The 121,896-nt window shown below is 41.9% G+C and overlaps 5 protein-coding genes across 8 annotated transcripts; 4 read left to right on the forward strand and 1 right to left on the reverse strand.

Annotated features, from left to right (window-relative positions):
• Window positions 1–29,028: 29,028 nt before the first annotated feature.
• Window positions 29,029–41,937, forward strand: LOC119720872 (mucin-5B-like; the record flags this gene model as incomplete). Its single annotated transcript, XM_038190738.1, has 13 exons — window positions 29,029–29,088; window positions 30,028–30,087; window positions 31,420–31,476; window positions 31,987–32,085; window positions 33,007–33,066; window positions 33,580–33,627; window positions 35,581–35,679; window positions 38,017–38,097; window positions 39,322–39,369; window positions 40,306–40,368; window positions 40,591–40,665; window positions 41,017–41,091; window positions 41,893–41,937. Coding segments are annotated over 13 exons (870 nt in total), but the record flags the coding sequence as incomplete, so codon positions are not given.
• Window positions 41,938–42,030: 93 nt separating this feature from the next.
• On the forward strand, window positions 42,031–43,643 carry LOC119720873 (galactose-specific cell agglutination protein gsf2-like; the record flags this gene model as incomplete). The annotated part of the gene is made up of 2 exons (XM_038190739.1): window positions 42,031–43,543; window positions 43,627–43,643. Coding segments are annotated over 2 exons (1,530 nt in total), but the record flags the coding sequence as incomplete, so codon positions are not given.
• A 58-nt stretch (window positions 43,644–43,701) lies between these two features.
• LOC119720126 lies at window positions 43,702–94,398 on the forward strand. The gene is made up of 58 exons (XM_038189679.1): window positions 43,702–44,410; window positions 52,260–52,465; window positions 52,832–52,939; window positions 53,435–53,593; window positions 53,793–53,940; window positions 54,086–54,271; window positions 56,338–56,552; window positions 57,388–57,562; window positions 58,106–58,228; window positions 58,639–58,782; window positions 59,294–59,467; window positions 59,780–59,950; window positions 61,040–61,153; window positions 61,778–61,900; window positions 62,611–62,756; window positions 63,407–63,571; window positions 63,899–64,060; window positions 64,283–64,781; window positions 65,062–65,253; window positions 65,547–65,666; window positions 66,135–66,355; window positions 66,926–67,010; window positions 67,262–67,441; window positions 67,813–67,929; window positions 68,312–68,569; window positions 69,049–69,198; window positions 69,593–69,774; window positions 70,309–70,489; window positions 70,997–71,254; window positions 71,730–71,852; window positions 72,693–72,938; window positions 73,636–73,761; window positions 74,095–74,217; window positions 74,565–74,690; window positions 75,178–75,303; window positions 76,054–76,173; window positions 76,486–76,608; window positions 77,194–77,322; window positions 77,852–77,977; window positions 78,441–78,560; window positions 79,002–79,127; window positions 79,686–79,808; window positions 80,342–80,479; window positions 80,728–80,967; window positions 82,120–82,260; window positions 83,162–83,287; window positions 83,802–83,924; window positions 84,978–85,093; window positions 85,558–85,795; window positions 86,779–86,910; window positions 87,397–87,522; window positions 88,083–88,216; window positions 88,863–89,112; window positions 89,614–89,695; window positions 90,306–90,436; window positions 90,962–91,323; window positions 91,821–91,949; window positions 92,969–94,398. The coding sequence occupies exons 1-58, from the start codon at window positions 43,717–43,719 to the stop codon at window positions 93,077–93,079; spliced, it is 9,972 nt and encodes a 3,323-aa protein (XP_038045607.1). The 5' UTR covers window positions 43,702–43,716; the 3' UTR covers window positions 93,080–94,398.
• A 529-nt stretch (window positions 94,399–94,927) lies between these two features.
• On the reverse strand, window positions 94,928–98,978 carry LOC119720128 (coiled-coil-helix-coiled-coil-helix domain-containing protein 5-like). Of its 4 annotated transcripts, none has more exons than XM_038189683.1 (5): window positions 98,903–98,978; window positions 97,565–97,595; window positions 97,113–97,253; window positions 96,253–96,422; window positions 94,928–95,513 (listed from the first exon to the last, which is right to left on the reverse strand). In XM_038189683.1, coding segments are annotated over exons 2-5 (342 nt in total). In that variant the 5' UTR covers window positions 97,567–97,595; window positions 98,903–98,978; the 3' UTR covers window positions 94,928–95,484. The 4 variants fall into 4 exon arrangements, with proteins under 4 accessions (XP_038045611.1, XP_038045612.1, XP_038045609.1 ...); XM_038189684.1 differs by lacking the exon at window positions 98,903–98,978 and adding an exon at window positions 98,844–98,862; XM_038189681.1 differs by lacking the exon at window positions 98,903–98,978 and adding an exon at window positions 98,562–98,708.
• On the forward strand, window positions 98,897–121,680 carry LOC119720127 (manganese-transporting ATPase 13A1-like). The gene is made up of 27 exons (XM_038189680.1): window positions 98,897–99,182; window positions 100,859–100,948; window positions 101,286–101,479; window positions 102,303–102,422; window positions 102,888–102,996; window positions 104,043–104,219; window positions 104,960–105,089; window positions 105,358–105,413; window positions 105,835–105,961; window positions 106,718–106,855; window positions 107,267–107,387; window positions 108,796–108,950; window positions 109,053–109,228; window positions 110,085–110,195; window positions 110,543–110,668; window positions 111,109–111,289; window positions 111,746–111,855; window positions 112,815–112,907; window positions 113,200–113,296; window positions 113,414–113,484; window positions 114,124–114,279; window positions 115,017–115,134; window positions 116,123–116,319; window positions 117,564–117,706; window positions 117,984–118,095; window positions 119,301–119,444; window positions 120,481–121,680. Exons 1-27 carry the CDS (start codon window positions 98,928–98,930, stop codon window positions 120,586–120,588), a joined length of 3,615 nt encoding a protein of 1,204 aa, XP_038045608.1. The 5' UTR covers window positions 98,897–98,927; the 3' UTR covers window positions 120,589–121,680.
• The last annotated feature ends 216 nt before the right edge of the window (window positions 121,681–121,896 follow it).

The following is a 121,896-nucleotide window of genomic DNA, read 5'->3' on the forward strand; positions in this document are numbered from 1 at the left end:
ACAATAGCTCCCGCAACAACCACAGCTGCTCAAACATCTGATATTGGCACAACTTCTGTTTTAACCACTGGGATTGAGACAACTGTTCCAGACAGAACTACAGAAGCTGTTTTAAGCATGATATCCCAGACAAAAACTGATGAGGAAACCACGACCAGGAGAGATACAACTCTGGTTGAAACCACAGTTGTGGCAGAGACAACAACACCAGCAGTGACTACATCTGCTGAAACTACTTTTGCTGAAAGTACCACCACAGAGCAGAGATCAACTACAGCTGCACAGACGTCAGCTGGTATTAGCACAACTGTAGGAATAACCTCTGGTATTGAGACTACTTTGGCAGAGAGAAGCACAGAAGCTGTAACTCACATAACATCTGAGACAACAATTCCAGAAATAGCCTCAACCTATAGAGCGACAACTGTGGCTGAAACTACAATTGTAGCAGAGGCAACAACTTCAATTTTGACTACACCTGTGGAAACTACTATTGCTGTAGGTACGACCACAGAGGAGGGAAAAACCACAGCTGCACAGACATCAGCTGGTGCGAGCACATCCCTAGGAATAACCACTGGTACTGAGACTACTCTAGCAGAGAGCAGTACAGAAGCTTTATCCACCAGAACATCCCAGACAACTCCAGAGGTTGCCACAACCTTCAGAAGTACCACTGTTGCTGATACTACTGTTGACGTCGAGACTACCACACAGGGTGTGACTACAGCAGCTGGTACATCAACAGCAGCCGAGACAACTTCTGAGGATAACGTCACAACAGTCGGTGCCTCAACCGTGACCGGCACAACCATTGCAGCAGAGACAACTGCACACACCACTTCACCTGCACACACCACTGTTGATGAAGGTAGTACAATAGCTCCCGCAACAACCACAGCTGCTCAAACATCTGATATTGGCACAACTTCTGTTTTAACCACTGGGGTTGAGACAACTGTTCCAGACAGAACTACAGAAGCTGTTACAAGCATGATATCCCAGACAATAACTGATGAGGAAGCCACGACCAGGAGATATACAACTCTGGTTGAAACCACAGCTGTGGCAGAGACAACAACACCAGCAGTGACTACATCTGCTGAAACTACTTTTGCTGAAAGTACCACCACAGAGCAGAGATCAACTACAGCTGCACAGACGTCAGCTGGTATTAGCACAACTGTAGGAATAACCTCTGGTATTGAGACTACTTTGGCAGAGAGAAGCACAGAAGCTGTAACTCAAATAACATCTGAGACAACTATTCCAGAAATAGCCTCAACCAATAGAGCGACAACTGTGGCTGAAACTACAATTGTAGCAGAGGCAACAACTTCAATTGTTTCTACACCTGTGGAAACTACTATTGCTGTAGGTACGACCACAGAGGAGGGAATAACCACAGCTGCACAGACATCAGCTGGTGCGAGCACATCCCTAGGAATAACCACTGGTACTGAGACTACTCTAGCAGAGAGCAGTACAGAAGCTTTATCCACCAGAACATCCCAGACAACTCCAGAGGTTGCCACAACCGGCAGAAGTACCACTATTGCTGATACTACTGTTGACGTCGAGACTACCACACAGGGTGTGACTACATCTGTTGAAACAACCGTCGCTGAAGGTATCACAACAGATCAGGTAACAACTACAGTTCCTCAGACATCAGCTGCTATCAGCACATCTACCAAGACCACTACTGCAGGTGCAGAGACAACTGCAGCAGCTGGTACATCAACAGCAGCCGAGACAACTTCTGAGGATAACGTCACAACAGTCGGTGCCTCAACCGTGACCGGCACAACCATTGCAGCAGAGACAACTGCACACACCACTTCACCTGCACACACCACTGTTGATGAAGGTAGTACAATAGCTCCCGCTGTAACTCCCGCTGTAATAGCTCCCGCTGTAACTCACATAACATCTGAGACAACAATTCCAGAAATAGCCTCAACCTATAGAGCGACAACTGTGGCTGAAACTACAATTGTAGCAGAGGCAACAACTTCAATTTTGACTACACCTGTGGAAACTACTATTGCTGTAGGTACGACCACAGAGGAGGGAAAAACCACAGCTGCACAGACATCAGCTGGTGCGAGCACATCCCTAGGAATAACCACTGGTACTGAGACTACTCTAGCAGAGAGCAGTACAGAAGCTTTATCCACCAGAACATCCCAGACAACTCCAGAGGTTGCCACAACCTTCAGAAGTACCACTGTTGCTGATACTACTGTTGACGTCGAGACTACCACACAGGGTGTGACTACAGCAGCTGGTACATCAACAGCAGCCGAGACAACTTCTGAGGATAACGTCACAACAGTCGGTGCCTCAACCGTGACCGGCACAACCATTGCAGCAGAGACAACTGCACACACCACTTCACCTGCACACACCACTGTTGATGAAGGTAGTACAATAGCTCCCGCAACAACCACAGCTGCTCAAACATCTGATATTGGCACAACTTCTGTTTTAACCACTGGGGTTGAGACAACTGTTCCAGACAGAACTACAGAAGCTGTTACAAGCATGATATCCCAGACAATAACTGATGAGGAAGCCACGACCAGGAGATATACAACTCTGGTTGAAACCACAGCTGTGGCAGAGACAACAACACCAGCAGTGACTACATCTGCTGAAACTACTTTTGCTGAAAGTACCACCACAGAGCAGAGATCAACTACAGCTGCACAGACGTCAGCTGGTATTAGCACAACTGTAGGAATAACCTCTGGTATTGAGACTACTTTGGCAGAGAGAAGCACAGAAGCTGTAACTCAAATAACATCTGAGACAACCATTCCAGAAATAGCCTCAACCTATAGAGCGACAACTGTGGCTGAAACTACAATTGTAGCAGAGGCAACAACTTCAATTTTGACTACACCTGTGGAAACTACTATTGCTGTAGGTACGACCACAGAGGAGGGAATAACCACAGCTGCACAGACATCAGCTGGTGCGAGCACATCCCTAGGAATAACCACTGGTACTGAGACTACTCTAGCAGAGAGCAGTACAGAAGCTTTATCCACCAGAACATCCCAGACAACTCCAGAGGTTGCCACAACCGGCAGAAGTACCACTGTTGCTGATACTACTGTTGACGTCGAGACTACCACACAGGGTGTGACTACATCTGTTGAAACAACCGTCGCTGAAGGTATCACAACAGATCAGGTAACAACTACAGTTCCTCAGACATCAGCTGCTATCAGCACATCTACCAAGACCACTACTGCAGGTGCAGAGACAACTGCAGCAGCTGGTACATCAACAGCAGCCGAGACAACTTCTGAGGATAACGTCACAACAGTCGGTGCCTCAACCGTGACCGGCACAACCATTGCAGCAGAGACAACTGCACACACCACTTCACCTGCACACACCACTGTTGATGAAGGTAGTACAAAAGCTCCCGCAACAACCACAGCTGCTCAAACATCTGATATTGGCACAACTTCTGTTTTAAACACTAGGATTGAGACAACTGTTCCAGACAGAACTACAGAAGCTGTTACAAGCATGATATCCCAGACAATAACTGATGAGGAAGCCACGACCAGGAGAGATACAACTCTGGTTGAAACCACAGTTGTGGCAGAGACAACAACACCAGCAGTGACTACACCTGCTGAAACTACTTTTGCTGAAAGTACCACCACAGAGCAGAGATCAACTACAGCTGCACAGACGTCAGCTGGTATTAGCACAACTGTAGGAATAACCTCTGGTATTGAGACTACTTTGGCAGAGAGAAGCACAGAAGCTGTAACTCACATAACATCTGAGACAACAATTCCAGAAATAGCCTCAACCTATAGAGCGACAACTGTGGCTGAAACTACAATTGTAGCAGAGGCAACAACTTCAATTGTGACTACACCTGTGGAAACTACTATTGCTGTAGGTACAACCACAGAGGAGGGAATAACCACAGCTGCACAGACATCAGCTGGTGCGAGCACATCCCTAGGAATAACCACTGGTACTGAGACTACTCTAGCAGAGAGCAGTACAGAAGCTTTATCCACCAGAACATCCCAGACAACTCCAGAGGTTGCCACAACCGGCAGAAGTACCACTGTTGCTGATACTACTGTTGACGTCGAGACTACCACACAGGGTGTGACTACATCTGTTGAAACAACCGTCGCTGAAGGTATCACAACAGATCAGGTAACAACTACAGTTCCTCAGACATCAGCTGCTATCAGCACATCTACCAAGACCACTACTGCAGGTGCAGAGACAACTGCAGCAGCTGGTACATCAACAGCAGCCGAGACAACTTCTGAGGATAAGGTCACAACAGTCGGTGCCTCAACAGTGATCGGGACAACCATTGCAGCAGAGACAACTGCACACACCACTTCACCTGCACACACCACTGTTGATGAAGGTAGTACAATAGCTCCCGCAACAACCACAGCTGCTCAAACATATGATATTGGCACAACTTCTGTTTTAACCACTGGGATTGAGACAACTGTTCCAGACAGAACTACAGAAGCTGTTACAAGCATGATATCCCAGACAATAACTGATGAGGAAGCCACGACCAGGAGAGATACAACTCTGGTTGAAACCACAGTTGTGGCAGAGACAACAACACCAGCAGTGACTACATCTGCTGAAACTACTTTTGCTGAAAGTACCACCACAGAGCAGAGATCAGCTACAGCTGCACAGACGTCAGCTGGTATTAGCACAACTGTAGGAATAACCTCTGGTATTGAGACTACTTTGGCAGAGAGAAGCACAGAAGCTGTAACTCAAATAACATCTGAGACAACCATTCCAGTAATAGCCTCAACCTATAGAGCGACAACTGTGGCTGAAACTACAATTGTAGCAGAGGCAACAACTTCAATTTGACTACACCTGTGGAAACTACTATTGCTGTAGGTACGACCACAGAGGAGGGAATAACCACAGCTGCACAGACATCAGCTGGTGCGAGCACATCCCTAGGAATAACCACTGGTACTGAGACTACTCTAGCAGAGAGCAGTACAGAAGCTTTATCCACCAGAACATCCCAGACAACTCCAGAGGTTGCCACAACCGGCAGAAGTACCACTGTTGCTGATACTACTGTTGACGTCGAGACTACCACACAGGGTGTGACTACATCTGTTGAAACAACCGTCGCTGAAGGTATCACAACAGATCAGGTAACAACTACAGTTCCTCAGACATCAGCTGCTATCAGCACATCTACCAAGACCACTACTGCAGGTGCAGAGACAACTGCAGCAGCTGGTACATCAACAGCAGCCGAGACAACTTCTGAGGATAAGGTCACAACAGTCGGTGCCTCAACCGTGATCGGCACAACCATTGCAGCAGAGACAACTGCACACACCACTTCACCTGCACACACCACTGTTGATGAAGGTAGTACAATAGCTCCCGCAACAACCACAGCTGCTCAAACATCTGATATTGGCACAACTTCTGTTTTAACCACTGGGATTGAGACAACTGTTCCAGACAGAACTACAGAAGCTGTTACAAGCATGATATCCCAGACAATAACTGATGAGGAAGCCACGACCAGGAGAGATACAACTCTGGTTGAAACCACAGTTGTGGCAGAGACAACAACACCAGCAGTGACTACATCTGCTGAAACTACTTTTGCTGAAAGTACCACCACAGAGCAGAGATCAACTACAGCTGCACAGACGTCAGCTGGTATTAGCACAACTGTAGGAATAACCTCTGGTATTGAGACTACTTTGGCAGAGAGAAGCACAGAAGCTGTAACTCAAATAACATCTGAGACAACCATTCCAGAAATAGCCTCAACCTATAGAGCTACAACTGTGGCTGAAACTACAATTGTAGCAGAGGCAACAACTTCAATTGTGACTACACCTGTGGAAACTACTATTGCTGTAGGTACGACCACAGAGGAGGGAATAACCACAGCTGCACAGACATCAGCTGGTGCGAGCACATCCCTAGGAATAACCACTGGTACTGAGACTACTCTAGCAGAGAGCAGTACAGAAGCTTTATCCACCAGAACATCCCAGACAACTCCAGAGGTTGCCACAACCGGCAGAAGTACCACTGTTGCTGATACTACTGTTGACGTCGAGACTACCACACAGGGTGTGACTACATCTGTTGAAACAACTGTCGCTGAAGGTATCACAACAGATCAGGTAACAACTACAGTTCCTCAGACATCAGCTGCTATCAGCACATCTACCAAGACCACTACTGCAGGTGCAGAGACAACTGCAGCAGCTGGTACATCAACAGCAGCCGAGACAACTTCTGAGGATAAGGTCACAACAGTCGGTGCCTCAACCGTGATCGGGACAACCATTGCAGCAGAGACAACTGCACACACCACTTCACCTGCACACACCACTGTTGATGAAGGTAGTACAATAGCTCCCGCAACAACCACAGCTGCTCAAACATCTGATATTGGCACAACTTCTGTTTTAACCACTGGGATTGAGACAACTGTTCCAGACAGAACTACAGAAGCTGTTACAAGCATGATATCCCAGACAATAACTGATGAGGAAGCCACGACCAGGAGAGATACAACTCTGGTTGAAACCACAGTTGTGGCAGAGACAACAACACCAGCAGTGACTACATCTGCTGAAACTACTTTTGCTGAAAGTACCACCACAGAGCAGAGATCAACTACAGCTGCACAGACGTCAGCTGGTATTAGCACAACTGTAGGAATAACCTCTGGTATTGAGACTACTTTGGCAGAGAGAAGCACAGAAGCTGTAACTCAAATAACATCTGAGACAACCATTCCAGAAATAGCCTCAACCTATAGAGCTACAACTGTGGCTGAAACTACAATTGTAGCAGAGGCAACAACTTCAATTTTGACTACACCTGTGGAAACTACTATTGCTGTAGGTACGACCACAGAGGAGGGAATAACCACAGCTGCACAGACATCAGCTGGTGCGAGCACATCCCTAGGAATAACCACTGGTACTGAGACTACTCTAGCAAAGAGCAGTACAGAAGCTTTATCCACCAGAACATCCCAGACAACTCCAGAGGTTGCCACAACCGGCAGAAGTACCACTGTGGCTGATACTACTGTTGACGTCGAGACTACCACACAGGGTGTGACTACATCTGTTGAAACAACCGTCGCTGAAGGTATCACAACAGATCAGGTAACAACTACAGTTCCTCAGACATCAGCTGCTATCAGCACATCTACCAAGACCACTACTGCAGGTGCAGAGACAACTGCAGCAGCTGGTACATCAACAGCAGCCGAGACAACTTCTGAGGATAAGGTCACAACAGTCGGTGCCTCAACCGTGATCGGGACAACCATTGCAGCAGAGACAACTGCACACACCACTTCACCTGCACACACCACTGTTGATGAAGGTAGTACAATAGCTCCCGCAACAACCACAGCTGCTCAAACATCTGATATTGGCACAACTTCTGTTTTAACCACTGGGATTGAGACAACTGTTCCAGACAGAACTACAGAAGCTGTTACAAGCATGATATCCCAGACAATAACTGATGAGGAAGCCACGACCAGGAGAGATACAACTCTGGTTGAAACCACAGTTGTGGCAGAGACAACAACACCAGCAGTGACTACATCTGCTGAAACTACTTTTGCTGAAAGTACCACCACAGAGCAGAGATCAACTACAGCTGCACAGACGTCAGCTGGTATTAGCACAACTGTAGGAATAACCTCTGGTATTGAGACTACTTTGGCAGAGAGAAGCACAGAAGCTGTAACTCAAATAACATCTGAGACAACCATTCCAGAAATAGCCTCAACCTATAGAGCTACAACTGTGGCTGAAACTACAATTGTAGCAGAGGCAACAACTTCAATTGTGACTACACCTGTGGAAACTACTATTGCTGTAGGTACGACCACAGAGGAGGGAATAACCACAGCTGCACAGACATCAGCTGGTGCGAGCACATCCCTTGGAATAACCACTGGTACTGAGACTACTCTAGCAAAGAGCAGTACAGAAGCTTTATCCACCAGAACATCCCAGACAACTCCAGAGGTTGCCACAACCGGCAGAAGTACCACTGTGGCTGATACTACTGTTGACGTCGAGACTACCACACAGGGTGTGACTACATCTGTTGAAACAACTGTCGCTGAAGGTATCACAACAGATCAGGTAACAACTACAGTTCCTCAGACATCAGCTGCTATCAGCACATCTACCAAGACCACTACTGCAGGTGCAGAGACAACTGCAGCAGCTGGTACATCAACAGCAGCCGAGACAACTTCTGAGGATAAGGTCACAACAGTCGGTGCCTCAACCGTGATCGGGACAACCATTGCAGCAGAGACAACTGCACACACCACTTCACCTGCACACACCACTGTTGATGAAGGTAGTACAATAGCTCCCGCAACAACCACAGCTGCTCAAACATCTGATATTGGCACAACTTCTGTTTTAACCACTGGGATTGAGACAACTGTTCCAGACAGAACTACAGAAGCTGTTACAAGCATGATATCCCAGACAATAACTGATGAGGAAGCCACGACCAGGAGAGATACAACTCTGGTTGAAACCACAGTTGTGGCAGAGACAACAACACCAGCAGTGACTACATCTGCTGAAACTACTTTTGCTGAAAGTACCACCACAGAGCAGAGATCAACTACAGCTGCACAGACGTCAGCTGGTATTAGCACAACTGTAGGAATAACCTCTGGTATTGAGACTACTTTGGCAGAGAGAAGCACAGAAGCTGTAACTCAAATAACATCTGAGACAACCATTCCAGAAATAGCCTCAACCTATAGAGCTACAACTGTGGCTGAAACTACAATTGTAGCAGAGGCAACAACTTCAATTGTGACTACACCTGTGGAAACTACTATTGCTGTAGGTACGACCACAGAGGAGGGAATAACCACAGCTGCACAGACATCAGCTGGTGCGAGCACATCCCTTGGAATAACCACTGGTACTGAGACTACTCTAGCAAAGAGCAGTACAGAAGCTTTATCCACCAGAACATCCCAGACAACTCCAGAGGTTGCCACAACCGGCAGAAGTACCACTGTGGCTGATACTACTGTTGACGTCGAGACTACCACACAGGGTGTGACTACATCTGTTGAAACAACTGTCGCTGAAGGTATCACAACAGATCAGGTAACAACTACAGTTCCTCAGACATCAGCTGCTATCAGCACATCTACCAAGACCACTACTGCAGGTGCAGAGACAACTGCAGCAGCTGGTACATCAACAGCAGCCGAGACAACTTCTGAGGATAAGGTCACAACAGTCGGTGCCTCAACCGTGATCGGGACAACCATTGCAGCAGAGACAACTGCACACACCACTTCACCTGCACACACCACTGTTGATGAAGGTAGTACAATAGCTCCCGCAACAACCACAGCTGCTCAAACATCTGATATTGGCACAACTTCTGTTTTAACCACTGGGATTGAGACAACTGTTCCAGACAGAACTACAGAAGCTGTTACAAGCATGATATCCCAGACAATAACTGATGAGGAAGCCACGACCAGGAGAGATACAACTCTGGTTGAAACCACAGTTGTGGCAGAGACAACAACACCAGCAGTGACTACATCTGCTGAAACTACTTTTGCTGAAAGTACCACCACAGAGCAGAGATCAACTACAGCTGCACAGACGTCAGCTGGTATTAGCACAACTGTAGGAATAACCTCTGGTATTGAGACTACTTTGGCAGAGAGAAGCACAGAAGCTGTAACTCAAATAACATCTGAGACAACCATTCCAGAAATAGCCTCAACCTATAGAGCTACAACTGTGGCTGAAACTACAATTGTAGCAGAGGCAACAACTTCAATTGTGACTACACCTGTGGAAACTACTATTGCTGTAGGTACGACCACAGAGGAGGGAATAACCACAGCTGCACAGACATCAGCTGGTGCGAGCACATCCCTTGGAATAACCACTGGTACTGAGACTACTCTAGCAAAGAGCAGTACAGAAGCTTTATCCACCAGAACATCCCAGACAACTCCAGAGGTTGCCACAACCGGCAGAAGTACCACTGTGGCTGATACTACTGTTGACGTCGAGACTACCACACAGGGTGTGACTACATCTGTTGAAACAACTGTCGCTGAAGGTATCACAACAGATCAGGTAACAACTACAGTTCCTCAGACATCAGCTGCTATCAGCACATCTACCAAGACCACTACTGCAGGTGCAGAGACAACTGCAGCAGCTGGTACATCAACAGCAGCCGAGACAACTTCTGAGGATAAGGTCACAACAGTCGGTGCCTCAACCGTGATCGGCACAACCATTGCAGCAGAGACAACTGCACACACCACTTCACCTGCACACACCACTGTTGATGAAGGTAGTACAATAGCTCCCGCAACAACCACAGCTGCTCAAACATCTGATATTGGCACAACTTCTGTTTTAACCACTGGGATTGAGACAACTGTTCCAGACAGAACTACAGAAGCTGTTACAAGCATGATATCCCAGACAATAACTGATGAGGAAGCCACGACCAGGAGAGATACAACTCTGGTTGAAACCACAGTTGTGGCAGAGACAACAACACCAGCAGTGACTACATCTGCTGAAACTACTTTTGCTGAAAGTACCACCACAGAGCAGAGATCAACTACAGCTGCACAGACGTCAGCTGGTATTAGCACAACTGTAGGAATAACCTCTGGTATTGAGACTACTTTGGCAGAGAGAAGCACAGAAGCTGTAACTCACATAACATCTGAGACAACCATTCCAGAAATAGCCTCAACCTATAGAGCTACAACTGTGGCTGAAACTACAATTGTAGCAGAGGCAACAACTTCAATTGTGACTACACCTGTGGAAACTACTATTGCTGTAGGTACGACCACAGAGGAGGGAATAACCACAGCTGCACAGACATCAGCTGGTGCGAGCACATCCCTAGGAATAACCACTGGTACTGAGACTACTCTAGCAAAGAGCAGTACAGAAGCTTTATCCACCAGAACATCCCAGACAACTCCAGAGGTTGCCACAACCGGCAGAAGTACCACTGTGGCTGATACTACTGTTGACGTCGAGACTACCACACAGGGTGTGACTACATCTGTTGAAACAACTGTCGCTGAAGGTATCACAACAGATCAGGTAACAACTACAGTTCCTCAGACATCAGCTGCTATCAGCACATCTACCAAGACCACTACTGCAGGTGCAGAGACAACTGCAGCAGCTGGTACATCAACAGCAGCCGAGACAACTTCTGAGGATAAGGTCACAACAGTCGGTGCCTCAACCGTGATCGGGACAACCATTGCAGCAGAGACAACTGCACACACCACTTCACCTGCACACACCACTGTTGATGAAGGTAGTACAATAGCTCCCGCAACAACCACAGCTGCTCAAACATCTGATATTGGCACAACTTCTGTTTTAACCACTGGGATTGAGACAACTGTTCCAGACAGAACTACAGAAGCTGTTACAAGCATGATATCCCAGACAATAACTGATGAGGAAGCCACGACCAGGAGAGATACAACTCTGGTTGAAACCACAGTTGTGGCAGAGACAACAACACCAGCAGTGACTACATCTGCTGAAACTACTTTTGCTGAAAGTACCACCACAGAGCAGAGATCAACTACAGCTGCACAGACGTCAGCTGGTATTAGCACAACTGTAGGAATAACCTCTGGTATTGAGACTACTTTGGCAGAGAGAAGCACAGAAGCTGTAACTCAAATAACATCTGAGACAACCATTCCAGAAATAGCCTCAACCTATAGAGCTACAACTGTGGCTGAAACTACAATTGTAGCAGAGGCAACAACTTCAATTGTGACTACACCTGTGGAAACTACTATTGCTGTAGGTACGACCACAGAGGAGGGAATAACCACAGCTGCACAGACATCAGCTGGTGCGAGCACATCCCTTGGAATAACCACTGGTACTGAGACTACTCTAGCAAAGAGCAGTACAGAAGCTTTATCCACCAGAACATCCCAGACAACTCCAGAGGTTGCCACAACCGGCAGAAGTACCACTGTGCTGATACTACTGTTGACGTCGAGACTACCACACAGGGTGTGACTACATCTGTTGAAACAACTGTCGCTGAAGGTATCACAACAGATCAGGTAACAACTACAGTTCCTCAGACATCAGCTGCTATCAGCACATCTACCAAGACCACTACTGCAGGTGCAGAGACAACTGCAGCAGCTGGTACATCAACAGCAGCCGAGACAACTTCTGAGGATAAGGTCACAACAGTCGGTGCCTCAACCGTGATCGGGACAACCATTGCAGCAGAGACAACTGCACACACCACTTCACCTGCACACACCACTGTTGATGAAGGTAGTACAATAGCTCCCGCAACAACCACAGCTGCTCAAACATCTGATATTGGCACAACTTCTGTTTTAACCACTGGGATTGAGACAACTGTTCCAGACAGAACTACAGAAGCTGTTACAAGCATGATATCCCAGACAATAACTGATGAGGAAGCCACGACCAGGAGAGATACAACTCTGGTTGAAACCACAGTTGTGGCAGAGACAACAACACCAGCAGTGACTACATCTGCTGAAACTACTTTTGCTGAAAGTACCACCACAGAGCAGAGATCAACTACAGCTGCACAGACGTCAGCTGGTATTAGCACAACTGTAGGAATAACCTCTGGTATTGAGACTACTTTGGCAGAGAGAAGCACAGAAGCTGTAACTCAAATAACATCTGAGACAACCATTCCAGAAATAGCCTCAACCTATAGAGCTACAACTGTGGCTGAAACTACAATTGTAGCAGAGGCAACAACTTCAATTGTGACTACACCTGTGGAAACTACTATTGCTGTAGGTACGACCACAGAGGAGGGAATAACCACAGCTGCACAGACATCAGCTGGTGCGAGCACATCCCTAGGAATAACCACTGGTACTGAGACTACTCTAGCAAAGAGCAGTACAGAAGCTTTATCCACCAGAACATCCCAGACAACTCCAGAGGTTGCCACAACCGGCAGAAGTACCACTGTGGCTGATACTACTGTTGACGTCGAGACTACCACACAGGGTGTGACTACATCTGTTGAAACAACGTCGCTGAAGGTATCACAACAGATCAGGTAACAACTACAGTTCCTCAGACATCAGCTGCTATCAGCACATCTACCAAGACCACTACTGCAGGTGCAGAGACAACTGCAGCAGCTGGTACATCAACAGCAGCCGAGACAACTTCTGAGGATAAGGTCACAACAGTCGGTGCCTCAACCGTGATCGGGACAACCATTGCAGCAGAGACAACTGCACACACCACTTCACCTGCACACACCACTGTTGATGAAGGTAGTACAATAGCTCCCGCAACAACCACAGCTGCTCAAACATCTGATATTGGCACAACTTCTGTTTTAACCACTGGGATTGAGACAACTGTTCCAGACAGAACTACAGAAGCTGTTACAAGCATGATATCCCAGACAATAACTGATGAGGAAGCCACGACCAGGAGAGATACAACTCTGGTTGAAACCACAGTTGTGGCAGAGACAACAACACCAGCAGTGACTACATCTGCTGAAACTACTTTTGCTGAAAGTACCACCACAGAGCAGAGATCAACTACAGCTGCACAGACGTCAGCTGGTATTAGCACAACTGTAGGAATAACCTCTGGTATTGAGACTACTTTGGCAGAGAGAAGCACAGAAGCTGTAACTCAAATAACATCTGAGACAACCATTCCAGAAATAGCCTCAACCTATAGAGCTACAACTGTGGCTGAAACTACAATTGTAGCAGAGGCAACAACTTCAATTGTGACTACACCTGTGGAAACTACTATTGCTGTAGGTACGACCACAGAGGAGGGAATAACCACAGCTGCACAGACATCAGCTGGTGCGAGCACATCCCTTGGAATAACCACTGGTACTGAGACTACTCTAGCAAAGAGCAGTACAGAAGCTTTATCCACCAGAACATCCCAGACAACTCCAGAGGTTGCCACAACCGGCAGAAGTACCACTGTGGCTGATACTACTGTTGACGTCGAGACTACCACACAGGGTGTTACTACATCTGTTGAAACAACTGTCGCTGAAGGTATCACAACAGATCAGGTAACAACTACAGTTCCTCAGACATCAGCTGCTATCAGCACATCTACCAAGACCACTACTGCAGGTGCAGAGACAACTGCAGCAGCTGGTACATCAACAGCAGCCGAGACAACTTCTGAGGATAAGGTCACAACAGTCGGTGCCTCAACCGTGATCGGGACAACCATTGCAGCAGAGACAACTGCACACACCACTTCACCTGCACACACCACTGTTGATGAAGGTAGTACAATAGCTCCCGCAACAACCACAGCTGCTCAAACATCTGATATTGGCACAACTTCTGTTTTAACCACTGGGATTGAGACAACTGTTCCAGACAGAACTACAGAAGCTGTTACAAGCATGATATCCCAGACAATAACTGATGAGGAAGCCACGACCAGGAGAGATACAACTCTGGTTGAAACCACAGTTGTGGCAGAGACAACAACACCAGCAGTGACTACATCTGCTGAAACTACTTTTGCTGAAAGTACCACCACAGAGCAGAGATCAACTACAGCTGCACAGACGTCAGCTGGTATTAGCACAACTGTAGGAATAACCTCTGGTATTGAGACTACTTTGGCAGAGAGAAGCACAGAAGCTGTAACTCAAATAACATCTGAGACAACCATTCCAGAAATAGCCTCAACCTATAGAGCTACAACTGTGGCTGAAACTACAATTGTAGCAGAGGCAACAACTTCAATTGTGACTACACCTGTGGAAACTACTATTGCTGTAGGTACGACCACAGAGGAGGGAATAACCACAGCTGCACAGACATCAGCTGGTGCGAGCACATCCCTAGGAATAACCACTGGTACTGAGACTACTCTAGCAAAGAGCAGTACAGAAGCTTTATCCACCAGAACATCCCAGACAACTCCAGAGGTTGCCACAACCGGCAGAAGTACCACTGTGGCTGATACTACTGTTGACGTCGAGACTACCACACAGGGTGTGACTACATCTGTTGAAACAACTGTCGCTGAAGGTATCACAACAGATCAGGTAACAACTACAGTTCCTCAGACATCAGCTGCTATCAGCACATCTACCAAGACCACTACTGCAGGTGCAGAGACAACTGCAGCAGCTGGTACATCAACAGCAGCCGAGACAACTTCTGAGGATAAGGTCACAACAGTCGGTGCCTCAACCGTGATCGGGACAACCATTGCAGCAGAGACAACTGCACACACCACTTCACCTGCACACACCACTGTTGATGAAGGTAGTACAATAGCTCCCGCAACAACCACAGCTGCTCAAACATCTGATATTGGCACAACTTCTGTTTTAACCACTGGGATTGAGACAACTGTTCCAGACAGAACTACAGAAGCTGTTACAAGCATGATATCCCAGACAATAACTGATGAGGAAGCCACGACCAGGAGAGATACAACTCTGGTTGAAACCACAGTTGTGGCAGAGACAACAACACCAGCAGTGACTACATCTGCTGAAACTACTTTTGCTGAAAGTACCACCACAGAGCAGAGATCAACTACAGCTGCACAGACGTCAGCTGGTATTAGCACAACTGTAGGAATAACCTCTGGTATTGAGACTACTTTGGCAGAGAGAAGCACAGAAGCTGTAACTCAAATAACATCTGAGACAACCATTCCAGAAATAGCCTCAACCTATAGAGCTACAACTGTGGCTGAAACTACAATTGTAGCAGAGGCAACAACTTCAATTGTGACTACACCTGTGGAAACTACTATTGCTGTAGGTACGACCACAGAGGAGGGAATAACCACAGCTGCACAGACATCAGCTGGTGCGAGCACATCCCTAGGAATAACCACTGGTACTGAGACTACTCTAGCAGAGAGCAGTACAGAAGCTTTATCCACCAGAACATCCCAGACAACTCCAGAGGTTGCCACAACCGGCAGAAGTACCACTGTGGCTGATACTACTGTTGACGTCGAGACTACCACACAGGGTGTGACTACATCTGTTGAAACAACTGTCGCTGAAGGTATCACAACAGATCAGGTAACAACTACAGTTCCTCAGACATCAGCTGCTATCAGCACATCTACCAAGACCACTACTGCAGGTGCAGAGACAACTGCAGCAGCTGGTACATCAACAGCAGCCGAGACAACTTCTGAGGATAAGGTCACAACAGTCGGTGCCTCAACCGTGATCGGGACAACCATTGCAGCAGAGACAACTGCACACACCACTTCACCTGCACACACCACTGTTGATGAAGGTAGTACAATAGCTCCCGCAACAACCACAGCTGCTCAAACATCTGATATTGGCACAACTTCTGTTTTAACCACTGGGATTGAGACAACTGTTCCAGACAGAACTACAGAAGCTGTTACAAGCATGATATCCCAGACAATAACTGATGAGGAAGCCACGACCAGGAGAGATACAACTCTGGTTGAAACCACAGTTGTGGCAGAGACAACAACACCAGCAGTGACTACATCTGCTGAAACTACTTTTGCTGAAAGTACCACCACAGAGCAGAGATCAACTACAGCTGCACAGACGTCAGCTGGTATTAGCACAACTGTAGGAATAACCTCTGGTATTGAGACTACTTTGGCAGAGAGAAGCACAGAAGCTGTAACTCAAATAACATCTGAGACAACCATTCCAGAAATAGCCTCAACCTATAGAGCTACAACTGTGGCTGAAACTACAATTGTAGCAGAGGCAACAACTTCAATTGTGACTACACCTGTGGAAACTACTATTGCTGTAGGTACGACCACAGAGGAGGGAATAACCACAGCTGCACAGACATCAGCTGGTGCGAGCACATCCTTAGGAATAACCACTGGTACTGAGACTACTCTAGCAAAGAGCAGTACAGAAGCTTTATCCACCAGAACATCCCAGACAACTCCAGAGGTTGCCACAACCGGCAGAAGTACCACTGTGGCTGATACTACTGTTGACGTCGAGACTACCACACAGGGTGTGACTACATCTGTTGAAACAACTGTCGCTGAAGGTATCACAACAGATCAGGTAACAACTACAGTTCCTCAGACATCAGCTGCTATCAGCACATCTACCAAGACCACTACTGCAGGTGCAGAGACAACTGCAGCAGCTGGTACATCAACAGCAGCCGAGACAACTTCTGAGGATAAGGTCACAACAGTCGGTGCCTCAACCGTGATCGGGACAACCATTGCAGCAGAGACAACTGCACACACCACTTCACCTGCACACACCACTGTTGATGAAGGTAGTACAATAGCTCCCGCAACAACCACAGCTGCTCAAACATCTGATATTGGCACAACTTCTGTTTTAACCACTGGGATTGAGACAACTGTTCCAGACAGAACTACAGAAGCTGTTACAAGCATGATATCCCAGACAATAACTGATGAGGAAGCCACGACCAGGAGAGATACAACTCTGGTTGAAACCACAGTTGTGGCAGAGACAACAACACCAGCAGTGACTACATCTGCTGAAACTACTTTTGCTGAAAGTACCACCACAGAGCAGAGATCAACTACAGCTGCACAGACGTCAGCTGGTATTAGCACAACTGTAGGAATAACCTCTGGTATTGAGACTACTTTGGCAGAGAGAAGCACAGAAGCTGTAACTCAAATAACATCTGAGACAACCATTCCAGAAATAGCCTCAACCTATAGAGCTACAACTGTGGCTGAAACTACAATTGTAGCAGAGGCAACAACTTCAATTGTGACTACACCTGTGGAAACTACTATTGCTGTAGGTACGACCACAGAGGAGGGAATAACCACAGCTGCACAGACATCAGCTGGTGCGAGCACATCCCTTGGAATAACCACTGGTACTGAGACTACTCTAGCAAAGAGCAGTACAGAAGCTTTATCCACCAGAACATCCCAGACAACTCCAGAGGTTGCCACAACCGGCAGAAGTACCACTGTGGCTGATACTACTGTTGACGTCGAGACTACCACACAGGGTGTGACTACATCTGTTGAAACAACTGTCGCTGAAGGTATCACAACAGATCAGGTAACAACTACAGTTCCTCAGACATCAGCTGCTATCAGCACATCTACCAAGACCACTACTGCAGGTGCAGAGACAACTGCAGCAGCTGGTACATCAACAGCAGCCGAGACAACTTCTGAGGATAAGGTCACAACAGTCGGTGCCTCAACCGTGATCGGGACAACCATTGCAGCAGAGACAACTGCACACACCACTTCACCTGCACACACCACTGTTGATGAAGGTAGTACAATAGCTCCCGCAACAACCACAGCTGCTCAAACATCTGATATTGGCACAACTTCTGTTTTAACCACTGGGATTGAGACAACTGTTCCAGACAGAACTACAGAAGCTGTTACAAGCATGATATCCCAGACAATAACTGATGAGGAAGCCACGACCAGGAGAGATACAACTCTGGTTGAAACCACAGTTGTGGCAGAGACAACAACACCAGCAGTGACTACATCTGCTGAAACTACTTTTGCTGAAAGTACCACCACAGAGCAGAGATCAACTACAGCTGCACAGACGTCAGCTGGTATTAGCACAACTGTAGGAATAACCTCTGGTATTGAGACTACTTTGGCAGAGAGAAGCACAGAAGCTGTAACTCAAATAACATCTGAGACAACCATTCCAGAAATAGCCTCAACCTATAGAGCTACAACTGTGGCTGAAACTACAATTGTAGCAGAGGCAACAACTTCAATTGTGACTACACCTGTGGAAACTACTATTGCTGTAGGTACGACCACAGAGGAGGGAATAACCACAGCTGCACAGACATCAGCTGGTGCGAGCACATCCCTAGGAATAACCACTGGTACTGAGACTACTCTAGCAAAGAGCAGTACAGAAGCTTTATCCACCAGAACATCCCAGACAACTCCAGAGGTTGCCACAACCGGCAGAAGTACCACTGTGGCTGATACTACTGTTGACGTCGAGACTACCACACAGGGTGTGACTACATCTGTTGAAACAACTGTCGCTGAAGGTATCACAACAGATCAGGTAACAACTACAGTTCCTCAGACATCAGCTGCTATCAGCACATCTACCAAGACCACTACTGCAGGTGCAGAGACAACTGCAGCAGCTGGTACATCAACAGCAGCCGAGACAACTTCTGAGGATAAGGTCACAACAGTCGGTGCCTCAACCGTGATCGGGACAACCATTGCAGCAGAGACAACTGCACACACCACTTCACCTGCACACACCACTGTTGATGAAGGTAGTACAATAGCTCCCGCAACAACCACAGCTGCTCAAACATCTGATATTGGCACAACTTCTGTTTTAACCACTGGGATTGAGACAACTGTTCCAGACAGAACTACAGAAGCTGTTACAAGCATGATATCCCAGACAATAACTGATGAGGAAGCCACGACCAGGAGAGATACAACTCTGGTTGAAACCACAGTTGTGGCAGAGACAACAACACCAGCAGTGACTACATCTGCTGAAACTACTTTTGCTGAAAGTACCACCACAGAGCAGAGATCAACTACAGCTGCACAGACGTCAGCTGGTATTAGCACAACTGTAGGAATAACCTCTGGTATTGAGACTACTTTGGCAGAGAGAAGCACAGAAGCTGTAACTCAAATAACATCTGAGACAACCATTCCAGAAATAGCCTCAACCTATAGAGCTACAACTGTGGCTGAAACTACAATTGTAGCAGAGGCAACAACTTCAATTGTGACTACACCTGTGGAAACTACTATTGCTGTAGGTACGACCACAGAGGAGGGAATAACCACAGCTGCACAGACATCAGCTGGTGCGAGCACATCCCTAGGAATAACCACTGGTACTGAGACTACTCTAGCAAAGAGCAGTACAGAAGCTTTATCCACCAGAACATCCCAGACAACTCCAGAGGTTGCCACAACCGGCAGAAGTACCACTGTGGCTGATACTACTGTTGACGTCGAGACTACCACACAGGGTGTGACTACATCTGTTGAAACAACTGTCGCTGAAGGTATCACAACAGATCAGGTAACAACTACAGTTCCTCAGACATCAGCTGCTATCAGCACATCTACCAAGACCACTACTGCAGGTGCAGAGACAACTGCAGCAGCTGGTACATCAACAGCAGCCGAGACAACTTCTGAGGATAAGGTCACAACAGTCGGTGCCTCAACCGTGATCGGGACAACCATTGCAGCAGAGACAACTGCACACACCACTTCACCTGCACACACCACTGTTGATGAAGGTAGTACAATAGCTCCCGCAACAACCACAGCTGCTCAAACATCTGATATTGGCACAACTTCTGTTTTAACCACTGGGATTGAGACAACTGTTCCAGACAGAACTACAGAAGCTGTTACAAGCATGATATCCCAGACAATAACTGATGAGGAAGCCACGACCAGGAGAGATACAACTCTGGTTGAAACCACAGTTGTGGCAGAGACAACAACACCAGCAGTGACTACATCTGCTGAAACTACTTTTGCTGAAAGTACCACCACAGAGCAGAGATCAACTACAGCTGCACAGACGTCAGCTGGTATTAGCACAACTGTAGGAATAACCTCTGGTATTGAGACTACTTTGGCAGAGAGAAGCACAGAAGCTGTAACTCAAATAACATCTGAGACAACCATTCCAGAAATAGCCTCAACCTATAGAGCTACAACTGTGGCTGAAACTACAATTGTAGCAGAGGCAACAACTTCAATTGTGACTACACCTGTGGAAACTACTATTGCTGTAGGTACGACCACAGAGGAGGGAATAACCACAGCTGCACAGACATCAGCTGGTGCGAGCACATCCCTTGGAATAACCACTGGTACTGAGACTACTCTAGCAAAGAGCAGTACAGAAGCTTTATCCACCAGAACATCCCAGACAACTCCAGAGGTTGCCACAACCGGCAGAAGTACCACTGTGGCTGATACTACTGTTGACGTCGAGACTACCACACAGGGTGTGACTACATCTGTTGAAACAACTGTCGCTGAAGGTATCACAACAGATCAGGTAACAACTACAGTTCCTCAGACATCAGCTGCTATCAGCACATCTACCAAGACCACTACTGCAGGTGCAGAGACAACTGCAGCAGCTGGTACATCAACAGCAGCCGAGACAACTTCTGAGGATAAGGTCACAACAGTCGGTGCCTCAACCGTGATCGGGACAACCATTGCAGCAGAGACAACTGCACACACCACTTCACCTGCACACACCACTGTTGATGAAGGTAGTACAAAAGCTCCCGCAACAACCACAGCTGCTCAAACATCTGATATTGGCACAACTTCTGTTTTAACCACTGGGATTGAGACAACTGTTCCAGACAGAACTACAGAAGCTGTTACAAGCATGATATCCCAGACAATAACTGATGAGGAAGCCACGACCAGGAGAGATACAACTCTGGTTGAAACCACAGTTGTGGCAGAGACAACAACACCAGCAGTGACTACATCTGCTGAAACTACTTTTGCTGAAAGTACCACCACAGAGCAGAGATCAACTACAGCTGCACAGACGTCAGCTGGTATTAGCACAACTGTAGGAATAACCTCTGGTATTGAGACTACTTTGGCAGAGAGAAGCACAGAAGCTGTAACTCAAATAACATCTGAGACAACCATTCCAGAAATAGCCTCAACCTATAGAGCTACAACTGTGGCTGAAACTACAATTGTAGCAGAGGCAACAACTTCAATTGTGACTACACCTGTGGAAACTACTATTGCTGTAGGTACGACCACAGAGGAGGGAATAACCACAGCTGCACAGACATCAGCTGGTGCGAGCACATCCCTAGGAATAACCACTGGTACTGAGACTACTCTAGCAGAGAGCAGTACAGAAGCTTTATCCACCAGAACATCCCAGACAACTCCAGAGGTTGCCACAACCGGCAGAAGTACCACTGTGGCTGATACTACTGTTGACGTCGAGACTACCACACAGGGTGTGACTACATCTGTTGAAACAACCGTCGCTGAAGGTATCACAACAGATCAGGTAACAACTACAGTTCCTCAGACATCAGCTGCTATCAGCACATCTACCAAGACCACTACTGCAGGTGCAGAGACAACTGCAGCAGCTGGTACATCAACAGCAGCCGAGACAACTTCTGAGGATAAGGTCACAACAGTCGGTGCCTCAACCGTGATCGGGACAACCATTGCAGCAGAGACAACTGCACACACCACTTCACCTGCACACACCACTGTTGATGAAGGTAGTACAATAGCTCCCGCAACAACCACAGCTGCTCAAACATCTGATATTGGCACAACTTCTGTTTTAACCACTGGGATTGAGACAACTGTTCCAGACAGAACTACAGAAGCTGTTACAAGCATGATATCCCAGACAATAACTGATGAGGAAGCCACGACCAGGAGAGATACAACTCTGGTTGAAACCACAGTTGTGGCAGAGACAACAACACCAGCAGTGACTACATCTGCTGAAACTACTTTTGCTGAAAGTACCACCACAGAGCAGAGATCAACTACAGCTGCACAGACGTCAGCTGGTATTAGCACAACTGTAGGAATAACCTCTGGTATTGAGACTACTTTGGCAGAGAGAAGCACAGAAGCTGTAACTCAAATAACATCTGAGACAACCATTCCAGAAATAGCCTCAACCTATAGAGCTACAACTGTGGCTGAAACTACAATTGTAGCAGAGGCAACAACTTCAATTGTGACTACACCTGTGGAAACTACTATTGCTGTAGGTACGACCACAGAGGAGGGAATAACCACAGCTGCACAGACATCAGCTGGTGCGAGCACATCCCTTGGAATAACCACTGGTACTGAGACTACTCTAGCAAAGAGCAGTACAGAAGCTTTATCCACCAGAACATCCCAGACAACTCCAGAGGTTGCCACAACCGGCAGAAGTACCACTGTGGCTGATACTACTGTTGACGTCGAGACTACCACACAGGGTGTGACTACATCTGTTGAAACAACTGTCGCTGAAGGTATCACAACAGATCAGGTAACAACTACAGTTCCTCAGACATCAGCTGCTATCAGCACATCTACCAAGACCACTACTGCAGGTGCAGAGACAACTGCAGCAGCTGGTACATCAACAGCAGCCGAGACAACTTCTGAGGATAAGGTCACAACAGTCGGTGCCTCAACCGTGATCGGGACAACCATTGCAGCAGAGACAACTGCACACACCACTTCACCTGCACACACCACTGTTGATGAAGGTAGTACAATAGCTCCCGCAACAACCACAGCTGCTCAAACATCTGATATTGGCACAACTTCTGTTTTAACCACTGGGATTGAGACAACTGTTCCAGACAGAACTACAGAAGCTGTTACAAGCATGATATCCCAGACAATAACTGATGAGGAAGCCACGACCAGGAGAGATACAACTCTGGTTGAAACCACAGTTGTGGCAGAGACAACAACACCAGCAGTGACTACATCTGCTGAAACTACTTTTGCTGAAAGTACCACCACAGAGCAGAGATCAACTACAGCTGCACAGACGTCAGCTGGTATTAGCACAACTGTAGGAATAACCTCTGGTATTGAGACTACTTTGGCAGAGAGAAGCACAGAAGCTGTAACTCAAATAACATCTGAGACAACCATTCCAGAAATAGCCTCAACCTATAGAGCTACAACTGTGGCTGAAACTACAATTGTAGCAGAGGCAACAACTTCAATTGTGACTACACCTGTGGAAACTACTATTGCTGTAGGTACGACCACAGAGGAGGGAATAACCACAGCTGCACAGACATCAGCTGGTGCGAGCACATCCCTAGGAATAACCACTGGTACTGAGACTACTCTAGCAAAGAGCAGTACAGAAGCTTTATCCACCAGAACATCCCAGACAACTCCAGAGGTTGCCACAACCGGCAGAAGTACCACTGTGGCTGATACTACTGTTGACGTCGAGACTACCACACAGGGTGTGACTACATCTGTTGAAACAACCGTCGCTGAAGGTATCACAACAGATCAGGTAACAACTACAGTTCCTCAGACATCAGCTGCTATCAGCACATCTACCAAGACCACTACTGCAGGTGCAGAGACAACTGCAGCAGCTGGTACATCAACAGCAGCCGAGACAACTTCTGAGGATAAGGTCACAACAGTCGGTGCCTCAACCGTGATCGGGACAACCATTGCAGCAGAGACAACTGCACACACCACTTCACCTGCACACACCACTGTTGATGAAGGTAGTACAATAGCTCCCGCAACAACCACAGCTGCTCAAACATCTGATATTGGCACAACTTCTGTTTTAACCACTGGGATTGAGACAACTGTTCCAGACAGAACTACAGAAGCTGTTACAAGCATGATATCCCAGACAATAACTGATGAGGAAGCCACGACCAGGAGAGATACAACTCTGGTTGAAACCACAGTTGTGGCAGAGACAACAACACCAGCAGTGACTACATCTGCTGAAACTACTTTTGCTGAAAGTACCACCACAGAGCAGAGATCAACTACAGCTGCACAGACGTCAGCTGGTATTAGCACAACTGTAGGAATAACCTCTGGTATTGAGACTACTTTGGCAGAGAGAAGCACAGAAGCTGTAACTCAAATAACATCTGAGACAACCATTCCAGAAATAGCCTCAACCTATAGAGCTACAACTGTGGCTGAAACTACAATTGTAGCAGAGGCAACAACTTCAATTGTGACTACACCTGTGGAAACTACTATTGCTGTAGGTACGACCACAGAGGAGGGAATAACCACAGCTGCACAGACATCAGCTGGTGCGAGCACATCCCTTGGAATAACCACTGGTACTGAGACTACTCTAGCAAAGAGCAGTACAGAAGCTTTATCCACCAGAACATCCCAGACAACTCCAGAGGTTGCCACAACCGGCAGAAGTACCACTGTGGCTGATACTACTGTTGACGTCGAGACTACCACACAGGGTGTGACTACATCTGTTGAAACAACTGTCGCTGAAGGTATCACAACAGATCAGGTAACAACTACAGTTCCTCAGACATCAGCTGCTATCAGCACATCTACCAAGACCACTACTGCAGGTGCAGAGACAACTGCAGCAGCTGGTACATCAACAGCAGCCGAGACAACTTCTGAGGATAAGGTCACAACAGTCGGTGCCTCAACCGTGATCGGGACAACCATTGCAGCAGAGACAACTGCACACACCACTTCACCTGCACACACCACTGTTGATGAAGGTAGTACAAAAGCTCCCGCAACAACCACAGCTGCTCAAACATCTGATATTGGCACAACTTCTGTTTTAACCACTGGGATTGAGACAACTGTTCCAGACAGAACTACAGAAGCTGTTACAAGCATGATATCCCAGACAATAACTGATGAGGAAGCCACGACCAGGAGAGATACAACTCTGGTTGAAACCACAGTTGTGGCAGAGACAACAACACCAGCAGTGACTACATCTGCTGAAACTACTTTTGCTGAAAGTACCACCACAGAGCAGAGATCAACTACAGCTGCACAGACGTCAGCTGGTATTAGCACAACTGTAGGAATAACCTCTGGTATTGAGACTACTTTGGCAGAGAGAAGCACAGAAGCTGTAACTCAAATAACATCTGAGACAACCATTCCAGAAATAGCCTCAACCTATAGAGCTACAACTGTGGCTGAAACTACAATTGTAGCAGAGGCAACAACTTCAATTGTGACTACACCTGTGGAAACTACTATTGCTGTAGGTACGACCACAGAGGAGGGAATAACCACAGCTGCACAGACATCAGCTGGTGCGAGCACATCCCTAGGAATAACCACTGGTACTGAGACTACTCTAGCAAAGAGCAGTACAGAAGCTTTATCCACCAGAACATCCCAGACAACTCCAGAGGTTGCCACAACCGGCAGAAGTACCACTGTGGCTGATACTACTGTTGACGTCGAGACTACCACACAGGGTGTGACTACATCTGTTGAAACAACCGTCGCTGAAGGTATCACAACAGATCAGGTAACAACTACAGTTCCTCAGACATCAGCTGCTATCAGCACATCTACCAAGACCACTACTGCAGGTGCAGAGACAACTGCAGCAGCTGGTACATCAACAGCAGCCGAGACAACTTCTGAGGATAAGGTCACAACAGTCGGTGCCTCAACCGTGATCGGGACAACCATTGCAGCAGAGACAACTGCACACACCACTTCACCTGCACACACCACTGTTGATGAAGGTAGTACAATAGCTCCCGCAACAACCACAGCTGCTCAAACATCTGATATTGGCACAACTTCTGTTTTAACCACTGGGATTGAGACAACTGTTCCAGACAGAACTACAGAAGCTGTTACAAGCATGATATCCCAGACAATAACTGATGAGGAAGCCACGACCAGGAGAGATACAACTCTGGTTGAAACCACAGTTGTGGCAGAGACAACAACACCAGCAGTGACTACATCTGCTGAAACTACTTTTGCTGAAAGTACCACCACAGAGCAGAGATCAACTACAGCTGCACAGACGTCAGCTGGTATTAGCACAACTGTAGGAATAACCTCTGGTATTGAGACTACTTTGGCAGAGAGAAGCACAGAAGCTGTAACTCAAATAACATCTGAGACAACCATTCCAGAAATAGCCTCAACCTATAGAGCTACAACTGTGGCTGAAACTACAATTGTAGCAGAGGCAACAACTTCAATTGTGACTACACCTGTGGAAACTACTATTGCTGTAGGTACGACCACAGAGGAGGGAATAACCACAGCTGCACAGACATCAGCTGGTGCGAGCACATCCCTAGGAATAACCACTGGTACTGAGACTACTCTAGCAGAGAGCAGTACAGAAGCTTTATCCACCAGAACATCCCAGACAACTCCAGAGGTTGCCACAACCGGCAGAAGTACCACTGTGGCTGATACTACTGTTGACGTCGAGACTACCACACAGGGTGTGACTACATCTGTTGAAACAACTGTCGCTGAAGGTATCACAACAGATCAGGTAACAACTACAGTTCCTCAGACATCAGCTGCTATCAGCACATCTACCAAGACCACTACTGCAGGTGCAGAGACAACTGCAGCAGCTGGTACATCAACAGCAGCCGAGACAACTTCTGAGGATAAGGTCACAACAGTCGGTGCCTCAACCGTGATCGGGACAACCATTGCAGCAGAGACAACTGCACACACCACTTCACCTGCACACACCACTGTTGATGAAGGTAGTACAATAGCTCCCGCAACAACCACAGCTGCTCAAACATCTGATATTGGCACAACTTCTGTTTTAACCACTGGGATTGAGACAACTGTTCCAGACAGAACTACAGAAGCTGTTACAAGCATGATATCCCAGACAATAACTGATGAGGAAGCCACGACCAGGAGAGATACAACTCTGGTTGAAACCACAGTTGTGGCAGAGACAACAACACCAGCAGTGACTACATCTGCTGAAACTACTTTTGCTGAAAGTACCACCACAGAGCAGAGATCAACTACAGCTGCACAGACGTCAGCTGGTATTAGCACAACTGTAGGAATAACCTCTGGTATTGAGACTACTTTGGCAGAGAGAAGCACAGAAGCTGTAACTCAAATAACATCTGAGACAACCATTCCAGAAATAGCCTCAACCTATAGAGCTACAACTGTGGCTGAAACTACAATTGTAGCAGAGGCAACAACTTCAATTGTGACTACACCTGTGGAAACTACTATTGCTGTAGGTACGACCACAGAGGAGGGAATAACCACAGCTGCACAGACATCAGCTGGTGCGAGCACATCCCTAGGAATAACCACTGGTACTGAGACTACTCTAGCAAAGAGCAGTACAGAAGCTTTATCCACCAGAACATCCCAGACAACTCCAGAGGTTGCCACAACCGGCAGAAGTACCACTGTGGCTGATACTACTGTTGACGTCGAGACTACCACACAGGGTGTGACTACATCTGTTGAAACAACCGTCGCTGAAGGTATCACAACAGATCAGGTAACAACTACAGTTCCTCAGACATCAGCTGCTATCAGCACATCTACCAAGACCACTACTGCAGGTGCAGAGACAACTGCAGCAGCTGGTACATCAACAGCAGCCGAGACAACTTCTGAGGATAAGGTCACAACAGTCGGTGCCTCAACCGTGATCGGGACAACCATTGCAGCAGAGACAACTGCACACACCACTTCACCTGCACACACCACTGTTGATGAAGGTAGTACAATAGCTCCCGCAACAACCACAGCTGCTCAAACATCTGATATTGGCACAACTTCTGTTTTAACCACTGGGATTGAGACAACTGTTCCAGACAGAACTACAGAAGCTGTTACAAGCATGATATCCCAGACAATAACTGATGAGGAAGCCACGACCAGGAGAGATACAACTCTGGTTGAAACCACAGTTGTGGCAGAGACAACAACACCAGCAGTGACTACATCTGCTGAAACTACTTTTGCTGAAAGTACCACCACAGAGCAGAGATCAACTACAGCTGCACAGACGTCAGCTGGTATTAGCACAACTGTAGGAATAACCTCTGGTATTGAGACTACTTTGGCAGAGAGAAGCACAGAAGCTGTAACTCAAATAACATCTGAGACAACCATTCCAGAAATAGCCTCAACCTATAGAGCTACAACTGTGGCTGAAACTACAATTGTAGCAGAGGCAACAACTTCAATTGTGACTACACCTGTGGAAACTACTATTGCTGTAGGTACGACCACAGAGGAGGGAATAACCACAGCTGCACAGACATCAGCTGGTGCGAGCACATCCCTAGGAATAACCACTGGTACTGAGACTACTCTAGCAAAGAGCAGTACAGAAGCTTTATCCACCAGAACATCCCAGACAACTCCAGAGGTTGCCACAACCGGCAGAAGTACCACTGTGGCTGATACTACTGTTGACGTCGAGACTACCACACAGGGTGTGACTACATCTGTTGAAACAACTGTCGCTGAAGGTATCACAACAGATCAGGTAACAACTACAGTTCCTCAGACATCAGCTGCTATCAGCACATCTACCAAGACCACTACTGCAGGTGCAGAGACAACTGCAGCAGCTGGTACATCAACAGCAGCCGAGACAACTTCTGAGGATAAGGTCACAACAGTCGGTGCCTCAACCGTGATCGGGACAACCATTGCAGCAGAGACAACTGCACACACCACTTCACCTGCACACACCACTGTTGATGAAGGTAGTACAATAGCTCCCGCAACAACCACAGCTGCTCAAACATCTGATATTGGCACAACTTCTGTTTTAACCACTGGGATTGAGACAACTGTTCCAGACAGAACTACAGAAGCTGTTACAAGCATGATATCCCAGACAATAACTGATGAGGAAGCCACGACCAGGAGAGATACAACTCTGGTTGAAACCACAGTTGTGGCAGAGACAACAACACCAGCAGTGACTACATCTGCTGAAACTACTTTTGCTGAAAGTACCACCACAGAGCAGAGATCAACTACAGCTGCACAGACGTCAGCTGGTATTAGCACAACTGTAGGAATAACCTCTGGTATTGAGACTACTTTGGCAGAGAGAAGCACAGAAGCTGTAACTCACATAACATCTGAGACAACCATTCCAGAAATAGCCTCAACCTATAGAGCTACAACTGTGGCTGAAACTACAATTGTAGCAGAGGCAACAACTTCAATTGTGACTACACCTGTGGAAACTACTATTGCTGTAGGTACGACCACAGAGGAGGGAATAACCACAGCTGCACAGACATCAGCTGGTGCGAGCACATCCCTAGGAATAACCACTGGTACTGAGACTACTCTAGCAAAGAGCAGTACAGAAGCTTTATCCACCAGAACATCCCAGACAACTCCAGAGGTTGCCACAACCGGCAGAAGTACCACTGTGGCTGATACTACTGTTGACGTCGAGACTACCACACAGGGTGTGACTACATCTGTTGAAACAACCGTCGCTGAAGGTATCACAACAGATCAGGTAACAACTACAGTTCCTCAGACATCAGCTGCTATCAGCACATCTACCAAGACCACTACTGCAGGTGCAGAGACAACTGCAGCAGCTGGTACATCAACAGCAGCCGAGACAACTTCTGAGGATAAGGTCACAACAGTCGGTGCCTCAACCGTGATCGGGACAACCATTGCAGCAGAGACAACTGCACACACCACTTCACCTGCACACACCACTGTTGATGAAGGTAGTACAATAGCTCCCGCAACAACCACAGCTGCTCAAACATCTGATATTGGCACAACTTCTGTTTTAACCACTGGGATTGAGACAACTGTTCCAGACAGAACTACAGAAGCTGTTACAAGCATGATATCCCAGACAATAACTGATGAGGAAGCCACGACCAGGAGAGATACAACTCTGGTTGAAACCACAGTTGTGGCAGAGACAACAACACCAGCAGTGACTACATCTGCTGAAACTACTTTTGCTGAAAGTACCACCACAGAGCAGAGATCAACTACAGCTGCACAGACGTCAGCTGGTATTAGCACAACTGTAGGAATAACCTCTGGTATTGAGACTACTTTGGCAGAGAGAAGCACAGAAGCTGTAACTCAAATAACATCTGAGACAACCATTCCAGAAATAGCCTCAACCTATAGAGCTACAACTGTGGCTGAAACTACAATTGTAGCAGAGGCAACAACTTCAATTGTGACTACACCTGTGGAAACTACTATTGCTGTAGGTACGACCACAGAGGAGGGAATAACCACAGCTGCACAGACATCAGCTGGTGCGAGCACATCCCTAGGAATAACCACTGGTACTGAGACTACTCTAGCAAAGAGCAGTACAGAAGCTTTATCCACCAGAACATCCCAGACAACTCCAGAGGTTGCCACAACCGGCAGAAGTACCACTGTGGCTGATACTACTGTTGACGTCGAGACTACCACACAGGGTGTGACTACATCTGTTGAAACAACTGTCGCTGAAGGTATCACAACAGATCAGGTAACAACTACAGTTCCTCAGACATCAGCTGCTATCAGCACATCTACCAAGACCACTACTGCAGGTGCAGAGACAACTGCAGCAGCTGGTACATCAACAGCAGCCGAGACAACTTCTGAGGATAAGGTCACAACAGTCGGTGCCTCAACCGTGATCGGGACAACCATTGCAGCAGAGACAACTGCACACACCACTTCACCTGCACACACCACTGTTGATGAAGGTAGTACAAAAGCTCCCGCAACAACCACAGCTGCTCAAACATCTGATATTGGCACAACTTCTGTTTTAACCACTGGGATTGAGACAACTGTTCCAGACAGAACTACAGAAGCTGTTACAAGCATGATATCCCAGACAATAACTGATGAGGAAGCCACGACCAGGAGAGATACAACTCTGGTTGAAACCACAGTTGTGGCAGAGACAACAACACCAGCAGTGACTACATCTGCTGAAACTACTTTTGCTGAAAGTACCACCACAGAGCAGAGATCAACTACAGCTGCACAGACGTCAGCTGGTATTAGCACAACTGTAGGAATAACCTCTGGTATTGAGACTACTTTGGCAGAGAGAAGCACAGAAGCTGTAACTCAAATAACATCTGAGACAACCATTCCAGAAATAGCCTCAACCTATAGAGCTACAACTGTGGCTGAAACTACAATTGTAGCAGAGGCAACAACTTCAATTGTGACTACACCTGTGGAAACTACTATTGCTGTAGGTACGACCACAGAGGAGGGAATAACCACAGCTGCACAGACATCAGCTGGTGCGAGCACATCCCTAGGAATAACCACTGGTACTGAGACTACTCTAGCAAAGAGCAGTACAGAAGCTTTATCCACCAGAACATCCCAGACAACTCCAGAGGTTGCCACAACCGGCAGAAGTACCACTGTGGCTGATACTACTGTTGACGTCGAGACTACCACACAGGGTGTGACTACATCTGTTGAAACAACCGTCGCTGAAGGTATCACAACAGATCAGGTAACAACTACAGTTCCTCAGACATCAGCTGCTATCAGCACATCTACCAAGACCACTACTGCAGGTGCAGAGACAACTGCAGCAGCTGGTACATCAACAGCAGCCGAGACAACTTCTGAGGATAAGGTCACAACAGTCGGTGCCTCAACCGTGATCGGGACAACCATTGCAGCAGAGACAACTGCACACACCACTTCACCTGCACACACCACTGTTGATGAAGGTAGTACAATAGCTCCCGCAACAACCACAGCTGCTCAAACATCTGATATTGGCACAACTTCTGTTTTAACCACTGGGATTGAGACAACTGTTCCAGACAGAACTACAGAAGCTGTTACAAGCATGATATCCCAGACAATAACTGATGAGGAAGCCACGACCAGGAGAGATACAACTCTGGTTGAAACCACAGTTGTGGCAGAGACAACAACACCAGCAGTGACTACATCTGCTGAAACTACTTTTGCTGAAAGTACCACCACAGAGCAGAGATCAACTACAGCTGCACAGACGTCAGCTGGTATTAGCACAACTGTAGGAATAACCTCTGGTATTGAGACTACTTTGGCAGAGAGAAGCACAGAAGCTGTAACTCACATAACATCTGAGACAACCATTCCAGAAATAGCCTCAACCTATAGAGCTACAACTGTGGCTGAAACTACAATTGTAGCAGAGGCAACAACTTCAATTGTGACTACACCTGTGGAAACTACTATTGCTGTAGGTACGACCACAGAGGAGGGAATAACCACAGCTGCACAGACATCAGCTGGTGCGAGCACATCCCTAGGAATAACCACTGGTACTGAGACTACTCTAGCAGAGAGCAGTACAGAAGCTTTATCCACCAGAACATCCCAGACAACTCCAGAGGTTGCCACAACCGGCAGAAGTACCACTGTGGCTGATACTACTGTTGACGTCGAGACTACCACACAGGGTGTGACTACATCTGTTGAAACAACTGTCGCTGAAGGTATCACAACAGATCAGGTAACAACTACAGTTCCTCAGACATCAGCTGCTATCAGCACATCTACCAAGACCACTACTGCAGGTGCAGAGACAACTGCAGCAGCTGGTACATCAACAGCAGCCGAGACAACTTCTGAGGATAAGGTCACAACAGTCGGTGCCTCAACCGTGATCGGGACAACCATTGCAGCAGAGACAACTGCACACACCACTTCACCTGCACACACCACTGTTGATGAAGGTAGTACAATAGCTCCCGCAACAACCACAGCTGCTCAAACATCTGATATTGGCACAACTTCTGTTTTAACCACTGGGATTGAGACAACTGTTCCAGACAGAACTACAGAAGCTGTTACAAGCATGATATCCCAGACAATAACTGATGAGGAAGCCACGACCAGGAGAGATACAACTCTGGTTGAAACCACAGTTGTGGCAGAGACAACAACACCAGCAGTGACTACATCTGCTGAAACTACTTTTGCTGAAAGTACCACCACAGAGCAGAGATCAACTACAGCTGCACAGACGTCAGCTGGTATTAGCACAACTGTAGGAATAACCTCTGGTATTGAGACTACTTTGGCAGAGAGAAGCACAGAAGCTGTAACTCAAATAACATCTGAGACAACAATTCCAGAAATAGCCTCAACCTATAGAGCTACAACTGTGGCTGAAACTACAATTGTAGCAGAGGCAACAACTTCAATTGTGACTACACCTGTGGAAACTACTATTGCTGTAGGTACGACCACAGAGGAGGGAATAACCACAGCTGCACAGACATCAGCTGGTGCGAGCACATCCCTAGGAATAACCACTGGTACTGAGACTACTCTAGCAGAGAGCAGTACAGAAGCTTTATCCACCAGAACATCCCAGACAACTCCAGAGGTTGCCACAACCGGCAGAAGTACCACTGTTGCTGATACTACTGTTGACGTCGAGACTACCACACAGGGTGTGACTACATCTGTTGAAACAACCGTCGCTGAAGGTATCACAACAGATCAGGTAACAACTACAGTTCCTCCGACATCAGCTGCTATCAGCACATCTACCAAGACCACTACTGCAGGTGCAGAGACAACTGCAGCAGCTGGTACATCAACAGCAGCCGAGACAACTTCTGAGGATAAGGTCACAACAGTCGGTGCCTCAACCGTGATCGGGACAACCATTGCAGCAGAGACAACTGCACACACCACTTCACCTGCACACACCACTGTTGATGAAGGTAGTACAATAGCTCCCGCAACAACCACAGCTGCTCAAACATCTGATATTGGCACAACTTCTGTTTTAACCACTGGGATTGAGACAACTGTTCCAGACAGAACTACAGAAGCTGTTACAAGCATGATATCCCAGACAATAACTGATGAGGAAGCCACGACCAGGAGAGATACAACTCTGGTTGAAACCACAGTTGTGGCAGAGACAACAACACCAGCAGTGACTACATCTGCTGAAACTACTTTTGCTGAAAGTACCACCACAGAGCAGAGATCAACTACAGCTGCACAGACGTCAGCTGGTATTAGCACAACTGTAGGAATAACCTCTGGTATTGAGACTACTTTGGCAGAGAGAAGCACAGAAGCTGTAACTCAAATAACATCTGAGACAACCATTCCAGAAATAGCCTCAACCTATAGAGCTACAACTGTGGCTGAAACTACAATTGTAGCAGAGGCAACAACTTCAATTGTGACTACACCTGTGGAAACTACTATTGCTGTAGGTACGACCACAGAGGAGGGAATAACCACAGCTGCACAGACATCAGCTGGTGCGAGCACATCCCTTGGAATAACCACTGGTACTGAGACTACTCTAGCAAAGAGCAGTACAGAAGCTTTATCCACCAGAACATCCCAGACAACTCCAGAGGTTGCCACAACCGGCAGAAGTACCACTGTTGCTGATACTACTGTTGACGTCGAGACTACCACACAGGGTGTGACTACATCTGTTGAAACAACCGTCGCTGAAGGTATCACAACAGATCAGGTAACAACTACAGTTCCTCAGACATCAGCTGCTATCAGCACATCTACCAAGACCACTACTGCAGGTGCAGAGACAACTGCAGCAGCTGGTACATCAACAGCAGCCGAGACAACTTCTGAGGATAAGGTCACAACAGTCGGTGCCTCAACCGTGATCGGGACAACCATTGCAGCAGAGACAACTGCACACACCACTTCACCTGCACACACCACTGTTGATGAAGGTAGTACAATAGCTCCCGCAACAACCAAAGCTGCTCAAACATCTGATATTGGCACAACTTCTGTTTTAACCACTGGGATTGAGACAACTGTTCCAGACAGAACTACAGAAGCTGTTACAAGCATGATATCCCAGACAATAACTGATGAGGAAGCCACGACCAGGAGAGATACAACTCTGGTTGAAACCACAGTTGTGGCAGAGACAACAACACCAGCAGTGACTACATCTGCTGAAACTACTTTTGCTGAAAGTACCACCACAGAGCAGAGATCAACTACAGCTGCACAGACGTCAGCTGGTATTAGCACAACTGTAGGAATAACCTCTGGTATTGAGACTACTTTGGCAGAGAGAAGCACAGAAGCTGTAACTCACATAACATCTGAGACAACCATTCCAGAAATAGCCTCAACCTATAGAGCTACAACTGTGGCTGAAACTACAATTGTAGCAGAGGCAACAACTTCAATTGTGACTACACCTGTGGAAACTACTATTGCTGTAGGTACGACCACAGAGGAGGGAATAACCACAGCTGCACAGACATCAGCTGGTGCGAGCACATCCCTTGGAATAACCACTGGTACTGAGACTACTCTAGCAAAGAGCAGTACAGAAGCTTTATCCACCAGAACATCCCAGACAACTCCAGAGGTTGCCACAACCGGCAGAAGTACCACTGTTGCTGATACTACTGTTGACGTCGAGACTACCACACAGGGTGTGACTACATCTGTTGAAACAACCGTCGCTGAAGGTATCACAACAGATCAGGTAACAACTACAGTTCCTCAGACATCAGCTGCTATCAGCACATCTACCAAGACCACTACTGCAGGTGCAGAGACAACTGCAGCAGCTGGTACATCAACAGCAGCCGAGACAACTTCTGAGGATAAGGTCACAACAGTCGGTGCCTCAACCGTGATCGGGACAACCATTGCAGCAGAGAAATCTGCACACACCACTTCACCTGCACACACCACTGTTGATGAAGGTAGTACAATAGCTCCCGCAACCACAGCTGCTCAAACATCTGATATTGGCACAACTTCTGTTTTAACCACTGGGATTGAGACAACTGTTCCAGACAGAACTACAGAAGCTGTTACAAGCATGATATCCCAGACAATAACTGATGAGGAAGCCACGACCAGGAGAGATACAACTCTGGTTGAAACCACAGTTGTGGCAGAGACAACAACACCAGCAGTGACTACATCTGCTGAAACTACTTTTGCTGAAAGTACCACCACAGAGCAGAGATCAACTACAGCTGCACAGACGTCAGCTGGTATTAGCACAACTGTAGGAAAAACCTCTGGTATTGAGACTACTTTGGCAGAGAGAAGCACAGAAGCTGTAACTCACATAACATCTGAGACAACCATTCCAGAAATAGCCTCAACCTATAGAGCTACAACTGTGGCTGAAACTACAATTGTAGCAGAGGCAACAACTTCAATTGTTTCTACACCTGTGGAAACTACTATTGCTGTAGGTACGACCACAGAGGAGGGAATAACCACAGCTGCACAGACATCAGCTGGTGCGAGCACATCCCTTGGAATAACCACTGGTACTGAGACTACTCTAGCAAAGAGCAGTACAGAAGCTTTATCCACCAGAACATCCCAGACAACTCCAGAGGTTGCCACAACCGGCAGAAGTACCACTGTGGCTGATACTACTGTTGACGTCGAGACTACCACACAGGGTGTGACTACATCTGTTGAAACAACTGTCGCTGAAGGTATCACAACAGATCAGGTAACAACTACAGTTCCTCAGACATCAGCTGCTATCAGCACATCTACCAAGACCACTACTGCAGGTGCAGAGACAACTGCAGCAGCTGGTACATCAACAGCAGCCGAGACAACTTCTGAGGATAAGGTCACAACAGTCGGTGCCTCAACCGTGATCGGGACAACCATTGCAGCAGAGACATCTGCACACACCACTTCACCTGCACACACCACTGTTGATGAAGGTAGTACAAAAGCTCCCGCAACAACCACAGCTGCTCAAACATCTGATATTGGCACAACTTCTGTTTTAACCACTGAGATTGAGACAACTGTTCCAGACAGAACTACAGAAGCTGTTACAAGCATGATATCCCAGACAATAACTGATGAGGAAGCCACGACCAGGAGAGATACAACTCTGGTTGAAACCACAGTTGTGGCAGAGACAACAACACCAGCAGTGACTACATCTGCTGAAACTACTTTTGCTGAAAGTACCACCACAGAGCAGAGATCAACTACAGCTGCACAGACGTCAGCTGGTATTAGCACAACTGTAGGAATAACCTCTGGTATTGAGACTACTTTGGCAGAGAGAAGCACAGAAGCTGTAACTCACATAACATCTGAGACAACCATTCCAGAAATAGCCTCAACCTATAGAGCGACAACTGTGGCTGAAACTACAATTGTAGCAGAGGCAACAACTTCAATTGTGACTACACCTGTGGAAACTACTATTGCTGTAGGTACGACCACAGAGGAGGGAATAACCACAGCTGCACAGACATCAGCTGGTGCGAGCACATCCCTAGGAATAACCACTGGTACTGAGACTACTCTAGCAAAGAGCAGTACAGAAGCTTTATCCACCAGAACATCCCAGACAACTCCAGAGGTTGCCACAACCGGCAGAAGTACCACTGTTGCTGATACTACTGTTGACGTCGAGACTACCACACAGGGTGTGACTACATCTGTTGAAACAACCGTCGCTGAAGGTATCACAACAGATCAGGTAACAACTACAGTTCCTCCGACATCAGCTGCTATCAGCACATCTACCAAGACCACTACTGCAGGTGCAGAGACAACTGCAGCAGCTGGTACATCAACAGCAGCCGAGACAACTTCTGAGGATAAGGTCACAACAGTCGGTGCCTCAACCGTGATCTGGACAACCATTGCAGCAGAGACAACTGCACACACCACTTCACTTGCACACACCACTGTTGATGAAGGTAGTACAAAAGCTCCCGCAACAACCACAGCTGCTCAAACATCTGATATTGGCACAACTTCTGTTTTAACCACTGGGATTGAGACAACTGTTCCAGACAGAACTACAGAAGCTGTTACAAGCATGATATCCCAGACAATAACTGATGAGGAAGCCACGACCAGGAGAGATACAACTCTGGTTGAAACCACAGTTGTGGCAGAGACAACAACACCAGCAGTGACTACATTTGCTGAAACTACTTTTGCTGAAAGTACCACCACAGAGCAGAGATCAACTACAGCTGCACAGACGTCAGCTGGTATTAGCACAACTGTAGGAATAACCTCTGGTATTGAGACTACTTTGGCAGAGAGAAGCACAGAAGCTGCAACTCACATAACATCTGAGACAACCATTCCAGAAATAGCCTCAACCTATAGAGCTACAACTGTGGCTGAAACTACAATTGTAGCAGAGGCAACAACTTCAATTGTGACTACACCTGTGGAAACTACTATTGCTGTAGGTACGACCACAGAGGAGGGAATCACCACAGCTGCACAGACATCAGCTGGTGCGAGCACATCCCTAGGAATAACCACTGGTACTGAGACTACTCTAGCAAAGAGCAGTACAGAAGCTTTATCCACCAGAACATCCCAGACAACTCCAGAGGTGGCCACAACCGGCAGAAGTACCACTGTGGCTGATACTACTGTTGACGTCGAGACTACCACACAGGGTGTGATTACATTTCTTGAAACAACCGTCGCTGAAGGTATCACAACAGATCAGGTAACAACTACAGTTCCTCAGACATCAGCTGCTATCAGCACATCTACCAAGACTACTACTGCAGGTGCAGAGACAACTGCAGCAGCTGGTACATCAACAGCAGCCGAGACAACTTCTGAGGATAAGGTCACAACAGTCGGTGCCTCAACCGTGATCGGGACAACCATTGCAGCAGAGACAACTGCACACACCACTTCACCTGCACACACCACTGTTGATGAAGGTAGTACAATAGCTCCCGCAACAACCACAGCTGCTCAAACATCTGATATTGGCACAACTTCTGTTTTAACCACTGGGATTGAGACAACTGTTCCAGACAGAACTACAGAAGCTGTTACAAGCATGATATCCCAGACAATAACTGATGAGGAAGCCACGACCAGGAGAGATACAACTCTGTTAGTAACCACAGTTGTGGCAGAGACAACAACACCAGCAGTGACTACATCTGCTGAAACTACTTTTGCTGAAAGTACCACCACAGAGCAGAGATCAACTACAGCTGCACAGACGTCAGCTGGTATTAGCACAACTGTAGGAATAACCTCTGGTATTGAGACTACTTTGGCAGAGAGAAGCACAGAAGCTGTAACTCAAATAACATCTGAGACAACCATTCCAGAAATAGCCTCAACCTATAGAGCTACAACTGTGGCTGAAACTACAATTGTAGCAGAGGCAACAACTTCAATTGTGACTACACCTGTGGAAACTACTATTGCTGTAGGTACGACCACAGAGGAGGGAATAACCACAGCTGCACAGACATCAGCTGGTGCGAGCACATCCCAGGGAATAACCACTGGTACTGAGACTACTCTAGCAGAGAGCAGTACAGAAGCTTTATCCACCAGAACATCCCAGACAACTCCAGAGGTTGCCACAACCGGCAGAAGTACCACTGTTGCTGATACTACTGTTGACGTCGAGACTACCACACAGGGTGTGACTACATCTGTTGAAACAACCGTCGCTGAAGGTATCACAACAGATCAGGTAACAACTACAGTTCCTCAGACATCAGCTGCTATCAGCACATCTACCAAGACCACTACTACAGGTGCAGAGACAACTGCAGCAGCTGGTACATCAACAGCAGCCGAGACAACTTCTGAGGATAAGGTCACAACAGTCGGTGCCTCAACCGTGATCGGGACAACCATTGCAGCAGAGACAACTGCACACACCACTTCACCTGCACACACCACTGTTGATGAAGGTAGTACAATAGCTCCCGCAACAACCACAGCTGCTCAAACATCTGATATTGGCACAACTTCTGTTTTAACCACTGGGATTGAGACAACTGTTCCAGACAGAACTACAGAAGCTGTTACAAACATGATATCCCAGACAATAACTGATGAGGAAGCCACGACCAGGAGATATACAACTCTGGTTGAAACCACAGTTGTGGCAGAGACAACAACACCAGCAGTGACTACATCTGCTGAAACTACTTTTGCTGAAAGTACCACCACAGAGCAGAGATCAACTACAGCTGCACAGACGTCAGCTGGTATTAGCACAACTGTAGGAATAACCTCTGGTATTGAGACTACTTTGGCAGAGAGAAGCACAGAAGCTGTAAATCACATAACATCTGAGACAACCATTCCAGAAATAGCCTCAACCTATAGAGCGACAACTGTGGTTGAAACTACAATTGTAGCAGAGGCAACAACTTCAATTGTGACTACACCTGTGGAAACTACTATTGTTGTAGGTACGACCACAGAGGAGGGAATAACCACAGCTGCACAGACATCAGCTGGTGCGAGCACATCCCTAGGAATAACCACTGGTACTGAGACTACTCTAGCAGAGAGCAGTACAGAAGCTTTATCCACCAGAACATCCCAGACAACTCCAGAGGTGGCCACAACCGGCAGAAGTACCACTGTTGCTGATACTACTGTGACTACATCTGTTGAAACAACCGTCGCTGAAGGTATCACAACAGATCAGGTAACAACTACAGTTCCTCAGACATCAGCTGCTATCAGCACATCTACCAAGACCACTACTGCAGGTGCAGAGACAACTGCAGCAGCTGGTACATCAACAGCAGCCGAGACAACTTTTGAGGATAAGGTCACAACAGTCGGTGCCTCAACCGTGATCGGGACAACCATTGCAGCAGAGACAACTGCACACACCACTTCACCTGCACACACCACTGTTGATGAAGGTAGTACAATAGCTCCCGCAACAACCACAGCTGCTCAAACATCTGATATTGGCACAACTTCTGTTTTAACCACTGGGATTGAGACAACTGTTCCAGACAGAACTACAGAAGCTGTTACAAGCATGATATCCCAGACAATAACTGATGAGGAAGCCAAGACCAGGAGAGATACAACTCTGGTTGAAACCACAGTTGTGGCAGAGACAACAACACCAGCAGTGACTACATCTGCTGAAACTACTTTTGTTGAAAGTACCACCACAGAGCAGAGATCAACTACAGCTGCACAGACGTCAGCTGGTATTAGCACAACTGTAGGAATAACCTCTGGTATTGAGACTACTTTGGCAGAGAGAAGCACAGAAGCTGTAACTCACATAACATCTGAGACAACCATTCCAGAAATAGCCTCAACCTATAGAGCTACAACTGTGGCTGAAACTACAATTGTAGCAGAGGCAACAACTTCAATTGTGACTACACCTGTGGAAACTACTATTGCTGTAGGTACGACCACAGAGGAGGGAATAACCACAGCTGCACAGACATCAGCTGGTGCGAGCACATCCCTTGGAATAACCACTGGTACTGAGACTACTCTAGCAAAGAGCAGTACAGGAGCTTTATCCACCAGAACATCCCAGACAACTCCAGAGGTTGCCACAACCGGCAGAAGTACCACTGTGGCTGATACTACTGTTGACGTCGAGACTACCACACAGGGTGTGACTACATCTCTTGAAACAACTGTCTCTGAAGGTATCACAACAGATCAGGTAACAACTACAGCTTCTGAGACATCAGCTGCTATCAGCACATCTGCTAAGACAACTGGTGCAGAGGCGACCACAACGGATCAGGAACCTGCCACTGCTGAGGTCACCACTGTAACTCACTCTACAACAGACCCTGCTACAACTTATGGAGATGGTACCACCTTACCAGGTCAGACAAGCACTGCTGAGGTTACCACAACAGATAGATTAACCCCTGTTTCTGACAGTACAACTTCAGCAAAGACAACATTAGTTGCCGATACGACTAGCGCTGAGAGAACTGTTGTTACTACACATGTCGAATCGACAGTAAGCCAATCACCTACCACCCTGGAAAAATCAACAACAGTTGAACAGACTGAACCTGAGATCAGCACTGCATCTGAAAGTACAACTGTTGGTGAGACAACTGTAGCAACGACAAAAGAGTATACAACCAGTGCCCAAGAAAGTACTTTCGCTGAAACTACAACTCCTGCACAGACAGCAGTTGCTGCCGAGACCACCACTGCAGCACATACAATAGAGGCTGCTGAGACCACATCTGCAGCAAGCACAACTAGTCTTGGTCCCACTGTTTTGGAAACCACATCGGACCGCGTTTCAATGGTTTCAGAAGCAACAACAAAAGCTTATGAAACATCTAGTCCGGAAACGACATCTGCTGGGGCCAGCACAGTTGTTCAAAGCACATTTGTTGCTGAGACAACTGTTGCAGATGTAACCACCATCGAAGGTCCAACAACTACTCTGGGAGTAGGTACTTTAGGCAAAGTGACTACATTGCCCGAGTTCACAACTCCAGCACAGACAACATTTGATATTGAGAGCACAGCCGCAGCAGGGGAAACAAAAGTATCTCAGACAGCAACTGCTTCAGAGAAAACCACAGCCGATGTTGCGACAACTGCTAGAGATGGTACTACCGCACCGGGCCAAACAAACAGTGTTGAGGTTACCATGACAAAGAGATTAATCTCTGTTTCTGAAAGTACAACTCCAGCACAGACAACATTTGATATTGAGAGCACATCTGCAACAGAGACAACAAAGGTGTCTCAGACAACAACTGCTGCAGAGACGACCACAGCCGCTGTTCAGACAACAGGTCAGGAAACCGGCACTGCTGAGGCCAGCACTGTAGCTCACTCTACAACAGATGTTGCGACAGCTGCTATAAATGGTACTACCGCAGCAGGCCAGGAAAGCACTGTTGAGGTTACCACGACAAAGATTTTAACCACTGTTTCTGAAAATACAACTTCGGTTGCTGATACAACTAGCGCTGAGAGAAGTGTTGTCACTACACCTGTCGAAACGACAGTAAGCCAAGCAACGACCACCCTGGAGAAATCAACATCAGTTGAGCAGACTGAAGCTGAGGTCAGCACTGCATCTGAAAGTACAACTGTTGGTGAGACAACTGTAGCAACGACAAAAGAGGATACAACCAGTTCCCAATTAAGCACTTTGGCTGAAACTACAACTCCAGCACAGACAACAGTTCAGGTTAGTGCTTCAGGGCAGAGTAGTACTGCCAAATCAAGCACCATTGTGGAGCAAACATCAGCAACCGAAGCTACTACAATGGCAGAGATTTCAACTCCAGTTGAAACAACAACCGAAGAGTTTACAACTACCACCGAAGCTGCAACCACAGGAACAACTCTGTTTGTGACAGCTACCTATAAAACAACAGAGCAGACTACAGCAAGCCAGAATACACCAGCCCAGACTCAGATAACAGAATCGAAGAGAAGCAAAACCGTTGCACAGACTACATCTGAAGGAAAAACAATGACTGAGTTTACCCCTTCAGAACTTACTACTGCTAAAGTTGGTACTTTTGGGCAGACGACGGATTCTCTAGAACATACACAATTCCCCCAAACATCTACACCTCTGGGAACCCCGCCAGAAATTACTTCATTGGTGACAGGGGATCATACATCTTTCGCACAGTCCACTACACCATCGCCTGCTACTCTTCAGCAAACGATCTTCCCACAAACTGTTGTCTTTACAGAAACCTTAACTGTCGATGCAGGGAGCACAAAGGTACAGACAACTGCTCCTGCCAAAATAACAACAGAAACAGTTACTGACCTCCATGAGACATTGAAATTGACCACCCTTGGGCAGATAACCATTTCTGGCACCTCCGAAGAAAGTATTACAACAGAATCTCTTAGCACAATTAGCAACATTACCTCTCCAGTGAACCCAACAGCTCCACATGTGACAAGTTTCCCGGAAACTACAAAAGTTGCTGAAATTGGAGGTAGGACGGTTTCTTATTTTCATTTTCAAAACTCTAAAATTGGGACTCCATGCATTGTTAAAATCAAAACATGTGCAGAGATAATGTTGTCAGCTCTTCTGTGGTGGATGGTCTGTGTTTGTGGGGTTTCATGATATGGTACAGTCAGTCAACGCAGATACCTGCTTATTGCGTGCTTCGTTTCATGAATTTATATATTATTCAGATGATTGTGGGGAGTTTAAGTCTGAATTTCATTCTGGCCAATGTTGTGGTGTACTTTATTTCTCTGTACTTTGAATACCGGTCTTTAGATTGATCAACTTGTAGGCATAGGTCTTATTCTTGTCGATTTGTTTAGTGTACGCTTAGATTACGTTTTTCAATGATGTGTTATGAGTTGTCTTTTAGAAATGAAATTTGATGCCAGACATTTCCCTTCACTGACGATTCATTTGTGTTTTCGGCAGTGCTAGTGTACTCATGCCACTTGATTGCTGTTTTTGTTAATTAAAAAAAAAATTGTTTTTGTTTGTTGGGTTGTTGTGTTGTTTGTTTGTTTGTTTTGTTGTTGCATCTGAAGCTACTGTCTTCCCAAAAATTAAGTCCGATGTATCAGATTGCATGTAGAAAATCAATGGGTTTAGCTATAAAACATTGAAACAAGCAACATGCGTGGAATGCGCATGGAAACACTTATAAATATGGCATGACATTTTTTTGAAAAGTCATTCCACCAGACCCAGACTTTTCAATGGTCGATCTTTTAAAGTTACAAAAATACGGACATTCACTAGTCGGATCTTAAGCTTCAAATTTCAGTGACTAGTCTTCACTTTCTGGAGAGAGGTATATACCTCGCTCCAGATGACAATTTTCCTTGAACTCTTATATAAGATAACTTTCCTTAAACTTGTCTGGAATGAATAACTTTCCTCGAATGACCTGCTGCTCAGCACCTTACGGTAATTACAAAGTGGTTAAACAGTTATTGAAGTTGGTAGGATGTTGTTGCATGTCGTTCTGTACTTTTGGTCTCAGTCTGTTGTTTTTTACTAACTTGAACTATTAACCCCAAGACCAGTTTTCATGCATTTACCATATGGGTCTCAATCATAGTTGTAGGTTGTCAGGGTACAAGAAATGATTGTTCGTAATGTAAAAAAAGAAGAAACTAAGGGAGTTTTTCCCAAGTCCTTTTCCCTTCGTCAGAAATAATATGTCTCTGTTTCAGATTCGAAGTCCAAAGGCAGCCATTGATTGAACGCTTACACATCCTTTGCGTGCATGGATGAATATCAGTGAAATTTGTACTGAATGTGGTCAATACCCAGATCGAATGTTGGCTGAAGAGAAAAAAAAACTGGTAACCTTTCCCGTTTTTGTGGGAGACAAGGAATTATCCAAGGGGCCTTTTCTGTTACTCACCCTGTATACATTGTGAAAATTGATTTTTTGTAAATTTTTTTTTTAATAGGGGTGGGGATTGTCTTTCGGAAAATTCACTAGGCTTATAAACCATTCCTCTCAAACGTTGATATATGTTGAATTCACATCGATTTCTGCATTTCAGGTACGGACATGGGCGCTCACCGTTTTCCATCAGATTAATTTTGATTACAGGAACATTATTTCAATGATAAAATGATCCATTAAAGAACGGTTCATGGCTTATGGCCCAGTACATTTCACGCGGTAAATTACACATCTTGGAATACTTTTAACCTGTTGAGTTGCATGTATTTCATGATTCTATCCCATAAAAGGAGTGCACGCACTCCTTGCGACCTTGACGTGCACATACAGCTAAACCCGTATTTACAGGGAACAGACTTCAGTAAATTTTAGCAGGATATCGATTCTATTTTTCAGTGCTGTGGGCCGGGCCTTTTGTGTTTTCTTGTTTGGCTGACAAGAAATATTATGTCCCCGGTGCTTGAAAACAGTGTGAAGTAACACAAGTGTCTAAGCTCTTGCAGTCCGATCGATTTAACCCGTTAGAAAAACAAAACAAGAGCGTCTGTAACGGCAGGGGGTATTATTATCCAACAAACAGTATCGATTTCTTAGTGCTTGGGTTTTTCTTCAAACATGCATCAAAAAATGTTGGCAAACCTATAAGAGTTACAATGGAGTCTGAGTGAAGAAGAATGTATTTTAGATTTTAAAAAAAAGTTACCGTCCCGTTCAAAATTATAGTTTAACCCAGCTGAACAGTCTTGAAATTAGGCGGGATTTATGTCCTTCGTGAAGCAAATACACGCTCGAAAAGGGTCATGATGCGTCTTTGAAATACGTGTAGTTAGATAACAGCCGAGAGCTACATGCTTTTCCTGGAGATTTCACGAAAGTAGGCCTAACAAGATAATAGAAGAGGTGTTTATAGAAAGTGACACTGCTTGTATATAAACATTGCCTTCCCACTTACCCCGAATCCCCGTACTCGTGGAAGCTTACCTATATACTTTCAGTCCACATCGCCTATTATTTTATCTAATCCAGCAAATACTGAACTCACAAAGAAACGGCATCACGTCTTAAAAAAAGAAGACTGACGGTAGATGCAGTTTTTTTTCTATTACACTTAGATTTACAAGCAGGCCATTAATGGACTATTGAAAGAAAGTTCATCGTGATTATACCATTAATAGACGATTCCGTCGGACGCGGTCTCAGGTTTTTAGTAATAGCGAATTAGCAAAGACCTTTATGATTTATGGTGTACCCTCGGCCGGTATGCGCCCTTTTGATAACATCGCAAAAACTTGTTTGAAGCAATTAACATTTAGGAAGATGCTTTAACCATGTTCTTAAATCTGACTATCTCAAGACCCGATCTCATACTATCACCCGGTATGTATTTTATAGCGGCGCCAGTCCTGTGTTAATTTTGACAGTTTGGCTCCAACTCGATGGAATTTATGCACTGCTGAAAATAGGCCTACGTATTAAAGATAACGCAAAAATCGCTGCCTTGTCAGGTATAAACATGGCACTTTTCAACATTATCTCCTTAAATGCAAAACATTATGTGGATTTTTCGGCCACCCAGAAGTGTAAAATATGGTTAATAAATATGTCCGGACGAATGTATACATTTAATATTTAGCATTGAATTTAATACGAAAGAGGCTGTCGCTGGAGGCGCTATTGCGAAATTACGGACATAAGTTAGACCTACATGTATATGAGTGGTGAGGAAGGTGAGCAATACTGCGGGTTGTTCCCTTTGTATAAGACACAATTATCATGTTGCGGCCATCTTGATTTTTTCCATTCAAATCAAAGTAACCAAAGCGAGGCTGGAAGGAAAGCCTGTTTCTCTTGTTTGCACATTATCATTCAGTACTGTAATTGGATACCGGGAACATGACTGAAATGGTGGCAGCATGATCAAGGTCCTATAGGGACCATAATGGTATGGTAAGAAATTGCATGCGTACGGGGGACACGTATGCAGCTCGGGAAAAGTTCCTTTTTAAATTACTATTTGCGTGGTTATTTTCATCTGACACAAAAAAAACATGTGAGCAATGTACCTTCCACATCATAATGTGAAGAAATATATGAGTTTGTTGAAATAACTTCACGGAATTGTGATATAGCCCTCTATTTGTTCGCCAGCCGCACACGTATCCCGTACCCGAACCATTTCTAATGGTCCCTGTTTTGCTTATCCACCTCGCGCTATAGAATTTGTTTGATCAAAAATCCCGATAAAGATCCTGATTCTATTAAGAGGCGTCTGCGACAGAACCCTTTATTTACATCACAATCTTTTTTTACACCATCTCGAATCAGTCACGGAGAAAGTGCATACCGATCGTTTGTAACAAGCACCCAATTATATTTACCGCTGGCGTGTTGGATAGGTTTTGTATCGAAAAAGAAGGCCAGAAAAGCTTAAGCTTTAAGAAGTCCAGATTATCAGTCTTCTCTATACGCCCATCCCCAGGCTAAGAATGTCACATTAATTCTTCCCGTAAAGGGAGTTTGATCTTCGGGCGTAGATATATTTAAGCCGTACATTCCAATGGCGACTTTATGTATATTTGAAAGAAATCGTGAAACTGGTCATCTCCTTTCGTGTTGAATCAACATCAACGTATCTTTCTGTAAACACTTATCATCCTGAAGGTGCCGTAAGAAGCTTATTCTGTTTACAGAATAAGCTGTTACTTCTTACAAGATCCACAAAAATATTCACTAAAGAATACATTTTTACAATGTATGTGGCGTCATGTCCCGGACTTTGCTTGCCGTTGACAAAGCAAAACTCCAGTTTGATTCGAAGGCAAAAGGAGGCCAAGCTCTTTACTTTAAAATCTCCGTTTATTCTCCTCAAAAGCCATTCTATAAAGAGGACGATTTGGGAGCTTTTATCATATAACTCACTTTTCTCAAGTTTGGCCAATTTTTATTTTCATGTATAATTCGTAATTTTTCTATGATTGAGGCAGTGTAAATCTGAATCCGGTTTGTAATTTACAAAGGGTACGCAATTAGGAAACTTACTGAAAAGATCACGAACATGAGACTAGTCACAGTGTCAAATTTACTGGAAAACGGATCAGGTAGTATTAACTTCTTTCCTTCGATAATTTTTAATGCCGTGATATTTTTAAACTCAGCGAATTATTCCCATTTTCCCTTTCCTTTTTTTGTTGTTGATCTTTTTAAATTATGTAATTCATAATGCATGCAGTATAATCCGACACCTGGCATGTACGTTCTAACTTATATTATCTGCATTATTTCTCCTCTTAGTGGCATAAACATGTAATGTACGTGCTATTTAGGAGTTGCAACGGGACTTGAAATATTTGTTTGGATTTCTTTTGGCGACACAAAAGTTATTAATGGGACACCAAAGGAAAGGTTCGCCATGTTGAATTGTGGAATATTAAATGTATAATTTTCCAATTATTTGCGGCCCGACAGTAATGCAGGCATGTCCTTTGTGCTTGGAGACACAGGAGCAACCTTATTGAAAGCTTTAAGAAGGTTAAAAGTTTGATTTGAAATAACATTTTAGGGGGAAATCTGGATTTCAAAATGGTCTCAGAAAATCTTGGTGAGACCCTGTCTCCGAAAAAAAAAGAATCTACCCCGAAAGTTTGTATTTTCGAGTTTCATCCCGAAAATAGATGACTTTTCTAAATAGGGACTAGATATATTACTGTAACTACAAAGGTTTTCCACTTTCATTAACAAAATTAATGACACGATATAGGTTTATTTGTAGATTTCGTTGTCTTTATATGTAAACAAATTACATGCGTTAAAGATGAGGTATACATTTCTGATGTTTGCTTTATTTGTATCCACAACTGATGAAGCTGAGATAAAATGTCTACCTGCAGCGTCATCATTTCAAAGCTCGTGGACATGCGTCATTGGAAATCAGTTCTTGTATAAGAAGTTTCTAATTTGCGCCTAAATCTGCATGGACTTACGTAACAGGGTGGGTCTACATATGCTGGACGAGTACCGGGGTATTAAGAAGGATAAGTAGTATCTTTTGTCCTGCTTTCAAGCATGAAAGGACGTTGCATGTGAATACTGGGTGTGTCGGGTTTAGCTTTGTGTACTATTGGTATCACACAGTGACACAGAACAAAAGCAGAGGGACCGTTGCTTGGTACGCACGTTATGGGAACCGTTGTGGGCTTAGCGCGATGCACATTTCGGCTCTTGGCTTGGGCATCGTCGCATCGATCGACCGACCGCCATTGGAGACTCTCTCAGGCTGCTGGTTGTATTTCTCGCACTGGAGTTGGAATTTCATGGTGGATCCGTGATGGTTTTGTTCGGATAACAACAGGAAAAAAACATCACATAGTTGGAATGTGTTGCCAAAATGTTTTCTCGCCATTGGAAACTTTCGACGGCGGCAGAGTGGACGGACGGCGATTTTGATGACTGACTTAGATAGCACTCGCTTTTTTCACACTTTCTGTACCAGACGGTTGGAGTTGAAAAGAGGGAAAAGAACCTTGAGTTGAATGGTCGCCGCTGACAATGTATCTTGATGTCAAGTATTCTTTCTCTTGATATTCGGTGGCCACAATGGCCATTGACCCCGCGATTATAAAATGGAATATATTCAATCATAACTCGTTACGTTGACGAGTAGGCGAGGACACAACTCCTTTTCACTAGAAGCTTTAGAATAATTTCAGACCATTCTCAGATGTTTCTAATCATTGAGACACTTTTCTTGGAGGTTACGCTTTCATTAATAATTGAACTACGTGGAGTTGGAAGCTGAAACTGTGAAGGAAAAAAAACTCCCAATGGATGATTCAAGAGAGCGTGATCTGATGGCATCGAATAAGGATAATTTTGATGACTTCGACTAGCTTGACAGACGAAATGGGCTTATTTAATTAAACTTTCAACCTGTTATGAAACCGGAGTTCAGTATCGACTCGACCTGATGGGCGATGGGACACCTCCCAGTTGACAAACTCCAACTCGGCACTGTTCAAACAACACCTCCATTCAGACATTCCAGAGAAGGATGGGCCGTGTTTGCTGAATACTTGAGGGCCAATTCTTGTCGCAGGGCACTTGCCACACCGTTTTGTTGGATTGGCTTCATCTTGGAGTGCCCGGCAGGCAGTGTTCTTTATGACACATGTCTGCCTGGATAGATTAGGATGTTGACTGAGTTTAGCGTAGATATATGTAGCGTTGGTGTAATAAGATCGAAAAGGTTTTTGCTTCAGGAATTAGACAAACTGGTATATAACTCTTTTCTTTGGTATCTGCATAAGACTATAGATGAATGTATATTAGGTGAAGGTTCTGTTACATTACAGGTAGTCAAACTTTAGTTGCTGCCGTTTTCGCATGGGACAGCCCATACGGAGATTTTTGGTTAAAAAGTCAATTGTCAATGTAGCCGAGATCTTAATTTAGCAGGAAAAAAAGGAAGTCTTTATTTGTTGGGCTGTATGACCTAATGTTTGTTGTTCAACTTGAACACTTTATTAGGTAAAGGAACAAACTTTTTGGGAGGTAAATGGGTACAACTTTAGGAACCACACAAAATAAGTGCAGGGTTTTAATTTCTATCTTAATCTCTTAGACTTTTTTTTTTTTTTTGCTTTTTTGCTTTTTTATCAGTTAAACATCTTTAAAGAGTCGTTAAGATTTCGGGTTCATTTTTTTTCGGAAGTTAATGCAAATTTAGGATATTTCAGATTTTTTGTAAGTTGTTTAGGAAAAGTTAGTTGTAATCATTTTAATTAAGCTACACTTCAAGAATCACTTCAGGTTTATGTAGGACATTATAAAAAGGTTGATAGCAACCCAGTAAAGCGAGCTCACTCCAACAACAGTGAGGTTCAACTAAACGTAATTAAGAGCTTTTACATAGGCTTAAATACCGGTCAAGTTATTTGTTGCAAACACAAGCAATATACTTGAAAAACGGGACCAGGATCCGCAATCGCCTTTAGGAAGTGCAAATTTAAGGTATAGGATCAAACTCTCACTAACACTAACCCGTGTTCCTAAACCTTAGAATCTCCACTTCTGTCAGGGTGGGCGTGTGACTCGGGTATTGTTTTTCTTGTTGCTTGTGTTCTTGCCTCATTTCGCCGACCCAAGAAGTAAGTATTATTGATTAGTCAGGAGTAAATGAGGTTTTAACTTAGGTGTTAGAGTTTGGACTGAGCTCGTTTCACAATGGGTTGCTTTTTTGTAGGGATTGTCGCAAGTCTGTCTGTCCCGTCAGTCCCGTCTGTCCCGTCTGTCTCAATTTTCACAATCACCACATCATTGCATTATTTTTTGACGTAGCTTAGCCGATGAGAACGATGCTCTTAATCCTTCTTTCCAATGCTTCCCTCCTGATACACAGAAGTTGAGGCTATTGCCGTTGGCGATCCTCATTACACCACCTTTGACGGCCGCCACTTCACCTTCCAAGGTGACTGCGAGTATCTGCTTGCCTCAGATTGCATTGCAGATAACTCGCAGTTTGAAGTGGTGACTGTCAACCAGCAAAGCACCAGTAGTTTCCAGACGGCAGTTACTCAGTCAGTGCGCATCACTTTGGGTGACACGGTAGGTTTTGGAATCAATCATCCATACCTTGTCTTCCTCCATCCTTAACGATTAAACAAATTCAGATGGCAATTAAAACCGTTGAAAAAAATGAAAAATCGGCCCCTTATGTTTAATTGGCCAGAACTCAATAAATATTGACCCAATTGGAAAGTTTTTGGGTTTTTTTTTGAAAAGCTAATGAACTTTCTTCTCCAAATATATACTGATATTTGTAATGTTTGAGGGGTTTTTTTTGGGGGGGGGGCACCCTGTACATATATATTTGAGTTGATGGTGGTAAGGTCTATACTATAACAACACGGCATTTTGCTGCAAATGTTTCTTTTGTTTGATTAATAAGTGGTGTTATGACCATTCAAATAGATAATTCAACTCCAACGAGGAAGACGGCAGATTGTGAATGACATCGCAGTCAACACTCCGGCGTTCCTAGGAAATGACATCAGCATCAGGAGAACTGGTCTGCAGACGGTGTGTATTCCATTTCAGCTTTGTACCAATTAAGATTTTTAAATTGAACTATTACTAGCAAGCCCATACAGTTATTGAAATTATTGCATCTTTCCAATTAGGAACATTTTTTAGCCCATCAATTTGTAATTAATCAACAATTTTTTTGAAATACCCACGCAGAATTTGAGGAGTGGTTGAGAGTTTCTAAATGTGAAATAAACTGTTATATTAAAAAAAGAAACATTGAAATAGATTATTAGAGGTGAAACTTTCAAAAGATTGAATACTGACACTGTCATTATTGCAATTTTGGCCAATTCTTTCAATGCTTATATTGTACATTCCTTTTACTTTGGAATTATGGTATGATGGTTATGTGTTTGCGATAAGAAAGAAGTGGAAAAAGTAATAGGTTATAAGAATTTAAAAATGAAGAATTTCAACTTCGTTTATGATAAAATTAAGTTATAAGAATTTAGAAATGAAGAATTTCAACTTCGTTTCTGATTGCAGTCTATTCTGACCCCTCTTGGACTGCGAGTGAAGTGGGACGGCTCTACTGGAGTGAAGGTTCTTCTGAATGGAACTACCTACAGGACGATGGTCTGCGGCCTTGGAGGAAACAACGATGGAGACCCTGATGATGACTTTACTTCAATTTCTGGATCACCTGTAAGATTTGATGAGGATTCTTTTTTTTTTCAAATCGAAAATTTGGGGAGATCATAATTTTGTGATCATGTTCATGATAACTGCTATCTAAGGAAGTCCAAAAGTTTAATTGTTAGCATCTTATGTAATGTTCTTGTGATCTTTAATTCAATTCTTCTTGTATTGATGTTTGTATTGATTTGTTTTTTTTATTTTGCAGACATCATTGTTGGCATTTGCCAATAGCTACATTGTCAACACAGCAGAATGCCCTGAAACATCGACCAGTGTTCCAAGTCCTTGTGACAACAACTCAACAATTGCTGCAATTGCAGCAACAATCTGCAATGACATCATCAGATCTGATGGTGAGAAATGTTTCAGTATACAACTGAGATACTTGATGTCAAATGTTCCCTGCATCAGTTTGGTTACTCTTGGGGCATAGTCTCTTAGAATGCATGAAGAGGTAGAGACATCTTTATAAACTAATGATTTTTTTTTCTCTCTCAGGTCCATTTGCTGCATGCGTAGCAGCAATGCCAACAGATGCAAGTAATTTCTACAGTGATTGTCAATATGATATATGTGCTTTATATCCCGACACATCTGGAGCTTGTGACATCTTTGCAGCATTTGTAGACACCTGCAATGCCCGAGGCTACCCACCGTCCGATTGGCGGTCATCAGACCTTTGCTGTAAGTTTTCCCAAACTTTGTTTCAGTCAAACGATAATTCAGACAAAACATCTGGATCTGATCCTGATGATCTTAGGACATCTGAACACATTTCAGCCAACTAAACGTACATGTACTTTTGAATGAGTTGCCTTTATTTTCATCAATTGAGAATGCTTTTTTAGTATTGTATAATTCAAAGGGCTAAATTATCTTTCGAAATTAAAGTTGTTTCTGTCATGATAGCATCCTTAGTGATATGAAATCTGGTGTGCCGTCAAGTTTTTGGCTACATAGATTTTAGAAAGAAAGTTTTGCATGGATCAGATTTTTCTATGAGCTTTTGGGTAGAGACGAGAAAGTAATTACTTTGCTTTATGCCTGAGGCACTAAGGCTCCAGACACTTGGGCGACTTCTTTTCACACTCTCATTCTGATCTGAATAGCTCAAAGAGAAAGCAGGAAGCTGAAGGCAAATCGGTATTGTGTTTATCTTAACCACATTTTCAAAGACTCTATTATTGAAGGACAAGTGCCACCTACACACCCAGCCCAGGTTGCATTGAATTTCAAACTACAGTTTTTCTCTGTTCCCTCAAGTAATAATGGTATTTCAGTCACCTACTCTTGTCAGGATCACTATGTGGTAGTCTTTGGTGTGTCTTTTGAAGAAAACAAACTGCATGTACTTCAGCATTAACTGCACCACTAAGAAGTTTTCTTGTTTTTAAAGTTGCAGTCCAAAACATTTTGTTTATGTCATGTGAATCTTCCAAACATTTTATTTTTTAATTGTTGACAAATTGATTCAGGTCTTAACCCTATAACTCGCTAGGGGGTTATAGAGGATTCAGGACTGTTAGGGTTGGTTCAGAGCTATTATTTAAATACTTTGGTGGTTGAAATTTAGACGAACATGTATCTGTTTTAACAGCATTCCTAAAATAGAGTTATTTTCATGTACACATTTTGGCCTTTATAAGCACTTGAAGCTTAAAAGATTTGTGGTAGTTTTATTACTCCAGAGTTATCATAATGGACTTGTTTATTTGGTTATTTGAATCCTTTGCATTTTACGTGAAATTTAGTTGGCTGTGCAAGTGTTGGTATTGAGCAATCTTGTTGGAATCAGTTTTCACACCTATACTCTTGCGGGGTGTTTCTATAGAAGATTAAATGATCCAACATACTTATTTATGTTTTTAAAGAAGACAACTGTAACTAGGTGTGTTTAGGATCTCATAACAACTTCTTTGGTGGCCTACATATTACTTCATTCATAAATTGGAATAAGTTTGAAATAGTGGTCACATAGGCACCTGATAATGTCCTTGTTTACTCAGTTTGTTGAACCATATCAGCATTTACTTACAATTGTTAAAAACAGTTTTATAGTTAAGTTGTAGGACCTTTTCATCCCACATCTTTGTTCGGCAACATAATGTAGTATTTAATGCACCTTTTGTCCACAGCCTTTGTATTTTGGGTGTGGACTGGGTTCCCATCGTTGGTCTATGGAGGTCTTTATGGCATTGCTTGTGGTGGATAATCCTTTAATCATCAGTAACTCACTACATGTATTCTGATAAATTTTCCTGTGGAATAGAAACCAGTATGTGGGAAGCCTCAACAAAGACTTGTAAATTGTTGGCGAGACCTTGCAAAGTGAATACCTGGAACAAATACACACTTTTTATTATATTTGAAAGACCTTGGGGGAAAAAGTTCTGAAAAATATTTTATTCCAAAACTTTAAAACTTGAGTGAATAATGATTTATTACATGCTCTTTACTTTCATTGTTGTGACATAAGTATCTCATTTTAGACTTTAACATTTTTATCTTCATCATTTCAGTTTTGATAGATGTTAAATATGTTTTGGTTTAATTTAATAATGTCATGAATGTTTTTACGTAATCACAATAGAATTAGTTTTCAAATAAATACTTCACAAAAAATACCACATTCTTGTAGTTACATGTAATGGCAAAATGTTCTCACCAATGGGGTTGTATCATATAAACTACATTGAATCATATGAATGTGTTATTCAGAATCTAATGAGCTTTTTCATTGGCTTTTTCAGCGCTTACATGCCCAGCAAACGCTGCATACAGCACGTGTAGCAACGATTGTGAGTTTACCTGCGCTGACTACCGCCGTGGTGGCCAATTGGAGTCTGCATGCGATGCACTGCCTTGCGTTGAAGGCTGCGTTTGTAATGACGGTTACTACCAGGATGGAGACAGCTGTGTTCTACCAGAGGATTGCGGATGTGTCTACAATAGCAACTATTACTATGTAAGACTTGTGTTTTGGTTGTGTGTTTTTTTGGCAAATATAACTACTGAGATTGAAATGTGATTTTAGGTTCATTGGACCCTATTTATTCTTTTGAGAAATATTTACTGACTAAAATTTGCATATCCTTACAAATTACTCGCTGATTGTTGAAACCTGGGTGTTTATACAATATTCAATTTTTTACAAACAGAAATGTTAAGATGCAACTTTTTAGGTGTTTTTTTTTTGGAATGTCAAAATTGATTGTGCTTCCTTGATATATGAGGAAGTAAACACACTGCCGACACTTTCTTTTCTTTAGACCTGATCTGATTTAGCAAAGCTTAGCCATCTGTGGATCTGCTCTCTAAGATGGATAAAGCATTTAGAGACTTGAAAAGATTAGGATCTGATAGTGAAAAAGGTTGACCATCTTGAAAATAAGACCTATATAATGATTTTTTTCTTCCAAGTCCTATATTACAGTGATGCCTTGTGTTAAGTGGGCATAAAGACCATGGCAAAGTTTTCCTTTTTATGGTAGCTGCAGGTTTTATATTTGTAATTTCAAATTCAAAGTAGTTCACTGAAATGTTTGGATGAGTCCCCTCAAATCGGTCTCCTTATTTAACTATATGAATCTTAATCCATGAAAATTCAAGTCACAATTTGTATAATACAAATCTATTTTCTGTTGGCTTTATTAAAAAATGTTTTTACTGATATAGGAAGTTCCAAGTTCAAAGTGATTTCGTAACACATGTAAATCCCTCTTCTAATTTCAGAATGTTGATATTCATTTATTGAAATGCTAAGATTTGACACAACAATATTGGTTGCTTTTACTTAACAGCTGAACCAAACCTTTTTGACGGAGGGATGTGAGAATACCTGCACATGCGGAGCAGGTGGAGTGACCACCTGCGAGAAAAGCAACTGCAGTGTGAACTCTGTGTGCCAGATCATCAACAATGCTTATGCCTGCGTCTGCAGAGAAAGCTATGATGGAGATGGTTATACCTGCGAACGTAAGAATTTCAAGGCTTTCTTTGTAGAAAAAAAATTGTTTGGGACAAAAACGTATCTTCTATTTGAATTAATTAAAAATTAGTTTTTGATAATTTAGAATTGAAATTGCTAAAAGCGCCATGTCAACTAGAGTGAGTAGTTTCTTCAAAGTCAAAGAATTGTTCGTGGTCAACGAATTGAGCTCGTTTTGATACACATCCTTTTTTTAATTGTTACCAGCATATATCAGAATATACAGAGGAGAAAGTTCAAAACATGCAAACTAAGGCTAGTGTGTAGCACTCTTCAAACCTGATGGTATTTCTGATGATATTACCTGGCCATTAATACTGTACCATGCAGTTTCTATTTCTTCTCTGTAATGAACGATACATTTACTCATTGTTTTACTATAGTGTGTAATACAAACAGACAAGTTGTAACAATATAGGAAATCATAACAGTGAAACTTCTGACATTTTATTCTGCAATTTTTTTTAATGAGAGTAGATTACTATCTCTGCTTTGAACAAACATATTCAAGAGATAAAATTTCCTTGTAGGTACATGCGAATCCTATCAGTACAAATGTCCTGAGGGAACCTGCGTGCCAGCAGAATGGATCTGTGATGGTTTTCCTGGAGACTGTATTGACTTCTACGATGAGGATGAAATGCTCTGCTGTGGTATGTGAATCACTTTATTCCTATCCCATTTGTCCCAGCAAAAATGTACTAAACCGGCAACCCTACCACCTCCGGGGACCATTTCATGAAAACAAACTTGATAATTATTCATCATCGGAAGCTTCAATTGATAAATCTTTTAGATCTCTGCATACTTATGTAGTCTTTAATGTTTGGCATACTGCAAAGTATGATATTTTTTAATGGAAAATAGACCTTATACGAATGACATTTCAATTGTAAAATTGTTCATCAAAATGGGTCTGTAAACTGATTCAAGAGTTATACTTGGTATTTCACAGCATTTCAACGTTGGTCTCCTTACTTACCAGTCTTTCTGAAATAAAAATTCTAATAATATAGTAATAATAGTCAATATATTATTTCGTTGTATGTTCCAATATTTGCAGATGTTATGAATGTAACCTCTCACTGCCCCAAGCCAAACCATTACCGATGTCCAGATGGTGTCTACATACCAGAAAGCTACTTGTGTGACGACATTCCGTATGACTGTGGCAACAACATGGATGAGTCAGAAGAAGTTTGCAGCGGTATGAACTTGATAAATGAGTATTCGCAGTGTAACATTTGCTTTGTAATCTTGCCAACCCATTTGTCCATATACCGACCTAAAAAGCCATGCCTGATGCTCCCTGTAATACTAATTTGGCAACAGCCATTTTCTGCAGTGCACCCCTTGCCTTTAAGAATGTGTGCAGGCATGGCACAACCTAAAAAAATGGCTTCAAATTTTGTTCGGCGAGTTCCAGTATACCAACCAAAACTGCCCAAGGTTGATTACTATGATGGTTATAATGGTGTGTACATGTATATGTTTCCATGAGATTTTGACATTGAGAATGAAATTTCTGAACACCTATGTTGCTATCAGTTTCCAAAAAAGTGATTTTGAAATTAAACAAAGTTGCTGAAACTCGGCCCAACAGTGTTCTGTGAGAAATTGCATAAATATTTAGTGCGAAAATTTCCAAATTGTAAATAGTGTTTGATAACTTTTGCAAACTTCTTGTTAAGTTCTATTTTGATCTTTTATTTGCACAGGGGCTTGCATATATCCAGGGGACCTGACAAATGGACGTGTGGGCCCTCAAAAGTTTCGGTATCGAGACGGAGAGAGTGTGTTCTTCCAATGCTTCAGTGGGTACACAAGAATCGGACCTACAGAGATAATGTGCAACAATACTGTATGGTCCGATGACTTACCCACCTGCTATGGTATGTTGAAAATGAGGAAAAGGATTTTTTTCTACTAGGAGTGGGAGGCTTTATTCCGTTTTTAGCACATGGTGTTTTGGCAAAATTCTTCCAAGTTACCTAAAACACAACAACAGAAAAATGTTATTACCCTTATTTCAAAAGAAGAAATAGAAAATTCATTCATTCATTTTCCTTAAACTTTTATTACTTAAACTTTCAAACTAAATGTTGAAAATGGTGTTATTTGAAGTATATTATGATTTGGAAATTTTCATTGCAAACGTCTTGTTAATTTGTGATTCTTAAGTTACAATATTTTGTTCTTTACAGAAAATTGCATTATTCCTGTACCGCCATTCCATGGCTTTGTGGATGCCATGGCTTTCAACCACAGTGACGTAATTGGCTTCTCCTGTGAAGCTGGCTATTTGCTGGACCCAGCCAATGCTACCCTGGCCTGCGATAATGGTCAAGTGAACGGAACTGTCCCAGTTTGTCTAGGTAAGAAAGACTACGTGATTCTCCTGTATTGAAAAATAGAGTTCTACTCAGGACTTGGTTGAGGTGGATGGGGTGGGTTAATTACAGGGATGGGTATACAATATAGTTTGAACAATGCCTGTAAGTTTAATCAATGGCACATTCTCTTTTAATTAACAAAAAGTTGAGTGTGAAAACACTTTGTGGCATGGCTCTGTAGTACCATATCAATCACAATCATGCCAAGGGCGGATCCAGGGGGGGGGCCAAAGGGGGCCATGGCCCCCCCAAAACAAAACCAATTTTTTTTTTTTTTTATGTGACACATCGCAATAAAGGCAGGCAATGAGTACACCACCATCTTTTCCTCAAAAAAACATTGGTTAAAGTGGTCAGAAATTGCCTCAGATCGCACCACAGAGCATCTAGAATCCAAAAATTTTTGAACCCACTTTTTGGGGGCACCAAAATTCTTTTTGGCCCCCCAAAGAATTGTGTTCTGGATCCGCCCTTGAATCATGCGGTGGCATTATGAGAAATTGTTCATGGGGCGGTGGTTAAGAGCAGAGATGGAGAGGAAGCAGGGGCATGGCCCGACACTGATAGTATATTGTCCTCATACAGCACACCATGTGCAGGCGGGTCATGTGCAGACAGCATAATTATGTGATGCGATCAAGCTAAATGAGTTGTTTGTCGACCCTGGTCGAAAAAAAAAAATTATCACAGATTTGAAAAGAGCACAATCTCAGCATTACTGCTGTGAAAACCGCATGCTGGTACCATCTTAAATTAAAAAAAATTATGAAAGTCGGAACACCAACATTTGTGATGAAGTTATGTTATGAAGTGGACATATTTTGGCCTGAATCTCCAAATAGAAATTCCTGACAATCAACTCATTTAGCTTGATCGCATCACCTATTCAGTTCGTTGAGCCGATGTGCAACTGCCACTTTCTTCTTATTGTCCCCCAGCCCCAGATCCCTGCGTCCCTAAAATTGTGGAAATTAGATCTTCAATTTGCAGATTGTGAATAGTTTGGGGAAAGTTTGACACAACATGTATTTTTAAATAATACTTTTATCGACCGGGCTTTTCATTTTCCAGATATCAATGAATGTGCCTCCACTCCCTGTATGAATGGAGGAGCCTGTCTGAACAAAGTCAACTCATACGAGTGTGTCTGCAATTCTGCATGGACAGGAGTCAACTGTGAAACCGGTAAGAAAAGTTGTCTTGATTGTAGGAAATGATTCTTGTTTTGTCTGAATTCTTTACTACATAAGTGTAATGTGAATTATGTGTCCGTTTAGAATGACTTTGTGAAATGTTTTTTTTTACATTTTGAAGTAGCTCAGGGGGTGGAATGAGGATGTGATGTTTACACGTTTAAACAAAAACAATTCTAAAGTCGTTTACAAATTTTCCAAAAACGTTAAAAAGAAACCTGAATTATAAAAAAGGGACCTATGTTCACGCAGTCTTCCTTTGAGTTAAACCTACATGGCGCAAATAATTAACAGTGTTTAAAACCTATTTAATTTGCAAAACTAATCAAGCACCTCAAGTTATTTGATTACATTTGGGGCACATGTAGTTAAGTTTTTGCTTCTCAATGACTGCCACTGCTGATTTTACTTGTCATTGATGCTGGTCTGCAGACATAACAAGCCTTTGTGAATGACTAAACGTTTTAAATGGTTCTTAAATATTTACCAAATGTTTACAAAATTAAATACAAAGTCACACCCTTGGGGTGGAAACAAATATCTACATGGTTTGTTATTGTGCTTCCTTACTTATGAATGTTGTCCATTTACCTTCCTTTTTTGCATTGTCACACAGATGTTGATGAATGTATGGCTGGTACGGACACCTGTCATGCCAATGCAGTGTGCACCAATACTGTTGGCAGCTTCACCTGTGCATGCATTGATGGCTATAGAGGAGATGGTTTTGAATGTTTAGGTAAAGTATACGTCCCATTGTCTTTTAGAAACCTGTTTTCAACAATTTTTATCAATCTGGCAAGAGATATTGCCAGAGATATCTGTGTTTTATTCTTGAAAACCATATCAGACCAATCTTGATTTGTTAGCTGTTTTCAGATTTGGTAGCATTGTGTAATTCATGCATTATGGATTGCATCACTTAAAAGCAGGCTCATGGCAAAAGTTTGCACTTGCCTCTTCGAGGATTTGAAGGAGACTGCCTCACCAACATAGGACTGTTGTTAGTGAGGCAGTAACCAGAAGGTTACAATTCAAATCTTGCTCCAGTCAATTTCTTTGTTCAACCTGATATTGATTAAAGTGAACTTTTAAAAACGATGTTTAGTAAAGATCAAAAAGGGTATATCACTTGTTCCATATTAGTTTAGCAGACAGATTGTAAACAAGAAATCATTAGGGCGCCCTCTGTCGATCCCTGTGTTGTTGCTAGAAAAGTCTGAATAAAGAGTCACACTGGTGTTTCTTGTACCCTCCAAATTACTGTTCTCCCTACATCTCTTTTACCTACACCGGGTCACGCAACATGGTGGCAGCGGTGGGAGTACCCTCCAAATTACTGTTCCCCCTACATCTCTTTTGCCTACGCAGGGTCACGCAACATCACTGTACATGGAGCATGGTTGCATTTGTTGATTAATTGTTTTCTCTCTCTCTTTCACCCATTAGAAATCATTTTCTTCCCCTTTGGCCTTGAGAATGGAGACCAGTCCCTGAGAGATGTGAACGAGCAGGTTGATTTTGAGATGTTGTCACAGACATTCCAACCAGAAACGGGCTTCCCCTTTGGCAGAACGTTCTACCCCGGCCTCTATGTAAGAAACCCTTTTGCCACGTCATTACTTATTTGCAGTCTTTCAATGGGCCCTCGAGTCATGTTTCTAAATTTTAGAATAACAAAGCGTTTGCCATTATCGTCTCATTTGCAAAGCTGTATTCCTCTTTCACTAATGAGTGACATTTTGTAGCCCAAATATGCACTTCAATGCTGCTAGAATGAGCATTGCTTCACTAAGTTATTTGGCTGTGATGTGTATCCCTTTCAGCTTGCAATTACGTACAACACCTGTGTAGCTCACGCTGAATCACAAAAGTGATTGTTTGGTGTCAGTCAAGTACATTGATGACCGTAATTATGCTGCTTTCAGATTAAGTCTGAAAGAAAAGAAAAGCCGTGAAGTAAAGCTTTTGTGGTTTTATTTTTTTCGTAATAAATGGGTCGCTACCAATGCTTTTTTACGCAACGGGGTTGCCAAACCCTTTCGTTGTAACAGGAATTTTGTACTGTCCGTTTTTGTCTTAAGCGAATTTTTCCCCATAGACATGTGCACAATTTTGTCGGGACAGTAGATATGTGTTTGTTATAACCGGAATTTCGTCCTAACCGTTTTCGCTATAACGGGAGCTGACTGTATTTAAAAATGAACATTGTTTCTTTTTTATTTCTCTGTTCTTGTCACTCTAGTTCATGGACAACGGTTTACTCATTCTGCTAAATGAGAATGATGACAAGTTGGGTTTCCCGAACCCTTTCCCCGGTGGATTCACAGATATCAATACCGTTCCTATGGTGGCACCCTTCTGGGCGGACACCGACCTGACGTCAACCGAGGGAGATGTGTTTTACCAGGTATTAGAATACGAGGAATTTTCCCAGCTTTTAGATGCATTTCATAACATGTTACAACCTCAATAAAAACTATTCAATCCATGGCCAACTTTTATTTATATATTTTTCACATAACTCAGAGGCTATAACAAATTTAGCTTTTTACAAAAAGGCATTTAACGAGTCGATTACAAAATGTTGTGGAAAATCAACCTTGTAAGCTTTGCAAATGCCATTGGTGTTTTTTTTACTAATGATAATTCCTCAACAAAGATTGATGTAACATAACGCAGTCTTGGACCTTTTTTATGACAACTTATCAAACCATGCTAAATATCTTCATTTCAGGTTTACGTACCATCAGCCTCGGGGACTGAAGCCGGAGATGCCATTTTAGAAGATGCGAACTCAAGAATTCGGGCCCAATATGCTCCTTCTTTCTTCTCCTTCAATGCCACATGGATGCTGGTTGTTACGTGGTACCAAATGCCATCCTTCATCCAGCAAAATGTGAGTACAAGGCAATCAGGATAATTCTGCATATAGATAGCACAGCAATCCTCTAGTTGAATGAACAAAGTAATAACAAGGAAGCAAGTTAGCCTTAATGCTTTTAATTAAAAAACAACAACAATTTGTTGTCTTGGCATTTGCTCAACAAAATCAAAAGAATCTGAATTATCTACTTGTAATTGGTTTTTGCAATTATCTTTGGCCTTCTTTTTAATTTAGGAAACTGACACATTCCAAGCTGCGCTAGTGACAGATGGCATCTACAGCTTTTCTATTTTCAACTACCATGAGGGAGGAATGCTTTGGGACTACGATTCCCTAGCCAGCACAGATCTCATCATCGGCTACAACGGTGGCTTTGGCACCTATGCCAATGCCCAGCTTGACAACCCACCATTTGCAGTGGGAGGCGATGCCTTCCGTCCCGACCAGTTCCTTGGAAACACTGGACTGAAGGGCCGATGGATCTACCGACTGGAGAACAACACTGACAGCACCGTCAACCCGAAGCAGTTCTGTCTTGACTGGTACAGCAGGCAGCCAAATCCAATGACCTGGGATCGTTATCTTGGGACCTGCCCGTGTTCATTCGACCAAGGACGGAACGATCGATCGTATGGGCGTAGAGCTTCTTCTCGAGGACGTGTGGCGTCAGCAGCATCTAGAGCCCCTGGCCGGTTCAGCCAAGAACTGTTGGACCAGATTGAAGCCTTGGAAGGTATGATTCTGCATACGTTATTAAACTCTCTTGTACAAGCTCAAGTGATATTGAAAAAAGAAATTGCTGCAGGTGACAAAATAAAGATATTACAGTGTGGATATCATTTCTCTATCTCAGTTACTCACTCTTGTAAGGTGCAACAAATGTTCTGTGTAAGACTAAGGAGTTCTGCCCTACTGACAGATACTACAGATCTCAACTTTTTCTTGGCCTTGATCGTGACTGCATATTTTGACTGTATATTTTGACTGTACACTTTTCATCATTCTGATCACAGGACAACCCTTCTGTCTAGTGACAGAGCTCTCGCCTTCGTTGAACGGTGCTGGCATGCGCTGCTGCTACCGTGGGGATCGCTCTTTGATTGTTGGCTATGACACCGATTACCTCATCAGCGTGGAAGAGAGATACCTGTTCAACTTCCAGGGAGAAGTACCAGAATATGAGCCTGATCTCGTCAATTGGTTGCGTGAGTAAACCTTGTTTGGGGGGCAGATTTATATTTCTATATTTGCAGCTTTATATTATTAGGTTCATCTCGAAATCTTCAAATTTGTTCGAGTAATTTAACTGCACATACGCACATGACATACTAGTTTTGCACTTTGTACTCTTTGTAGATTTGACTTAATTGTTTTACAATGTAATTGATTAACATCAGATTGCCTTTCATTAATTACACAGAATAAAATGCTTCTTTACACAGAAGTCACAGAGAAAAAAAAACGTGTTTAAATATTTCTGATTTTGTTGTGTCAACAGTGGAAGATTACTTTCCCCGACACTACTGCTGTAATGCAGCAAACGACGAAGCCTTCTGCGACATGTATTTTGAGAAACGACCACCGGGTTCCTGTAATGGATACCTGCCGCCAAATACTGGTAAGAACATGCACAATGAATATGTAGGCAACTTCCCAAATTGGATAGTTAATGCAACAATTACTTGTTTTGTGAATTTGCACCAAGAACTTGTTTAGGACTTATGATTAAAAATACCTATTTTGGTTGGCTATTAAGGACCTTGAATTCAAACTTTTTCTTCCTTAAGATTCATGAGTTGATTAATGTTTAAAAATTCTTTGTTGCAAGTAACAGCTATTATCTTGGAATTTTCAAAGCCAGCAACAAACTTATTAGTGATATTCAGAGGCTTTAAATCAGCAAAGTTGACCTATGATCATATACCTGATTATTTCCTGGAAAAATTTGCAGTGAGTCCATATTACATAATGTAAGAAGGTAATCCTTGTAATCTGTGTTTTTTCCATAGGTGTGTTTTTTTCATAGTTATTTTTTTTGGTTATAATAATTAGACTTTTTAAGCCATTCTTTATATTTGACTTTCAGGATGGACAATTGGAGATCCTCACATTGAGACGCTGGACGGCAATGCATACACCTTCAATGGTCTTGGCGAGTATGTGCACGTGACCTTCCCAGACGGTACTGGTGGCACCATCTTCGAGGTGCAGGGTCGTACGGCCCAAGCCTTGGACACGCAGACACAGCAGCTCACTCAGGCCACCATATTCGTCGCCTTTGTTGCTAAGGCCCAGGATGCCCAAAAGGTATAAAACATTGCTTGTTAAGTGTGAAGAGTATTATCTTTTAGTTTATGGTATTTGTTCATGGTACAAGATGTGTCAATGATAACAGATTCACAGAGTTTTGTGGATTTAAATTCAGGCTTTTGCAAGCACTTTGAAGAAAAATCTTGAGATGTAAGGTTAACTATTCATAAGATGGAATTTGCGTCGGTATTAGGTTTTGCCCTTCACTGACGTATAAACACCGAGTATACAGTGGAGGGCAAAACCTAAATATTTAATTTCCATCACCCCGACGCAATGGTTTCATTCCAGTACCCACTACTTCATCAAATTCGAACCAACCAGCCGATTCTGCAAGCTCGGTGGTCGATTGGTAAGACATCTGCTCTAGAAAGCAGGAAGTGGGTTCGAGTCCCACCAGAGTGATTTTTCCAACTTTCACCAGGGGGTAACACACAGAGTATACAGTGTTTATATGTTGGTGAAGGGCAAAACCTAATATTTAATGTAAGGTTAAGTTAGAGATAATAGTACTTGGCATTTGGCAATGAATATATGATACAACATTTATTTAACTGTGTTTTCCAGGTCCAGATGACTCTTAATGCTGATGGTTCTGATGTTGACATTCTTGTGGATGATGTACCATTTGACAAGGCACTGTTTGTCGATGGTGAGGGCTTTATAAAATAATTTATGGGAACTTAATTTATGATGCATTTTAATGCTAAATAATTAAGTTGACCATCAATATATGTCCGAATTAAAAGATTATTGGCAAATATTCATGTTGAAATCTGGCAGAAAGTGAAGGACGTAACCCATTTTTTTGTAAGATGCATGGTTTTCTGGGAAGAAAAACACACAAAAGGATTTTGAAATATGCAAGATGTAAACAGCCTTCTAATTTGTTTTTTTTTGCAGGAAAATACACCGTGAATGGGACCCTACAACTCTCACTTCAGGACAACAATGGCACAATAAGGTACATTGCCTATTGGCTGAATGGGATGTCCATCAGTGTAGGCAGTGCGAGTGGAATCCTCGACATGGTATTTTCTGCTCCTGAAACATTCAGAGATGGCTCAAGCCGTGGCCTGCTTGGTGAGTATTTCACTTTTCTGGATGGTCACAGTTGAAGAAAAAACAAGCATGGAATTTGTTTTGTACTTTTCCAGAACCATGTTTGGTATTTTTTTTGTTCTTAGTTCTTTGTACTGTGGTCTAATAGTTCTCTTGTTCTTGCAACGTTTTTTAATAAATCTTTGTTGTGAGTACTGGTATAGATAGGCTTGCTAAGCACTCATATTTTGCTAGGTTTAACATTTGCTCAGTAACCAGGCTACCAGGTTATGATGTATGTAACATGACTTCAGACTTCATTAGAGAAATAGTGGGCAGTCTTCCGAATAATGGTGTGGCTATCATAACTCATTACTGTTACTTAATTCTTTGTTAATTTGTTTACTCCCCAGGTGTCTGGAACAATGATCCCGCTGACGATTTCATGAAGGAAAACGGCATGTTGCTGACACCAAATGGTAATGACAGCAGCTACACGGAAGCAGATTACTTCACCTTTGGGGAGTCATGTAAGTTAACACAACTTCTGATATTTTTTTGGAATACATTTTCAATCTTCCAAAATACGTCTGACCTCTTCTCATGAGAAGCTCAATGGCTGGCTTAACCCTAACTCCTGGGGCTCTTTTACTAGAAAGTATCCTGAATGAACATGGCCCTCGCTTGCTTTATCAATCTTATTGTTCTCACATGTCGTGAAGGATTGTAATGTGATATTCATGCACTAAAATTTATGTAATATTCCAGCAACAAGCTAATTGAAAAGAAATGTGCAGCATTGCCAACCAATGCTTTGTTTTGTTTCATGCCATAAGATGTTTTTTTCACCTATCCAGCAGTGAATAATACTGTAATAATACAAGCTACCATTTTCCTCCTTATGTTCGACAGGGAGAACAACAGTGAACACCACACTTTTTAACTATGAAGCTGGGGAATCCTGGGACACCATCAATGATGAAACATTCGTGCCACTGTTCTTGGAGGATCTGATCGCAGCTGCCGACCCTGCATACCTGAGTCAAGTCCAGACAATGTGCGGAACTGACAACCAGTGTCTTTACGACGCACTGGCCACTAAAAACCTGGAACTCGGAATGGAGACAATGACACAGAATCAGGGGTTCACAAATGAAGCTGGTGATCTTGGTATGCCATAGTCATTGTCCTCTTTGGTATTCTATGCCTGAAGGGCCGATTCATACTTTGAATGTGAAGCAAATTTGACTTCACAAATAATTTGCAGTGGAATTTGACATAGTCCAAATGTGTTCAATCTAGGTAATAACATAGTGCAAACAATTGCTGGGTGTTAAAAAATGTCTTTGGTGTTTGCACTAAGTATGAACCAGCTAGCTTATGCCAGTTCACACTTTAGCAGGTTCAATTTGATGTCACAAAGAAATCACAGTGAAATTTGCCAGTGTTGAAATGTGTTCAACTTTTACAAATTTGCAGCGCGAAAACTGGAAACTTCACATTTGCTTTTGCACCGAGTGTGAACTGGCTTTTAGTCTTTTCAGAAAGTTTTGTTGCTCAGTGCAGCAGTTTGTTTTCATGATTTAATTGTATCTCAGCCAATGTTAATTGTGTTGTTTATTGCTCAATTTTGTTTTTCTTACCATCAGCTAACTTCCCACCGAACATCACTGGCCCCAACTTGCTGCAAGCTGTTGTCGGAGAGCAGGTCACCTTGACAACAACATCATTTGACCCAGAAGGCCAGACCATCAGTTTCTCCTTGACTGAGGACATTCCCAACAGCACTTTGTCCCAGAGTGAGTTATTCCAAATTGGTTGTGTTGAGTAGTAAAAAGTTAAAGAAATACATTGCTTCTGGGTTTTAAGGAAAATTGATGTTCACATCCTTTGGCTCACTTCAAGAAATTTGTCACACTATTCAGAAAACATGCATGACAATTACCACATTATGCCTTCCATTTGCGATCACTTCTGTTTCAATTTTATTTATTCAGCTAACATTATATTAAGAGAACCTATTCATTTTTAACTTGTGGAATATAAAATATTAAAGTAACTCATTGTTTCATTTTATTTCTCCAGATGGACATTGACATATATGAAGACCAATAACATGAAATATTGAAAGTGAACATTTCTTTATGAAGCACATATATATCTTAATTTCTCTTCCATTTTTGGAACTTACAGATGGTGTTTTCACATGGAATCCATCAACTGTGAACAAAGTGAGAGTTGGGATCAGGGCGTTTGATGGCGACACTAATGCAGTATTGGAGCCCACCGTCAAAGTTTGCGACTGCCAGAACGGCGGGACCTGCATGTATGATCAGTACACACAGGACTCCAATATCATCGTAGACAAGTTTGCCGTAAGTGTACAAATTACAGGATTTCGGAAATTGAGCAATGGTGTTTTGAAGATGTCTGGGTGTAGAACTTCAGAAACTTCAATTGAATTTTATGGTTTTGGGATAGCTGTTATCAAAAATCCCACTGGAATTGGGTTTGATTGTGGACAATGGATTGAAATATTTCAAATGTCTTTGAAAATCTGGTAATCTCAAATTGGGGTTTGCATATGCGATAATGACTTCAAATTAGGTTCTCTTTGCAGTCATTTGACCATTTTAATATCTAATGCTTGTTAATGACTTTCTTGATGGCCATGTATGCAGTGTAATCTCTGGTCCATATAACATAAATGTCTGTGGAAATAAAAGGGATAATATTACATTTAATAGTTAATGCAAGGTATTCTAGACAATATACTTCAAATGTGTAGATGAAAACAAACTTTCCCAAGAAACCTAAAGGTCCGATTTTTGACTGGAGTCACCAATAACTGAAAACTGCACTGAATAATTCCATGCATCAACTTGGTACCTCTCTCATTGTGATTACAGGTTGTCGTGTGTGCCTGTTCCTTGGCCTGGACTGGAGACTTCTGCGAGACCGATCGCAATGGTTGCGAGGATGACCCTTGTTTCCCTGGCATCACTTGCGTGGATGCCGTCGCGCCGCTGGAAGGTAACACCTGCGGGCCTTGTCCTGATGGCCTGGAAGGAAACGGCTTCAAGTGTTACGGTGAGAATGCAAAGACTGCTTTTGAGCATGTCACTCTTGTTAGTTTTGATTGTGGGAACATGTTGCGTGTGCACTACTCTCAGGTTGATGGCTTGAATGGTGGACTGTCATCTTGAAATGCTCAGTGGAAACTTAGCATGTGATTTCAAAAATGACGTACGTGTTTGCAAGAGTTTACTGCTGACCAAGAATATGTTCTTGCTTACCCATGAGTTTAATGCTTTTTTGCACACTCAGGAATATACTTGTGTCAACACAAGTAACATGCTCAAACAGCCTAAAATGACCCAAAAGCATACAAAATGATACTTCTGATTTTCATGAAATTTTGGTCAAACTTAACACTCAAAGATACTGATGTATTTCATTTAATTTCTGTAAGTAACCCATTTTACTAACAAATAATACTGTGGGCATAGAAAATTTGTGTGAACAGGGACTTGAGCCCAAAATGTACAGGCAGCTGTTTCAGTGCTCTTAAATCAACCTCTCATATTTTGTTGGTAGATTTTGACGAGTGCACCCAACCAGGTGGTTCACCATGTGAGCAGCTCTGTGACAACATCCTCGGAGGATATCGCTGTTCCTGCGAATCTGGTTACGAGCTCCATCCAGATGCCCGGACCTGCCTGGACATTGACGAGTGCGACCTGCAGACCGACAACTGCCATGAGTTTGCCACCTGTGCCAACACAGCTGGCGGCTTCACCTGCACCTGCAGTCAAGGGTTCACAGACACTAATGGCGATGGAACGCTTTGCGAAGGTTTGATTCTGTCATTAGTTTTCTGCTTGAAAATCATCAGCAACGTTTTCCTTTCAAAAATTGGTTCGTCTTATAAATTGCAGATAGGGAACTATCAGGAAAAATTTACACTTTGATGGAGCAGCTGGTTTATATTTTTGAAATTTATTTAATGTTTAACTTATGCAGTGCTCCTCTCCAATTTATTTTCAACTTAATCAAGAAGGTATACACCGAAGGAAGTATAGTAAGAGGAGAAACATAAATGCTTTATACTTTTTCCACCAATAGATAACAATAGTAAGGGTTATTTTTAATGAACTTTTTTTATGGAAAATATCTTAAAATGTTTGCAAGACCAGTGAATCAAATTCTACTAGAATTTAACTTTCCAAAATTAATTTTCAAAATCTGCAACTTCAAATGAATGGAATGCATATTCCATCAGATAAGAGATACAAAAGTTTTAATTGTTGTTTCTTTTTTGCCTTTTTAGATATTGACGAGTGTTTCAGTCAAGTCCCCGTGTGTGACACAAACTCCGAGTGCTCAAACACCGTTGGCACTTACTCCTGTGTGTGCAACACCGGATATGAGAAGATCAATGGAGTGTGTGAAGGTGAGTCTACCATGACATCCTTGCAGTTGACTTACGAAGACAAATTTAAAATTGCAACGTTGTTTTTCACTTTGGAAAAAAAAACATTAAAAAGTTTACAATACACAATCATATATCTCTTTATATATATAATTTGTGCTGATCGCTTGATAGCAGGGGCGGCGGAACCGGGGGGCTGGGGGGGCATTTGCCCCCCAGATTTACCCAAGTGCCCCTTTTGCGGCCATAAATGTGCCCCCTCGCCTCGAGCATAAAAGTGCCCCTTCGAGATAGAAAAATGCCCTTAAAGTATCTTTCTATTTCTTAGATGTAACCATTTCCCAATAATGGTATAGATAGTTTTGATATAAACAAGGAATATGAAAACAAAGCCCCAAAAACCCATACAATACGCCCTGAAAAGGGGCACAGGGGCACATAATGCATAGTTAGCATATAATCATCAGTTTTGAAGAGCGCCCCCTATGTTGGAAGATGGTACCAGGCCAAGTGTCCGGTGAAAAACACGTGTCGACCTTTCAGCACGGATGTGCAAAAAAAAAAAATGCTGAGAAAGTGCCCCTTTTTGGTCATGCCCCCCCAGTTTCAAACCCGTTCCGCCGCCGCTGCTTGATAGTAGTAATCTTTGCTTCATAAAAACTTTTTATTTATTGCCAATTTTATGAGTTGCTCATTAGTATAGCTATTTTAGTGGAGATCTTCTGATTTGTGATACATTTAAAGATTACTTTGCCACAATTGTTCCTTAATCATGTTAATGTATTGTGGGATACATTTTTATAAAACCTGCTGTATGTTTTCTACAAAATGTTTATTTCAAAACCAAATGCCTTTTTTCAGACATAAATGAGTGCACCCGTGGACTAAACAACTGCAGCAGCTCTGCCACATGTGTCAACTCGCCAGGGTCCTACGTCTGCACTTGCAACAGCGGCTTTGAAGGGGACGGGGAGGTGTGTCTGAACATCGACGAGTGCATGTTGGCGATACGCCCCTGCCACCCCCGGGCCATGTGCGAAGACACCTTCGGGAGCTTCATCTGTGTGTGCATCCCTGGCCAGATTGGCAATGGAATCACCTGCACAGGTATTGCAAAAGATCGAACATTAAAATAACATGACGGTCTTGTGATGTTCTACATGTGCCAGGGAATTAACCTATCACATCAACGCAGCTTGTGAAATATTTCCAATTACATGATATACAAATGGACACGGTACGTGCAAAATCTGAGACGAACAAAACTTAACATACACAATTCCATAGGGTTGTCTAAGGGGCGTGGCCAACTGGCAAACGGCGATAGGTCAGTTGACCTTAGGGATCGAAGAACTTTCTGCACAAAAAGTTGAGATACTTTCCTCCGTCCGCATACTCCAGCCTTGCAAAGTCGATCAAGACATGTTAAATGAAATAGCTACATAATGCAAGCAAGATTACAAGTAACAGCTATGTAATGAAGACTGACAGAGGACTGCATTAATTGCCACAGTTTGTTTGATAGCTTGACACTTGAATCAAGACTAGATGACTTGCAATTGACTTGTAAGGTCTTGACCATAATTTTGATAATACTTACCACCTTAATTTGCCGTGGTTTCATACGAATTAATTAGAATATTACATGAATGCAACTTGCAAATCTATGATTAACAACATTAGGTAAAGTCAAGCTTGCAACAAAACCCCTTCACACATTCATAAGCACTTAAAAAAGTATTCATGTACAATTGATCGAACATATTTCTTAACTACTGCCTGGGTTTCTTTCTTGTTGTTCCAGATGTGGATGAATGTTTAGCCAACACTGACGATTGTGCCGTTGGTACAGCCATGTGCACCAATACACAGGGATCCTATGAGTGTCGCTGTTATGAAGGCTACACTGGCAATGGCACAGTGTGTGAAGGTTAGTTCTGCAAAAAGAAATGCACTTTCAAAGAGAAATGCTCTTATGTTGTTGCTATAATCTTCAAATATGTTGGTTTGTAGTAAACCCAGCGAACCATAGTCTTTGATTGTAAGAGTGCTTGCTTGAGCTTTTCTGCACATTTGTATGTGAAATGTATTGTTTTCACCTTCATTACTCCCGGGAGATTTTACAGCAATTGCATTATGACATTGTACCTAAGAAAAAACAGTCCCTTATCGGGGATTAAATGGGGGTTCATAAAACCTCCCCAAGTGAACATCTTTTTTAAAACAAAATATTTGATGTTTTTTGTGTGTTTTTTGTGTGCAGATATCAATGAGTGTGTCCTCAATGCTACGATTTGTTCGGTCAATGCCAACTGCCAAAACACCCCTGGCTCCTATGTCTGTAGCTGCAAAGATGGCTACTTTGGAGATGGTGCAGAATGTTTTGGTAAGAGAATACATTAAATTGCAGAACATCATTGAGAATACTTCTCATTTAAGCATCAGTTTCTTGTGCTATAATATTCTGACCAGTGAATTTAGAATGCCTATTTATAATGTGTTTTAATGCGTATAAATTATACATGCAACAATTTGCCGTCAATTTTTTCAAATGTTCAGAGGAATATGTGAAAGTCTGTTTGCAGTGCTGGGCCATGAAGTGTCGGAGCCTGAATTTTAGATATAAAAAATAAGAATTATGAAGACACTCATTGCAAATCCTTTAGCCAAGATACAAAGAGGACTTCAACTGTGTCAAGAGAATTCATTTATACTCCTCCTTGTTGCCACCAGATATGAACGAGTGTACTGAAGAAATTGACACCTGTAACGACACCTTGGGAATGTGCATCAACAATGTTGGGTCCTACACCTGCCGCTGTGTGGTTGGCTATGAAGGAGATGGCAGAACTTGCACAAGTAATTATAGCCAACTCGAAAGTTTCTTTTAACAGACGCTCAATCCATATGTTGATTTGAGGTTCCAATCTGCAGTGAAGTTTTATTGTCCACCTTTTCTTAGTTAAACATTAAAGTTAAACGACCGACGAGAATTAAACTGACAACATGACTAACTCTTTGCTGTGTAAGTTATGAGGATTTGGGCAATTTCATGTCACACGGGTTACGAATCAAACAATTAGAAGCTATTCCTTTGCAATACGATGACTGCGGATTCAAAATTTCATCAGTGGTTTTAGCGCAGCAGTTGTATGCCACACCTGGCAAATTTGATAGTCCCTGTTGGACAGCAATAATCAATTTGTAATATACACTGAAACAAATTCAAATCAAATCTTGGTTTAATTTTACAACATTTTGGCAGGATCACCTGCATTGTTCAATTACCATTTCCTCTGATATCTGATAATGTATGAAAAACTTTCCTATTTTTATTGTAACATAGACATTGATGAGTGTAACTTGAACACGGATGACTGTGAGCAGACTTGCACCGATTCCATTGGGAGCTTTGTCTGTTCCTGTCGGTCGGGCTTCACCATCGACATAACGTCAACAAACCTCTGTCTAGGTAAGACTACTTCACATTCTGCTTTCATCTACAAAGAAATACTGGAGCAAGTTAGATCAAGACCTATATTTCAAATAATTCTGATCAATTGCAAGCTAGTTTGCAAGCTAGTTTGCAAGCTAGTTTGCAAGCTAGTTTGCAAGCTAGTTGGACGAATCTAGTTGACTATTATGGATTAGCCCACCAAGGCAGGTTGCATTGCTCGATTTCTAATGCATGCCAATCATAATGTGCAACAGGGGTCATGACTGAGAGGTTTTGTAGTGACATTTGAGCAACTTTCTATCAAAGTGTTGTACCTAAATTGCACGTAGGTACAAATCAACCACTAGCCAAGAAATGGTCCTCCCTTTCACTTGCTTCGAGTGTCGATTGGTCCAATTAAGTAAACACAACCAATTCAGAGTTTCAATTTGTCGGATAAAAAAAGTGAAATAATAACATGTAATCTTTTGTAATCTAATAATATCTTCAATAGGAGGATTTGCCCTTCACCGACGTATAAACACTGTATACTTAGTGTGTTACCTCCCGAGTGAAAGTTGGAAAAAAAACACTCGGGTGGGGCTTTGAACCCACGACCTCCTGCTTTCTAGTGTAGACATCTTACCACTCGACCACCGAGCTTGCGGGATCGGTTGGCTGGTTCGAATCTGATATGTAACAGTGGGTTCAGCAATTAAACTATCCATAAGAGTAGCTTATAAATAAAAGTTGTCCGATTTAACCTTGTTTGTTGTTTATTTTCAGATATTGATGAATGCAATCTTGGCATTGACAACTGTGGCCAGGGATGCAATAACACAGATGGTAGCTATGAGTGCTATTGCTTTGAGGGCTTCAAAATGGACAATCAAGGCGACTGTGTTCGTAAGTGGCACCAAATTTTGTTTTCTCAAAGATTCAATTTGAAGGAGTCAACTGGAGTTGTGTTCTAAAAGGATTTGGCTTCATTCCTATTGAGTGATACAGAGAAACGTTTAATTAATTTGTTTTTATTCACAACCAAATCAAATAGCTTGGCTAGACTTCAATGCAGAATTTAAAGAATCGGCCCCTAAACTTTACATTCAATGAAAACCACATTTCCTGAAATTTGTCAAAATTTGTGAACTTTCCCATCTTAAGTGCCATGTCTTGCGAGACATTTGCTTTAGCCTTGTTGTACCCTTCTGTTTCCAGCCGACTCTGTGTGCATCAACAAGAACTGTACCAATGGCGACTGTTATGCCTTGAATGGCATGGAATTGTGTTCTTGCTACAGTGGATACAAACTTGACAGCAGCAATGATGCTTTGTGTATCAGTAAGTAACTTTCATGACATTGAATTGATTAAAAGGGTTTTAATATCAACCCGTGTATTTTGAGGGTGAAAGTGTTACAAATTGGACTAAATCCCCCACTTTTGACATTTTTTTAAACTGAGAAACAGAGTGTAACTCATGAGTGAATGTTCATAATTGCTGATTGTTTCTTTAAGTTGGAGAAAATCAGTACCTACACGAGGCACATTTCAAACATATATCAAGCAAAACTGTTTTGTAATGTGTATGTCGTCATAAAATTGTTGGCTAAAAAAATTCAGTTTTGTATCAATAATAGCTTCAGGGGCATAGCAGGTTCATTTTTATTGGGGGTATAAATTTTTTTGAAAAGGGCACTTGCACATCCGTTGTGAAATGTAGACAGGTTTTCCTGGCTACACCTATGAGCTTTTAAGTGCTTCCGTGAACTCAATCCTTTACATTTTGAAACACTGAGATAAAAAGTATCCCAAAATACTTCATTAACTGTATTCGCACGTTGTCTCTCACATGCCTGTCTTACATGCAGATTTTTTTTTAAACCAATTTTTAAAAATGTACTTTTTACTTTGCATTCTTCTCCAGACATCGATGAATGTACAGATCCTCAATACCCAGATGCTTGTAACCAGATTTGCAATGATGCTACTCCAGGCTATACCTGTGACTGTAACACAGGCTTCCTACTGACAACAGAGGGCCGGCTGTGTGAAGGTAAGCATAATGGCTGCATTTATCATTGGCGCAGATATTGAAAGTATTTCACGGCGCTGCTAAGCACAAAAATTTGCTTAGCACAAAAACAATCTGGCTTGTAAAAGCAGGTTACCAGCCAAAACTCCATGTGATTTTCATGCTAAGCAAACAACAGCTGAATACAAATTACGAGCAATATAGATCATGTCGAGTTTTGGCTGGTAACCTGCTTTTATAAGCCAGACTTTTTGTGCTAAGCAAATGTTTGTGCTCAGCAGCCCCTTGAAATTGACCCCTGGTGATTTGAACTGCGTCACATATAACTTGAAATTTCTGCATCTGGTAATTTGTCCTTAAAGTGTGCAGATTGATGATAAATGTGCAAATCTTCATCCTGTGTATTTATGTATGACATGATTTCAAGCAACGTTTGTGCATTACTATAGATTTCACAAAATTCATTTGCTGCAAGAGGGATCACTTACAATTAAAGAAGTCTTGTTCGTGCAAATTGATAATTTAAATTTCTAACTTTCATTTCCGTTAGATATTAATGAGTGCACAGAGGGCACCAGCACCTGTGATGCAGTGTCTGAGAATTGCTTCAACATCGATGGAGGTTTCATCTGCAATTGCAAATCTGGATTTGTTATGAACGGAACTATCTGTTCGGGTGAGCTGGATTATTGTTTTTTTTACTGGATGACTGAGCTTTGTTTTTTTCACAAGTGTTGGAAATGGACAGTGAAGCTCTATGTTTTAGAAATTGTACTACTTGGTGTTTTTGTGGTAACAATATTCAACTTCATTTTGAGACACCATCTTACTAGTTTTTACCCGATGATGCACTAAATTAAAGAAATAATCAAGATTGAAGCCTGGATCTGATTTTCGATCCACCTACTGGTGATTAGACATTACAGAACTAAAAAAATTACATACTGCTCTTAGTGTATCAGGCAGTAGGAAGTTAACTCACTATTTAACATAGTGTTTTTTGGGTCATTTACTGATGCAATGATATAACACTGCATTCTCTCTGTACAGCAAAATAGTTTCAAACAAGAATAATAAATTTCAGTGTTTAATTCCTGACATACACCCAATTACATATTTTGTTGTATAAATTGTTTCAGACGTGAACGAATGTGATGGCGTTAACCTGTGCAGTGCCAATGCTGTGTGCACCAACTCGCCTGGCAGTTACTCCTGTACATGTCAAAGTGGCTACTCAGGCGATGGCGAAACATGTGTTGGTAAGCAGACATATAAACCTGATGATTTTCTGCTACTATATTGGACAAAACAATATTTCTTAGATATTTAAAACATTTTTTTTCCATGGAAAAATATTTTCAAATTTTCTTGAAGTCATTTTTTTCTCAGTGATTTTAGTTGAAATTTGTGAAGAAAAGGCAGCCGCAATGCTTCATTCTTTAACATCAATTTGCTTACAAGATTTTGTTGTTCAAAACTTGGATGTCAAAATACTGATCCAACAGCAGCAACAGGAAATTGCAGAAAATGAGAAAGTGACATCGTACATACGTCTCCATTTCCCGGTCCCCTCTTCCTAATGCCACCCCTCCATTCTTGTGCTGCTGATGGATCCAAAACCAAATTTTTTAGCGTAAGCTTCAAAAGCTTAGTGTTAGCTGATGAATTACTCTTTGTTTTTCTTAATGTTTGTATTTTAGATATCAACGAGTGTGCATCATCTTCACTGAATGATTGCAGCGAGAATGCCATGTGCACCAATCTAGCGGGCTCATTCCAGTGTGATTGCCTGACAGGATTTGAGTTTAATGGAACTGACTGCAATGGTGGGTGCTGATTTTTTTTTTTTTTTCAGAAGTTACGTTTAGTAGTAATTCATCTATTTTTCTATATTAAAACAGGGAAAATTATGTCCCCTTTGATTGTTTGGATGGATTTATTTAATTTTGAGAAGAATTCAAAATTAAACAAGTGTTACGTACCCTGAAAAACCTCGTAAAACTTTAAGGTAAACCTCGCATTACCACCTGTTAAATTTTGCAATCACCTCGCTGGCTCAGAAATGAGGTCCAGCATCATGGATTAAATCCCCCCTCTGCTGTTTAAAAGGTCACAAACAGTCAAACTTTCCTTCCACTTCCCCTGGTATTTTTTAACACACGAGTGGTCACTTGACCAATTTTGACCGAAGTAACAGCATGGCTCAGAATGCATGTTTGCCTAGGAGGGTTAATATGAATTTGGTACTTATAATAATGAGGAAAATAATTTTGTTTAGTTTCTCATTGAATTTGGGATTTATCTTACTGAACCACGTGGCAAAATATTGTTACTAAAATATCTATTGAGTAACATATCATTTTATTTATTGTTCACCTGGACAGATATCAATGAGTGCGATGTCGGCAATAACACCTGCACTGGTCTCTCCATGTGCGTTAACACCCCCGGCTCATATCTGTGCCCCTGCCTCAATGGCTATGAAGGCGATGGAAGCAATTGCATTGGTAAGCTATTTGGTAAAATCTAGGCCAACAAAAGTGTTAGATACAGTGCATCAAAATGGTCAGGTGCATGCCGAGTTGGCAAAACTGGTCTTTTTTTCTTTAAAAATGATTCAGACAAAGCCAATTTGTTTTGTTCTATACTGGGGTGTCAATTGCACCCCTCTCCATTTGTAAAAACCGTAACGGGTTACAGAAACAGAAAGTTGACTTTCAATGAGTCTATGAAGAGTAGGGTGGAAGTTGGCTTGCAGTACCCAACTTTGGGTACAAAGACAATGACAACAAAGCCAATTTATAAGACAGGTCAGTACAAATAATTAGTTTTTAGAACTGGAACAATGAATTCAGTTTTAATGGATAAATGGATGAGGAAGTGGCCAATTTATATGAAATTATTAAGTGAAATACCGGTCGGGGGAAAAAAAAAAAAACAGATGTGGAATTTGTCAAGTTAAATCTTTAAATCATGGTGTGTTGTGTAAATTTTTGAAACTGGTAAAATTCATTTTGAATTTTCCTCCTTGTTCTTTAAGATGTGAATGAGTGTACTTTGCCATCTACGGATGCCAGTGCAGATGACTGCCATGCAGATGCCACTTGCAATAATACTGCAGGAGGATATCTATGCGAGTGTAACAGCGGGTATTCAGGCAATGGAACATCCTGTACAGGTATAGCTCATCAGATTCGTCTTTTCTATTAAGAGAGCAAGCTTCAGTCTTTAAAAGGTCTGAAAGTGATGCTGTGCCAACCATGTACTGAAAATACATTGTGTGTTTTGCTTCTACCATTTTCAACGATCTTTGGTCAGATTGTGTGGGTTTTTGTTTTAATTAATGAGCTGTTTTGAAAAGACGTACGTAATTCAATAAGCTGTTCACTTGGAGAAAGAATGTGTTTGTTTTACTTCTGTTTGTAGATATCGACGAATGCAACATACCTGGTAGCTGTGCGGGGAACAGCACGTGCAGTAACACAGTGGGAGATTACGTCTGCACCTGCAATGAGGGTTACAGCGGCGATGCTCGCACAGAATGCTTTGACATCGATGAGTGCTTAGATTTCCCCTGTGACGTTAATGCCCAGTGCACAAACAGCATCGGAAGCTTCATGTGCACCTGTCACAGTGGATACACCGGCACTGGATTCAACTGCTCAGGTAAAATTGGAAGAGAAAAATAAGGGCTTTTAATTGGTACCAGCTGAAGCATTTCTGTTCTATTTCAAAAATTAGCTGGTATAAACACAAGCACGTTTCCAAAAATTAAACGTGGTCCACAGAGAATATTGTTAATTCATGAATATTCAGATAAGGGCATTTTTCAATATTTTTTTCAACTCTTATCTTTTAACATTTCACCCACAATAACTTTAAGCAACTTAACTATATGTACAGCAAATGCGATTTTCATACATGTTGCAAAATAAAAGCAATTATTTTTATAAAGTATGCAAGATATTTAAAACAGACAGGACTTTGCCAACTGTACTGTCTCGATGTTGGAGTCTCTTAGCAAAATCGTTTGTAAACAAACATCTTTTTTAAGGACATCCATATTAGAACTTACACCTCACACAAGGAGTGGTAATGGTGAACTTGGGTTACAAGAGAACTTGTGTTAAACATCATGCCAAAAAACCTGCTGTATGCAAGGGCGGATCCAGGGGGGGGCCAAAGGGGGCCATGGCCCCCCCCAAAACGAAACCAATTTTTTTTTTTTTTAATGTGACATCGCAATAAAGGCAGGCAATGAGTACACCACCATCTTTTCCTCAAAAAAAATTGGTTAAAGTGGTCAGAAATTGCCTCAAATCGCACCACAGAGCATCTAGAATCCAAAAAAATTTCGGGGCCCTCGCGGGCCCCGAACCCCACGCCGTAATTTTTTAGACCCACTTTTTGGGGGGACCAACATTTTTTTTGGCCCCCCCCAAAATTGTGTTCTGGATCCGCCCTTGGCTGTATGAAATATTTCTTCGAAAGAAATACCACTGTGAGTCTTGTGAAGATTCCTATAGGGCCTACCAAATTCAACAGTCTTGCATATTAAACCCTATACACGGGCTGACGGCGATGACCGCTTTTTGCTAATCTGCCTGGTATGTTGTTTTAAGCTGTAATACGCCGTGTTATGCGACCCAAAGCTGCTACCGGACAAATGCTGCTGTGCAGTCATGCGTGTAAGCCGGTAAAGTGAGGCATGATAATCCCGGCGTCAAGGGCTTAAGCAGCCATCTTGTTGGAGACACAGTTCTTCACATGATCTATAAGATTAATATCAGTGTTCTTGATTTCCCTGTTTCCTTCCAGATGTTGACGAGTGTGAAGCGCAGAATCTCAATGACTGTCATCCCTTGTCAACATGCATCAACGTCGACGGAAGTTTCACGTGCCGCTGCCGAGATGGCTATGTAACAAGTGATGGCTTTTCCCCTGGCAGAGAGTGTGAAGGTAAGCTGCAGATTTCTGGGTGCTTGCACGGCTTAGGCTGTGTCGTGAACATGCCTCCAGAGCTATGCCTATTATGAGCACTTGCTCATGTAGTTGCAATGGACGAGGATCTAGACAATAGCTCCAGACAAGCAATTCGGATGCTACCTCATGCTTCAAAAAGCTACTCAGCAGAATACTGATATTTGAGATATTACTGAAGTACTGCTATAACAACCTCGTCCCCAGTGCTTACTTTATTTCCAACCTGGTTTCCAATAGTAAGCCCTGGATAGGAAACTTTCTTCCTGTATCCTGATTCGATATTGCAATTAGCTAGTAATGGATTTTTATCGTGTACTTGGTGTTATTATTCACAACGTGCAGTACATGTTTTCGCGATCATTCGTCCCCGCCTTCTCGAAAATACTTATCTCCTTTCTAATTTGTTCATATTAATATGAAATGTGATACTGCATGTTGCCTCGAGAAGATTGTAACAGTTTAATTTTTTAAAAATTGTGTTTTCATAACTCACGCCGTGCTCGCGCTGCGACGAACTGACTCTGTTTTTACCCCATACACCGCATACAAAACAAACGCTAATGTAACGCATAACCAGGCACCAGACTATTCCTCATTTGCATACGTGTTCAAAAATCTTGCACATGCAAATGATCCAATACCAGGTGAGAGCTAGAGCAGGTAGTGATGGGCGTGTACTGTTCAACACCCTGGGGACGAGGTTTCCTGCTATAACAGATCCATAATTTGTGGATTACTTGTCATGATCTGTAGCACTGATCTTGCCAAAAACCTTGCCAGTATTTGGTTCTCATTCTTCTATTTATTCTCACTATTTTGTTCCATTTTTTTCGTATTTGTGTAATATTTCCTCATTTTTATTTCCACACACATGTAGATGTTAACGAGTGCACCTTTGAAACGGATACTTGCGACTCGGTCAAGGAGGTGTGCATCAACAACTTTGGCAGCTTCACCTGTATGTGTGGAAATGGTTACCAGGGAACGGCTGGCGCATGCATAGGTGAGTCAAACTTCCAGTTTGTACACAAGTTGTTTACTTCTTAAGAATAGCTGAAGTAGCCCCACACTCTGTTCAAGCAGTTCACCTTTTCTCTCTGCTTGGAGGTAGATTGAAGGAAAGCCATTATTTGTTCAGGGAGACCCTGAGCTGTACAAAAATGTAAACTACATTGAAATCTCGATACGTCAAACTCTGATAACTCAAAACAACTGTTAAGTCAAACAAAGAATCCATTTCTTTCAGTAGTATAACAGTGACAACCCTGCTGAACTCAAAACTCGATCTGCATTAGTCAAATTTTGAACCTGTTCCCTTGAGGTTTGACTTATCGAAATTTCACTTTACCACCTGAACTGAGAGCAGATTTATACATGAAAATGAAACTGCTCTCCGGTACAGTATGTATATAGGGACTTATTTTCAAACCATCACTGCTCATTGTGAGAATGAGAGTGACTTGAACGTCTAAAGTTTTTCATTCACGAATTATACAATTCTGTTATGATTCCTGCAGATATCGATGAGTGTCAGACCAATCCGTGTGACACGCAAGTCAACACTCGCTGCCAAAACCTTGCCGGGAGCTACCGCTGTGTGTGCAGAACTGGCTACTTTGAACTCTACGGTGTCTGTACAGGTATGTTGGTCTAATAATAATTGTGCTTATATAGCTCTTTCCATCGTATCAACAATCTCAAAGCGCTATACAATTATTACCCCGTTCATCAGGCCATGGGACCACGCGGCAGCCGATATCAGCACTCAATCGGTCCTCGACCCTCACAGGTACCCATTTATACTCCTGGATGGAGAGAGGCAATTGTAGTTAAGTGTCTTGCCCAAGGGCACAAACACCATGTTCCTGGTACGGTTCGAACCCATGCACCTTCGTACATGAGTCAAACACAGTAACCACTGGACCATGGCGTTCTACAGGTATAACAGATAATGTGAAGCTATTGATATAACTTATTCACAATTACCCGAAAAAGTTTACCAATTCCTATTGGTCTAGAGCATGTCACGTGGATGGTTTTTAAGCTGCTGATTAAAACGCTGGTGCATTCTGCGCCACATCGTGCAGTACATGCCACGTGCGTGCCAATTTCCATATTATAAGAAGATTTTTAGCACTACACTTGCCAGGCACATAGACACATACCATAGACATGGCCAGAGGGGTGTTTCACAAAACAAAGTGAAATTAAATAATTGGAAATTTTTGAATTTGTTGTCTTAACTTTTTGATCGAAAAGTATTGTGAATGAGATTTGGCTTGGGCCAATATCTGCGTCCAAGCATAGCCAGTTTTAAACGTACTTAACAGGCCAAGCATACATATATCCTATTAAGTCTATTGCATTACATTTCAATACTCTCTTTAGTAGACTTAATTATACAAAAAATCGTAATGGACACTCCAGCTGTGGTTTAAAATCAGTTCCACCAAACAGCAACTTTGGTTTGCAAATTATTCAAAACTAAACTCCTGTTTTTCTTTTTAATTTTATTGTGATATTGCAATTACTTGCGATTATTGATCAGAGAAGCAGATTATGGAGCACAAAAAAATACCTGAGTTTGACAATGTTGGTGGTGGGTAGTAGAATATTTTATCAGAACAATACCATGTGATGAGTACTAATTTGTAACGCAGTGAAAATTTACCGTGTGTTTTATTTTCTTACAGCCGGTGTATCAAAGACTGTGTATGGGCTGTTTACGGACATCATTGGCTTTGAAGTTAACGACTTATACTTTTACTATAATGACACAACAGTCTACCAGATTCCCCTATCCACAGATGTAAGTATATTGTGTTTCGAACATAAAAAGGTACATTTTATTGCTCTCTTTCCTTTCCCCCCCCCCAAAAAAAACCCCTCTCATTGGCTGTCAAATTTCAAAGGCTGTAAGCAGCCTGGTGTACTTTTTCACAGATTTCAGTGCAAAATGATTCAATACGGTAATGCAAGCTCAAAGACTTTGAGTCAGGTGTCTGTACATTTGCACAAGTATTTTTTAAAAAATCACAATGAAAACAAAATCAACATAAAATTATTAAGAAACCATTGGCCACATGATTATAACATAAGATAGTTTGCAAACGGTTGAAAAGTATTACTTTTACATCCTGCATCAGCTTGAAACATAATAGTAGTTCTTGTCCCAGAAAAGGTGCATGGTTGTCCTGAAATTTTTTGGGTGTTTTGTAGTGGTAAAGGTTTTTCAGCTTCAGTAATAAACTTATCTGAATCTCATCCTTGCAGCTGGATGCTCATTTCAATGCAAGCATGCTACGTGACTACCAGTCGGTCTTTGTCAGGTCCATCACCATGGCTGGCCAGGTCGCCAGGGTCATTATGACACTGACCTTCCTGCCCAACTCCTCTGTCACCGACATGGAAATCATAGACGCTTTTGTGAGCCAACTGACTGGGAGATTTGGAAACGTGGTTCTACCAAACAGCAAGGTTTACAACACTAGCTTTGCTGTTGGCGATCCAAGTACGTACAACACATTTGTTTACTGAAAGTAACTGTCTAAACCTGATATTTAAAGGTAGAGTAAATCGTTTGCAGCTATCCAAAATTAGTTACGAAATTATTGTTGAAAAGCTTACATGGTATAAAGATAGCAATGACACTAAACTCCCTGTGAAATTATTCTTTCTGGCATGCTGTTATTTTGAAGAAAACAATAAAAGAAGGCTATTTCCAAAGATGCATCAAGTGACACATTTTTGGAAATTTCCATTATTAGGTGGTTTGTTTTTCGTTGCATCAGTCAGCAGGTGCGCGCAAGCCTGGACGCAATGCGCATAAGCGCGGTCGCTATTATTCATCGATTCAGTGCGTGTAATCGTGTAGTTGTAATTGCCTGTATGAGAACGTGTTCCAGATGCTGATGTTAGGCGCAATTTAAAACTCAGCAACTTTTGAATTGAAATTGACATCCTTAAATATTGTTTTCTCAGAATATACAGCAGTCACAGATCAAAAACTTCATCAAGTTAGTTGTTAAGCGCCCGTCTTTAGATTTTGAGCCTTTTTGCTGCTTCAATCCAAAAAAAACCCCACAAATGACAAATGATCTACCCTACCTTTAATTACAAACTTCTTTTGTAAGAAGTACTTGAAGGTTTTTATACATACAGCTATTCTATTGCACAGATTTCTTTACAAATATTCACACATCCACTTAAGTGAGTCTTGCTGTGTTAAGTGCTGTGTATATTATCCACAGATTAGACGCCAACAAACATACTAAGTTTGCAACTTATAACTACCTTCGCATAACAGCCATTTACCTCATTTCATTTTCTTTATTTTATTTGGCTCAGAAAGAACCATACTTTGAAATGGTTCAAATTACGACAAACGACTGATCTTATAGCACCACCTCAGTAAATGTAATAGCTAGACATACTCTCCACAAAATATGTCCCGCCCCAGTTCTTGCAAATAACTCTGTATTTTTGCCTAAACAGTCATCAACCCATGTGAAGAAGGCACATTCCAGTGTGGAGAAAATGCTGCTTGTGTGTTTAATGGCATCAGTGATCAGCATACCTGTATGTGCCAAGATGGATGGAGTGGCTCTGGAAATGACACTTGCACAGGTTTGTCTTGTAAACTTTTTCTTTTCAGAATGCTTCCTGAAACAAATGAAGCCAAGAATATTTTTTATTTTATTAATCAATGTCTTCACAATTCAATATGCATTGTCAAGATTTTCAAGAAATGATACATTCCTGCTTGATAAAAATGTAAAAGTCAGATTTCAAGATTTACATACAAGCTTTGAAGTTTTGGTATTTGTTTTTAAATGTCAGTTGCATGATACTGATAAGCAATACACATTTAAATAGGAATATTTCACAAGAAATATTTTTTTCAGAAGGAAAGCTTTTAATGTATCCTTGATATTTAAAACATGCTTTAGACATAACTCATGTAAAAAAAAAAAGATTTGTCCATTATGCCAAGAAAAAAGTACCTATGATTTTTGGGATTCAAGCTACACTGCCAGTGTGTATGAACTTCTACGACAAAAGTCTTATTGCTCAAACTAAATATCAGTATTTTAACATTTTTTTCTTCATCAGACATTGACGAGTGTCTGTCCGCCCCATGCACTGGACGTGGAGAGGTGTGTGTCAACTCGCCTGGCAGCTATAGCTGTGATTGTCGAGTCATGGATGGCTTCCAGAGGGTTGGAGACACGTGTGTCTGTGAGTAACAATTAATGTTTTTATTATCAATGAATTTGAGCTAGTAATAGTACAAATTTGTTGTGTTCTTTGATCACTTAATGGATCAAAAAATGAGCTTTTCCAATTATAAACTGGCATCAGTGTGTTGTATGTCTTTGAACTGTTGGAAAGTTAAAAAATGTTTTAGACTTGTTTGGTTGGATTACAGAGTGCACTCAGAGACCTGAAAAGGTATACTGTTATTAATGATGAATTGCAGAATTGAAAGAAAAGTGTCCCTGGCATCCACAAGATAAAGAATATCATGCTTAATTGGCTTAATTAGCTTGTAAGCAGCCAGTGGCATACACATGTATATGTTTTTGCACTTCATGACCTTCTGTCGATTAGTACGGATGTTTTATTCCATTAACTTCATTCACCTATCTTTAGAAAATACTCATAATTACCAGCGCCTTGAGTTCCTAATTGTTGGTAGATATGTGCGCTATATAAGACTCCTGTATGATATTAAAAAATCAAAAGAACAAATCACAAAATCCTCTGAAAATCACATAACCTCTTGTGTCAATTTTCAGTGTTCATCACATACGAAGGAGTTTTCGACATCTATGAGGTCGACAGGATTGCAGGGGATGCGCAGTTTGACCCTGCACTGAGTGATCCAACATCTCCAGAATTCCTGGACCTTAGTCTAAGGGTCTGTGGTGTGGTAAGTCCTATGGAAATATTTTGCAGTGTGTGATTGTGCTTTGAGATGAATATGTATGCGAAGCAATATACTCTGTCTCATCACGCCCAATGTTAGGTTAAGAAGGACCATAGATTTCTGGCTATAATAATCAAGTTTCCATAGCAAGTTGCACTGCAGGCCTGTGAAAAGATTATACTGAAACCATCTGAAAAACTCTGTCATTATCAACATCGGGTTTTGCCCTCCACCTGCAAACTTTCATAAACACTGTATAGAGAAAAATTCACAGTATTATTCAGGTGGGACGTGAATCCACGAACCCCTGCTTATTGGTACAGATTCTTACGGCTTGACCATTGTGCTTGCAGGTGGTCAAGCTGCTTTAATGTTTAAGGAAATTCACAGCAAATGTCCTTTGTGGAATTGAAGCTGTAGTCACCAAGTTTCTTGTGATGTCCATTGAGTTTGCATTTTGCAGTTTATTTTGTTTCCACACTGAACATTGGCACTGTAGACATTGAATAAATTGAATTTGAATTCCGAGGGGAAAGAAACCACCGCATCAGCTCGACACTGATACAATTGGCTCAGTGTGGAGGTGGTAAAGTTTTTTTTACCATTCTGGCCGTCAGAATTCATTTGCTTCATCGCTTTCCCTCTGCAGGTCCGCCACACCATCCTCCTAGAACGCCTTGTGCAAGATTTCTACTACGACTGCCAAGTGGTGAACTTCACCATGGTCGACCAAGGCACTCAGGCCAACTTCCTGATGGTGTTCACCGACGGCGTGTTGGCAAGCAGTGACCAGCTCCAGCGGCTTTTTATGAGCCAACTAGACAACGAGAACGTGATTGTGTCGGGCACAACAACACTAGGCAACCTTACGTTGGCACCATCGTCTATTGTTATCTCTGGTAAGCTTAATTTTCAAACATTGTTTGTTGACATAAATCATGACATTTTACCAGTGAAAGGCTCATTAAATTGCCACCGTCACATACAAGTTGCTCGCCAATATTGTTTGATTTTTTTCACCAGTCTTATAGGTTTATAGATTTTTTCTCTCACTTTTCCTACATAGGCTGAAGCATTTGAAAGAACGCAAGGATAAATTTCAGTTTTGGAAGTGGGGTTGAAAAATCCTTCAAATTCATCAACCATTCCGTGAAAACACGAACAATTTACATGATCAATAATCCTCTGTACTAATGACATCACACTTTGTTTACATGTGCACTTTCCTATGGAGCCAGTGGGGGCCCACGGTCCACTGAGCACCATAGGAAAGCACACACGTAAACAAAGTGTGACGTCATTAGTACAAATCGAGGCTTATTGTAATGATTTACCACAATAGTTTACTGGAAAAAAGGTTTACAAAAAAATTTCTAATGACTTCTCTTCATTTTCTTTAGACATCAATCCCGCCTGCACAGACGGTTACTGTCTGAACGGTGGTACATGCCACAATACTGGAGACAATGGAAGGAACTGCACGTAAGTATTCCTGCACCTAAGGCTTTGTTGTAGTTTTAGTATATTTCAGTAGGTTCCGTCAGTTCTCAAGAAATGCAAACTCGATCGTTGCGGTAGAAGTACCGGGCTGCTATTTTTCTCATAGGCCTATTAATCCTTTTTGGTTTATAAATCAGTTTGGTCACAATGCATCACTCCTGTATTATACAAGCCAGACCTGTTTGTTTTGGAAGGCTTTGAGAAACAAATTTGAACTCTGGAGGATGAACAAAGAACTGGCAATGAATAAGAAATGACTGTGCGCTCTCTTGTCATAACTTTTACTGTTTCATGTAATCATTTAGAATGACTGTTCAGCATCACCAAAATCACCTAAACTCATTGCATGTGCAGTCAGGAGTGCTCTTTCTTCTTTCTGGCCCTCTCACCATTACCATTGTGCATATCAACACCATGTTTCCTCTTCTAAATCAAGAGTAGTTTTTTTTCAGTATTATGATAGCCTTAAAAATAAACCGGTTTGTGTCCTTAACAGACATCCCTCGCGCCCAAAAAGCAGAACCATTACTGAAGATTATCTTATATAGTGATTATACTGCAACAATTCTTTACCAATCTTTGTTCAATGCAGGTGCATTGAAGGGTATACTGGCAGCAGATGTGAAATACCTCCTCCAGAAGTCACAACAACAGCAACCGTTACCCTGGAGCCACCAGTAGTAGTTACGACAGCACCACCAGGGACAACAATAGCACCAGGAGGTAAGACTTTTAAACAATTTGTCTTAATTGGCCAGGAAAAGAAATTTTGAAGTGATTGGAACAAATTCAAATTAAGCTTGTCTGAAATCGTGTCTGAAATCAGGGTGAATTGTAAAAAATATTTTCAGGGAAGGGTAGTTAAAATGAAGACTGTGTAGGTGAATTACTTAGCAATCATGAACTTCTTAAATATGGAACCAATAAATTAGTAATAAATACTCGCTGTGCACACTGGATGTGGTAAAATTCCTCGATGTGGAACAAGAGCTTGTTTGCAGATGCATGAACAAAATTTGGTTGTTTCTATTTTAGTTTTTTTAAATTTATTAAATAGAAAATGTCTGTCTTGCATTTTGGGAAGTGACATTTCTTTTCGGAAGAATTTAGGTTTGCCCCTTGGGTTTTAGATGAGATCGAAAGTCATAATTCACTAATCTGGGGATTTCTTATTGTAAATTACCAGAATCTACCTTGCTATAGACCGAGTTGATTTTTCAAATTGGTATATTTTCCCCATCTCTTTAGGAGGCCTGACAACACTCCAGATTATAGGCATTGCCCTTGGCATGGCAGCCTTTGTCCTGCTGATCATCCTGATGTGCCTGTGCATGCTGGTGATGCTGCGCCGCCGACAGGCTGCGGACCGCCGTCGCTTGGAGTACTTCCGAGGCCCGTCCGACCGCATGAAGGTCATCTACAACCCGCCGCTTGGTGCAACGCGCATCTCCGAGTATCGCGGGTATCTGCAGCCGGATGAGTACCGCGGGGTTGACAACGAGTCCTTCAGCGACAGCAGCAGCTTTATTGCGTCTCTCGGCCAGCGTAGCGAGGAGGAAAGCCGAATGCGACATCTTGCCAATGTTATCACTCAGTCTCCATATCTGAATGTAAGTTTGCTGATAGCCACTCACTGACCATGTCCCTCCAAAATAACTTCAATTTATTACTTACAGATAGCTTAAATTTTTCCTTTGTATTTGGTCAGAACCAGGCAACATTTCATGCAATATTTCTTTAAGCACATCTGCAGAATTTGTCTGAATCAGCTTCAGATTCACATTTCCTGCATGTCAATTACAATGCAGTGTACCATATCAAAAAGGTGCTTCATTTGGGGAAAAAAGTCTCTAGCAAAGGTCCCAAGTTTAAACAAAGGAGTGTCTCGAGTCTGAAATTCCATTTTACCACCATTGTTTCTTTCAAAAATGGTTTCTTGGGGTAAATTATCATAAAAGGGACTGAAACATTTCTAAGCATAGCTAATTATAAAATGCTCAAGGTAACTTTTATAAAATCTTAAAATTCACAAAATAACATCCTTGAAAAGAACTAAACTGACAAGAAAAGAATTACTCAACTGTGAATTGTTCTTGTTTCATCACAGGAGCGTATGAGGGCCAGAATATCCAGTATGATATCTCAAGAGCCACAAAGACTCAGTCAGGAGGAGTTTGTCCGTCCCTATATTGCCACCGGCCGAGAAGCTGCTGAAATTGAAGTCCACAGAGATCCGGTAAGTTAAAGTTCAGGCAGCTTTTTGGTTCAATAGGTTTCTTGTAATTGAAGAGTTGATTTCCAGATGCGATATACGCCATTTTGTTCCCTTTTAGTCTCCTGTCTGCAAAAATTTCCACGACTTTTATAAATTTAAACACATTTTACAAATACACTAACCATTAGAGAGCTCAACCCATCAAACCCCAACGAAATGTTTGGTTAGAATCTGTCGGGATGGGTACAGTACCCCTGAAGTCTTTTACATTGGGTTGGCACACCTCCAGAATCAAAGTCAGAAATATGTGTGTACAGTTTCCCATATGGTGTTGGAATTTGCCAGGATGGGTATGGTTCTTCGGCCTCGTAAATCATGCTAGGGAGTGAGGGTTAAAGCGAAAAATGAAATTTAGAAATAGCTGTTATACTGTTTCTATTCTTTAAGTTTCATAACTGTGAAAATGTTTCACTTTTTCAAATGGATATATCGCGTTTTGGAAAAAAACTCTTGTAATTCTTGTTCGGATTGGAAATACTAATTGCCATTTGGATGAGGGCAACTTCATGTTTATTTAAGCAAAATTTGCATAGAAAATGTAGATTTTGTCAATATTACTAATGGAAAAAAAATAATAGCAATAGTAGTTGCTCAGCTAGAAAAACCTATGTGTGGATATACTTTAAAGCAATCGGATTGGATGCATAATTTTGATTATGTATAATTAAGAAATGCAATGACATAAGACTGAAATTTGGACTTAATTTCAGAATTCTCACATGCTTGAGACATCACTTTTATTTTTTTGTTGAACTATTTATGTAATATTAAGAATAATGTAGAAAATTACGGATTTCTAAGCAAATAGGGCATAAACAATGTACTTCTATATAAGACCATGGAAGAGTTCTTAATGTTTAACAATAAACTGGTGGCCCCTTTATAGATAGGTGGTAAGCAGGCTCTAAAACAAACTTGTGTAATATAGCCTCTTGTGAGAGTAACAATTCTTGAATGCAATTGCTGTTGTTTCTTGACAGGAGGATCAGTCGTTCCGTAGGCCAACTGCCCAGCTGCCAGAACGCCAGTCGTCCTTCCGAATACCACGAGCCCAGTTCTACTGGGACTCCAACACGGAAAGCTTCACATAAGGTTGGACAATTGCCTCCTCAACTTGAACTGCAAATCAACAAACTTCTGACTTCGTCTTTCAAATGTACATTTATATCTGACCTTTAGCAGCTTATGTCAAATGATAGCAGTTCATTTTGTTGGAAGGCAAGCCAAACATTGACACACTGTACTCCTATTTACCTTATAGCGATAAGAGAGGACCGAGTTATATTTGGTGATACTTAGTCACTCCTTTGTTGCATGGCTAATGGGAGTATTTTCCTTCAGTGTATTTATGAAGGATCAAGATTGTGACTGAAATTAAGTAGACGATGGCAATTTGTCACCGTCGTCACTGGGACCATGAAGGTGGTCGCAGTGGTGGCTTGTGACAATTGTCACGCTACTTCTATGACTGTGACATGTCATCATCAATGCGAGCATGAACATCACTTACGATGATGATGATAGACAAACCAAGCATAGTTCAATGAATTGTTTTAAAGGATCTTGGATATGACGTATATTTTTATAAATGTCCAAATTATTTTTTTATTCTTACTTCGACTTTTAGTATGTAATAGATTTTTAAATGAGAGACTTAGGGAGCATTTTTGAGTCCAACTTCGACTTTAGAAAACTGGCCAGTTACGAGGATTTTAATTAATTGTTATGCTACATGCTCTATTTTTGACTGTGAATTTTAACTACAAATGTCTTTGAAGAAAATGCTGTTGTGTAAATTGTCCAATTAAAAGAAATATTTTTAACAACCCTTTTAATATTGTATTTAACTTCATAAGCAATAGTTATGCAGTTAATATTTGTTTCCAAGATATTTGCAATTCATTTTAAAAAGCAATATTCCGAAGCCAAAATCCTATTATAACTTAACCATAAATGTTAGAACACCTTTTTATTAGGCATCATTCTTATCACTTTTCGGATAAGTTAATAAATAAGTTTCTTGCTTTACTGTTAATATCTTTTTAGAAATCTTGTGTTTTGTGTAAAATTGAGAACAAATATCTTCTACTTTATCAAACATTTTATATAATTGCTGCTTTAAAAAACTGCCTATAGAAAGCATGAATACAACATTAGGAAATTATTTATTGAAGTAAAAAAAACAGTAATTGTGGTTCGTACACTTTAGGTTGAAGTAAACAAATTGAAAGATGTATTCTCGGTGCCAAAGGAAAATTGATTTAAAACCTATACTAACTATTGAAAATTTGGTTACTGAGGTTTTGAAAAAATTGGCTAAATTCATAAGATCGAAGTACATCTTTAACTTGTTGTTGCTTTAAATGGAAGTATTTGTCGTGTAGTATGTAAAACATTGGTCTGAGTTTTAAAAAAATGTAGATAAATATTTTTCCACTGTTTTTTACCTTTTTTTTAAAATAAACTTTCTTAAAAAATAATTTGCATCAGATAGCTTGGTTCATTTTGTATGCGTCATGAAACATAATTACATGTATAGCTGTACACACAAAAGCAATTCAAAACTTAGACATGTATATTTTAAGAGGGTACTCAAACCCTGTTCTCGAGTGACCTGCGAACAATGTTTTTGGGTCACTGTTTATATGTCTACGCCCTTGTGCGTATGTGGATTGCGTTTTCAGTACCTACCTGATTCTGTGGGTTTTCCCCAGAATATTCTTCTGGGCTTTTCCTCCCACCTCTAAAACTGTAATTTCCTCTCATTGTCTTCTCTCCACATGTTTCCTTAGGCTTGCGAGCTACAGCGCCTAGGGCGCTTTTGAGGAATCCTTGGTTTCATTACCAGAAATGATTAATAATAATAAAAATAATAACGATCTTACCAAAATATTTTAAGTCCTGGAACAGCTATAACAATTGGCAAAGCAAGCCACATCTAGTATGCTCACGTACAATTTTATTTTTTTATCATTCCTCCTGCACTGAATGAGTGCTTTGAATCTTATGCACAAAAAATTAACGCTAAATGTGTTGGGGTCCGCAATCTTTGTTTGACATAAAGTGGGGAGTGAAAATCCTGTTAGCGAGCACCTTGATTCTCATTATTCAAAACCCCGTTCTCAGTACAGGTTTTAAATATGGCCCAATATGTCACCATCAATGGCAAATGGTGCAACAACAAAGTGCGTACACACTGTTGTACCAGGACATGTTGATACTTCTTACATGTGCCTGAACTAACATACTTGTTCCATGGTTGTGAGGACCAAAGAAACTCTGCGAACTGTAGAAAAATTCCCACAAATCTGTCCTAAATTCCAAAATGCAAAATTACACACTATATTGTGACATACCCGTATACATTTTATACAAATCACTTGCAACTTATTTATATATTTACTCAAAAATACAGAATACCCAGTATGTTTTGGAAGCTGGAAAGTACAGAGAAGTTTGATATGTAACCTGCATAAAATGCTGAAGTAGGGTTTCATCATGACGTGTGGCTTCCATCTTGTTTAGCTGGATGAACAAAAAACAGAAATGAGCAGATTATTAATGCCATGCTGCTAGGAAATCTGAAAAAGCAATTGCATGACTGCAAGAATGTTCTTTATTGACAATTTGTGCATGGTAATCTCAGACTCTGGAAACTGTGTTCCAAAAACTAAACCAAAACAAAAGGCTGAATATGCACGAATGCGATTCAAAAAATAGACCAGTGACGAAAAAATAAGTCCAATGCAACTTCAGTATTGCATACGTGAGGCGAGTCAAAAGAAACTCTGGTGCCATGTCCCAGCTTCTGTACATTTCATAAGTAGGTCTTGCCCCCCGACTACTGCATATTATATTCTTGATCTTGCCAGTCCAGTCTAATTCAAATGATTTTGCTTCACTCATTGTAGCATAAAGTTAAAGGAAAGTTTCAAATTTCAAATGAGACCTCAATATCAGCGTGTGAAATACTCAGATCATGACCTTTACTTATGAAAGGTTTAAAGAATTCCGCAATTTCCGCAAGATAAAAAGCAGAAAAAGTTGGTCAGACGTTTGATTTCCAGGTTTCCTGCACTGGAAATCTCATTCTGAATCACCACAAAGTAGTCTATGCAGTTCTGTACGCCAGTCAAATATAGCTCCACAAAATTCTATATTCTTTGAATTTTTATATTAAATACGACCAGTGCCTTTAACTTTCAAGTTAAACAAAATTAGAAAGTATGTTTTGGCGAGTCAAATAGATAAAGACCACACTCACATTGTTCAAAAATTGCATTTTGTATTCTGTGGGCAGATGTATCAGCACATTTTAAGAATTTGTGTAGCTGGTCCACACACACTGTGACATCCTCCGGGTTCTTTTTGAGGCACGTATCATAGTTGCTGAACTCTACTGCACAGTCACGGTTGATCTGACGAACTACTGGACTGAAAACAAAGCATAGATAATGGTAATCAGTGGCAATATAACTGGGGTTCAATTTTGCAGGTGTCGTCAGCTGGACCTCATTTTCTGGAGGGGGGACTCAATGGGTTTTCAACAACAGAAAGCTGGGTTTTCAACAACAGAAAGCCGACTTTTGCCTTTGGTTAGGGGAAGGGTTAGAGACCTCAAGCAGGAGGGTTCACTCCCCTTCCCCTCACCAGTTAATGAAGGTCACAATGCATGGTGGGACAATGTGGCCTTGTGGTTATAATAGGGTTTGTGACTCGTGATCAGAGGGACAGGGGTTCGAGTCCAGCTGCTGGCCATATATTGTGTCCTTAGGTAAGCCACTTCACCCCCACTTGCCTCTCTCCGCCTAGTACTATAATGGGTACCTGCTGGGGAGTAATCTATGATGGACTGGCATTGCATCCAGGGGGGAAATACACATATTCTCAGGCATTTCATGACAAGGAAACTGAAGATAAACACCGGCCTGATGGGCCATATTGGCTTGTGACAGCCTTACTTTATACAATACATTGTATTGAGCTTTCAAGGAAAGCTTTCAATTAAAAAAGCGGTGGGGCAAATGCCCAGTGACCCAACCCCCTTCCGCTGCCACATAATGTGCCATCAGGTGGTATGTCACTCTCAACAGTTCCTCCACAGAGATGCACGCAAAGACTCACTGATGATCTGAGCAGTTGGAGGCCTTTTCCTTCAGCTCAGCACATGCCGTCTGCCAGTCCTTAGGATGGTCGTTGACACACTGCCCATACAGATCCAGCTCTGTCCCACAGTATTTCATAATTAAAGTTATGACAGCCTCCCTATCAGAAGGAAAACAATTTAAACATATGTACGATGCTTTTCAACAATGGTGGATTAAACGGATAGGGCATATAAAGTACACAATCATAATCAATACTACATTTTATTTTACTTTATAGAACAGGTGATTAAAACAACTGAAGGAAGCAGGAAATTTCCAAAAGAAACAAATTTGCCATTTCTTTTACAAAAAATTGGGGTTGGAGGTTTTTCAAAGTGGAAATTTACAACAAAAGCAAACAGTTTTAAGTGGGTACTCTGGTGGTATGAATATAAATATGTTTAGCCTTTGTGGCTTGAATTAACTCACATTTTTAATGACGTGTAGCATCAATGTATTCCTGAAGACAATAGGAAAAAATAGGAATGCATATTAATAATAAACATGATAAAACATAAAGAACATGTATCCCCAAGCGCCCATCCCCAAGCGCCCCCCCCACCTCCCCCCCACCCTGCCCACCCACCCACCCACCATTGGTCCAAATTATGGTTGGGAGTACTGTTCCAACCAACCATAGTCCAACCATAGTTGGGACCATCCCAACCAAAGAATTGCTGTTGGGCCGACAAAACCATAGTTCGACCATTCGACGCACGTACTGATGCTGCTACTGCGTGCTGAATGCATGGCATGTTAGAGGGTGGGCATTTACATTACAACCTTTTTTTTCTAATTTATGCAAAGTGCCAGGTAAAGTAGGACTGTACGTACGAATCGCCTTTTTCAACATTTGGACATGGTCGGGCGATCGCCAGACCATGTCCATTAAATGTTGAAAAAGGCAACTCGACCATGTGCAAATATTCGCTTGTTATCCCCCGACCTGCAAACGGGGACGTCTCTATAGTCCGAAGTACCATTGGTCCGACGGCCCATTGCTCTATACGTTCCATTGGTAGCTGATGAATTCCATTGGTAACTGCTGTCTTGAACAGCTGCAGCCAGATGCTTTATATACAGGTCATAGGTCACTTCCTTCACAAGTCACAAGATAATGACTTTCTGTGAAGCTCATCGCATCACGTGGTCGTGGGGACGCGAGCGAACGTGGGGACGAGCGAAGTGCAAATGAAGAAAAAGGTGATTCGTAGAGTCCTACTAGTTACTCGGACTAGAGGGGGGGGTTTCAATGGGGGGGGGGGGGGTTCAAGGGTGGGGGTCGTGCCTCCTAGAACCCCCCCCCCCCCCGGGCCCGCCCCCACCACCTGGCCCCTCGATCACCCCCTCGTCGCTAGAGGTTATTTAGGCCTACATCGCTGTAATGAAACAATAAGATTCCACAGATCCGGCCATGCATACGTACAATTAGCATATCAACTTCGAGGGTTGAATGACAAGTGACATGCCATTTGCATAGTCTGATTTGAATGAAATCGGTGTTTTCGTTGCACCGCCGCCGGAGTGCCGCGCTTGCCCTCTTACATTTGCTTCGGCATATGTGCTTGCGATTGGCGCGCCGGTTCCGACTACCTAGCTCCCAGTAATTTGTCCCTATAAAATGACATCTGACAACAAATAAGTGGACAGAATATAATTTAATAGCAATAATAATCAAATTGATATTTATTCATAAATGGCAAATTACATAATGTAATTGTTAAATAACACATTTGACTTCCAAATGTGTTGGCAATTATAATTCACAGAAGCAAGGGGGTAATTTTCCAAGATGGCGGCTTCCATCAGCGACGAAATCAAAAGTATTTCTCTCCACAATCTTCGTCCTGTGGTGTTCCATGGCTACGTTTTTCCCTTTATTTTTCTATACAGCATTTGGCTGTATTTCTGGGTTGGTGTCTATGGTGTGAATGAGTACTTTGAAGCCGGTTTGATCGCTTTAGCGATCGTCGGATGTGTTCAGATACTGGTTTGCTTGTTTTGCCATTGGTCTGTGCACGTCTGGTGTTCACTCACGTGTACAACGGTAAGTCGAGCGGCGCTGGCCAGCCATATGTTCAGTTTCGGTTGATATGAAACTTATTGCAGGGAAAGAATGTTGCAACCTGACGCCACTTCCGCGCTTGTCATGCTTGTGTACAAAGTCTATGGAGAGTCAAGACAAGTATTTCCTAACAATATTTCTCAGTCCCAGATTCATCATTCATGTCTTATCATCATTTTTACAATGAGTGACCTTCATTGAGATGATATATGACAATATGAAGAAAAAAGTGGCGTCAGGTTGCAACATTCTTTCCAAAAATTGTTGCACCCTGACGCCAGTTATTTCTTCATATATCATCTCAGTGAAGGTCATTCATTGCAAAAATGATGATGAATCTGGGACTGAGAAACATTTCCAATTTCGTTAGGAAATACTTAAAAAAACTTTCTTGACTCTCCATAGACTTTGTACACAATCAATGTGCCTTAGTCTTCAACATTATGAAGTTGGCGCAGAACTTGGAAGAAGAAGAAAAAGTGGCGTCAGGTTGCAACATTTTGTCCCCACTTTTTTCTTAATATATCATCTCAATAAAGGTCAGTCATTGCATTTGAAATAATGGTAATCTTTACCTTTAGGACACCTCTATTTTTGGCGATCGTGTAGTGTAGGGCCCTAGCCCCATAAATGTGGCCAATTTACTGGACTGCTGCCTTTTTCAGATGTCTAATTTTCGTGAAATTTCATGTTGAAATTTTGATTCGCAAACGTATGCAAACGAATCTGGAAATTTCACGAAAAATAGACATTTTCTGATTAGCCTATAAAGAGGGCGAGTATGCTTTGAAAGCAAACTAAGCCTAAATGTGAAAATCAAAATTTGACAAAGTTTGACATGTTTTTGTACATGGTGGAAGTGTGGCCTTTATTTACGGAGGTAGTCCAGTAAATTGGCCACATTTATGGGGCTATGTGGGGCCCCTGTTTTGTTTCGATGAAATTAGAATCAAGAATTTTTTTATTTCTAAAATATGATATTGTCAACCTAAAGCAGACTTCTCTCAATGTAATGACACCTTCTTGATAATGTTTGAACAGTTGCTTGGGGTAGAAATTACGATTTACGGGCCGGTTGGTGCCGTGCAGCGTGACCTGCGTGCTCGTGGCACACATGGTACATCGCTCGGTGATCGCCATCTTTCTTTGTGTGTTTCGTTTTGTCATTGTCATTTTACCCCCAAATTTCCCTCAAAAATTCAAAACCCTGCCCTTTATCTATGACATACACTTATGTCCTTATTATCGCCATCTAGTTTGGTTGGTCAAATAATATTTTCTTGACTGTCAAAATACTTTGTACACAACCGCTAAAGTGGATACTACATTCTTTCCTGATTGCAAACACATAAAGCATGTAAAGTGATACTCCCGAGCTAAATGCGGGTACCCATTTATACTACTGGGTGGAGAGAGGCAAGTGGTCATGAAGTGGCTTGCCCAATGATACAACATATTGCCAGCGGCTGGATTCAAACCCCTGACCCTCTGATCATGAGTCACAAACCCTAAACACTAGGCCACACTCCCCCTTCCCCCACCCCCACCCCCCAAAAAAGAGAATATTATTTTTTTTAAATTTAAAATTGTATGTTTTCCTAGGTCTTATACCGATGATTTTGGACATCCTGTTATTAACGTTGTATTTTTCTTTTTAGGAAAATGATCCTTTCAAAGCAGGATGGCTCAAAGTGGTACCCACTGAAAACAATGGATACCCAGATATCATCAAGCTTCATAATGATAAGGTACATTTAGCGTATGAGAGTTTTATAACATAGAAAATAGTTCTGCAGTATTTACTTGGCCACATAGCTTCCTACCTATCAGAAACTGATATATTTTGATTAACAGATATACTTTATCTAATTGATATATTTTTTCTAACTGATATATTTTATCCAACAGATATAGTTTATCTAACATTTATTCTTCGACTAGATTATCTGCAAATGAACTCCTTCAGTAAGCAAGTGAGCCGTATGAACTGTTTCATTGTTTGCGACGTTCAGGCACAATTGCTTCTTTGTTAGTTGCTAAATGCTAATGATTGCTGAGTATTTTTTTACATGAATTCATCTCCAGGCAAAAGAGGACAACAAGCCACAGCTTTGGTTCATCTTCCAGAAGACCAAGTACATCTATGATGCTGAGGAGAAGAAGAGGTTCCAGTCCGTCCAGTTCCCCACAAACTTGCCCCTCAGGGAGTACCAGTCCTGGAAGGGTTACACGGAGGACACGGAGGTGGCTGAGGCCAAGAACAAATATGGAGACAATGAGTAGGTCCTATTCATGTCAAGTCTATTTCTTATCCTTGTCCGCTGTCTTTATCCATTGTGTGTTTGTACACTTTAGTAAGTAAATAGTAACTACGATAACATGAACAGTTTGGTGCAGGTTCAAAATACTTTTGGTATATATTACAACGGAACATTGTGCAACACCTTTTGTCACAACCTCATCTTAAAAAAAGAAGAAACACTTCTAAATTAGAAAATTCTTCTCTTTAAATACAGTAAGATTTCAATTTCTTTTGGTTCAACATTTTTACTGTTAAATTTTCTGAATTGGTCACAAATGTATGCTACCCAAGTCCTCTCAAAATTCAGCTTATGGACAGTAATTTCTATCGTACTGAACCCCCCTTCTTCCTTGGCCAAGTAAACAATCTAGAATCATATGCTTACTTGTACATCCCTTACAACTCACAAAATAAAATTATATTAATTTTCTTTATTTTAAATAATAAAGAAAATTGTAATGCCAATATCTATCTAGCTATCAATATCTAGCTTTCGATTGTTTCAACGATCACAAAGTGCTTTACAATTATTCCCCCGTTCATCAGGCCACGAGACTACGCAGCAGCCGATATCAGTGCACATTTCGGTCCTGTACCCACACAGGTGCCCATTCATACAACTGGGTGGAGTATGAATGGGTACACTGCACTCAAAACAACTTTCCTCATCTGATTGGATCACATACTACTTTTGTTTACCAAACAACCAGTTTTAGAGACGAGACTCAGGACGATCCAGGAGCCACTGTGCAAATTTCTAAGGGAGTTAGCTTTTCCAATGTAATTTGTCTCTATCACAGACTCAACATGGAGCCTCCAATGTTCAAGGATCTGTTCAAGGAGAGAGCCACAGCTCCTTTCTTTGTCTTCCAAGTCTTCTGTGTTGGTCTCTGGTGTCTGGATGAGTATTGGTACTACAGGTAGGTTAGAGCTAGGCTCTCCCTGTTAAACAAAATGAATTGAAAAGTTGCTTTGCTGCATTTATTGCGTTGAGAAATCATTGTTTATTTGTTTATTTTCAATAATTTTACCAGGGTAAGCCCATCACTTTCCAATGCACTTTTCTACCTGAGTGTCCAGAAAATGAAAATGAAAATGCTAAAAAATGCAAAAGCAAATGCTAAATTTATTGCTAAAACTTTCACGCATTCACTAACCTATTGAATATAAGAATATTTGTAAAATTTGAAAACAATCCTAAACATCACGAGGGAATTAATCATGCCATTGAAAAATATGATACATTGGTCTGACTAAATTTAAAAAAAAAAGGTTAAAATTGTATAAAACTTTAAAATAAAAATCACTTTCTGTTTTTCGCTAATAATGTCATCTTGATGAAAAGAGGTTTTAATTGTTGTATTTGTTTGTCCTGGCTCATGTAGTATCTTCACTCTCTTTATGCTGGTGACATTTGAAGCGACCTTGGTACAGCAGCAGCTGAGAAACATGGCCGAGATCAGGAAGATGGGAAACAAGCCGTTCCATATCCAGGTGGGCCGCAAATATCATCAATTCTTTATTTTATCTTTTGCCCCTCTGGGCATCACAACCTCACCACATTTCTTTGGGAAAGTCACACTCACAATGCAAGGATTTGTATGCCACATCACCCCACAAATCATTTTGAAGGGAAGAACTTTTGCACCACTTAATGCCACAGGTTGTAACAAAGACGTGGTATATTGTCATGCATCATGTATGTAGTTACAGCAGTATACAGAGTGTAGTGCTTGCTGTATTGGATTATTGTGTGAGATGCATGTTAAAATCCATCTTTTGTTTGATCAGTCACAAACAGCCAAAATTTCAATCCTATTCCCCTGCCACGCCTTTTACAAAGACTAGTCACCAACAGTCAGATCAGATTGCTTGTGGGCACTGTGACAGTCAAATTCCATCAATAGACAAAAGCAGGTGACTGGTAGGCACAGCTGGCTTATCAATCTCCTGCAGTAAAACCATAGCTATATCAGTTTCATAAAAACCATAGCCAGTCAATCCTGCTTTATCAAGGCAGGGAGCTTTTAACTGTGTAAAACAGTCACTTGATGTACTTTGACTGCTGGGCTGGCCTTGTTGAAATTGCCAGCCAGAGAGAGATGGTTTTAAAGAACATTTAGATGCCACAATTTATCACGCTGTGGTATTTTGTAGTGCCACACAGAGTTTCAAAAACTAGTAAATCCCGTTTCATACTTACCAGACTAGATAATTCTGAAGATTGGAATTTAAGCTTAATGTTTAAAGCAGTTAAGAGTGGCTAAATGCAGCAGATCAACTATTGAGGATTAAATGACTCACAGTCCAGTCATCGGAAAATTACTTCCTTTAGTTAGCCTGTCTATTTTATTAGTATAGGGTTGATTGAGCTGCTCTAAATACATTTTGGCTCAACACAACACTAGACGACCAGTCTGAAATAGGCGTTTAAAAGTTAATGTGAAGAACCAGTACCTCGCAATGAGTTTCAAATCAAATTGGAGTTATGTGTTCCACAGGAGAAATGTTTAACTTTCCCTTCTAATTTGCTGTGTCAGGTGTACCGTAACCGCAAGTGGCGCCCAATCATGAGCAATGAGCTGGTACCCGGTGACATCTGCTCCATTGGCCGTTCACAGAACGAGAACCCGGTACCCTGCGATATGCTTCTGCTGAGGGGACAGTGTATTGTGGATGAGTCTATGCTGACAGGCGAGTCTGTACCACAGATGAAGGTAAGCCTGATGGGAAATCATAAAATGTTTTGACGCCTTGATCATTCCAAATTTTCTAATTGTACACCTCTTCTTGGACTTAATAGAAAATCTTCCCTGTGATACTGTCCAAACTTCACAATACAAATTTTGGTACAAATAAGCAGAGTCACTTCAGATGTTATGGTCAGAGAATAATTATCTTCCCCCTTCTCTAGCTTATATGTTCCCCTTATCAGTTCTGGAAAGTATGTTTCTTCACCACTGTTTCTGGGATCTCATTCCTATCATTTCCCCACACTCTCAACTTCCTCCTTCACATTCCCCTATAGTAATCACCAGCTGTTGCCACACATACCAATACTGGGTACTGTTGCCAAATTGATCCATGACAGCACCCTTCACCTAAATGATTTCAAATAGAAGGGACGAAAATGTCTGAACATGTTTCCCTTAAATTTCTGCTCTTTGTCTAGATTATTTTTTGCAGGCTTATAGCAGATTCCAAACTTTTGTGCACAACTAGCGTATGCAAGACTTACTTTGAAATGTGCTAAAAGGTTACTACATGCAATAACAGTGCCCTCACACGGCTTTCATAAGTAAGCCCACAGATGTATTACCCCATAGATGTTGTTCCACAAACCCTCACAAAAGTCTTCTGGGGAAAAGTTGACTAGATGGGATTACAGAAACAGTCTTCAACTTTTTGGAAAGCAACGTTTTGTTTAACTAGTCTCTTACTTTCGATTTGTTCGAAGGAATCTATTGAGACTTGCGAGGGAGGCGACATCCTTGAGATACAGACATACGGCAAGCTGCATGTTATCTTTGGTGGGACCAAGGTTGTTCAGCACTCTCCACCCAGCAAGTCAGCCAGTGGACTCAAAGGTGTGTGTGGATTTACATTGCACTTTAAATGCAACGCAAATTGTACACAAGTTTATCAGTTCCCACATTTGCCAGTACTTGGCTGGGTAAAGTTGCTTTGACATGGATGGCAGTTGGTTTTCAGCTTGTATCTATTTGTTGATCACCTGTATATTTATGTGGAGACCGGTGTGACGTAAAAGGGTTTATAAATTGTGGTTGTCATTGTAGATTGAGTAAATTGTTTTTACTGAGTTTCATAACTAGAATTTCTCTGTTCCAAATCCAGCTCATGACAATGGATGTATTGCATATGTTCTCCGCACTGGATTCAATACATCACAGGTAAGACTTTATGTAGTATCAGATTTTAAATAAGTTATTTAATGAGATCATCATCAGGAAACGAAGGAAATCAATAGCAAAAAAGTTTCCAAGTTGGGTCAGACACATCCTGTGGGTAGGACATAGAATTGCAGGTTCAGAAAAGTACATTGAATAAATTTTGTTCATGTGGTTGTCTAAATAAAATATTAATAGGTGCAGTGTTTTAGAACAACATGGTTCTTTACCCACATTATAATTGCAAGAAGTTAAAGAGTCACTGAAAGTTGCTTGGCAGTTCACATTGATTTCTGCTGTGTTTGTAAGTACTAAAATACTAAACACAAAGAATTGCAACAGAATAGGTCATTCTTGGTTCTCCAAATGAGTATCTCACAAAGGCAGTTTTTTAAATGTATATATTTAACCTTTGACCTTTCAGGGTCGGCTCCTGCGCACAATCCTGTTTGGGGTCAAGAGAGTCACAGCCAACAACTTGGAGACATTCCTCTTTATCCTGTTTCTCCTGATCTTCGCTATTGCTGCAGCTTCTTATGTGTGGATTGAAGGTGAGGTGAAGTTTGTTGCCAATTGAAAGTAGCTTTTGCTCATGCTGCCTTTCCACATTTCTGTGACTTTATTTTTAAAACCTTTCCAAAACAATGCATTGTGATTCACCACTCAAGTCTGCAGTACGACAAATACTGATAAATATTTTATTCAAGTGAAACCAGAAAATTCAGTCACTTGCATTTGCACATAACATGCCTATAAGTTTATTAGTTTCTAAACAGATTTGAGCATTTTCTGGCTCAGTTTTTGGTAGCCAATGACTTAGTTGTAATGGAGGCAGTCATCACCACAAGTCATTCAGTTTAAAGTCAACTTTCAAGCCATTCATATGAACTGTGACAGAGGCATTTCTGTGTCATTGTTCATGACCTTTTACCTGTGACCTGACTTGTGATGTGAAGTTTGATTTGATTTGTAATTAACCAGTGGTCGCGCCGGATGACGTGTGTACACGCAAATGTTTCGCGGTATTAGGAGAGGATGACAGATAAACACGTAGGGAGCGAGGCCGGAAATATCTGTCAGCAACCTGCTCGCAGCGAGCGAGGCCGGAAATATGAGTGTGCTGCCCGAGGGTGATGGCTTCAACCAGCCTTGCTTGAGGTCGAGTGAAAAGCAATCCCGCACCTCGTTCCGTTCTTGTCAAAATAATCCTGGTGCGAACTGGCTAACTCAATTACTCAATTACTCAACTCATCAGTTAACTGTGATGAATGGCACCAATTTTTGTGATCCTTTCCTTTCATCGCCAGGTTCCAAGGACCCGGACAGAAATAAGTACAAGTTGTTCCTGGAGTGTACCCTGATCCTGACCTCAGTGGTCCCCCCTGAGCTGCCTATAGAGCTCTCTCTAGCCGTCAACTCCTCCTTGCTGGCTCTCAGCAAACTTGGTAAGATAAGGGACATTCTTTAGTCTGTAAATTATTCAAGTAGTATTTGTTGAAGAAGATGGCATGCTTTTGAAGGTTTCATGATTAGAGATTCAACAATTTGACTGGAGGTTATAAGAGGCAGTGGGTTTTAAATGACAAAATGAGCAGTTTTCAATTTGTGCAACACTGAAAGCTATTTCACTGATTAGATCAGGTATGAATTGGCTGATTTTTTTCCTTTCAGAATTTTAGTTAAAGTCATTTTTACATGTCTACTGAAAATGGCCAAAACTCCTCTGTCAGTCAATTTTGCTTCATGACTTTCTAAAACAAAACTATCGGCCATTGCTTTTATGTTTAGAATTGATACTGTGTATTTCATTTGCATTTTGTTCTGATAATTTCTTAAACGTTTTCTTTTGACAATAGGTGTGTATTGTACTGAGCCATTCAGAATTCCATTTGCTGGGAAAGTAGACATGTGCTGCTTTGACAAGACGGGGACTCTGACCAGCGACAACTTGGTGGTGCAAGGAATAGCAGGACTCAAGTATGTATAAAGATTGAGTTGGGAAAAATAGTACATGTGTTGATTATTGCAAAATGTAAAGGTATCACATTAACCCTTACCCTACTTGACCCTCCAATGCATGCCAATTGTGCCTCAAGAAAATCTCCTATGTTTTTTGCATGGCCCTCCAATATCTGCCATGTCATTTCAAGGGTAACTGGACAGGCACTCCAATACATGCCACAGAGAACAATGAGAGTCCTCTGATAACAAAGTGAGTGCCCCCAGCTGGTCAGTATCAGGCACCCTCCAGGGCCTCCAACTCCTGCCAATTGGAGCCTTCACTGTTAAGACTTGTTATCTGCCAAATAACTGCAGCTGGAGGGCATTGGCATAACCAACTGACATGCAGTAAACTACCCTCAGAGAGTAAGGGTTAAACCGAAAACATTATTGATGTGGGGGGAATAACTTTTAGTTTTGATTTCATCCACAAGTATGTATTTACTCAAAGTTCTGTACTCCAACCACAAAAGTTTATGCAAAGTCGGTGCAGTGTAGTGTATACATTTATTTCTATCAGGAGATCAGTGCCTGTATGGGTTGAATGTAGTGTTGCCATATTGAGGACTTTACGTAACTCTAGTCAGCTTCATAAGCTTCAGCATGGTGACTGGTGTTTGCATAATCCAGTGAGTATGTAGAGATCAGTTATACCATTATTAGGGAAGAATGTGAAATTAAATCAGGCATTAACATGAGGTTTGCGACATCAGGGTTCAACCTGAGTTACCGCTAAGTTGAATTTTCTTTTTTCCCTTTATGGGTGTGCTTGATTAGCTCAACTGGGGATGACTTGGGTTAGCCCTGTGCCGTTCAATCAGCTCTGACGTCATTCTCTGGGCTCACCCGGGTCAGCCGCCACAGACCCTGCTCATGGAGCGCAGTCAGTGGTGGAAGTACATCACACGTGTTGTTCATTCCAAGAAATGGACAAATATAGCAGCCGGACAGCGGAAAAGATCAAGTGGACCCCAAAATTGACTTTATTTGAAGTCTATAATTATTTATTGAGCTCGTTGTGACTGTAGAGGACGCTAATTCCAGCCGGACTTTGTTACTTTTTGCGATTGACATAAAGGCAGTAAATCTCAAAGTAAGGCCATGGAGAAAGGAATGGTAGGACTCGGTCCGAAAAGGGCATTTTGTCAGTGGCTACGGCCACAGCTACGGACGTCATGTGAGGATCGTGATGGCCCGCGTTTGAGCATTTGATTAGCACAGCTCTTGTGGCTAACCCGTCTGCCTTTACTTGAGCTGATCTGGTTGACCAACTCCAACACACCCAATAAATGCTGCTGTGATCAAGGAACTTCCCTTGGTGAGCTTTGGCGAGTTTCACCCTCAGCAAATCAAGCTCATTGAATATGTTTGATCTCACTTGCAGGGGTGGTTCCACGATCTGCCTGATCGCTGACTGTCCTATTGAGACACATCAGGTGTTGGCCACCTGCCATTCATTAGTACAGCTGGATGACACTATAGTCGGTGACCCACTGGAGAAAGCCACACTCACTGCTGTGGACTGGACACTTACCAAAGGTTAGAAACAGCTTTATTGAATATTCATCAGGATATGCAAAACAGTTGAATTATTCAGATGATTCAAGTGCTGATGTGTTAATATCTTGTGACGGTCAACAGGTGACGTGGTGATTCCACGCCGCATCAGGGGCCAGCCTCTCAAGATAGTTCAGCGCTACCACTTCTCTAGCGCCCTCAAGAGGATGGCTGTCTTGGTCTCCATGCAGGAGGCGGGGTCAACCGAACACAACTTCATGGCTACAGTCAAGGGGGCCCCAGAAACACTCAGAGCTATGGTAAGTATCACAAGGTTCAAGTCGAACCTAATCAATTATTCACAATATTTTGACAATTTTGTGGCTATGGACGACAATCAATTTGCGGACCTGAAGCTGCTGTGTCATCTTTCAAATCCCCCAGTTATTAAAGTGTCAGTGATTGAATGACATGGTTTAGGGTAAAAGAAGGAGTATTCGACCACATAAGGAAAACTGGCACTGCCTAGTGTACATGAGAGAGTGAGATTGTAACCATAATCACTCATGGCATGTCATGTATTTACATTATTTACAGCATAGCATCAACCATAGTCGGACCCAAGGTTTTTGTTTGATAACGACTGTTCAGATTCTGCCTCCGGTCGAATATATACCCCCACTTACTGGTAAACAGATGCAATAGGGGGAGAATTCGACCGGATAAGGAAAACCAACACTGCCTAGTGTAATAGGTCTCTCACAAAGATGGCCATCTCTGTAGGAGAACTGCAACTGCGTATTTTATGCAATCAAGCACGCATTGCGCAGTGTTAAAAATGTTGCAAACACGCGCGCTTGTTGCTCAAGATGTGTTCAAATTACGACGCAGCCGATGCACGTTGCCGATGCAAGTTGACGCTCAAAATGCCAATGCACGTGGCTGGTCTGTAGGAAAATGACGTCATTTGAGAGAGACCTATTGAGAGAGTAAATCTTAACGGTAATTACTTATAACATGGCCACGTACTTACCTTGTTTGCAGCATATAATCTACCCTAGTCAGACCCAAGATTTGTGCTTAATAGCAAGTGGTCGGATTCTCCCCCGGTTGAAAATACCCACTCTTTACCATGTGTACTTCATTCAACCTTCTTGTTTTGTGTGGATCCCTCAGTTTTCCACAGTGCCTGATGACTATGATGCTGTCCACTCAGAAATGTCCAGGCTTGGTGCACGGGTGCTGGCCCTCGGTTACAGGAAACTGGGACACCTTTCAGCACAGAGGGTTAGTGAAGCACGCTTTTTGAGATGTATTTGTTTATTCTTCATTGGCATTCAGCCAGATAGCGCAAGAATGTTTTTCAACTCTTTTTTAGTGTGGTCCCTTGGAAGAAGATGAGGAAGGGAATTAATGCATGACATCGAGATGAAATCCACTGAATCGGGTATGGACTGAAAACTGAATCCACGTTGTGGCCTAGGGCGGGATTTGAACCCGGGTCACAGCAGTAGAAGGCGAGGAAAGTACAGCTACGAATGAGTTTTGAGGTGATGTGAATATTATGCTTTCAATCTTTAAATGATTAGTGAAGGCATTGAAACACGGATTCATGCTGCATTAAACATTTGCAGATCCGGGACATGCACCGTGATGAGGTGGAACACGATCTTCTGTTTGCCGGATTTGTCATCATCTCCTGTCCTCTAAAGAACGACTCCAAGGCAGTTATCAAGGAAATACAGCATGCATCGCACCATGTAAGTCATTCTTAAGATCTTGATGAATTGGACCAAAGGTTTGAGGAATCTTTACTCACGCAGACTGCAGCAGTGTGTGGTGGCTCAATTTTTCAGATTAGAAAAATATGGCCAACACTGGAACATGACACATTGAATTGTTCTATTGTAAGTTTACACCCAATGGTTTTATAAAGTAATGATTGAAAGCGAAGTGTTACATATATTGGTTTAGGTACAGCACTCATCAGTGGAGACATTATTTTGTCCAAATTCAAGTAGTTGAAAAGCACTGAGGCACATGAATTTACTGAATCACAAACTCATCGAGTAATTGCATGCAAAGATGTGAATGTATGATTGGTGTAAAGTTATGTGATAAAGACTTACTGCAGGTCGGGATAGAACATTTCAACTTCAAATCTCAATGTGCAAAGAATCTGTGTGAATTTGCATCTTAGAATGTGATGATCACTGGCGACAATCCTCTGACTGCCTGCCATGTTGCTAAGGAACTGAAAATCACCAGGAAACAGCACACACTCATTCTCAGCCCGCCTCAGAATGCCGGAAAGACGGAGAACTCTGAGACAGCCACACAGAACCACACGGAGGAAAGAAACACAGATGATCCATTGCAAGGTACTCATACTGCCTCTGTTGACGGCTTTGGACGACAGTGATGTATTGATGATAGTAAAAGGAAATTGATGTAGTCAACAAGCATGCACCTTTTCCTCGGAGCGGCCGATTTCTTTGTTTTCACTTCACACTTAATCCATTTAAAATTGAGAACCATTGAGAACCATTGTATAAAGTCTTATAAAGCTTGGAATTTCCTCTTTTTGTTACTTCCCAGTTGCATGCCCGAGTTAAACTGATACACAAACACCTGTTATGTAAGAGGACATATTTTGTATTCTCTGAGGAGGTGCTATTTTGGATGGTGCTGTTAAACAAAGCTTTCAAACTTGTCCCTGGAAATACCTCACCTTCATCTGCAGTGCAGTCTTTTCCCTTTGTACAAAAATGTCAGACTTCTAAAAAAAATATTCAGTGTGTATCATTTGATCATTTAAATATTTGTACTATTTTTAGAGTGGCACTGGCAGTCTATAGACGACACAGTTACCCTACCCATGGTGCCTAGAAGCAGAGGGGAACAACGAGAGCTGATTCAAAAATATGACTTGTGCATGACTGGGGAGGTAAGGAATTCATACTGTTCTGTGACAATCCAAAGAACCATTCTGGCAATAAGTTGTTTATATTAACTAGACTTTTGTACTTGCATTAACCCTCCTCCACCTTTGCAACCCGTCAAGTTTTGCAAAACAACTTTTGCCCGTAGAGTTAGCACCCACACTTCAAATTCCTGTGAATTAATGTTCATGGGAGTATGGATAAACACTTCAGATCCTTGCACAATTCTTTTGTGTGGTTAAGCTCGGGGCAAGCAGGCAGATTCAGTCACGCTTAAGTTTTCGCCACAGTGCTGTTTCTGTGTGACACAGTTACTTTTAATAGCACTTCATATCTCTTAAACTTGAAACTGACCTGCTGTGTTTTAAAGGGTTTTTACGTATTGATATTGGACTTCCCACTCGGCATTGGCGGATCCAGGGAGCCCGACGGGGGCCATGCCCCCCCCCCCAACAATTTTTGTTTTGTTTTGTTAATCGGAGTGAAGACACCCTTTTGTGTCAATTTTCAGGAAATAGATTAAAATGTTGCGTGTGTCCTTTGCAAGCCATAAGCTACACATATCTTTTATTTTTAATATAGGAAATAGCACACGTTACTTTATCTTTTAATTGAATCCTCGATCCTGATTGGTCGATCCATGGCAACAAGCCGTGCTTCATATGTAGCATGGCCACGGTCCATACCACACTCTTCGTATTGCGCAATTATAAGATGCGCACGCCATACCGTACAACACGTACGTGTAATGGGATAACTGCTGAAAAGTTCGTGTACAGCGTGCGTTTTCGATCTTTACTGCATGTCAAGTTTGCTTGAAGATAAATTTGTTGTCTCACTCGCGCTCGTGGAACACGGAAAATGTTGTGTGTCTGTGTCCCACATACCACTCGGCCTTATGAGAATTTAAGAAGAATAATTTGGGGACTTGTAAGTTAATTCATTCTTCTTCATTATCCACCAGGCTTTGCATTACATGCAGACTGTGAGTGCTAAGTTCTTCAACAGTGTGTTACCCTACATCAAAGTGTTTGCCAGGGTCGCCCCCAAACAAAAGGTGATTACTCCAATAGTTTCAAGCATTTATATCATGATTCCTATGTAATAATATTATCAACCATTCCTAGCTGACAGAATATTTTCATTGTGTAAACAGACACTTTTCCACTAGCAACAAGTGCTCGGAACATTCCAATTCCACATTGTGCTAATTTAGAACAAGCACAGTGTGGAACATGCAAATTCACCAATAAATTAAAATTTCATTTTCTGCTCATCTTGTTTGGGCTGTACTTCGTAAGTGTAACGATGCATGAAATTGACAATGAATTTGTCCTTAAATAATGTAGGAATATGTGGTGACATCTTTGAAGAGACTAGGTTACACGACACTGATGTGTGGAGATGGCACAAATGATGTAGGAGCATTGAAACATGCCCATGTTGGTGAGTGAAACAGTGCCAGATTCCAAATATTGTTTGGTTTGTAAAATGTGTAGTGATTCAATTTTTATGAAGTTTTAGACCAAGAAGTCAGTATGTGGAACTGTTCGTTTGCTGCAGGTGTTGCCTTGTTGTCCAACATTCCAGAAAGAGTGCTTGAAAGGATGAAGAAAAAGGCCAAGGAGGAACAAGTAAGACATATTTATCAAGAGGTTATTTAATGAAGAACTTATCAAAAGCCCTCTGTTGGCTAAAACTTTTTGTAATGCAAAGGCACATCTGCGGTATTTCTAACAATTGTTGACTGCTGTAATGAGGGATATGACGTAGTTGCACCTCAAGGGGGATAAAACCGGCATATCCCACATCACAGCAGTCAACAATTTTGTTGTTACATCGTGCCAATAACTCAAAAGGTGAATGGTTGCTACTTACTGTGTGAGAAAAACCACTGCCATGTAGCCTTTGATAACTGAAGGTTTTGATGACCTGCCGGACATGAGACTGAGTGTTTGCCGTTGCAGTTCTCATTGCGCAAAGCTAGCTTGCCAGCAAGTTCCACACCGGATCGCAATGTGATATCACCTTCAGTGTGTGACATGCATTTTTATTGTTCAGACCAATGAAATAACAGTATCCGAGCACACGATATAACAATGTGGGTTGTGTTTCTATTTGGCATCAAAGTAATTACGTAACTGGAGACGTTCAAAACCAGCAATGGAGTCACGCGCCATGGGCTGGATTGTTTGCCTTGTGTGAAGCATGATCTATTGTAGGGGATACTATGCATTACTCTGAGCGATACTCCCAATTTCCATTTGTTTCAGGAGCAAGCGAACAATGTAAAGCAGGACTCCAAGCACAAGGGCAAGACAGACAAAGAGAAATCCGTCGCCGATGTAGTGAGGGCCAGACAGGGTGCTGGGGGCTCCAGCAAGGCTGCAAAAACCAGAGCTGTACAGAGAGGGGAAGACGTCACTAGGGTATTTTTCTTGACATTGCTTGCTTGTGAACACTTGGTGCATGCATACCACTTTTTCCACACTTCAGCTGCTTGCCGTGGAATTTATTTCCAATCGAGAAAACATGAAAACCAAATCAATAATCTCATGTACTCTTTGTATATCCTTGTCTTTTTTGACTACCCATTTTCAAGTTTGCATATGAGCCATATTTAAAAAAAAAAAAAAAATCACATACATATGAACAATTCCAATTTATGTATTGTATGTGGGAGTATTTCTTCTTTTCTAGTAATGAAACCAAAGATTCCTCAAAAGTGTCAAAGGCACTGTAGCTCGCACGCCTGAAAAAACCTGTAGAGAGAAGACAGTGAGAAGAAATGACAGTTTTAGAGGTGGGAGGAAATCCTCAGAAGAAATTCTGGGGAAGACCCACTGAATCAGGTAGGGACTGAAAACCCAATCCATATATATAGGAGAAAAACAGTTTGCCAAAGCGAGTGCACAGTAACATTTTAAGAGTACATGTTGATATTATACCGCCACTTCTTTATTTTCGTGAATGAGCAATTTTTTTTTTTTTTATATCCCTAGTAGTCCTGAATCCTCAATTTTTAACATTATCTCACACACCCTAGGGGGATAGTGGTAATGAACTGTGGGTCAGAATTTTCAACTTAAACCTGATTATTTATTAAAGTTGTACTTTGTTGCTTGCAGCTTTTGATATGCTTCTGATTATTTTTGTTATGCTGCAGAAGCGTATTAATGCCATCTTGAAGGATATAGATGAGCAGGATCAGCCCCAGGTTGTCAAGCTAGGAGACGCAAGCATTGCATCACCATTCACATCCAAACTCTCATCTATTATATGCGGTGAGCTTAATGACTCATTCGTAAAACAAACAATTTCATAGATATTAAATATAGGGGATGAAAGATCACATGTGTTGTGTTGACAGTCATTGGAATATTCTTGTGCTTCAAAGTTACCTTGTAACCGCTCAGTTTACACACCCTCTAAAATATGTTTGTGTTATGCATTGTCTTTCTGTCGAAATGATGTGTTTGCATTCTAATCTAGTATTTATTTCACAAAAATAGATTAATTTTAGATAAGCACAACATGTGGAAGGTGGGAAGATCTCTCAAACAAACTTTTAAGCCTTCAGCAGGCTGCATGTGTATTGTTTTTTAAACATTCAGTACAGAATGTCACTCAAGGAATGTTGTATGTACCTTTTATATCTGAATGCATGCTTCTTTTGAAAGTGTGAACACATACAAGTATTGTTCTATATTGCGTCATTGACATTTATGTGAAATTATGTTGTTTATGCTAAGAAAGTTTGTAGTTTAAAAAGCATTTAAAAAAAATCAATACATTTTTTTCTGAAGAGTCAGTTTCTTATCAAACTGGAGTATAATGGATTCTTTAAATTGATTTTTTTTTAACTTGAAGTATTGGTTAATAAAAAGTATTCATAAATACCTAAGACCGTTTACGCATTCCTATTGGTCAAGAGCCCTCACGTGGCCGGTCTTAAACGGATGATAAAGACATGGCTAGCTAGTCTTAAACACTTTTCCAGGAATGCGCGACGTGCACGCAATTGTGGAGGGGCATTCCATATTATAGTCAGAGGGGTGTTTCGTAAAACATGGAGTAAAATTGTTGAACAAAATGGTTAACAACGTCTAGTTTTTGACTTGTTTTGATTTTTGGACCGAAATAATTTGTTTTATTGACCAAAAAGGTATTTAATAAATATGTGTTCCGTCGGTATTAAACACTCTGTTTAAAACCGGTGTGAGTCTGGATGGGTGGCATTTATTCCCTTATTTAACATCTCTCTTCCCTTAGTGTGTCACATCATCAAGCAGGGTAGATGTACCCTGGTCACCACACTACAGATGTTCAAGATCCTAGCCTTGAATGCTCTCATCTTAGCCTACAGCCAGAGTGTCCTGTACTTGGATGGAGTCAAGTTCAGTGATGGCCAGGCTACTTTACAAGGACTTCTGCTGGCTGGCTGTTTTCTCTTTATATCTCGCTCAAAGGTATCAAGTTCATTCACACGGGACTTCCAATGATTAACCCAACTATGCAAACATGCATAGTTGTCCTATTAGTCAAAATCAGTCAAGTGACTTTTTAATAGTTATGAGCTCCCAGCCTACATAAAGCAGAACTGGTTGTAACTGATTAGGTTTTGCCCTTCACCGACGTTTAAACACTGCATACTCACTGTGTTAAAAAAAAAATGAGTATGCAGTGTTTAAACGTCGGTGAAGGGCAAAACCTAATTTGATTTGTATCACCCCGATGCAAAATTCCATATTATAATAGTTTATGAGGTGCCCGCTGCTATGTACATCAGATTCGAACCGGCCAATCGATCCCGTTAGCTCGGTGGTCGAGTGGTAAGACATCTGCACTAGAAAGTCGTGGGTTCGAGTCCCATCGGAGTGATTTTTTCCAACTTTCACTCGGGAGGTAACACACTGAGTATGCAGTGTTTAAACGTCGGTGAAGGGCAAAACCTAATTTGATTTGTATCACCCCGACGCAAAATTCCATATTATAATGGCTGTAACTGCTTCCGTAACTTGATACAGCTATGCTTTGACTGTACATGATTGATGACAGCTGTGCCGTTAGTTTCCTGCATTTGTCTGTTGACTGAATTTGACTAGTCAGAGTGCTTGCCTAAAATTTCATCTGACTGTTGGTGACTAGCCTGAGTAAAGGCATGGCAGGGGAAGTGGATGAAAATTTTGACTGTCTGTGACTGTTCAAACAGTAGGAGAGTTAATGTTTCAATGATCTTCCAATCTTCCAGTGGGATGTTAACTAGTAATACTAGCAAGTGATATTTAAATGGCCGACAAGGAAAGGCTTCAATGGTAATATTTTCTGCATATAGATGTTTCTTTGCCAACCTGTGGTTGCCCTTATTACCACCAAAGGGGTAGGCAAACTATTGGCAAACTGAAGGTCAATTTAGCAGAAATGAAGAGTAGTTATTAATGTTTCCAAACTTATCATTGGATTGTTAAAATAAACAAAATAACCAACAAACACTACCAAAGACCTAATGAAATGGCACCTTCTTTCATAATGAGGGTGTTAATATTACAAAATGGAGCGCACTGTTTACAAACAAAAGGTCAATACCTCTTCTAAATGTATAGGTGTGTTTGATCTGTTGTCTAATATAACTTCCTTTGAACATGAGTTCATCAATAGCATTATATCAGACGATAGTCTTCATATAACAAACGTGATTCTCTTTAACCCTCAGCCTCTGAAGTCACTATCCAAGTCTCGTCCCCTGCCTAACATCTTCAACCTGTACACTATCCTGACGGTATTGATGCAGTTTGCCGTCCATTTTGTGTGTCTTATCTATCTAGTAGGAGAGGCCAAGGCTAGATCCCCACCAAGGTTAGTTCACACTGCACAGGTGTTCTTGTCCGCTTAACAAGGAATTATTATTCATAAGATGAAATTTAATGAAAAGGAATTATTGCCTGTACCTTGTTTACTTGATAGGTTATGGCATAAACAGGTTTGCTTTTGTTTGAGTGGTTATTTGGCTATTCAGGTTCCAGGGGTATTTTTGATTTACTATATTGTATATTAATCATAAAACACTTTAAATAACTGGGGAAAAAATAATGTATAATGTGATGTAGTATTGTTTGACTTGATTTTTTTACAGGGAAGGAAAGTTTGTAGATTTAGAAAAAGAATTCCACCCCAACTTGTTGAATAGCAGTGTCTACATTATATCCATGATGTTGCAAGTCAGCACTTTTGCAGTCAACTACAAGGTATGAACTATTATAAGATGGAATTTTGCGTCGGGGTGATATAAATCAAATGGGGTCTGCGGTACCCGCTGCTATGTACATCAGATTCGAACCAGCCAACCGATCCCGTTAGCTTGGTGGTCGAGTGGTAAGACATCTGCACTAGAAAGCAGGAGGTCGTGGGTTCGAGTCCCACCCAAGTGATTTTTTCCAACTTTCACTCGGGAGGTAACACACTGAGTATACAGTGTTTATACGTTGGTGAAGGGCAAACCCAATTTGATTTAAAGGTATGAACTACTTTTCCGTCTTTGTATAAAAGACCCTATAGTTGAAGGCAGATTTGCAATGATTTATGACCAGTGAAAAAAGCAGCGTGAAAGCAGGGTGTAATGAGTAACATTTCATAAAAGTAATGTAGTGATAAAATATCCACGAGTGTGCAAGCATTTGATAGGTCAAGCCATGAACCTTATTTCAGTGGCCCTTCAAAGACATTGGCAAATGGGACACTACCTAAATGGGACACTTATTGAATATAGGTCTTGCTAGTCTGGTGGTAGCAATGAGGCTGTGTTTAGGGCACAATACATTACTCATTTTTAACCTCAACCATCGCATACCAGAAAGATGCCTTTCTCTGATAGCTAGTTATTACACTTCACCAGTGGCTCCGATCGAGAGCCGAGTAGATGAAACACATCACGTGCAAATACTGGTTCGCGAATGTATAGCACAAAGTACGCACAACTACTTTTATTTATTCTGAATCTGCACAAACCATAGTGTCTTCGCGTCAGCATTAGGCGTCTTCAGCAATGTGTTCGAATGTCCCTCCCAGTGGTCTCCAAAACTCTCTTTCTTACCATTGAGGGGGTACCTCTGCACGGAGCCCATGGAGTTAGTTGTGCAAAGGACCCGAACCTGTGACGATAACATCAAATAAATTGTGACATGATTGGATTGTGTCTGTGTGCAGGGCTCCCCCTGACTACAAGCTCTTGCCATATTTCATGGACTGCAAAGTAAATTAACGTGCTGTGCAAAAATTGTCAGAGAATCAGTCACAAACAATATACCACCATACAAAGCATGACTGTTTGGCTGTTAACCCATTTTTGGTAATCAAATATTTTCTGTGCTTTGGACATTTCTCTGCTTATCAGTTCCATGAGATTGACCTTTAATGAATATTATTGGGTTTTTTTTGTTTTCCCTACCCACAGGGCCATCCATTCATGGAAAGCCTGAAGGACAATAAACCCTTACTCTACAGTCTGTTGATATCTGGCGTTGCCATCATAGCACTGACCACAGGTATCATACCGGAGATATCAGACCAGTTTCAGATTGTAGAGTTTGAATCAGAGGTAAGCCATGTCCTGAATAAATCATCAAACTCAGCTTCCATCTCCTGGCTGCTGTGTTAAATAGTCACATCTTACAGAATTTACTTTTGTTATTGATTATATCTTAACCTGTATTTTACAAAATTCTTGATGACTGGGAAAAAAAGAAATAAACCTCAGATCCGACACCTTAAAAAACCCTTTTTTATGAAAAGAGCATTGAAACGTATTATGACTTGGTAATTATTTTGAGACTAGTATGTTTTTGACTGTTACCTTTTTTTATACCATAATAAAAGCTATAGTTATTGTGCAAAAATACACATTCACAATAACTATATATCACGTAAATAGTGAAAAAGGTCAAATTTAGATATGTGTTCACTCACACCGGCTTTAAAGGGAAATTACACGGAGGCACAACTGACAACTTGCAACTCACAGTGTGGAACAAAAATTGGCATTTTGTGTATCAATGCTATACAGAATTATATGTACATGATGGATCTTAAGAGTAGTTTGGAAACCATGCCATTAGAACTTGAACATGGATTGAGTGCAGAGACAGATGGAGTGGGCTCTGAAAGGTATTGTCTAACGGAGTGCTCAAAATAGTATGGTTTCCAGGGTACTGTTGAGGATCTTTTATACCTGATGCTTACTCGTGTCCGTGTTTAGACCGTTGGAAATCAAATAGAATAGCCCACTCCAGAAGAAGTTCAAGTTTCGATAGAGTATACAACAGTCAATGGAGATAAGGAAATTGGGCCGCATTGGTATCTAATTTTCTTCATGAATGAAGTCAGTGATAGCTGATTGTGTAAATATTTGTGATAATATTTGTTACAACTTGGATGATAGCCATAGTAGGTCAGTGTATGTCTCGGTAGTTCAAACACTCAAGTCACTTTGTGTTGCCATGGACACATCCCGGGTTTCAGACAATATTTCATTTTTGCATTTTGAACTTGTTTTCCTTTCTTAAATATTTTACACGACAAACACCACAGTCTCAGATTTCACTCAATGTTACTTTTGTTTTTTTCTTCAATTGCAGTTTCGTATGTTGTTGCTCCAGGGTCTCTTCGCTGACATGGCAGCTGCTTTACTCATAGACAGAACTCTACAATTCGTCCTTGGAAATGCCAAACTGAAGACTGGTTGAAACGTTCTGTTGTTCAGGAAATACATGTTGAGGGCTAGTTTTTTAGGTACCAGTTTGATAGCGTATTGTGTAGAAGTAGTGACTATTGGTGAAGGTTTAGCCCGGAAACAAAAAAAGGGTATCCGTTTTCAGTGGTACAGTTATGACCAAGTTCTTTATCACTGTGGTAATATACTGGTGTAGACATAATTTGTTCAATTATAATAAAAAATTAGAATTAAAATCCTGAGAAGCCACAATCACGTTTTTATTGCTTGATTCCTTAAAACAAAATCGCTTAATTGAGATCAGCTCATGTATTTATGTTCAAATTACTAAATCCCTTTTCAAAGCCATGGAAAATGAAACACACAAGTTGCATTGTATTCCTTGACCATACAGTTTTTGTCATTATGTTGAATGCAAGACCACTTTATGATGTTGAACAATTAAATCTTGTAAATTGAGTTAAATACACACAAATACACACTTGAAAATGTGGATGGAAGTATCCCCAAAGTAAAAACTAATATTTTTTTTAGTAATTTGCTGCATCAGTTACAATTGATAGAAATAATGGAAACGTTTATCTAATTAGTCTGTGAAAATGCTGTCTTGTAATTAATGAATAGTCTGTTGGCGCCAGACTGCTAATTGGCAATTTAAAAATTGTGTGTCTGGGAATTGCCAATTGTATTTGTCCCTGGGAGCAGGGGGCTATCTGTCTTGTTTTTATTACTGCCAAAACAATTAGGAACCACACAGGTTAACTTTGAGCAAATGCCAAACCAGTATTTTGGTTGGCATAACTGTGTTTACTGTTTATAAAACAAAACAGTGTGCAAACGATTACAGCTGTGAGAAAACTGGCCCAAAATAACAAAACTGTAAAACAGATGAGTACCAGATGACAATTCCCGATTATTTTTCCAAGTAAAGTTGGAAACTCTTTGAAATTCTACATTTATAGCTGAATTTATGTACTGTTTTATGTCTCTCTTCAGCTGTTAAAATCTGCTGTTAAAACGGGGTATGTACGTTTCTGTGCGTTAGCCCTGGTTTCCCAAACTAATGCGCCTCATCTTATTAAATAAAATTGTGAACTTCATTGAAGATGGTTGTGTAAAGCCCTCTTTGTATTTGGACATGGCAACGATTTAATGGAAGATCAGGAGAGCACTGTTACAACTGGTAATGTAGTGACAAACCGATAAGGCCAAAAAAAAAAGTCTCCGGTTTCTGGTATGCGCGCGCGTCGCCGTAGCCATGCGCGTCGGCAAAATGAAAAAGTTTCTTTTTTAATGAAAGATGATGTCCCAAAACCGCCAA

The sequence above is a fragment of the Patiria miniata genome, unplaced genomic scaffold (genome assembly GCF_015706575.1).
Source record: "Patiria miniata isolate m_02_andy unplaced genomic scaffold, ASM1570657v1 HiC_scaffold_9, whole genome shotgun sequence".
Classification (NCBI taxonomy): Eukaryota; Metazoa; Echinodermata; class Asteroidea; order Valvatida; family Asterinidae; genus Patiria; species Patiria miniata.

Bases quoted from the DNA above. Each gene is read 5' to 3' on its own strand.
- LOC119720126 (XM_038189679.1), top strand. From the start codon at position 43,717: ATGGCAGAGATTTCAACTCCAGTTGAAACAACAACCGAAGAGTTTACA. The intron at 85,094-85,557 runs GTAAGTATATTG...TCATCCTTGCAG, and splicing joins AGATTCCCCTATCCACAGAT to CTGGATGCTCATTTCAATGC. The intron at 91,950-92,968 runs GTAAGTTAAAGT...GTTTCTTGACAG, and splicing joins TTGAAGTCCACAGAGATCCG to GAGGATCAGTCGTTCCGTAG.
- LOC119720127 (XM_038189680.1), top strand. From the start codon at position 98,928: ATGGCGGCTTCCATCAGCGACGAAATCAAAAGTATTTCTCTCCACAAT. The intron at 101,480-102,302 runs GTAGGTCCTATT...TCTCTATCACAG, and splicing joins AACAAATATGGAGACAATGA to ACTCAACATGGAGCCTCCAA. The intron at 118,096-119,300 runs GTATGAACTATT...CCCTACCCACAG, and splicing joins CTTTTGCAGTCAACTACAAG to GGCCATCCATTCATGGAAAG.
- LOC119720128 (XM_038189683.1), bottom strand. The intron at 96,423-97,112 runs GTGAGTCTTTGC...CTTTGTTTTCAG, and splicing joins TCCAACTGCTCAGATCATCA to TCCAGTAGTTCGTCAGATCA. The intron at 95,514-96,252 runs GTGAGTGTGGTC...TTGTTCATCCAG, and splicing joins AAATGCAATTTTTGAACAAT to CTAAACAAGATGGAAGCCAC.